Here is a 144,179-nt window from a genome sequence, read left to right on the forward strand (position 1 = left end):
GTAATATTTGGTTTGTAATAAGAAGATGATTTGAGAAATGAAGCTTGTAGATTGTATATTGAATGCTAATGACTAAGATTGAAGCCACTCAAGAAAGGGCTACTTGAGGAAATGTGACTTTGTAGTAGTTTAGATCTGTAATAGTTTAGATTGTTCATTATTTTTACCTTTTTAGTGAGTTTTTTATGATATGTTTTGTTTTAGCATATTTGATTTTGTTAGCTTCAGAGTAGTCTTCTCATAGCCACTATTGTTGCCAATAACTAGTCACCCACAACCATTGTCGTGTAGTTAGAATTATTTCCAATATTGTTATCTTTTCAATTCAGTTTATTGCTTTCAGTTTATTTTTTATACACAACTAATGGAACATCCTAGAAAGCTTTCCTAGTGTACATACAATACCGACATTATTGAAGAAGATGTGTCCCTAGTTGATAATTAAATGAACCTCTGCTTAGGACATTAAGTTACCCCATTGGGCACATCTGACCAGGTTGAGAACGTGACATACTACACAAACCTTTTATGTACATGGTAGAAGATAATTAGCATGAATCCATGGTCTACCTAGAAGAAGGTTATAATTGAGGTGTTGGTCATGACATGAATAGGTGTGGGTAAAGTCGTGGGTCCTACTATGATAGGTAATATGATTATACCAACATTATCAAAGCCACCAACATAGAGAGAATTAGGTTGAATGAAGGAATAATCCTAATTGATCTTATCTAATAGGTCAATGCTACAAACATTAAGGCTTGAACCATTGTCAATTAAGGTACGTCTTATCTTATGTTCATGAATGCAAGGTGTGATCATGAGGAGATCATTTTGATTTTCAACCTCTAAAGAAAGAAATTCATCTTGTGAGAATATAACACCTTGTTTGGTAATCCTTGTGCTTTGTATCACTGCAACACCCATTTTATAATCAATTTTTCAAGTTGCCTTGCAAACATAGGGTTTTTTTTGTTAATTTTTTGCGTTGGTGCACACTACAACACCCATTTCACAATTAAATTCTTAGATTATTTAGAAAATAGGATTTTTTTCTTTGTAATCTTTCTTAGGGTGATTCAATTTTATAAGACACCTTGCTGACCAAGATTGACTCTCCTTGCAAGCATGGAATATCCAACATAACACACCTTATTGGCTAGTGGAATTCATGCTCTCTCTCTCTCCATGGACTCATCATAACATACCTTTCTAGTTGTTGGATCATGGTTTCTTGTCTCATCAAATGGTGTATGTCCTTGTTCTTTCTATAAGTCCATGTATTCTCTTACAATGGCATATTGAGAATGATATTAGCAATTGAGACATTTTTTATGTCAAGGTCTCTTCAACTAGTTGACTTGGAACCATTTGTTTGCTTTATAACTAATATTTTTTTTGTGTATATTTGAAGGCTATTTGCAAGGATTGATAGGATCTATGCTTAGGGGCGTGATCCTCCCTAAAACTTATTTAAATCCTATCCCTGGCTTGTCTTGCTCTCAAATTCTCTTTCTCTTTATTTCTACTTTACTATATTTATGAGTTTAAGTGCATACCCTCGCTAAAGTTGGGGCTAAATATAGTGTCGTAAATTTCACTCCTTTAGTTATGAGTCTTATTTCACACTCTCCTTAGTATTTATTTTTTCTTATACCTCTAAGTATCTTGAGACATCTTCTTGTCTTGAATTAATCCTCAATCCAATAATATGAGTCATATCTTACTTTAAAACATCAACATATTCTTATTTGGGCACTTATTTTAAGCCTTCCCTTTCTCCCATTTCATTTTAAGCTTAAATTGGTCCTTTCTCATTTTTAAATTCAATGCACTTTTTCCCAAACTTAAATGTTGTCAACTTGTATAGTTTTCAGATTTGGTATTAGGGCCCTATTATCTTGCCACCCTTAAAATTTGCGCCTATTTTGTTAGGACTATGTGGCTTAGTCTGATGTTTTTTGGCTAAAATTCTAGTAGTATAAAGTATCAACCTTGGCATTTCTATATCTATCCTCGAAGTTGGAATATGAACATTTTAAGTAAGCTAAAAAGTGAATTTGCCTTGAGAACCCTATATGATACATCATTCCTAATTCATTTCATTATCTCCTCTCATTCTTATAATATAAGAGCTATCATTCCAATTCAAAATAAGATCCATGTTTAAGGAGCATCAAGCTATAGCAACGAATCTTCAATTATTATTTCATGTTGGATTTTATGATGATTTATTATGTTATTGCATCAACACATGGAGGACTTATTCTAAGGGCATTGCATTATTAATAACATTAGTATTCAATTAATATAATTATCCCGGTTCAATATTTTACTTCAAATTTTTATTTATTTCTTGATCATCATTATTGTATGGTTGAGTCAAACTTGGGGTTTGACTGAGGCAAGCCCCTATACGACCCAACACCAATTTTGTCTCCTTTTGTGCATATCCATGTTGGAATTATATGTTGTTGTGGTTGTCATTGATGTCAAACTTATTATTCTATATAAAGTCTGTGGTGCAGAGATATCTTGCTATATTGGTGTTGTAGTTATTTTATTGGTTGTTCTGGAAGTGTTTAGGCCTGGGAATTGTTCTTGATGTTGCTTGGTGTTGTTATCTTCTTTGGTTATGTTTTTGGCATTGTGGATATGTTAGTTTTGTGGTCGGAAATATCTTTGTGTTCTCTAGATGTTGTGGTATGTTTCATTTTCGGTTCTGATATTCTATGTTAATCCCTCTTTGGTCCAGATATGATTCATGGAAGGTAATTCGTGTGATATGGGTGTCATCGTAGCGTGTGGAGATCTGAATAAGAGTAATTTACATTGTAGAATATGTTTTGGCCCGTTAATTGTCTATATGGACACATTACATGTTGGAATGTTGTGGGTTATATTATGGTGTTTGCAAATCGGTCGATTGGACTTAAGAAGATGTGTTTTGGTCCCCTCTTTCTCTTGGAGTGCACTAGCATGTGTGTTTTTTGTTTAGAAGGTGTATTTTGTTTTTAGGTCGACTTGGTTCAAGCTTTGATGATCTATCTTGTATATAAAAAATGTATGTGATTGAGTTGTAAGTAAGTGTGAAAGAGAGTGTGATGTGGTGATAGTCAGCGAAATTTAATGGAGAGAAGAGAAGAAGAGTTGTATTTGAATGATATGCAATTTGTTTGAGATTGTAGTGAAAATATGAGATAGTGAGTTTACAGATGAGGTCTAAGTTATGTGTGTTGATGTTGGTCGCTTGATGCAGAGTTCAAGGACAACTTCATTAGTAGATCTTTTTTTTTTTAAATCAATTTGTTGTATCTTACACTGTTGTAGTTAGCATCAGGTTTGCAAGTCATTTTTGTATCTTGCCCCAAGAACAATTAGCCTTGGTCTGCAAGTCTAGATCAGTGAGCTCTCTGATTGTAATTTGATATACATAGAGGATATATTTGGTTGGCAGGTGCTCACTGTGGTTTTTACCTGTTTAGGTTTTCCACATAGAAAATCTTGGTATTGATATGTTGTTGATCAATTGTTTATTTGTTGCATTAATTTTAGTTTAGACTGATTCACCCCCCCTCTCAGTCATGTCTTGGGTTCAACAATTGGTATTATAGAAAGGTTCTCCTTGAGTAAGCTTGACCGCTTGAGGTAGATCCAGTATGGCACATGATGTACGTTACAAAGTTCTAATATTTTATAGCACAAAGTTTCCATATTGGAAGGAGAGAATGGAAGCACATTTGGAGACTAATGCAAAATATAGAACCATAATTTACAGTTGTATAAGTGATTCAATGTTTGGAAGAGTAAGATGATTAAAATAAGCTAAAGTTTTATGGAACAAGCTATGTTTGGCATTTGAAGGAGATATGAAGACAAAAAAGGCTAGGCTAAGGAATATAAATAAGTTGTATGAATATCTGAGAATGCTTGAAGATGAAGGCTTTGAGAAATATATACATAGAGTGACTAAACTTTCTGATGGTATTAGAGTTGTCGGTGGTCATTTGGATGAAGGTGATATTGTTCAAAAAATCTTGTTGACCCTGCCAAAATCATATTTAAAACCGAGGTGTGTCATACAAAATAGCAATTATTTAAGCAAGTATACCACTGATCAACTTACTAGTACCTTAGCGGCCTTTGAAATTGTAGAAATGGAGGAAGAGAAAAGAGAAAAGAAAAAGGCACCATTTAATGTTTCAAGACATGATGATCTAGATTACAGTAGAGATATGGATGAAGCTAAGGAAAACTTTGTGATAGCATTGCAATGAGGCACTGGAAAATACAAAGATAAGTTACCTCTGAAATATTTTTCTTGTGGTAGAATTGGACATTAGCTTCTCACTACACTTACAAGGAGGATTATAAGAGACTGTTAAAGGACTAAAGCTTAAAGGCAATAGGGAAATACTTGAAGTGATGTTGAGCACTCAAAAACAAAACAAAGATAATGGCAGACTTTGTTGGCAATTTGATGGAATTGATTATGTGTTGCATTGATGTTTTGTCATTGATGACAACACCGGCTGTTTTGGTTGTTTACCATTTTCCAGTTGGTTTCGATAGAGTTGTTGGATTATGATATTGATCTGATATGCTCCGATATGCTTTGGTTTGTGGAATTGATTTGGATCTAACATTCATGCTATTCAGATACGTATCACGATCAGTTGGTTCGGGATTTCATGACTCAGATACTATCATTTGTTCTAGTAAGTCTTTTGGTCACCGGTAAGGGTTTTACCGGCAGAAGCTTTGTTAAAGATCGTTTGATGCACGTGATAAGTGGTGTTGGTGCGGCTTCTAGATGGTTCTCAGGATGTTGATGGTTATCATGTCCATGTTCCTATTCATCAGTGGTGCTGCATTTGGCTTATGGTAACCTATTTTAGGTCTGGTGGTATTCTATGTTATTCTCCTAGGTTATGGACCAGTTTGTGTAACGTGTTGGTGGATGCTCTTGATGCTTTACCGGTTGGATTATGTTGTTTCGGTCTTAGGATGACTTGGTTGATCATTGGATTGTGGGTTTATGTTATGAATTTATTATATTATCTTTAGGTGGCCGACCTAATTGTTTAGGTCTCGGGTTGGTATAAATATGATGTAAGATCTCTTTGTAGATCATGGGATCATGGGATTATGGTTATGGGATGGTTATGTGATTATCTATGTGTGAATAATGTTGTAATCATATGCAGGAGTTTTGGTCAATCATAGGTGATCGAATTGGGTCGGTAAGAGAGGTTTAACACCTTCAGTACTGAGCCTAACTGGAACTCTACTTTGGCATAAGAGATGCTATCTTTGCAGTTCACTCTTCATTCTAGATTGTAGTCCGAATTTTTTTTGTAGTCAGTGAGGCTCCTTTTATCATGAGCAATGCGCTCAAAGTTGTTGGCCTTCCTACATGTGCATGCCCCTCATTTTGTAATCACATACTTACTGTAGAAGTATTATCTAACTATGGGTAGGCTTCCCACTATGGTTTTTCCCTTTACCGAGTTTTCCAGGTACAAATCTTGGTGTCATGTGTTCTGGATGGATGATAATTGTTTTTTTATTTATGTTTATGATTAATTGATATATCAGTTATTCTAGTATTTGGTTTATGCATTCCGGTATTGGGTTTATGTGTTCCGGTGATAAGGATTTAAATGCTTAAAGTTCTGTAATATGTTGACAACTGATTCACCCACCCCCCCTCTCAATTGTCCTTTGGTTATTTGAGATGTCTAACAATTGGTATCAAATCTTGGTCCTCTTTGTAGAAGCTCAACCGATTGAGGAAGATCCTATGGCATCTAAAAATTCAATTTCATCCAATACATCTGTAGTTGTTTTTTGTAGAGAAATTCCTAGGCTTGACGGAACAAATTACAGGGTATGGAAGATTCGGATGGAGACTCATCTAAATGTCTTGAAAAGGAAATTTGGGCGATCACTGAGAAAGGAGTAACACCTTTTAATCTGGCATCTGGAAATCCTCCTATGGCAGGCTTGGATAAGGAGCTTGAGAATGATTGTAGAGCTAGAGAAGCCCTTTTGTGTGTACTTTCTGATCAGAAAATAATGGGACTAACTGATAAATCAACTGCAAAGGCTATATGGGAAAAATTATAGACTCTGAATGAAGGTGACCCTAATATTAAAATTGCTAAACTTGACGGTTACCGGGTGAGGTATGAGAACCTGAAGATGGAAGAAGATGAAAGGATTACTGCTTTTATGGAGAGAGTTAATGAGATTGTTATGGGAATTCAATGTTATGATGCATCTCTGAGCAAAGATGAAATAGTTTCTAAAGTACTAAGATCTTTTCCACTGGCTTATAAGATGAAGGCTACTACAATTAATGAGTTGGGATCTATGGAAAACACCTTTGTTAATAGGGATACCTTGGTTGGGAAGTTATCTACTTTTGAACTTGAGGAATTTGGACCTTCTGGAGCTGTGAAATCTAAATCTGGTTTTCATGCATCTACATTATCTACCGGCAAGAGTGATTGGAAAACTCTATATGCAAAGCAACTAAAGGATATGAAGAAAGAAGATGAACAGTTTGAGAAACTTGAAGCCGTATTTGCTAGAAGATTACCTAAAGGATCGGTAGGCAGTAAGTATGAAGGAAAATCACCTTTTAAATGCTTTGCATGTAATAAGATAGGTCATTTTGCATTTAGATGTCCTGAAAGGAATTCAAGATTTGAAGAAAGAGCTAGAAGATCTTTTAGACCTAACCATGATTATTAGAACAAGCATAAGTATGGGAGGAACAAAGACAAATCATGTTACTTTGCTGATGAGGAAGGTGTGACTGATTCTGATGATGAACCGGCACAAGATTCTTCTAGTGGATCTGGCAATGGAAAGGAATGGGTATTTTTGGCTATCAAGGAAGATGATCTGGTACCTGAAGAGAAGGCCCTTGTTTCTAAAATTGAAAATAAGGATGAATGGGTAATTGACAGTGGATGTTCACATCATATGACTGGAGATAAAAGGAAGTTCTTATCTTTGTAAGAATTTCATGGTGGTTTGGTTAGATTTGGAGATGACAAATCATGCATGATCAAGGGAAAAGAAACAATATCATTGGATGGTAATCATAACACTGATAGTATTTATTATGTTGAAGGTTTAAGGCATAATATTTTGAGTGTAGGACAATTGGTGTATAAGGGATTTCAGTTACAGTTCAAGGATGCAAAATACAAGATTATCAACAAATCTGGATTGGAGATTGCAACCAGTACATAGACTAAAGGTAACATCTTTCATTTGAATTCCGATGAGAAGAAATGTTTGATTTCACAAAATTGATGAGAGTTGGCTATGGCATAAGAGGTTGTTTCATGTGAATTTTGATTGTATTTTGAAGATCAGTTCTACTAAGGTAGTTAGAGATATACCTAAGATTGTAAAGCCCTATAATATGGTGTGTAAGGAATGTCAAATGTGAAGTCAAATAAGAACTTATGACAAAGAAATGGCAGTGGAAATGATCATAACTAAACAGGTAGCACCTACACCGGAACAAAATGTTGAACCAGTTACTCCAGTAGTATCAGAAAATTCAACAGTAACTGAAGATTAGGGCAGAGGAACAGAAAATCAGAAGACTCCTAGGTATGTAAGGTTGAATCATTCAGAAGATTAGATCATTGGAGACAAAAACAAAGAAGTGATGACAAGAAGAAGGTTGGCAACTGATGAGGTATGTTTAATTTCTCAAGTTGAACCAGCATCAATAATTGAAGCTTGTAAAGATGAATGTTGGATGAAAGATATGGAAGAAGAATTAGATCAGATAGAAAAGAATAACACACAGACTTTAGTTCCCCGACCTAAAAATAAGAATGTTATTGGAACTAAATGGGTTTGTAGGAATAAATTGAATGAAGATGGACAAGTTGTGAGGAATAAAGCTAGATTGGTTTGTAAAGGATATTTTCAGAAGGAAGGAATTGATTATGATGAAACCTTTGCACTGGTAGCTAGGATTGAAGTTGTGAGATTATTTCTTGCTTATGTTGCACATAAGAACTACAAGGTTTATCAGATGGATATTAAGTGTGCATTTATGAATGGAGATCTTGAAGAGGAAGTATATATTGAGCAACGTGATGGATTTTTACTTTCAGATGACAAAAACATGGTTTGCAAGTTAAAGAAAGCTTTATATGGATTGAAACAAGCCCCTAGAGCTTGGTATGCAAGACTGGATAAATATATTTTGAAGCTTAGTTTCACTAAAGGTAATGCTGACAGTAATTTATATTATAATATCACTAATGATAACATATTGGTTATTGAAGTCTTTGTTGATGATATCATTTTTGGAGATGAAGATAAGTTGTGTATGGAATTCTCTAACAATATGAAGAATGAATTTGAGATGTCTATGATTGGGGAGATGATTTTTTTCTTAGGTTTGCAGATTACTCAAACTGATAAAGGTATTTTCATCTGTCAAACTAAGTATGCTAAAGAGTTATTGAAGAAATTTGGGTCGGAAAATTCTAAACCGGTTGGTACTCCGATGGTTACAAGTGAGAAATTGACAAAGAAAGATGCATCTGCACCAGTAAATCTTACAAGGTACAAGTCTATGATTGGAGGTTTATTATATCTGACTCAGGCTAGACTAGATATAATGAATGTAGTTTGTATTGTATCAAGATATCAGAGTGATCCTAGAGAAAATCATGAGAGTGGGGTGAAAAGGATTTTTCAGGTATTTGCAAGGAACAACTGAATATGGTTTGTGGTATCCTAAAAATGATGACTTTACATTATGTGCATATACAGATGCAGATTGGGCTGGAGATGTTGATGACTGGAAAAGCACATCCGGTGGAGCTTTCTTTCGTCGAAAGAAACTTGTTTCATGGATCAACAAAAAGCAGTCATGTACCTCTTTATCTACTGTTGAAGTTGAGTATGTTGCTACTGCTACTAACTGTACACAAGTTCTATGGATGAAGCAAATGTTGAAGGATATAAAGGTAGATTATAATGAACCAGTGGTTATTCATTGTGATAGCTCTGCTTCTATTGATATATCAAAGAATCTGGTATTTGATTCTAAGATAAAGCACATATCTATCAAGTATAACTTTTTGAAGGAGAAGGTGGACGCAAATGAAGTTAGACTGGTTTATGTGAATACTAAAGAGCAGATTGTAGACATCTTCACTAAACCTTTGCCTAAAGAATAATTTGAGTACTTCAGAGACAGATTGGAGGTTTCTGCCCCTCTAGTAGAGACCTGAGTGATGTTGATTGGCATTAGTCTGGTATATATTATTAGAGCTATTACTCATTCTGAATTGATGTGGTGGTGCTAATACTCAGGGGGAGTAGTCAGCTGTAAGAATCAGAAGATCTATGATTTTTCTTTGATATTTATGTCAGATCTTTAGCATTAATGTCAAAGGGGGAAATTTATTCTTGTGAAAAACATAAGGGAGAGATATATTCATTAAGGGGGAAAGTTATTCTTGTCAAAAACATAAGAGATATATTCATTAAGGTAGTTTGGTTTAGAGCTTCATTGCTATATCATTTTGTGGGAGATTGTTGGTTGTCTTCCATAGGGGGAGACTTGTTTGGAATTTCTTGGCACTTGGATGTTTTTCACATCTAGTGTTGCCATCAATGCCAAAGGGGGAGATTGTTGGCAATTTGGAGGAATTGATTATGTGTTGCATTGATGTTTTGTCGTTGATGGCAACACCGACTATTTTGGTTGTTTACCAGTTTCTGGTTGGTTCTGGTAGAGTGGTTGGATTATGGTATTGATCCAGTATGCTTCGGTATGCTTTAGTTTGTGGAATTGATTTGGATCTATCATTCATGCTATTCAGATGTGTATCACGATCAATTGGTTTAGGATTTCATGACTCAGATACTATCATTTGTTCTAGTAAGCCTTTTGGTCACCGGTAAGGGTTTTACCAGTAGAAGCTTTGTTAAAGATATTTTGATGCACGTGATAAGTGGTGTTGGTGCAGCTTCTAGAAGGTTCTTAGGATGTTGATGGTTATCATGTTTGTGTTCTAGTTCATCGGTGGTGTTGCATTTGTCTTATGGCGACCTATTTTAGGTCTGGTGCTATTTTGTGTTATTCTTCTAGGTTATGGACCGATTTGTGTAACGTGTTGGTGGATGCTCTTGATGAGTTACCGATTGGATTATGTTGTTTCAGTCTTAGGCCTACTTGGTTGATCATTGGATTGTGTTTTTATGTTATGAATTTATTGTATTATCTTTTAGGTAGCCGACCTAATTGTTTAGGTCCCGGGTTGGTATAAATATGATGTAAGATCTCTTTGTAGATCATGGGATCATGGGATTATGGTTATGGGATGGTAATGTGATTATCTTTGTGTGAATAATGTTATAATCATATGCAGGAGTTCTGGTTGATCGTAGGTGATCGAATTGGGTTGGTGAGAGAGGTTTAAGACCTTCTGTACTGAGCTTAACTGAAACTGTACTCAAGCATAGGAGATGTTATCTTTGCAGTTCACTCTTCATTCTGGATTGTAGTTCAAAGTTTTTCTATAGTCAGTGAGGCTCCTTTTGTGGTGAGCAGTGCACTCTAGGCTATTGGCCTTCCTTCATGGGCAAGCCCCTCATTTTGTAATCACACACTTACTGCAAAAGTATTAGCTGACTGTGGGTAGGCTTCCCACCATGTTTTTTCTCTTTATCGGGTTTTCCACATACAAATCTTGGTGTCATTTGTTCTAGATGGATGGTAACTACTATGTAATTTATGTTTATGCTTAATTTATATATCAGTTATTCTGGTATTTGGATTTTGCATTCTGGTATTGGGTTTATGCGTTCTGGTGATAAGGATTCGAATGCTTAAAGTTATGTAATTTGTTGACAACTGATTCACCCCCCCCCCCCTCTTAGTTGTCCTCTAGTTATTTGAGTTGTCTAACAGAATTGGTTTTAATGAGGAAAGATCTGTAGTCCCCGACAAATGAGAAAATCCTACTTTTTATAGAATCAAGCTCATACAAAACCACTATGTCGTAATGTATAAACCATGTGTCTACAAACCATTGATGTCGATATTTAATTTTTGATACTAAGTATCTCAAGAAATAAATCCTCTCATCCTCCAACATACCACCTATCTATGGAAGAAAATGAGCAAGCCAAGGTGAAGATGCACCAATCCAAAGAACACAAGCATCAAATCTAAATGATAACAAAAGCTCCAAGCTACTACCATAGAAAAAACCCACATGACTATAAATAATACCCATAATATATAAAATACACCCAATAATCATACCTTAAAGGTATCCAAACCCATTAGTAGAACACACACCAACAACATTACCAACCAACAAACCAAAATTACAAGATCCCTATATAAAACCTATCAATGTAACACATCCATATTTCATAACTCACACTAGATGCATGATGTGAAATCTAAAATGTATCAAGGCATACCAAGTCTACCAATTAGCACTAATAACAAGATGTGAATAGTAATCAAAACCACGTAATATAAAGAACAATCATTATTATCCAAACATGTAAAAAAAATTGTTGCATACTCCCTCACAACTAGTTTCCACACCTCTCCCAAGTCCTCCAAAACTCAACAAAAGAAAAATATTATAGATCCCCCCATGTTGTTACTAAAAAAATAATTGGGATAATAATAAATTACCATAAACATAATTATTACAATGGCTCCAAGTAAACCTCAATGCTGATATCAATTAAACTCCATGAAGAAACATAATACCAAAGAGATAAAACCTTTAAATCATATCACATACCATTTCCTACTACTAACACCTCAAAGAGATAAGTTGTGCCAATTAAGGTATCCTTCACAACAACCCAACTAAACTTTTTTGACAATATTAAACCATTCAATTTTTATATATCAAATAAAACAAGTGTATCTCAAAAAACCACCATTGATGTAGTCCTCTCTAAAATAAAATAAAATATCCAACTCAAATTTATTCAATACCTAGGAATAATATCAATAACATCTCCTAAAATTGTCATCAATGTAATCGTAAATTTGTAGTGTCCTAAATTGTACTCCCTTACAATTTTGTCCTCACTTGGGCCCTCACCTTGGTATTTGTCCCCTAAAGCCTGATTGAAGCCCTAATTTTGATCACACTATGTATTTCATACAAATTTCATGATCTGTGTTTCCTTCCCCAAGATCTTGAGCCGCTGATGTCCAGAACTAGGGCATCGGGTGCCTTGGTCCTCAAGGAACAAAGCGCCCAGTGCCTTGGTCCTCTTCAAAAGGGCCCATTTTGGGGCCTCATAACAGTAACATGATTAGAGAAAGAACCTCGATCTCGTGTCGATTCATGTCAAAAAAATAAAATAAAAAATCGACTAGCATGTATAAAAGGAGGTCTACCCCTCTCATTTCAAACTTAATCAAAAAAATTCAATTCCTCAATTACATCCAGCAAATTCAAGTGAGCAAGCAATCAATCTTCTTTCAAGCATTGGAGAAGAAGTAAAGTCAAGATTCAAGCATGGAGATGACATTCTTGTTATATGTTTTATGAAGACTATCTACATGAAACCCTAATTCCTTGTGAAGACAAAAAAAACTTCATCAAAAGGTATATCATTAGTGTTTCAGACATTTTCAGCATTTCCCTCAAAAGGAAATCATTTCCATTGAAGTACTTCTTTTACATTTCAATTCTATTTCATTGTTAATTCCAATTTATTGAGGTTTGAGCTAAGGCAAACCCCTATTCCCAACCATTTTCCCTTCTCTAATGTGTGCGGGAATTATTAGGATCAACATTGTTTGCAGAGACAAACATATTCCCTTTTAGATGGCGGTAAATTCGAAGGACCAGAGCGACGAGCATTCTGGTCCCAACAATTCAGGAGGATCTTCTAGGAACAAATTAGAACATTCACATATTGCTCATATTTAGGTTTGTGGCTCCATTCAATGATTGTAGCTCACTGTTTATGCATAATTGCTTCAATTTACAAATATTTACCCTAATTTCAGAATTATTAATCAAATCAATTAAATTCAAAGGGAAATAAGAGGCACATCTAAAACCCCTAGAATATGATCAAAATCTAGATCTATCAAGGCTAGATCTATCAAATTCCATGTTTCCCTAATGTAATTATTTCTAAGCAAAAATTAGTGGTTTTACTACACATTAATGGGTGAAACCCTAATTTTTCACCCTTACAAAATCAAACTCATTTAAACAAGGATATAAACATGTCGACCACTCCTCAAATTAACCCTTCAAAGATAATAAGCATATATCAAGATCCATGTGCATGAGAAGAAAAAACATAAAACATAATCCATCTAAAAATAAAGAAATATAGGTAATAGAGGATTATTTATTGTATACCAAGAGTAGGGAATGAGATTAACCCTATAGGATACACCAAGCCACAATGACTCTCTCCAAGAAAAATCTCCTATAGAGGTCCATAATAGATTCACAAGCATATCCAAATGATAGTTTATCAATCTTCCTACTCAAACCTCATTAGAGAGTAACCATCTTAATAAAAGTATCTAATACCCAAGAAAACTCTATTCTCAACCAAGTATCTAAGTACTCATGAGTATTTCTAACTAATCAATCCACTCTAAGATTGAAATGCAATAGCTCACTATCATGATTCTCTCAAGCAAAAGATCAAGGTATTCATTACCAACAAAATTAACTATATTACTATCAAAACTGGAACCAAATGTGTACAAAATATAGGAACACATCATGAAAATATGTATTAACATCTCTTCCCAATTAATGTATCCTTCTCCCAAGAGCACTTTTGTCATATCAAAACTCCAACTAATATTTAAAGTAAATCAAGTCTTAATATCAAACACTCTCTCAACCAAGGATCCCTTGTCAAAATTGACACCCCTCCAAAGACTACAAAAGTACTCAAAGGTGAAAGAAGATATCTATATATCCAATCAAAGTACTCTCACTACATACAAAAACCATAAAACAATATTTTTCTTATGACTACCACAACCACTACAAAAGGTTATCCATCACTAAGTGACAAATCGACATCACTACCAAAACCTCTATCTAAATTTTTATACTGAGCTAACAATGGTATTGTTATAACCATCTTCTAAATTCATATCACCAATGTTCTACATGCATTCAACTACAATACTAGTATCTCAAGAGAATAAAGAAGAACAAAAATCTCCAAGTCAAGAGATAAACCCCAAAACCATCACTATCAAAAGCTCCAACTAAATTATGCAACCAATATATCCATTGCATTATGAAAACAAGCTACAAGCCCCAAAAAATAACTATCTAGGCACTCTAATCATCCATCCACTCATCCCAATTCAACATACCGATGCACAAATAACCATAGAAAAGGTCAATTGAATAAATCTACATTAACACTAAAAGGACTTATGGATATAGACAATCCACGTCTGAGTCATTTTATAACCAATGGGTGATTAGCTAATAAGTTATAAATTTATAAATTTTATAAAAAAAAAAAAAACATTCAAACTCGTCATCAATTTAGAAATCTACAAAACTAAGATAGCAAATAATATAACCTATAAATCTCTTGTGACTCAAGCAATAGATCAAATCCAAATTAATTTTTTAAATAAATATACAATGAGTTTATATGTCGGTTTTGTAATGAACCATAGAAAAATAATGAAAATGTAATATCCCTATTCCAAACCTAAGAATTATTTAAATATAGAAAATAAAGAAACAAAATACGATGAAAGATTCAAAAAATATTACTAAATTCAAACCTTGGATGTATTTGATATGCTCTTGAATGCTTAATGTGAAATTTTTTGTTGCTCTTTAATTTAGCATTATGTATCTATAGATTAATCATTCATTCATGATTTGATAAAGGACCAAAGTTTGATTTATAGATTTTTGAACATGAGTATGTAAGGCAAGGATTTAAGCTTTCAATGGACAGTGAGATTAATTGAAATAAGTGGAGAATCTCCACTAACTAAGAAGAGTTGTGAGGGCTCTTTAGTGGGATCTAATATGGGTGAGGAAAATTAGCATATTTTGTTAGAGCATATTTAGCTATTAGTTGATTTTTTACAACTAGTTACGCTTTTTTGCTTAAGTTCACTTAGGAGTGCTTTCTTCTAATTTAGCTTTTGTGCATATAGTTTAGCTAGAATTGAGATTTATTTAGCTCCTCATGCTTGTACTTTAGTTCTCCTAAATTTAGCTTTGTACTTTCTTTATAATCACCTCATTGTACAATTATAATTCATTATGTATTCTTTGTCTTTGAGTAATATAGCATTCTTTTGTGCAGCTCTCGTTTGTGGAAGGTGTTCTTGTTTGTTGTTTGATCTTGCAGGCTTGTGTTGCAAAATTCAACATATTATCAGAGCTTTGAAACTTCAACAACTTTTTGATTTATTTTGGCTGATTATTTATGGATGGATTAAAAACAAAGTTAATATGGATGAGCTATAATGAAATATGAGTGGATGATTAGATTTTTAATTATTTTATGAGAAATAAATAAAAATTAAATTTTTTTTATTTTAAAATGAATAGATGGGTATTAGTGTAGTTAACAATAAAATATAAATTATTAAATTAATTAGATGTGGTAAATAAAAAGGGAAATGAAAATGAAATGAGAAAAATTTGGCATGGTATTAAGATGTGATGCTAGATGTCACACTAGATGGTGGTAAGAAATAAGTATATGTTTTACCCCTCTTTAAAACAACATTGTGAAGTAATAGTAAATTAGATATGGGCACACAATGGGATGAGATAACATGTCCCAAGTATTTTAGAATATATTGATGATTTAGGTATATCTCTCAAGAGGATGGGTGGGTTCGAAGAACACAACTTTTCTCTTAAGATGGATGAAAGAGGAATAAAATAGTTATGGATGAATGGAATAAATAGCTGAATTTAGGTATTCATGGTGGGGTGAATAGATTAGTGATGATGGATAGAGTTAGTTAAAATATGGATGCTAAGGATGAAAACATCAATGATGAATGGAATAGAGAATTAATAAAGGGTGAATATTGTATAAATAATGGGGATAGGTGAATTTTTAATTTTTAAATTTAGAAGAAATAGATGGATATGATGGATACATTAAACAATTAATACTTTTTTATATTTTTATTTTTAAATAATTTTTATTATTTTTTATAATGATAAACAGTCATTAGAAATCTATTTTCAAACACTTTTTATTTAGATGTGTCAAAAAATTAGCTTTCACCTTTAACAAGTTTATGTTAAGCGCACAGATATGCTGAGAAGAGGGGAGAATTAGTATATGTCAATTTTCACTTCAAACTTAAAGTAAGATCAATACCATTTTTGCATCTCACATTATCATTAGAACAACTATACAAGTGATAAGAACAACCACACATCAATACATACAAGGGGAAAACCACAAAGAGAAAAGTTTCTTGGATCTACTACCCAAATCAAGCCTCACAAAATAATAAAATAAGTTACAATGATTTTGCAGGAACCAACCTACAAAAGACATCAATCCTCTAATCCAAAGGATTGAGCACCAATTCAAACTAATGAGGTACCACCCTCAAATACAAGGAAGATATAGGAAATATAAAAAATATGTCATGCAGACCTTCCAAGCTCAAGAATCATCATCTATCTAATATTATATGCTTCAGAAAACTCTCATAGTGTATATAGGATATGCATCTTAGTTTGTATACCGCGCAATATATATACTTCTCTTTATTGAGTGCACATCCTGCATGACTTCTACCACTTTTACATACATTGAAATGGAACTGATTGTCATTATATATGCATTCCAATATTATGTACGTCATATCTACCTAGAACTTAATTCAATGTCTGCAAATCGACCAGGGATAAAATCCTTAATCCAAACATGTAGTCATCTTGGTCCCAATGTGTTATACCACAAGTTCACATTATGTGTAACCCAACATGAATTGAACTAGTCCCAATCTACCTTCACACGCTTCCTATAGGTGGCACGCATTTCCTTTCTCTATTGCATCCAATGAAAACATATACAAAGTCAATAAGCTAACATAATGTACATTTTGTCATTTCTAACATTCTATCTACTCAACCAAATCATTTGAACTTGGATATAACATGCTTTATCTGTAAATTTATTTCCAAATTGTAAGTCATAATTACCAATGGTGGTAGAATGCAATACCAAAAACCATGACACTCCAACATAATACAAATATTGTCTCTGAGAAATAGACCTCAAGAACCTATCACAGACACTTCCAAACCTTCTCAAATACCCTAGACAATCAGGAGCGACTAATATTGATACATGATGATAAAATTAAGAGAATTGTCCAACAATACTAAACTCTATCCTTTGATTAATCAAATATTCCGACATAACACCATATTTTTTACATCAATTACAACACTATCTTCAACATTTTATTCAAGTTACAATATGTTAGAAAACTTTTTCAAAGTGTAACCATGTAACAATACTTGAAGGATTTTCATTATTAAAATTTATTGTTTTCCCTCTTTTTTTATAGGAGTGGTCTTCCACATTGTTCAATATTCCCATACCACTTAGGGGAGTCGATATACACAATAGTTTTGATGGGGTGCACCTATCTTGGTAAGTATGTTCTCAAGTTTCTTGTTCGTAACTTTAATTTTCTCATTGGCTTGTGGATTACATGGAGAAGGTTTATAATGTTGAATCTTGTATTCATGGGTAAATGCAAAAATCAAGTCAAAAATAAATTATGGTCATTGATTACTTACAATCTTTTGGTACACCAAACCTTGCAAAGATTTTGATATGCAAAAACTCTACTACTTTAAAGTCTCGTGCATGTTTCAATGCCACAACCTCAACCCACTTAGTGACATAATTTATGGAAACCAAATATACTCTTTGTTTCTATATGGAGAATTGATATGTCCCACAAAGTCTAACCCCCATTGATTGAAATGTTCAATGGATAGATGTGACTAAAGTGGCATCTCATTAGAATGCATTAGCCCATCCATTGACATTTACCACAATGATGAACATACTCCTTGCAATATTTATAAAGTCTATGCTAGTAATAATTGAAAGGATTTTTTTTACAATGTTTAGCTGCAGAATATCATGCACATGGTTTTGTATGAGATGTTATAAGTACATAGAAGACATCATCTTCAGCTACACATCAATGTATAACATTATCAATCCTAGTGTGGAAGAGAATCCTATCAATCCAAGTGCATTGTCCACCAAGGCCAACAATTTTCTTTTGATCCCGAGAAAATAAATATGGGCGAAAATTAAAAGTAGCTAGATAATTATAAATATCAACAAACCAAGGACTTTTAATAGAGAATGCAAAAATATTCTCATCAAGAAAGCCATAATCAACTAGAATGAATTCATCAACGTTTAGTAACTTGGATAAGAAATCGACAGCAACATTCTCATGTCTAGGCTTACCAAGTATAGTAATAAAAAATTCTTGTAATAATAATAATCATCTAATAACTCTCTCAAAGATAACATGTTTATTTATTGATTAATGAATTGTGAAATGATTAGGATGAACAAACTTTGTATATCATGTGATATAATGATGAAATATATTAATTGCATACAAAATAGCTAATAACTCTTTCTCAATTACTATATAATTTATCTTAACACTAGTGAAATTTGTGCTTATGTAATAAATCGAGTAATAATATGCACCATCCTTTTGGCCTAATACTTCTCTTGCAAAAGTATTAGAGGCTTCAATGTGGATGTGAAATGATAATTCCCAATTAGGGCCTTGCATAATTGGTGTAGTGACGAGATTTTCCTTAATGGTCTCAAAAACATGATAATATTTGGTCCAAAAAATAACTATCTTTCCCTGGTAAAATAAAAAGTGGTTAAGAAATTTTATTGAAATCTTGAATGAATGTCCTATAATTATATCCTTCCTGTCCTAGGAAACTATGAACATATTTTTAACAAGTAGATATAGGTGAATCTTAGATAATTTGTACTTTATTTTGATCAACCTCAATACCATTAGAAGAAATGTAATGACCCAATACTATATATTTAATTATTAAAATGTAACATTTTTCGTAATTAAGAAAAAGGTTGGTAACTTTACATATATAAAGAACACAAAATTCTTCTTAGCTTCCTCATAAATATTACCATAAATAGTAAAATCATCAATATATAATTCAATGCAGTCATGAATAAGATTGGAAAAAATACTCAAAATAGCCCTTTGAAAGCCCTTTGAAAACTAGTGTTACATATCCAAAGGTAAAATGTTATACACAAATGTTCCCAAGGTACAAATAAATATAGTATTTTAATTATATCCACTAAAATCGTCCAAGCACGAAAATAATTTTTTCCTCGTAAGAGTATCAAGCACTTTGTCAATAAAAGCTAAAGGAAAATGATCATTTTTAGTTGCTTTGTTAAGAGCTCTATAATCAACCACTTTTTAGAAGCACTACTACCAATAGTGAAACCCATTACCTATATTAAATTGGATAAATTAAACCTATATTTATTAACTTTTGAAATTCTTCTTTGACAATTTCACGTAAGATGCTATTCAATCTTCGTTGTGGTTGTCTCACTAGATGACTTCCCTCCATATAAATATGGTGGTGCAAGTGTCTAGATGTTTACCACATGTATCTTGATATTCCCATGTAAATGTAGCTATATGAGTTCTTATCATAAAATCATTTTTTTATGTGTTGCTTAATTGTGAAATTATATTAACTGTTTTTTAGGTAAAATTTACATTGTTTATGATTGAGTAGGTCTAGATAAATTAATAGCTATTGATTTTGAAATAAATGGTAATAATGGATAAGTAATGATTGTTTAATTTGAATAAATGTTTTATCAAACAAAATAAAACTATACAAACAATCATGTGGTAATAATTGATGCAATGTGATGAAATGTTGTAGAGATTGTGAATCATCAATAAAGGAAAATTTTCAAATGGAAACTTATAATCTATACAAGAATGAAATATTGATTTTTTTCAAGATATCATTTGAATAATGCCTTTTTTGAAATAAATTAATGATGATAGCATCTTCTAACAGTTCATGAAGATTAAGACTTTGATGAAGATTAAGACTTTGATCAATTGTTATAATAGGAAATTATTTTTCAATATCACTATTAACCCATAGTGGATCTTATGTTTCTAATAGAGGTTGTGTTGGAGGATACAATGTTAATTGTTACTTTTTTCCCCATTGGAAATAGCTATATTACTTATGAAGACATATGATGTGGCTAATCAAGGTCATCCTAGGATCAGAAGATATCCCTCTAAATTTATTTCATGCTGCAAAACTATAAAGTCAATTGAATATTCCCATGATTCAACAGAAATAATGACATCTTTGAAATCATACCTTTTGATTTTACTAAAGAATGATCTTTCACCTGAAGAACTATAGGTGTAAGTTGAAGTCTTGAAGATGAAACTTTTCTTTAGTTTCACTAATCATAACATTCATTATAGCACCCAAAATAATAAGTGTATTCAAATTAAAAATTTGACCAATACAAATTTGAATCATTGGACTCCCAAGATCAAAATACTTAAGAACTAAAATATTTCCTAACATAATATCTATATTTTTTTTCCATTGACTTGAACAACCTTGGGATCTTGTTTCTTTTTGTATTTCCTTGTACATAATTCCTAAACTATGTAAGTATTTTACTACTTGCAAAAGAGGAATTTTGACACATACATTTCTTAATTGATTAGTGAGATCAAATTGTACATTAGAAAGTTCATTTTGAGCAGGTCAAGAATGAAATTGATCTCGATATGGAGGTGGTGTCAGTTCTACTATTATTTTATCAAGACCAAGTTGAGATTCTTCAAGTTCCTCTTGTGATTCCTCAAGTTCAATATTTACAAGATATTTTGGTTCTTGAATGGTTTTTCTCACCAACATTGTATCCCATTAATATATAGTGTATTGATAAGATAGTTTGGATATCTAGATACTTCTTTATTATACATAGGTTGGTGAATCTTATTATTATTTGAATTTGATGTGGTTTGTGTATGCATTGATGTGGCCCTTCATGGTTGAGATGAATTTTGTGATTGATTACTATATGTTGGTAGTATAGGTGGTAAAAATTATTGTTTTGGTAATTGATATGAATTATAGTAGGTGTAAGATATGGTGGATATTGTGGAAACTATGGTAGTCTCTCCCTCCATGATTGTTGGCAATATAGTTGCAGGTATTGATTTGGTCACTAAGGATAGGATATGATTGTTGCGAGCCTCCATACCATTCTAGTGGAGTAGAATATGGAAATTGTCACTTGGTCCCATAGAATTGTAGGATGCATTCAAATCATTGAGCATACCTAGTGACATATTTTGTGCTTGCCAAGATCTCCTTTGACCCAAGTAATAAACGAGTTCTTCAATATACTATGTTTCCATCACATATATAGCTAATGAGCATAAAAAATAATTTCTAATAGCATCCTCTAGAGAAGACATATTAGTTTTATTATAAGAGCATTATTTACTAGTATGTCTCTTATGACAAGTAGGATGGAAAATAGCAAGTGCTTTTTCAGCCTCTTCCTATTTCTTATGTGTATACAAAGTATACTTTCTAACTTGTATGACTCAAGAGATCTACAACATGAAGTAATGTATTTAACTCTTGCTTCGTAATATCAAATGTGCCACCTTGATAAACTTATTTACTAGAATAACTCCTTAAAGTTCAATGGGATCTTGAATCATTCCTAGAAAATTCACAAATTTTATCAAATGCAAGTTTAGAAGCATCTCCACCATCTATAAGATTCAAAGCATCAATACATTTATCATGAATATCTCTTAGAAAAATTATTTTAGTAGCCTCATTTGGTAGTCTTGTTTATCATATTCTTTGAAACTAACTAAGGATTGTTCAAGAAAATCCTCTATTGTTTCTTCTTCTCATTATGACATTTGAAAAATCTCACCTCGAACATTTTTTACAATAATCATGATATTTTGCCAATAATCATTCATTCATATTACTCCATGCATGAATAGAGTGTCGTCCAAGACCCATGAACCACCATAATCCAACATTCTTTGATGTTGTTGGAAATACTTTAAGCTATTTAGCATCACTTTTGTATCATGGCTACAAAACAACACATAAAATTCAAATAAAAACATGTCAAGATGTTCAATGAAAAGACCTCAAAAAAATTGGTAAGACTAAATGAGTTATATTTTTCATAGGTGCTTCCTCTTCAAGATTGATAATGGGAAATTGAAATGCAATAGGGTAACTATTGGCCAAGGCTCAATCAACTTCATGATTATTTCCTTGTGCATCAACCATATTTCATAAGGTCCATGGTATCCAATGAATAGTTAAAGATGAAGGATGTGGTTATCTTTCTAACTTATTGCCTCTCACCACACCTTAAAGCATAGGATGCTCTAAATTGTTCTACAAGATATGATGGACTAAGAAGTTTCTTTGATGGTTTAGTTTTATCTAAATATTCAAATGGAATATGTGGTGGTGACTCGAGATCTATTGAATTTGTCCATTTGTGAATTCTATATGGGTTGACTCATTCACATTTTGTCTAGATCAAGTTCAACTAGCTTTCGTTTTTCTTGTTCTCTCAAAGGTTGTGGCTTAATCCCTCATGTGGGTTTCTTTTGATTTGACAAGCTACTTACAACAATTTATTCAATAAATATATATTTATCATCATTGACTTAATTCATGCATCTATATGATTTAAATGGTGCAAATCAAAGATTAATACCTAAAAAGGTTGAAAATTGTGTAAACTTTCTCCTTGATGCACTAGTCCTTACTCAATTGACTAGGCTATCAAGTCTTTAATACCCTAACTTGTGAAACATGTAGTGATGTTTCTTACACAAGGACTGGAGGTAAAGAATCAAGTTTAAAGAAATCCAATTTATTCTAGCAAATAAATGGTCAAAACTAAAATTCTACCTTAAGTTTTGTCCTAAACTTTCTACAAGAATATTTCTACTATGAAAATAATTTGTTACATGAAAATAATTAATTATACTACATGAATATTGTTGTTCAACTAAAAAACAAGAAACACTTTTCAACAAGAAATAGATTTATAAGCCACTCAAACTGAATGAGATGTAGATAGAAATTATTATAAGTAAAGCGTAAATCAGTGTACTCTTATGCATAAAAATAAATATGAAAAACCATTATAACTCACATGTCTATTTTAATAGTTTATAATTATGACATAACAATAACAAGATAATAAATAAGGATCATGATACTCTTGTAAATAATACTCCAAACATAATGAAACGAAAAAAAAATTATAAGCCTCCCTTGAGTAGGCTCACCTCCCAATCTGCCAAATGATAGATTGAATTTTTACAACTCCTCTTGATAAAAAATAATTATATCTCTTGTATTATTATTTGATTATTAGATATTACATTTCTCCATGCCATGATTTATATGTCCATGATTCATAATAGCTAAACTATAGAAAGCTATAGAACATTATGTTGGCCTTTGGCTCATAACCATAGAGATAGATTTAGGTCTTATGGCCACAATATTATTTTAACAAACTAATTTTTTTTTGGCTTGTAATTATAACAATAAAAAACATGTTGATAGCAAACATGACTCTAACACAAAAAAAAAAAAACCAAATAAGGTAGTAATGTTTTCACCAAAGTCCACATAACATCTTATATAGTAAGCGATCTATTTGATTGTTTCAACCATTCAACTAAATAGATTTGTACTCTTTCATAATATTATCTAATGCATATGTTATTTCTCTTAAAACATATTCAATGACTTCATTTTATATAAACTATTAATGGTGAAAATGAGGGACTAGGGTGAGGATTAAATGTATAAGCATAAGCATACAAGGCTTCAAGGTTATCAAATTTTAGACATGTTTTTAGCCCATCAAAACCTCAAAATTTGAACCATAAACCATAACTTTTAAACCATAGACATTAAACCTTTAGCCCTTTTTTTCCAAAAAAAAAAACTTAACATTGGAACTCAAACATAGACAAGTGAATTTAAATGCTAAACAACAAGCACTAATTACTATTGCTAAACATTGAAGGTTGAACATATGACATTGTTACCTAAACCTTGGATGTGCAATGTAATCTTAAAAATGTTAATCTAAATCCTAAACCTAAATGTTAAACCTTCGCAAGTGACACTTTAACCCTAAACAATGAACCTTACTATTTAACCCTCTACGTAGACAACTAATTTGAACACTAAATGATGATTACTAAACATAGACCAATAAATCTCAATGCTAAACATTGAAAATTAAACACTTCAAATTGAAAGTTGAACATCAAAGGTGAACCCCAAAACCATTAACATTGAACATTGAATGATGAATGTTGAATGATGAATGGGAAGTATTAGACGCTCTATGTTGAACGCTAAACCTTAAATTCTAGATGGTAAATGGTGAGAATTTTATCTTAAAAATTAAGCCTTGGACCATACGACCAAAGTTCTAATCATTAAATAATGAGACTAGGTTGTGAATCCTAAACCTCAAGCCTTAAATTGCTATAGTTAACCCTAAATATTCAACGATGAATGATAAACAATTAAATCTAAATGATAACATAGAATAGTAACCATTAAAGCTAAATACTAAATATTGAATGCCTAAAGTTAACCTTTTAATGTTAACCTAACCTTAAACCTCATACTCTAAACCCTAATTACTAAATGTTGAATCCTAGGTCTTGATCACTAAACATTGAATGATAAACCTTAGCATTGAAGATTATTATTAAAAAAGAATATAAAAGCTAAACACTAAGCACTAAACATAAGCAATTGAATATCAATGCTAAACATTGAATGTTAATCAAAATATTGAAAGTCGAACCTCAAATGTGAACCATAAACCTAAAACCTTGAATCCTAAACTCAAAATCGTAGACCTTAAATGTTTAGCTCAAGCATTGACTATTGAAGCCTGAAAATTAACATTAGCACTAAACCTTGTATACAAATCATTGAAACAATGAATCTAAAATCTAAACATTAAATGTTGAACCCTTTAGCATTCAAAGTTGACAATCTTTTGCCTGCTCTACCTAATTTACACAAATGGGTATTGGATTCTTGGAATCCTAACATTGACAAATTCGTTTCCAAATTTAATAATCATTAGCCTACCCTGCCTAATTTACACAAATGGGTATTAACTCTTGAAGCTTAACATTAAGGGCAGCATCAAGCTCTTCCCTTGTGCAAGAGAATTCTTCTTTATATTACTTGACTATTCAAAGGATAGGGATGTGGTGTTTGATGATGGGTTGTGTATATGGGAAGAGCACTCTCTCTCAAAGAAGCCTTGGACTACTTCATCAATGTTAAATGTGTGAGTTCACATTATGAATTTTCCACTTTGATTCCAAGAAGATTTTTGCTATGGGGCCACTGGTTACTCTATTAGTCATTTATTGAAGATTGATCTTACCACTTCCTACATGGGTCGCTCTATATTTTCTTGAATCCCAATGGTAATTGATATCTCCAAACCTCTTCACAAAGATGTTTTGATACCAGTAAGGGACAAGCCTTGGACACAAGAACTCGTTTTTAAGGTCTCCACTTTAAATCTTGATTTTGTATTATCATTGTCCACCTTGTTGTTGATTGTCCACATTCCAAGTGCAAGGGCATTATGACATGGTGGAAGAATACCGACAAAGATCACTTGACCATTAATGCCTCTAACTCTTAGATTGATGGTCCTTCTTAGGATGACGATTCTTCTCAAGATATTGGTTGTCTTATGATTGGTGTTGCTCTATTGAGTCTCGTTGTTAATGTTCAAATGACTTATATTAGTGAGTCATAATAACCTTCTACTCTAGTTACTCAACCAGCTATGTCATTAGCTTCAACTATATTTTGACTTACTAAAAACATGATCCTTTAACCTACTTTAGTTTGACTTTACTTTTTTTGTATTTTGCAAAATGTTGGGACCTCTATGGAAGAATAACCTTCACCACCATTTCTAGTCTTGTTCACTTCGTTGATGCAATTTTCTAGACTATTTTACAAAGTTGGAAAAAAGGTCTTCCCAAATCTATCCCCAATCTCGTAATAGAGTAAAGAGTGTGAGATTGAATAGGGTATGGCATTACCTAGGTTGGATCCCTAAGATCCCTATTGAAATGTAGTTTCTCTTTGTGTCTTGTTCTGTTGTGTTGTTTTGTTTGTCTCATAACTCATGGTACGCATCCCATTTGCATGTGGACATACCTTGTACGAGGGTTGAATCCCTTTCAAAACCTATTTTTATCAATATCAAAAACATTGAAAGTTAAACCTCAAAGGTAAACCTTTAAACCTTATACCACAATTATTAAACACTCAAACATATATATTAAATCCTAACAATTGAACAAGGAACCTTAGAGGTGAAGGATGTTCATAGACAAGTGAATCTAAATGATCAATGATGAGCATTAAACACAAGCTAAATGTTCATTGTTTGATTCTTAACATTGAAAGATAAAGCTTGAATGTGAACCTTAAAGCCCAAACCATTTATCTTGAACACTAAACCCTAAACCCTAAGTGTTAAATCTAAGACTTTAACCCTTGAACTTTGAGCAATGAACCTTTGCATTGAACAATATAGATAAACAACTAAATGAATATATACCACAAAATTTCAATATTAAACATTGAATAATGGTCCCTTAAGCTTGAAATTTAAACAATGAATATGAACTTCAAAACTCAAATGCTAATATTAAATCCTAAATTCTAAATATTGAACCTAAGGCCTTGATCCTTCAACCCCCAACAATGAACCTAAGCATTGAGCAATGTACACAAATTATTGAATCTAAATACTAATGAAGTGCTTAACACATGTATCTCAATGCTAAACATGAAATGTGCAACCCCTAAAGCTAAAGCTAAAACTTGAAATCTAGACCTAAATGTTGAACTCTATGCAATGAATCACTATTGAACCCTCTACAAAGATAATTTTATCTAAACATTAAAAACGAGTAATTAACAATTAAATATTAAAGTTAAACACTAATGTTCAACCCTTAACATTGATTGCTAAACCTTGATGTGAACTTTGAACCCTAAGCAATGAACCTTACCACTGAACCCTATACACATGATATTGCATTTTAATGCTAAATGATGAACATTATACATGAACCAATACATCTCAATCCTTAATGTTGAATTTTAAACCTTCAAAGTTAAAAGTTGAATGTTGAATGTGAACATTAAACCCTAAAACTTGAATTCAAACATTAGAACCAAGTGAACTTTGAACTTGAAACGTCAACTAATTAGCTTTGATCTTAAACATCAAACATTGGACAAAACATATTGAATGTTAAAGGTTATATAATGAATGGTAAATGTTAAATAGTTTGCCTTGATTATTGAAATGTGAGCCCTAAGATCAATGCCTAGATCATTTAACCTCGAACCATGGGTTGTATATATTAAACCCTTGACGCAAGAGTGTCCCGAAAGAACTCATACCGGACCTAACGCCAAAAGCACGTGGACTCTTTCCTTGCCTTGCAGAGCTAATGGAGTATGTCGCGCGATGGATGTGTCTGAGGACCATCTGGATAGGCCTACACCTGTCCACATCAGTATTTGGACCCTCTTCAAGCATCCAAGGCCTATGCACACATTTAACCAGTTTTCGGACCAGGGAGGCCAACACAGATCACTCCCACTGATGGGATCTGATATTTAGACACATCTAGAGGTGTAGGATGGCAAAAGCAGTAGCCAAGGAGTAATTATGATACAATAGTTAAGGAAAAATAGATCCAAAAGACTTTTGTTAAGTAATTTCATTGTAATAAGCGCATGGCGATCAATGTGATTGCATGTGGTGCCAATGGGCCAAATGTAAGGAGTACGTGAGGGCCTACAAGCATGTAATCATTTTGATTTCATGAATAAAAGTAGCTATCATGAACCGCATTCAATTTTTGTTATGTTTTTGTGTATGTTTTGGCTTCAATGTCGGATAGTCCATTTCGGACCCTCTTAACCATGACTACGTCAACCCCAAATCCTAAACACAATGGTTATTGTTGAACCTTGGAGCAAGAATACAAAACCCATAACATTTAAAATTGAGCATTCATCCTAAACCCTCAACCTAAACACTCGACCATTAAACTATAAACAATTAACCTTAACACTAAAACATATCACAAACAATTGAACCTAAATACTTAGTGATGACCACTAACCATATACTGATAAATCTCAATGCTAGCCATTGAATATTGAACACAAAGTTACAAGATAGACCTTGAATGTAAACACTAAATGTTGAGAAACCATAAATAATGAATGCTAAGTGTTAAACCTTAGACCTTAAACCCTAAACCTTTAAATTTTGAGCCCTAAATTGTAAGTTCTAAGTACATATCATTAATTCTTAAGGCCTAAGCAACAATGCACAAACCCTAAGCCATTATTGTAAACCATAAACCCTACATATTAAACAATGGATGCTAAACCTTGAAGCAAGAACCCAAAACCTTAAACCTAAATGTCAAATCCTAGGCCTTACCATCAATCCTAAAAAATGATTCTTAGAGTCTAACCTTGAACAAAAACAACTAAATCAACGACCTAAAAATCTAAATCTTGAACCTTAGGCAATAAAACCTAAACCTTGATCCTTGCAACCTTAAATGGTGAATAATAAAAGTTGAACCTTGGGCCCTTAACACTAAACCATGAAAAAAGAGCCCTAAGCCCTACGATCAAAGTCCTGCTTGTTCAATCCTAAATCTTGACTTTGAAACCTAAACCATGAGCCCTAAATCTGAACCTTGAAGCCTAAATACTAAATGATTAACACTAAACCCTAAACTTGAAAATCAAAACCTATACCATAAAGTTTTACTCTAAATCCTAAACTCTAAATATTTGAACCCTACGCATTGGCCCTTGAACCCTAAACAATAAACCTTGCTCATCATTGACAATTAAATTTTGGAGCATTGAAAGCTAAGCCACAAATATGCAACTTCATACCAAACCTTGAACTCTAGACCCTTAACCCTAGGCCTATACAATGAGAACCCTAAACAATGAAGCTTAGCACTAAACCCTAAACACAATCAACTAAATTTGGATGCTAAACGATGATATCATTAAACATGAACTATTAAATCTTAATGTTAAAAATTGCACATTTTAAGAGAAATCCAAAACATGTAATAGCCATCATATTACAGAGTCCAAAAACATTTAGATGTAAGCCATACTACATATATAAGAGATCACACAGCCCATAATTGATAATTCAAATCCAAAAAGTTAAGAAATAAATCATATAGGTTTTTTTAGTTGGAAGGGTTAGATAAGGTCAGGGTAGTGTTCACTTTTTTTCTTTCATTTAAAAAGCAAGTCCCTTCACTTTTTGGCCATGGGTGTAGCCAGGTTCATCCAAGAAACATCTTGGAGCCTCTGGGTCCAGTTGGGCAACATCACGGACATAGCCATACCAGACCCAGAAGCTTGGGGACTGCCCTGGGAGGACCCAATTTGGGTACAGCCTCGGTACCCCAAGAACCTAATACCACAGCATTTCAGGGCTAAACCATGTTAGACCATCTCAAAGCACAGGATTCGATCTTTGTAAGAATAATCAAAAGGTTGCAGTACCTACATTTTATTCATGGCTAAATAACCAATCAATAATATTTTATAATCAAGAAATAGAAACCAAGGGAAGTAAAAAGCATCATGTTTCAAGAATTCAAAGTCCTTGAAATACACAACGTGACTTATGCGGCACAAAGTCATAAATTTACATAACACAAACAATCATTTTCACCAGAATCTGTTTTATGCATTTTCTAGTCAGTCGCTTTCATAGTCCTCTTCATCACCAAATGTAAATACAGATGCATCTGCAGCAATAGCTTTAAAATCACTTGCACTTACTGTTCCCGACTTCCCAACCTCCTGTGCATACAATGGCGGCTCGGAACTGCCAAAGTTATTAATCTGATTGCTACCTCTTTTTGAATCAACTTGAGCATCTTTATGATTCAAATCATCTTTACTTGCACTGTTCTCTTTATTTGCACTATTTTCATCTTTGCTTATTTCACTTTTTCCAGATACACTGCAAGCTGCTTCCATACTGTGCGTGATACTCACTACACTATTCTTCTCTGTTGCTGCTGCTTTAGAGTTTTCATGAGCATCATCGTGAAGCTCTTCACCCATAGCAAAGTTTGCCCCTCTCGTTTTCAAATATCCATTTTCTTCAGTTTCACTGTCTGAAAATATGTCATCCTTCTCATGGCCTGCATGTTCTTTTTTTGAAGTGATACATTCATTGCCTTCGTTACAGCTTTCTCCTGTCTGCACAGGTCTGCTTTCTGACATGGCCGGACCAATGCTATCAGTAGCTGTGCCACCTTTGGATTGGGACGGCATTGTAGCATAATAATCCATCACCACAACCTCAATCTGAAAACCTGGACAAGGCAGTTTCCTCTGTAAAGAGTGTCAGGAAAAAAGAAATTAGTTACACTTCTAAACAGCCAAAATGTGAAACCTATACCCATATAAAAAATCATCAGTGAAAGAAAACGGCAAATGCTACATGGTGACAATTGTTCAAATCAACAAGTAAATAGGCATGTTCCAGCCAGTGATTCAATTCTAGAATTCACATATGCTTTTTGGCATAATTTCTGATAATGTCAAAAGAGAAAACACTCCCAGAGAAATGTTAACTTATGGATGATTAACATTTTTAATTGAAAATAACAGACCTTCAGATAAAAGATTGGATTGCACATTGGTTTTTATATTCAGAATGCTCATAAACAAGGCAGGTGATAAGGGTATTATATAATTATGATGGATCAAAACCAATAGCTTAACATTACTTTACTTTGATATTGAAAATATGGGCCATTGCTATATTTTCAATTTCTTTCTACTAATATTTAGCAGCCTTTCCCGGAGAAAATTCTTGTCAATTATGAAATAATTATAGTGAATCTATAAGCCACATCTTAATGCCTTGATCAAGCAAACTGGACATAAAGAAAAATAAAATCAGGAACTTTTAATTTAAAAAATTTCCTGATGATGTAATTTCAGAGAAAACAGCAAAGATACCCAGCATGGGGAATTAAGTAACAAACATTGTTGTAGAATTCAAAATTGCCATTAAACCAAAAATTATTTTACCTTGTCAAAACCATCAAGATCAGATGGGTTCAGAATCTGCCTGTTTTCCATCATTGTTGTGTTCAACCAACTGAGATATTATTAAGATGAAGATTAGTCAGAACTAATTTCACGTAAAAATAATATATATACATAGAACTTAATCGCTTACAAATATATACAGAACCAAACTATCCTTCTAATTCATTATGAAGTGAGCTGGTTAAAAGGATCAGACGATAAAAACAACCTAAGTCGTTACTAACACACCCATACAATTTGCTATAGCGTTAGTGTTCAACTGGTAAGTGGTAACAAATAAGATTGAATTCTTGATGCATTTACTCACAGACTTTCCCCACTCAACAGAAGATTGGGTATGTGAGGAATATTTACACAATTTACTTAAGAGGAACTTAACTACTTCGGAGGAAAATTTATGATTCTACATAAAGATCCCCAAAAAGTAATTCAAACAAAATATAATTATCAAATACCAGTAACCAACCAGTAAAAATCTCCATGTCGATCATGAAAATAGACCTTGAAGTCACCGCTCAACTCTGCAAGACCCCTTTCTCCAGGCAAAGCAAACACCATGACTCCTTTCCGTGGCGCACTAAACCAAAAATCATCTGGCTGCAGAAAACGGTAAATGTGGAAATTTTAAAGATAGATATTGCCACTGGAAAAGATTCATTTAGCTTCTCACTGCATACCAAATTCAAACAAATGTCCAACTGAATAAACCATTCTTATATATGTCAAACAAGGCCTAAAAGCCATAGATAATTAAGAAAGCAACAACAGCAATGCACTGCCATTGCATACTTCGTTGTGTTGCAAACTTAGTTAATGTGGAGATCATAGATTTGTTAATCTTCTAATTCTTTTTGCTCAATATCTTTGGATCATACTAAGAGATCAGAAATTCTAGTCATTGCTAGCATAGGCATCTTGTTAGAAATGGGGCTATTAGTTAATTTTCCCAAGCAAGAGAGCATAATCAGATTATCCGCTAACAAATGATTTGCTATCTCAGTGCCTAATGTTTATAATGGTGAAGCTTACACTTTAATTGATTGTGCCTGTTAAAGGTTAAAATAGTAGTCCATATGTTCTAATCTATTGTGTGTTTGTCAGATTATCTGCTATTTATACCCAATGATCCTCCTCCCGCTTTTAGATCTCATTTGCTCTCCACATATGCGTCTCTATTTGCATCTTGATGTGTGCCCTCGCCCACCAATCTTCCCTATAATTTAGTTTGGAATAACATTCTTCAGGTCTAACTGATATATTCAGCATACACAATACAGGAGAAATATAGAATAAACACAATTACAGCAACAAACAGCTAAAAAGTTGCACAGAAATGACATATAAGACCAAAATTTTGCAAACGTATAATAAATTAGGGTCATCACTGTCATCATATCATATCTATTGCTTCATCATAACTCTTCCTATTCAGCATATAACTAATTTACTAGCCATTCATCTTCAAAGTCTACAATGAAATTATATTTAAATTTTTAATATAATATGATCTTTTATCAATTCAGAAAGCAATGGACCCTCTATGTTGAACGGTCTTCACCCTTCTACCTTCATGTTTCTTCTATAGCAATTCAGCCCAAGGCAGCCAATGTTTATAATTCTGCTACAAGATCTAAGTTTGCTCAGCCAGAACTTGATGTTTCTCAGTTTGTGCAGCCCGTCAGTTAAGCTCTATTGCATACTAAGCTCTGCCAGTACTGTATGTTTATTTCACACCCAGATATAACCATAGTAGGGGGCATCTTTAGCTGCAAGCTTATCCAATTGTAAATTCACTTGATCCAACTGTGCAAACAAAGTGATTCTATTTAATAATTCAATTTCCAATACATGATCCTGCGAAGCAAGGCCACCCCTTGCTGCTTTCCACTACAAATGCTACCACACGAAGTTGCTGTAATCTATCACAGAAACCTATGGCCTCCTTTTTATTTGAAGCTGAGCAGATTAATAGTGCACATGGGTTATCGACCATTTAACCCCAACTGTCAAAATTTAAAATTGTCCTGGGGCTTCTATCAGTTCTCTCATATTTAAAAGACCTCTAATGTTTTTCCTTGAAGTCATGCATCGTGGGTGTGGATGAATTTGGCTACAGCATTTACGATGCCAACTCTTATTTTTGCCATGATGGTTATGAGGTTTGGACTACCCACTGCCTATGTTTTTGAACATATAATATTACAATATAAAATTCCTTTGTAGGGAAACAGTGGGGTCTAATGATCCACATACATATAAAAGTTGCAACCAAACCATAGTGGGGCTCCCCACCTGAGGTTAAGGGCTTGCTCACACATATTCTAACAGAAATAGCAATAATGCAGGTTTTAGCACTTTAACATATCGCAACCCTCTGGTAATTTTTTCATATCAACATTCCACCACTGTATTCTATCTTATCTGTGTGAGAAGAGCTCCAAAGTCTCTACACATGAAGGGCCTCTGGCTTTTTTAGGTACAAATTCACCTCCCATGATGAATTACCAATTCTCAACTTGCTCCTTTCGCCATCTTGACTTGATGAAGTTGTTGCCTCAATGCAAGAGCCCTTCTTGTGTTGTTGATCTCATAAAAGCCTTCCAAGGTCTTGAACATGTCTCTTGCAGTTGTCATCTTGGAAATGAGAAGCACTAAGTGATCCCTCACAGAGTCAATCAATATCTTTTCACTTTTATGGCATTCTTCTCGAATTGAAGTTTCTCCTCTTGATCTTCTGGCTCAGATAGATCCTTTTTCCTCCACAAACTAAAGAAGATCATTTTCTTCAAGTGCAATAAGCACTCTAAATTTCCATGAAGTGAAGTTTGATGCACCTTCAAGTCTATCCTCGACTTTAAGACTGTTCACCATTTTCGAGGCTTTGATGTTCCTTCTTGAAGATGAGAGATGAAAGAGAACTTCGCTGTTATAGGGAAATCTGATTATGATCTACTTCACCGTGGCTCTGATACCATGTTAAGTTTTATGATCAGATTAGATAGAAGATAATTCAAACAAAATTGCACAGTATATACCCTGGGAAACCTTCCAACTTGAAGGTGAAAAACCCAGCAACAAATATCTTGAAATATATTAAACAAGATATCAAGATGTCTTTACAAAATTCGCTTCACTCCTTGAAGCTAGATGAATGATGCAATTCTCACTAGATGAATTACAATCTACTGTATGTGTCTATCCTTCTAAGATAATTCACGAACTGCTGAATGTGACGTCCAAACTGCTATGAATGATATTTGGTCTTCTGTAGATGATTATTGAACTGCTGAAGGTAAACACGGAATGCTGTAGATGATTATTGATCTGCTTCTTGTATATTCATTCGATGATCTTGGAGGGAGGGAGTTAGACTATATATATACCCATATGTGAGCATCCAACCAACAAATCCATTCAAGGGTCGGCTTCTTATTAACCAACACGTCCATTCAAGGGTCGGCTTCTTATTAACCAACACGTCTCTTCATTAGTGATCGGTTACATTATACTCAACACGTCTTTTTAACCAAGGGTGGCGAGTTTATATTTCAAAACATTTTATTTAGTTTACAAATGCAAAGTCGGCATAATATAGAAATTGAATCTATAAATGTCTAAGGCCGATTAGGCCAATTAGACATTTATATTGGCTATGTCGGCCTGAAGGAATCCGACCATAGCTATAATAACATTAACACTCCCTCTTGCCTAGGGAGGAGTCCTTCTCGATCTATTACAAATCAAATAGAAAAATTAGCAAATACTTTATCAGCTTAACCACTGACACTATTACAAAATACAAACCCAACATCTATTTAAAGACCAGACATCCTGTCCTTGAGTAAAATTGTTCTTGCCATATCACATTCTTAATTAAATTTGAAGCTTGCATTGTTAATTTTTCTCATGCTGAACGATACCATGATTTTACTGTTGTTTGGAATTGTTCTTTAGTGTTTCACAGTTTTGTGACTCCTTGCACTAACCCCTAGTGTGAGAAATTTATCATTCATGTACCATTCCATGATCTGGAACCAATCATTAAGGCATCATAGCTAACTAGACTAAAACAACTTTTGATAACTTCAGATGCAAAACTGATTTCCTCAAGCAAAAAAAGTTGTTTTTTTAAAACATTGATTACATTGTTCACTTTCTTCGTCATTAAATTATTAATGACCTCTTAATCTACCAGTACTTAAGCATTTGCCTTCGAACCATCACCTTTATGTTAATTCTTATTCTTGTGCTCCATATCTGCTCCAATTGGCACTTTGTTCTTTTCCTTTTACCTAGGTTTTCCATTTTTGTGTCAATTGGCACATCTTGTGGTCTTAATCTTTGTTAATCCCTAGTGGAGTTAAATATGAGCCATTCAACACAGTATTTTTCTTCACTCCTAGATATATTAAGGTGACGTTGACTTAGAAAAGTTTGTCCATTGCCCCACTTTCTGTTTTTCCTTTCTTCTGTTATCATGTGTCTAAGTGTGTTGATTCACACATTTTTTTTCCTTATTTCTTTTTGACTCAATTTGGACATGGAAATCAGATTTTAGTGCAGTCTTCAAATTTTGCTATTTGCATATGGAGCAATTCACACAGTATTCAACAATTTCGTTAGGACCTCCAACAGCATTTTTTGTTTCATAATCTGAATCAACTACTTCAGGAAGAAGTTGGCATTCAAAATGTAACATTTGCTCAGACAACTAGAGGAGTGGCTTCATGAAGGTTAATGCACACTTCTTACATATCACTAGTAAATGAGTTGATCCTTGTGGCAAGCTTTCACTTGAGGAGACTAAAATGATTAGATAACACTAGGGGGTATTATACCATCCACTACTTCCTCGAGGGTTTCTACACAAGAGGCCAGATCACAGTAGTTCCAATATTTGAGATATGCAGTGGAATCAGAGGAGAAACAAAAATTCCACAGGTTTGGCACCAACAAATCCAATTGCATGGCCACTAAACATTACACACAATCCATTCATAAACATTATAGTTACATGTGAGGAAGGTCTTTACTTCCTTAGGGCCACTCACTGCTCCAGATAATGCAAGGATGTTGATTTTTAGTTTCAGGTCCAAAGAGATATCATTGAGGTTGGTCCTGCACAGGTGGTTATTGATGCAATATGTGTGTAGGACACCAAGAACATCAGTTCAGTCCACCTATGGGCAATCTATCAAACCCCTTATGTGCATGCATTGAACGATGCATTCAAGCATATCAAGAAAATCAAGTTGGTTAAAAAGGTTTTGGTGGATGTTCATTTCCAACCATCACACTCATTAGCATTATTCCAATCCTTTTTTTAGCAAGGAATCCCTCAAACCACTAAGCTAAATACTCATTAATTTGGGTGAATCAAACACAAGATAATTGAGAAATTTCTTTTACCTATGCACGAAATCATAACACTCACAGACCTCACATCATCTATTTTTAAAATAAACGAGAAATACCCCTAAGCTAAATATCAATTAATTTGGGTGCATCAAACACAAGGTACTTGAGAGCTTTCTTTCACCTATGCACAAAAGCATAACATTCAGACCTCACATCATCTATTTTTTAAATAAATGAAAAATACCTAATACAATGATTTGTCACAATTTATGTGATATTGCTTATTCATAAATAAATTTTCTTTTGCATCCATCAGACAGCTGATTCTATTTGGAAGATTGTGTATGTGAACTCCACAAAATTGAATACCACCTCCAAAATAGTAAATAAACATACTATTCTATCTTGTGACCATCCAATCTAGTAGTTCTCATTCATAAACTTACCATCATATCCTTCGTTCTTGGATGCTTCTTTGTTGAAAAAAGAACACCTGCTCATCAAGAATGACGTCAAAAAATATGTTTCAAATAACACTGTTTCCAAATTTGCAAGCAATGAAGCAAATAGAAAATATTCACATGCTAGGTCAATTAAAAAAAGATATCATCCTCAAACAAGCAAAAATACTGATCACAGAATTTTGTTTAATACAAAAAAAAACTAGCAAGAGGGAATGGAGTGAGAACCGTGGATGAAGAGACAAAATTGGAATTGAAGGCCAGAAACAAGCAAAGGTGGTCACAGACTATAAAGTAAATCTTAACAAATTTTCTAGGAGAATTCCTCAGACATTAGACCGTAGATCAGGAAAGTATGTTTGTTAGATAGAGATGAAAGGAGAAAAGTTTCAACATCATCTTATCTTATTATTGAAAATTAACAATTCAAATACCAAATCTAAATTATTCCTTCTCCGAGACAGTCTAATGTATTATGCTTCCAACTCTTGACAAAGAGGGAAAATTTTGAGTGTTGGGACAATGTGAATTTATAACCAAGATTAATCTCCTATTGTTTGCATTCAAAAGTGGCAAATGTGAAAGATCCGTGAACATTAGCTTGAAACAAATGTTCAAAAACATATTTCAGAGGATCACATTTTGGTATATTTATCTGAATACAACAGTGTTATATAGTCTTCTACTTGCACAGTTGTTTGAAGATAAATACAATAAAATGTTTACAAATAGAAATCTCAAAAGATTTGAGCACCCCATTTACTAATTAAACAAAACAATATTGCTACAATGCATGCTACTAATCCTGTTGAACAAAAATGAGATATATATGTTTTATGACACGTTCCAATTGTTTTTTTTAGATCAGACATAATGAGTTACAAAGTTCAAACCAATTTGGTACTTAATGAAATTTTCATATTTTTCCATCGGTAGATAGAGAAATAAGTTATAACCTTATAAGATCAGATCCTCATTACAGTATCCAATTTATACTTTATTAAATGTTACTTTTTAGAGGTGTATATAAGCTTAAGATTTTTTTTTTTCAGGTTAGAAACAGCTATTACTAAAAAAGAATAAGTCTTAAACATTTCTTGTTAAATCAAGATCACACTTAGGACAGATCTAATCTAAAGTCTGACCACTTGTGCAATAATTAGGCTGTGTCATGAAAATCCATCCAGAAGAGGATTAAGATCCATATCCACAAAGTGTTCCACATATTACTAATGGCAATACAGACTATTCTGATGGCCACTTATTATTTTTCAAGTCTGAAGATAATTCCTTCAAAGAACATTTATAAATTTACACGTCTGCCATTTTCAAAAATCTTGCACTAGTCCCACAATGGATATAACTCTCACAAAAATATCTTAAGAGTTTTCACCTCCAACTTTTGCTGAAAATATTGGGCTGATTCTATATGTTGACACTCAATCAATCATGCTCCCAGTATTATTCCAGCCACACTTTCAAAAATTTCTAGGAGAAATCTAGTTATTGGACAACCAAGCAAGCATTTTTTCAGCCACTGCATTGATATTTTAATGATTATTTATAGAAATTCAAGCTCCATTCTTTTCTCATAATACCTGTTAGAACTGCAAGGAGTCTGTAGCAAAAATCTTCTGGCCTTTGAAACACAAGCTAATTTCTCTATAATCTCATCCCTCTCTTCAATCAATTGAAAAAAATATCAGCAAAGATTTGATCTTGCTCCCCATCCTCAGAAACCATTCAATACCTCCCTCACCATGTTATCAGTATCATATTGGGGTCCTGGTTTGTAATCTTGAGTATCTGAATTGACTTGCTAACATTATGAGTCTCCAATGTAAAATTTTATCGATAAAAAATATGAAAGGCATGATAAAAGCATGTGGCTTAGTGTCCATAGAACTCCACCCTCAGTTCAGTACATCTTACTTCCATTATTACTGCCCTTTTTTTCTAAATCACTGTTGACCCATTCAATGACTTATATAGTGATTTTAACACTGATATTGGGACCTTCAGTATGGATCTCCGTGATGTTACAAACAATGGTATCACTGGTGACCCATTCCATGACTTATATAGTGATTTTAACACTGATATTGGGACCTTCAGTATGGATCTCCGTGATGTTACAAACAATGGTATCACTGGTGACAATGGTATTTATCTTCATGAGTTAGATTTGGGACTTGGGGCAGAAGAGATGCTTCAGTAATCAGAAGAATTAAATCAATTTTGCTCTGCACCTCTTTCATCCTTTCACAGAGGAATCTCGGAATTATATTTCATAACCAAATCCTATAACACCAAGCACACACTCATCCCTCACACATGGAGTTAGGGACACTAGGACACGCCTTTGGAAGATTGATCATAGTCACATGGAGCTATTTTCCAAAGCCTTATTCTATCTCACTTAGGAATCTCAATCTCTTCCTTACTAAGCTTGCTTTCTGTTGGGTCTCAAATCAACAGATTGGATAGGTTCTAAGGAAATGTCAACTCCTATGATCAAACCCTCCAATTGACTTGGCCAACTTATAGAGTGAACCTGTTTGGTTGTTAACTCTCTCACTTCAGGCTCTGCAGGACCTAGGCGGGTATACCTATTCACCAGTTGTCTTTAATGACCGGTGCTTTTTATAGCAGATTAAGTGTCCTGATCTGGTTTCCTCCTATCTCAGAATGGCATAAGTTCCTAGGATGGAGATATAGCAGATGAGTTCAAGATTGTTGTTGTAGAAGCTATTCGATCTATGTTTCCTACCTAGTTACTCCGGTTGCTTTAAAATAACATATGATGAATATGGTGATAAGTGTAATCTATAAATAACCAGTGCCTTCTTCACTGTTTGGGCTACAGAGTCATTATATTTTCTTCAGGACTTACTGTGCGAACTTGTGAGACAGTTTTTTAACCCACCCCTTTATGGACCTGTCGGTTATTATTTCTTTTGAGATCAATTGAATGCTTATATCATAAGTTGCTTGAATGAATTTAACCCTACCTTTAAGGGACCATTCAAGTAAGCACTGCGAAGAACAATTATAATTCGCAAGCAGAACTTTTATTTCAACCTTATAACATACAACATAAATTTCATTCAAAGAATATGAACAACCTTATCTCTTTAGATAATATCACAAGCGATTGCCAAAAACAAAATGAAATAATCCACAACACATACGCAAAGAAAACAACTGATCATAGCATGTATTCCATCAAAATTTGTATAACAGAAAACTTACAGGCTGTCATACATTGCTATCTTGTTCCTATGTCTCTCTTATTTTTATATTACAAAAACCTCTCTCACATATATATGAGAGCAAAAGTCATTTATGAAAAGACGTGTCTTTTCAAAATACTAATTGTTAATTTGAATATTCCTAACAAACTTAAGTAAAAAGAGATTAAGAATTCCTAAATGAAGAATATAATCATCTTCTTTGAAAGTCTTGATCTTAACACTCTATTTCTTCAATTCTTCTCCTTGTGAAAGGTATTCGAAGATCATCTGGTTGACGGTAGGGGCCATGTCTTTGCTTCGGTCCAACCTTGACAGAGCCCGATCCTTGATGTTTACAAGCTCATTCCGCAAATCTTCCATGGACATTACTCCTCCTTTATAAAACGAGGGCATTCCAATAGGGCTCCCATCATCCAATTCTTTAAGATCTCGCTTTAGCATATCTTCGAATTTAACATGATCTTCTATATATGAAGTCCCTTCAGCCTTCTCCTCTGGCGTCATCACATCAACACTGCTTATCACCTCATGCAATCGTGCTTTTAACCTTTCATGCTCTCTTAATGCTTTTATGGTTCCAGTGTACACCCTCCAGTAATGTTCGACATGTATAAGCATGGTGTTGAATCGGTGTTCAATGATGTCGTTAACCAATTTATCCATCTTTTGCCGGATATTATTTACCTGTTTGGTAGCCTTATCTACTTGATACTTCCAATACGGAGCATCAGAAACATCATCCAAGCTCTGTCCTGTGGGATATGAGGCATATTCATTTAAGGGAGTCTCTGTCTCGAGTTGTAATATTTTCGTTTGTAACTTTTGATTCTCCTCTTTAGATTTTTCATACAAGCCCTTATAGGTAATATTTTCCCTGACCAAAAACTCTGTCTAATCCATATTTAATTTGGCTACATCCAGGTTCAACTTTGCAGTGACCCTAGGGTCAGTCTTTCCAACCTGATGAATCATGAGGTGTCCAAAGGTTTCTTCGATATCCACAATAATTGGCCTTTTTCCTTTTGGATATAATGCCCATTGTAGGAGAGCCTTTTGATCAGGATCATACCCGGAGCCTAGGAACAATTTATCCATCTCTTGAGGCAACACTTGTTGATTCAAGTCCTGCTTCTTCAAGAATCCGTCAAACAGAAGTGCTGAATTTATGTCCCAACCAGAAAAGATGATAACACCAACCTCTTTTAATATTTTCCTCCCTTTCTCAAGGGTCATATCTTTCATGAGGGTATCGATTTCATCCTGTAGTCTTTTCATCTGTTCTTCTTCTGGTCTTCCAGCCATGCTTCGTTTCACATGGGCCCCTTTATACTGGTACAAGAATGAAAGGAATTCCCTCGAAGAGGCGAATCCGTCATCAGCAACGAAATCCTCATGCTCTGTCATCCTTATATCAACTACATCTCTAATGTTAAGTTCACCAGTGTCCACATTCACCTCTGCTTCAAAACCAGGGGGATAATCTTCTCTAGGAGAGTCAGCAGGGATACTACTAGCAGCTGATTTTGGTGACATGTGAGCCAATGGTTGACTATCCTTTTCAGTGTTGATAAAATGAAGGAATTGTGGGGGCACTCTATGCATAATTTCTACTTCATGTTGAAGTAGCTTTTTGGCTATCTCCAAAGGATATTGGAGGTTTCCAAGTAAGTCTCCATCCACCATCCCCCTTGCTCTTTTCCATTTGAAGGCTTCCCAAGTCATTTCGCTTCTTTCTCTCAAAACCCTGGCCTCTTCCCTTTCGAGGTTCTTGATTAAATCGTCTGGCATTTTAGCCACATGTATCCTGGCTTTTAGTTTTTGTGACGCCCTGGCAGCTCTTATATATCCCTCAGGATCAAAGTTCTCTCTAGGATCACCCAGAGTCATGCCATAATAATCTAATTTATTTTGAAGTAAATGATAGCTTTTTGAACTTTTAACAATAAAATCAGAAAAAAACAATAACCCTGGAACAATGGATTGTTTACCAAAATCCGTAAGATGTTTGGCACTGACAGCAGATAATTGTCTCACAATCTCTAGGCTAGCCACCCTGTTTGGTACTGTAATTGGAAGCATGTATGGCTTTCCTTCATACCCAAATACCCTGATTTCTGTATGATTAATGTGGCAATACCAGTCACCCCAGTTGTGATCAATCTGAGACTCTGGAGAGAAGTCTTTTGGCCTGAGGAATCTCTTAATTTCAGGGGACAGAGTATAATCTCTATGTTGTCCAAAGGCCGCACTAAGGGGTTTCACAAAATATTCCTGAAAGTGCCAGTATTGGTTGTTCATGAATCTTTGATCCCATGCAGAAACCCACAACTGAACTGGTTTCTTCAAACCATTCTTATCATAAGCTCTGATGCAGAAATCATCTGACCAGAAATTGATTTCTTGTCCACAATAAAGGATGATGTGCATCAATAAAGAGTACAATGAGAAATGGACATTCACAAGGTCTCCTTTCAACTTTTCCAACCCATGATTTAGGGCATCTGCAACATAAGTGGCATAGTCAAATGACCTAGGGTCTTTCGATTGTAAATCAGCACACAGAACCATGACCCCAATCTCCATGAGAGGATGAGCCTCTAAGCCTAATACTTGGGCTGCAGCATAGTATGTATACTTAAAATACGGATGGAATTGGTTGACATCAAATGGCACCTTGTCATTTTTGCTGAATGGAACAAAGGACCCGCCCACTTTTGGTCAGTGAATGGGTAATCTCCACGTCCTGTAGATGTCTTCCAAGTTAAAGAATTCTCGCGACAGTTTCTGCATATCAATTTTCTCTTCTACTTCCCAGTCTAGATCAAATACCATATCAATAGTCTGTTTGTTAATCACCACCAAGGGATTCCCTCGGTAGTCGCATATGGTTTTGGTTCTTGGATCATAGCAATCTACCAGAGCTTTCATTAATTCAACATCCACAAATACATTCGGGACTACCAATTTCCCTAAGTTTTTCTTCCATAGGTTACTTATGGGCTCAGGAGCATCCCTTCTCTTGTAACTAAACAGGAACAACTCATGTCCTCTGATTTCAGTCCATATGTCTCCCAGATGTTCAAATCTATCCTCCAATCCTTCTTCTTCACTCTTGATCTTTTTAGACCTCACACTGGATGTCGAGCACTGGTCTAGCAAATCCTGAGTCAAAGCTCTACCTTCCTTTTTCTGTCTTTTGGGCTTCTCTTCAGGGTTTAATTCTTTCCCTTTTCTACTCTTTTTAGAAGAAGAAGAAGGTTCCATAATTTCAGTAAATACGAGAAATCACACTTACTTGGAGAATTGTCTAACTCTTCTGATTGTCGTTCACGAGCTTCAGCAAATTCCTTGCAACTTTCAGTCTCTTGGCATCAATCTGGTTCTTATGAAGATTCAATCAGTTCAGCTATAATTGCATGGGCAACTTGTGCACAGTTAATGTCTTTGCGTCTATAACGGCTATTCAAATGTTTAAACTTAATTGCAAATGTGACATTCTTCACTTGGGCTTTTAACTCTTTCGCGGGAAGTACTGTTCAACTGAAATGATCGTAAATCGAGTTTTCGATGAAACCCTTGTCTTCGGCCGAATACTTTGATCTTTCATCGAAAGCTCACTTTCCTCGATATCACTTCATCGGCGAATAGCCCATGTCGAAAAACCATTTTCTAGTCTCCTCGAAATCATCTTTTCCTCGATGAACTTTCTTTTGATGAGTCATTCGTAAGTTTCATCGAAATCATATTTCGATGGGTTCTGTTCTTCGGTGAAAGTTCATGCAAGCTCTTCGAAAGTCTTTTTTCTTCGATATCCTCTTTATCGATAAAACCCCTCTGCTTTTGTTCGATATAATTTTATCGATGAGATTTGCTTTTCGATGAATGCTTTTTAAGTTTCTTCGGCAGTTGTATCTCCTCGACTTCACTTTTTGCTTTTTGCCTTTTGCTTTTCACTTTTCGATGAAACTGGAGTATCGATGAGCGGCTTCCTTCATTTATCGAAAGTGATATTCCGCCGAAGACATCTTTATGTAGTGTTTTACACGTCATGCTCTATTTCGATGAAAGTATTCTTTCGGTGAAACTCCTTTTGAGATGCTCGATATGATATTTTGGCCGATAACCTTTTAGTTTTCACGCCTATGGGAAGATTTTTTATTTTATTTCAAATATAGTGTTCAACACTTTCCCTATTCAAATTCAGTCTATGAATGAAACTCCTCTAAGTATTGTAAGAGAGATCATCATGCCAACATCTTAACGCTAGAGAATTTTCTTTCTGCTAATTTCTCTTGAAAAACTTGTCTCATTTCCATATGCTAAGCTTCCATTATTTGCTGAATGTTGCTTTTACTTGATTAGCTTGCTTTTTAATGATATTTTCATGGTATCAGAGCTACTACCTTTGTAAAATGAGTAAGTCATGTGAACTTAACTCTATTATGGAAAGCTTTGTTGTTTCTATTCCTGACACCTATCGATCTAGTCAAAAATATTATATCTGCCCCTTGTGATACAAAAGGGGCTGAAGAGAAAGACAAGTGAAACTTGAAAATCAAAGAGTCCTCAGTCTTATTGGAATATCTATATCCTCTAAACTTCATCTTCAAATAGGTTATTATACTAAAACTTCTAAATCATGGAGTAAACTTTAAAATATTTACAATAATGTAAATGAATCTAGAAAAATAGAGCTACAAAATAAACTAGCATATTTAAGGCATAACAATTCTAAATCAACAGCCAAATTTTAAGTTAAATTTTGCTCCTTCAAACAATAATTAGAGGGATTAGAATTGCAAATAAATTCTGTAAATTTCATCCACTACACACAGAAATGCTTTCATCAAACATGTCAAAAGTTCATCACTAAAATTCCTTCACAACCATTGTTACCTTCTTTAGCTAAGGAATTATTAATTTACTTTAATTCAAAAGTTTAAGTAAAACCTAACACAATAACAACCATAATCATAATTCTATGTCTTCTAGCAATAAGAGTCACAACATCCTTGAGGGGAAAGTAGTATCATTTTGTCATAAAGATCATATTGCCCCCATTAATGATATGACTGATAACAAAACAAATAAGGGCCAATGCCAAATGAGGAATTGTCCCCTTCTTGGAAAGTAAAATTTGATGGTGCTTCTAGAAGTCACCCATGTCTGGCAAGAATTGGTTTCCTTTTATGAGATCATGAAAAACAATTGGTGGAAGGTCTAAAGTTAGGAACGGAGAAAGGGATAAAAAGAACCTAATGGTAGGAGTCTCAATGATGATAATTCACATTGTGTCAAATAGGGAGTCTCCTAGATTAAAAGATTGATAGCATTTTGGGAGAGGCACAAGCATTCAAAAATAGAATTGAATTGATCTCTTACCAGCATTGTTTAATGGAATGTAGTTGTCTGGGGGATCTACCTTCTAATGCAAGAAACAATCGAATTCAATGAGATGATCTTACCATGATCACAATAGGCATGTGAAGGCTTGCAGCAATTATTAATACTAAATCAACATACAAGCATAAATGATCAATCCAGGTCTTTTTAAAACAAGATTGATTGAATATTCTAATGGGAATTTATCACAGCTTTTTCAAAAGTAGTTATTTTCAACAGATATCTTAATAGATAATAATGTTGATTTATTTCAGGCAAGAGAAATGATGCCTATACTAGTTGTAGGCATTACTCCTGTGCATCGAGTTGGCATGCCTACACTTTTATGCAAACAGTGCGAAATTACCTAACATGTGTAATGTCCCCACTTTGGAATAGAATTTAATAATAATATTAAAATACAAAAGAATAAAAATTAAATTTAAATTTAATATAAAATAATATAATTAAATATTGATATCCCTGCTTATCAGTGTTTGTTATTAACACCCTTGTTTATTATTAATATCTTTGATTATTATTACTTATCATTAATATTCATATTTATTAATGTTCATTATTATTAATAATCATATTCATTATTAATGTGTGAATAAGTATCCACAATTTATTAATATTTATTTATTGATGTCATTATTAATATTCATATTTATGTGTGAATGAATATCCACACTTTATATTTATTACCCATCCCTTACCCACAATGGTCCATGTTTTTAACTTATGAATGGTTTTGGTCAATGCACCGATCTGACTTTTGATATGAGAGACGGGACCCTTCGGAGGAGACAGAGCCATTCGATGGGTTTATTACGACAGACCCCTGCCTTCCTTCTGGGGGGACATGGAATAGGAGACTCACACGTAGAGCAAGGGAATACAGCAGAAAAAAAAAGCCAGCAATCAATTTGACTGTTAGAAACAGCACGGTATGGTCATTGGGACAGTGATAAGTATATAGGGCACTGCATTACTAATTTGGTATAAGTATTAACAACCCAACTAACAATAATGATAAAAGATGGTCTTACTAATATTGATAATGTTATGTCCAAGGGGTTGAGCTTAACTGGTTAAAACACTGGGTTCTCACTGTGGAGACCCAAGTTCAATTCCCAGTAGGGACATCTGAAGTGGAATTCTAAGCTGTGACTCTTGGCCTTCCATAGGATGGGAAAGGTCTTGGGGTCAATCTAATCAAACATAATAATAATAATAATTCAAAGATATGTAATGGGGATGGGGCCCCCTACTGTGTCCCCACTGGTTCATAGCTCCAGTCAAAAGCTATTCAGGCTTCGGCCAATTACCGATTAAAAAAAAAAAAAAATTGATAATGTTATGATAATTAAATATGGTTAATAAGATAAATATAATATGGTGCTGTTACTAATGCAATAAGATAAATGTAATAGGATGCTGTTAATAATAAGAATAATATAATATAATGCCATTAATATAATATAAATGTAACATGATATCATGATATAAGTTGCAGCATGATAAGCTTAGAAATAACTAATATTCGGGTCTGGTAACACCATTAGATCTGCACATATGTATGAATTAGTCTCATACAATTAAGTATTTAGTACAAATTGCCAATGAATATCAGATTGAAACTGTTTGCAATACAGAAGCATTATTTATCTATTTTCATAAAATGTATGCAATCTACTGTTGCATCTTGTGGGGGAAGGTTAGAGGTGTAATCAGTGATAATGAGGGGCTCACCAGGGGTCATAATGACTCTGGGAGTCAAGGAACCGGTTTGCACTCTCTATGCCAAACTCACAAGGTGAAGTGTGCATGGGTAGTGGACGTGAAAGGCAAGCAACACGGGCCGCCAAGTCTAGCAAGGAAATTAGAAGCAACCATTCCTTGGGCTTGGTAGACAATGGACCCACGCAACCCCACTCATGTCCCATATACCAACTTCTGTCTGCTTGCATTAGGATGGATTAGGACTGATGTTGATTGAACAAGTATGTAGGTGTTTGCCTTTCATTTTGGGTGCAGGTTATCCTTACAATACTCCACTCATCTCACATATGGTAAGTCTCAAAACTTTATTTATGTACTTTATGATTTTCTGATTATAATCATATTGTAGTATTGAGATAATAATTGGATTCATAATCACATTAAGTAAGAACTATTACTAAAAGTTAAGCATAGTAATTGTCTCCTAGTTAAATTAAGTCATATATGTATTAAAATTATAAATTAACTATTGTTAAAAAGGCCTATAACTAGTAGGGGACATTACAGCATGCCATCCCAATATTGTCCTTGATTATCATCGTCTTCCTCACATTCCTCATTCTGCTTGATTTGAATTCCTTTGGGTATGGTTCTTGATATTTTTCTATTGCATTCATTTGCGTGTTATGCATGTTGTGAAGAATGGAGGATCCATCTCTCAGAAATTCACCGACCAAAGGTGATGTCTCCAATAGGCACCTCTGCAGCACTTTCCAAGTTGTTGGTCAAGATATCGTGAATGTGGTATGTGCTTTCCTAAGAGAGTGTCAGATGGATAACATTAAGGAGAAGAGAACCCACCAAAGATACTGACTTCCACTTAAAGCTTGAAGCCTTTGTGAATGAGTATCTGGTGTACAATTAGATTGTATCCCATGTCTTCAGAGAATGAATTCATCACATGGGGATGAACAAAAAAATAGGAGGTGGAAGAATCATGCTCACAAAAGGTAGAGCAAGAAAATTAGGATGAACCAAAGATAGGGATGGACACAAAAATTGCTATTGTGAAAAGAAATAAAACCAAGTTTATTATTAGAAAGATTACCTTGGCTACTAGGGAGTGTCTTCAAATAAAATCTTCCACTTGTTTCCTCGTGAAAGAATAACAGAAATATGGCTATAAATGTTGTAGAGTTTTAGTGGTAAGTGTTCCCCAAAAGATGAAGAATGTGCCTTCTTAATAAGCATCAATCTTGTAGAATTTGTAGGAGCAAACAACTAATTCTACTTATATAGCCAACCATCTTGAATGATGAAGTCTAAGAAAAGTGTTTTTTGATGATAGTAAAGAAAGCAGTGCGAGGAATGCATGAATGGTCCAAACCACGAATCAGAAGAATACAAACCCTTGTAATCATCATATGCAGCAAATCTAACATATAGGATATGCAATGCCTTGGCTGGAGGTCAGCTCAACCAGTCAGCAATGTTATTGGTAGTTCATTTTCATACTTAATAACCAAGTGAAGCTATTGAATAAATAATGCCCATTCCCTATGTCATTGTTCTTGAATCTTGGATTAGTGGTTGATGATTAGTTTGACGAAATGTTTCCTTACCAATAATATAGTGCCTCCATTGCTTCAAGGCTTGGACCAAGGTGTAGAACTCTTTTTCATAGGTGTTGTAATTGGTTGTGTTTGCTGATAGCCTTTCAAAATGTTAGGCTTCAAGGTGTCCTTGTTTTAGAACAGCTCCTATAGCATAATTGGAGGGGTCAATATTAATCTCAAATGGTTGCTGAAGATCTAAAAGGACTAGTACTGGATCTGAGCAAAGTGGTGCTTTTAGTTGCTGGAAGGATTGAAATGCTTTTGGTTGGCCAGCTGGTGAAATGATCAAGCAATATATGAAAATTTCCAAATGAAATTTGTGTATTAGTTCATACCACCTAGAAATCATTTTCTGATTATTAGCAGAGTTAGAAAGAGGCCAACTTTAGAGCTTTCACTTTATCAAGGTCTAAATGTACCTGTTGTGACATATTCACACATCGCCCCATTGCAAATGGGGACCCCTTCTTTTTGCTTTCTAGGTTAGTTTTCTTTGCTTGGTTGTTTGGTCTTGGCTATTAATCTTTGCATTGGAGAGTTTCTAGAGAGCTCATAAGGATAGGATGGTCTGCTTGAGTTGAAGTGGGTCAATAGGTGGTCCAGGTCAGGGTCTCTGTTGAAAGTTTCCTCTCAGTTTGGCATGGGTCTTGTTTCTAGGGTTGAGTCTTGATTGAGTTTGAGGAAGTCTTTGTGTCATGCTAGGAGTCTTGCCTTTTGAGACCTATGCCATTGAGTCAAGTCAAGGATGCCTTGGACATTAAGTTGAGCAAACTTTTGATCATGAACAATGAGGAATTTGGGTGACAACCTCAAATTCACTCCTGACCCTTTCAAAGGTACAGGAGCGAATTCTTCAAAAGAAGGCTCCCCCCCCCCCCCAAACTGGATGAAATACTCTATCTCAGGGCCTTGTTTGATGCAATATCCACTTACCTATCCCTTAGAGAAGCATATCAATGAGACTAGAACGCAAAGGCTAGAAGACAATGGAGAATTTGAGCTAGATTGTGAATTTCGCTCCTGACCCTTCCAAAGGTACAGGAGCGAAATCTTCCTTAGCTCTCTTTGCCCTCCTATGTTGGACAAAAACTTCACTTAAGGCATGGATTGGGAGAAAATTAGCTTGAATTCACCCTTGGAGACACCTTGGACAAACTTGGACTTGGAAATTTGGAGAGTCTCGAATTTGAGCATTATTGCAAAATTCACTACTGACCCTTCCAAAGGGACAGGAGCGAATTCCTTAAATCCTCTCTTGGTCCTAACTTGGACTATAACCCTTGCTTCCAAGCCTTGACTGAATGAAGAATGATCGATCCATGCCCTTGTGAATGAGTTGCAACAATAGTGGATGAGAAATTTGAGTGAAAACACCAATTTCGCTCCTGACCCTTCCAAAGGGTCAGAAGCGAATTTCATTATAGGTCCTGTCCTCTCAAAGGGTCTGGAGCAAATCAAGGTGAGACATGCATCGTACAAGAAAAATTTGAAGGAGTCTCTGCTTAAACTCTCTTAAAAGGTTTGAACTTGTTAAAATTCATGAGCAATGATGTGAAAATTGAGTGAAAATATGAATTTCGCTCCTAACCCTTTCAAAGGGTCCAGAGCGAAATTCCTCTTGAGGTCATGTACCTTCCAAAGGTACGTAAGCGAAATTGTTAAGATGTACTTTTGATCCAACATTTTGAACTAGGCGCCTCCTTAAGGTGATTTGTTAGCATTTCCTAAGGTGAGAACAATGTGAATGAGGGTAAAGTTTGAATGTTTGAATGATATCTAAGACTAAATCCTCAAATTCGCTCCTGACCCTTCCAAAGGGACAAGAGCAAATTTCCTTAGATCTCCCTTCTTGGTCCTAATTTGCATCATAAACCTTGTCCCTATGGCGTGATTGAGAGAGAATTGATGTGTACAACAAAGTGAAGTGATGAAAATGTGAGGGATTTGAGCATAATTGCCAAATTCGCTCCTGACCCTTTCAAAGGGTCCAGAGTGAATTTCATCTAAGCTCCTGACCCTTTCAAAGGGTCCAGAACGAAATCCTCCAAAGGACCTAATTCCTCACTAGAGACATTGAATGGTGGTCATGCATGGCAAGAAAAGGATTCAAAAGTTCAAGTCTAAGACAAATTTATGGGAAAAGAAGTGTGAATTGAGCCTAAAGGAGCAAATTCGCTCCTGACCCTTCCAAAGGGTCCAAAGCGAATTTCTTCAAGAAACCTTGTACCTTGCTCAAACCTTTGAACCAATCCATTCCTAAGCATTTTTGAAGGCAAATGACTTGATCTTGATAAGGTAAGGGTGAGAGATGAAGTTCTATGAAGGAATTGAGCAAAAAAGCTATTTCGCTCCTTACCCTTCCAAAGGGTCCAGAGCGAATTTCATCTAAGCTCCTGACCCTTCCAAAGGGTCTAGAGCGAAATCCTTCAAGGGACCTCCTATCTCACTCAAACAATTGAATGAATCCCATTTCGAGCAGATTTGAGGGCGAATTGACTTGATTGTGATAGATGAAGGGTGGAAAAGACAAGTCCAAGGCAAGTTAAGTATGAATAGAGCTTAAAGGAGCAAATTCGCTCTTGACCCTTCCAAAGGATCCTCCCTTTTGCTTCAAATATGGACTAATTTCATGCCATGGAACCTCAACTAGGACGTTATCATGCCTTGGAAACAATTGAAGTAAAGAAAAATGATGAGAAAGTGAAGAATTTGTGCAAAAATGCAAAATTCACTCCTGACCCTTCCAAAGGGTCCAGAGCGAAAATTTCATTATAGATCCTGTCTTTGGAGCGGGTCCAGAGCGAATTTTATTATAGGTTCCTTGGAGAGGGTCCAGAGCGAATTTCATTATAGGTCCGTTCCTTGGAGAGGGTCCAGAGCAAAGTTGATTTTAGTGCCTTCTTGTTGATGGTTTGAAGTTAGGAATACTATGTTAGAACGAATATATCATGTGTACTTAACACCTTTTTTGTTTGTTTTGCAGATTAACAAAATCAAGTTGGAGGAAGATCAATCCAGGACAAGGACGACTTCTTCAAACCTCATCATCATCAAGGACACCTTAAGTGCGGAGAAGAAGACCAAAGTGTTAAAGACTTCAAGTGTTCAAGCAATAGAGCAAGACATTCTCAAGGACCTCATTCTATCACATAGAGAAATCACAAAAATCTTACAAACATTTCAAGGCGATATGAGCTACCAGAGGAGTGACTTGACCGTGAAGAGGCCTCATCAAACACAAGAGAGCCAAGGAAAGGTACATCGTTCCTCAAGCACATCGAGGACGAAGGAGGATCAACCAAGGTCAGTGCAAGGGTACGTTGAAGAAGCAGATAGTTTCAGAAGAGTTAATCAAAGTTAGCTTCTCATCATCATCACATTGAATATCAAGAAATACAAAGTTCCTTGACCAAGCACAAACGCAAGCCAAGGTGGCATCCTAGTCACTATTCCTCCAATCAAAAGGCTCCACCTCAGCATGTCCAGATTCAGTGAACCACGCTTGCGCACGGAGGCACAAACTCTGATGTACCTACCCCTGTTTCCTATTGGTTCTCGTGCATTGAATGTAATTTTCTCATTGGCTAAAGGAGAGTTTGTTGTAACAAACCCTAATTAGGGCTTTCATCATGTAATCCTAGCCATTGATTGTAAATCAATCTGAGCCATTAAAATGTAAAGAGCTCTCTATATAAAGCTTTGGCCCTTCATTTGTAAGGGTTAATAGTTGATCAATAGTGAGATAATAGCTAATAGTAAGTAGAATAGAATAGCCAATAGAATAGAAATTAGAGTAAAGTAGGAAGAGAAGGCAAGAGATTGTTGCCCAAAATTGTAAATAAACCCCATTTTCATTGAAGTTAAGGTGAAATGTGTTGTTTCTTGCAATATGCATTGTTTCTTGTTGGATCTTCAAATTTGATGGTAGATAATTAGATTGAAAGAAAGAAGTTACTGAATGCACTCGCATGGAATCCACCTAGTCTACACCACTAGCCTCTTACTGACTGTAAGTGTGCCATGTGTGGTCAACTGGCATTGAATGAGCTTAATCTCGAATTGTTATACGTACATTGTTCATGCATTAACTTGAATGGTGATCAGTGTTTGATGGTGTAACGATTTGAACATATTTGAAGCATTCCTTAGAAGATTGCACTGAGTTGGTGTCAAATTGTTCAGTTTGATGGTGAGATCTAGCCCAATAGGACTCCACCTAGTCGTTCATCTTTCTTCTTACATTCTAGGTCTTAGATTAGACTAACTAAACCCTACACCTTTTGCTATTTCTTTATTCTCCCCGGTGAGTAGATAGGACTTGAGTTCCAACAAATGAAGCATTCAGGCAAACAAATGTAAGTCCCCTTGTGATTCCAACATAATCACATCAGACCAACTGTGCTTATCCACACGTAGAGACCCTACATACCAAAACCTTGGAGTTGCCTCGATTGATCCTTAGGCGAAATCTTTAGCATTTGAGGAAACTTTGTTCAAGAGAGGATAAGGTACCTTTGGGTATTTTATTTTGTGTTTGATCGTGTATAAAAGACACATCAACAGTACCCTAGTTTGATCAATAACAAAACAGAAATACTTTGTAGAATGTTGACCAAAAAGGGACTACATCTTAGCTTGAAGCTTGTGTTGTCAAAGGAGATCTAAGCTAGTGGGAACATATTGAATACCATCCTCCAAACTCCTACAACACACAAGAGTATCAGTCAAACACACAATGATGGATTTTCCCAAGTGAGATCAAAAAAATATCATTGAAAGCAACTTTCCAGCAATCAATTGAATCCATACACACCTGATAAAAAACTTTAAGTTAGATCTATCTTCATGAAACACCGTACATCATTACAATGATCAAGATGATATCTGATCTTGGGGAGGGGCATCAATTCTTTACAGTGATCTTACTTAAATTTTAAAACTATGTAGTCAATCACCTCCTCCATTCTCCTTCTCGGTATAATGAAAGATGGAGATCCATAATGGAGGGTGTTGAGTTGTATCTTGCCTTCTTCCATGAGTTGTTGAATTTGGTTCTTTATCTCTGCACTTTCTATTTGTGAGAAGCGATATGCTAGGTTAATTTGATAATTAAGACTCAAATCACATCTACTGAATGAGTGACGTCTATGAAAGGTGGCAATCACTTTGGCTCTTTAAAAACATTAGAGTTAACCTCAACTTAAGAGTTAATGGTAACTCCTCAACACCCCCAGAATCCTTGCAAAACCAAAACAATTTCCACAAGAGAATGGCACGTATAGCTTGCATAATAATGATGCATGAAATGATTGATTGAATATGAAATATACAATAAAATGCCTCGCTTATAAAGGCAATGTGTGATGTAGTATGATTAACTAACATGACACAAATATTAAATGCCTAAATAACTAAGTAAATAAAGGTCGTAAAAGACAAGATATGATGTGTCTTGTATAGACAACTAAGACTTCTCGAATGACACGTGGAACCTAAGTAAACTTAAGTTGTGAATAAGTCACCTACTAGGAACTAGCTAGGTACAAGATTTTACTAGGTACATAACCTTATTCACGCCAACACCCTCCCTTAAGTGCAACTTAAGGAAAAGATTATGATGCAAGATTATGAGTTCCACCTACAAAACCATGTACAATGCAAATCTCTCACAATGAAGAAAAGAAGAAAATATGTTGGAACAAAACTCTTCTCCAAAAGAGAGAAAAGATAAAAAAAAGATGATGTATGGAGGACTCAATGATACCCACCAAGGACCACATCCATCATGAAATTACAAGCAATGAACCCCTCATAAGAAGGAAAGAGAGACCATATAACACCCACACAAGGTACAATATCATTCAGAAATGGTGAGTGCTTGAAGACAATACGTAATCCAAGGTCTACAAACAATATTTCTCCCCTTGCGAAGAAGTTAAACCAAGTATAAATGCCGGAATGCTTCCCATTCCAAATAAAAATTTGTAGGATGTAGAATTCAAACGTAGGATGATATCTCTCAAATTTGCTCATGTGTCACCACATCCTTGGATGATGAAGATGCCACAATCCAATCAAGTACATGTCCAATCACAACAGAAGGTGACAAACAAAAAACAAATGGATATTGATTTTGAACTAGCTCCAAAGACAAAGATGATGTGACAATAGTTGTGTCATGACTGTCATCAAATAAGAGAGATAAACCCTCAAATCAGTCTTCCAAAACTGAAATATAAGATTCCACAAACAAAGAAGCAATGCCAAATAGATAGGAATCCCAATCAGGAAAATAATTAGATACCTATTGCAATGAATCATTGGAGGTTCTCAATGAACCAACAATAGAAGATTGTTGTGAAATATGGATCGAAGAATAATGACAGCGATTCTGGAAGACTGATTGCCGTGAGTTATTTATCGTCTCCATCATTGAATCCGGTTTAAATACAAGAGGAAAGGTTGCCTACGTAGGGACATGTCCATATGTGGCAGTTGCCACGTATGGACATGCCCCTACGGAGGCAACTGTTCATAACAATTAGTTTGTTTATGTTTAATTTCCGAACTGTATGCTCTGTTAATATATCACTCTCCAGATAATAACCGATTTACCATCAGTTAGATTCACGAGGGCTATATCTTAACACTCCCTCTTAGCAGGAGTGGATCTAAGTAATTTTCTTGGGAGCATATTCTGTCATGACTTCCGACACAATTCGGGACAACATTTAATATAGTCTTGTCATGACAATAAACTCAATATCATGATATCCGGCTCAGTCCGAGACAATCACTTAAGAAGTCAATCATGAGATGATCACATACTTGAGGATCAAGATATCCGGCACAGCCCGGGACAACAACTTAATGTAGTCAATCTTGACACTTGGTCAACTATTGTCAAGATCGTCACCTTGAAATAGTAACCTTAAACATAAGAAGATCATCATCTTCTTGAACACAGTTAGAATATTGCAATATACATTTTATTTATTTATTCATGAACAAATTACACATGGTAGGAATTTCATCCTAATAATCTCAATTATAATCTAGTCATACCAAGTTTACTTCTGAAGTATTCTATCTTCAATCTTGCAAGAAGCTTGGTGAAGATATCAACATTTTGTTCTTCAGTACTGATGTACACTAGTTTTATGACGTTTCGATCTACCATATCTCTTATGTAGTGATAAGGGATCTCAATATGTTTGATCGATTGTGAAAAACTGGATTTACTGAGAGCTTGATACAACTCTGATTATCACAGTGAATTATTGTTGAATTCAGAGTTTTTCCAAATAATCCAAATAATAACTTTCTTAGCCATACCGCTTCACGAGCTCCCATGGAGGCTGCCATATATTCTGCTTCGATGGAGCTTTGTGCAACTGCTAACTGTTTTCTGCTGAACCAAGATATCATAGCAGAACCAAGACTGAAGCAACACCCTGTAGTACAACACCCTGTAGTACTTTTACGGTCAGTGGTACTTCCGGCCCAATCAGAATCAGAATATCCTTCAAGTTGAATCTCAACATTTTCATACTTTAAGCCAAGTCCGATTGTGCCTCGTAAATATCTTAGAATGTGTTTAGCAGCCATTAGATGTATCTTCTTAGGTTCACACATGAAGTGACTTAATACATTTGTACCATAGCAGATATCGGGATGAGTATTTACCAAATACATGAGTGAACCAACGATTTGTCTGTAGAGTGTGGGATCTATAGGTTCTAAATCTTCTGCCTCAATTTTCAGCTTGTGCAAATTAGTTTCCATTGGTGTAGCTAATGGCTTACACTCCATCATCCCAAATCTAGTTAGAATATCTGTGGTGTACTTTCCTTGATTTAGGAAGATGTAGTTTTTCTTCTGCCATACTTCTAATCCCAGAAAATAATGTAGAAGCCCTAGATCCTTCATATCGAATTCTGCTGTCAGATCTTGCTTACATTTCTCAATGAGATTATCCTCTCCTGTTATCAAAAGATCATCCACGTAAAGGACCAATATAATCATATTGCCATTTGAAACCTTGAAGTAGATGTTGGGATCTGCTAGGTTCTTGGAGTACCCTAGTTTGGAGAGATAGTTGTCTATCCTTGCATACCAGGCCCTAGGTGCTTGTTTTAACCCATAGAGAGCTTTCTTTAGTTTACAAACATAGCAATTTTTATCACGTATGGTGAATCCTTCTGGTTGTTCTATATATACTTCTTCTTCAATTGAACCATTTAGGAAGGCAATCTTTACGTCCATTTGGTGAATTTTCCATCCTTTGGATGCTGCAATTGCAATGATTGTTCTTACTAACGTATACCGGGCAACTGGGGCAAATGTCTCTTCATAATCAATTCCTGCTTTCTGAGAGAATCCCCTGGCCACAAAGTGAGCTTTATGTTTTTCAACGCTGCCATCAGATGCATATTTGATCTTGAATAACCACTTGGATGAGACAACTGATTTGTCTTTTGGTCTAGGCACTATATCCCAAACACCATTCTTTAGTATAGATTGATATTCTTCAACCATAGCATCTTTCCAAGCCTGTTTTGATAAGGCTTCTCTGACATTTGTTGGTTCAGAATTTGTGAGTTCGGTTAGAAGTGCAGCATAACATTTTAGAGTTCTTGTTCTCTTATTTTCTTTGGAAATTTCATTTGGTTCTACATTATTCTCTTCAATCATTTTCCTTGCCCGTAGAGGTCTTTTCTTGTTATTGAGTGTTTCAATATTTTCATCAACAAGAGGTTCAAAAGCTCTTATGATGTCCTCCCTCTCAGTGTCTGAAGGTTCGGAATTTTCTATGATATTCTCCCTCTCAATCTCAGTTATGTGATCTTCTTCTTCCTTAGTAATGTTATCATCCTCAGGTTCTTTGAGTGTAGTGTTTTCTTCAAACTTTACATCTCTACTTATCTCAACAGATTTTTTCCCTGGAATGTAAATGCGATATCCTTTAGTATTTTCACTATAGCCAATGAAGATACCTCTTTTTCCGGATGGTTCTAGTTTTGTCCTCTTTTCTTTAGGAACATGGATATATACGGGACAGCCAAATATCCTTAAATGACTTAAGTCTGGTTTGTTCCCTGTAAAAGCTTCTTCAGGAGTTATGTTTTCTAGAACTGAGTGCGGACATCTGTTTTGAATGTAGACTGCTGTATTTGAAGCTTCTGCCCAGAATGAAGTGTGTAAGTCTTGGTCATGCATCATGGCTTTTGCTGCTTCAATTATGGTTCTGTTCTTTCTTTTTGCTACTCCATTCTGTTGTGGATTATATGGTACAGTATACTCCCTCTTAATCCCAACGGAATTACAAAAGTCTTTGAAGTTGTCAGATGTATATTCTCCCCCATTGTCGGATCTTAACACCTTAATTTTCTTCCCTGACTGGTTTTCTACTAGTGCCTTGAATTCTTTGAACTTAGATAGTACTTCATTTGAGTCTTTGCACTTTAGAAAATATATCCATGTTTTTCGAGAGTAGTCGTCAACAAAGATTATGTAGTATAAGGATCCAGTTAGGGATGGTGTTGACATGGGACCGCATAGGTCTGAGTGAATTAGTTCTAAAATAACTTTTGATTTGTGCTCGCTTGAGGGAAAAGAAACTTTCACATTCTTTCCCAAGGCACATCCTTTGCAAATGCCTGTGTGTTCAGATTTTAGTTGGGGCAGTCTTGAAGTAATCTTCTTTATGTTGGATAGAGCACTATATCTTAGGTGTCCTAATCTTTTGTGCCATAATTCATTATTATTTGAAACTTCAAGATTTAGTGCTTCCTTTTGATCACTGCATAGTTTGTATAGGCTACCATCTCTTGAACCTACTGTTATGGCATTTTTTATATTTGTATTTTTAGGCCAGAGTAGAACTTTATCTTCATTGAAGGTAACCCGATATCCTTGATCAGCTAGGCCTGAGATTGAGACTAGATTTCTTTTTATTCCAGGTACAAACAGAACATCCTTTAATTGTAGAGATACTCCATTTCTTAGTTTGATAGTACAGGTCCCAATTCCTTTCACAGGATATGTGGAGTTATCTCCAATAGTAACCTCTTCACTTGAGTGCCCATTAAGTGTTTCAAACTGATTTTTGAATCCAGTTATATGCCTTGATGCTCCACTGTCTACGATCCAAGTGTTTTTATTTGTATTTATTTCGCTTGATAGGGCTAAGAAGAAAAGTGAGTTTTCTCCTTTGACTTCGGCTAGAGTAGCTTGTGTTTTCTTCCTTTCTGGACAATTCCTGTGAGTGTGCCCATATTTGTCGCATTTGTAACACTGAATTTTAGACATATCTCTTTTCTGATGGTTTTTATTTCCTCTCTTCTGTTTGGAGAACTTTTTCTTTTTGTTGAAGGTTTTTGTATTAAGTGCTTGGATTTCTCCTTCTTTATTTGGCCCTAATCCTCTTGAGATTAGTCGAGATTCCTCTTGAAAGCACTCATTCTTAAGTTGTTCAAATTTGGGTAAGGGGGGTGTTCTGCTAATACATTGAATGTAGGATTCCCATGAAATTAGTAATCCTCTTAGGGCTATGAGAGAGATTTCTTGATCATCTACCTCATTTCCAATAGTTTGTAATTGGTCTTTTACTTCAGATATCCTTGAAAAGTATGTAGATATTGTATCAACTTTATTCATCTTTATGTTTAAAAGTTGTTGTTTCAAGGTTAACATTCTGCTCGCATTGTTAACTTCATATGTATTTTTAATGGTTTTAAATACTTCATATGCTTTAGGCAGTCTGGCTATAGATGGAAGAATATGATCTTTGACTGAGTCAATAATTATTTTCTTTGCTTTATTATTACGCCTTTTCCAGGTAGATTTCTCTAGTTCATCATTTGGCATGTCTAGATTTTCTTCTATGTAAGGTTCTTCAAGAATGGCAATGATTCGTATCTTCCAGGAAACGAAGTTGGAGGCTCCTTCGAGTCTATCTTCCACTCTCATATTACTTGACATTTTGAATATTTTCTTAGTCGGATATATCCTCTACGTATATAGCCTCTGCATCGATTTGTTATTTACTTCCGATAAATGCTTATGGGTAATATGGCTGTCTAATTTATTCTCTTAATATGCTGGCTCTGATACCATGTTGTGAAATATGGATCGAAGAATAATGACAGCGATTCTGGAAGACTGATTGTCGTGAGTTATTTATCGTCTCCATCATTGAATCCGGTTTAAATACAAGAGGAAAGGTTGCCTACGTAGGGACATGTCCATATGTGGCAGTTGCCACGTATGGACATGCCCCTACGGAGGCAACCGTTCATAACAATTAGTTTGTTTATGTTTAATTTCCGAACTGTATGCTCTGTTAATATATCACTCTCCAGATAATAACCGATTTACCATCAGTTAGATTCACAAGGGCTATATCTTAACAAAGATGAGTGTGTGATTTCAAGTGGAGAAGGAGTTGCAAGAGAAATCTCTGGATCATCTAGACACGCAAGTTCTGCATCATATTCAAACTCCTCTAAGGTATCATCATCAAAGGCAAGATTGTCAACGTCATCAAGTACAATGAGGCAATCTAATACAAGATCGTCTAGGAATGGAGGATTATGTGGATCTCCAAAAATCTCCCAAACCGTGGTCCAAACAATCTATGGACACCAAATTCCTCAAGTTTAATTATAGTCTCTCTGAAGATGCTTTCCTAAAACTAGAATCAATCAATCCTATAATATGATCATTCTTATTACCCCAAACAAATTTCTTCCATTGTGTCTCTAGCTTAGGAATGAATCCATAAAGATGAGGCAACAAATTAAGCCACCTACAATGTGTTAGAATGCCCAATTGCCAAGACTCATTATTGTCCTTAGCCAAACTAATTACAGAAGGATGAGTTGCATAACCCATGATTACAAGAATGATACACTTCTCAAAAGATAAAATCAAAGATCAATACATGAAATGTAGCTGATATGAATTGATTAGATCAAAGCAACGCTTCCCCAACAACCCAAATCTCTAAGTAATCCTCTAGGATGCAAATATAGAAAAAAATAAACAACAGATACCAAACATACACCGACCACGCAGAGGAGTAACAAACGGATGATGCAGAAAGGTACCATCCGCAAACAAATTACGCCAACAAATATGCCAAAATTCACATGATATTTCACGCACATAGGGGAGGCCAATTTTTTCTAACACCAACAAGGGGTCATACAATATGGCAGAGTAAAGATCTATATGGTCATACAAATTTCGCTAACAAGAAGAGAAAAACCTCAATGCCCCTAGACCAAAGTCTCCAAAATTGACAATTTGACAGAAGATCCTTAGGTTTTTGGGCCTTCCAAATGCAATGGAAGAGTTAGATTTGGCCCAAAGTACCCCAAAAATTCAGCTAGCTTTTGTATATTGCAGCTTCAAAACCTACTTGAAACCCATGCAAATCTAACAAAACATGATGAAATTCGACAAAACGAAAGGCAAACCAAACTTTCTTTGACGCCCTAGATTCAACCATGAGGTCCTTGAAACACCAATCTGCACCCAACAAATTTTTCTAGCCTAATGATGTCCCTCATATCTAGGAAGGAATATGCAGCACTACAACTTTGATACCATGTAGGAAAAAACGATGACTCCTCAACACCCCCAAAATCCCTACAAGATCAAAACAACTTCCACAAGAAAGAATGGCAAGAATAGCTTGCATAATAAGGATGCATGAAATGATTGATTGAATATGAAATATAAAATGAGATGCATTGCTTATAAAGGGAATGTGTGATGTGGTATGACTAACTAATATTAAATGCATAGGTAAATAAAGGTCATAGAGATAAGATATGATGTGTCTTATCTAGACAACTAAGACTTCTAGAACGACACATAGGACCTAAGAAAACTTAAGTCATGCAAATAAGTCACCTACTAGAAACTAGCTAGGTACAAATCTTTACAAGGTAGAAAACCTTATTCACACCAACATCAACCAGATTTTGCATAGTGGGATGTAGAAACTTACCCTAATTATCCTTCTTAGCTTGGCAAAGGATACATAGCAGTGTTCCACGGAAACGCGTTTCCCTCCCCTCAGACCCAAGTCCCCTCGTCCCCGAAACCCATCCCCCAAACTTTTTCCCTTTGTCCCCCCGTCCCCAAAGCTCGTCCCGCCATCTCTTCCCCCCCAACGGTCGTGGAACAATGATACATAGTGACAATTTTTTAGATAGATTTACCTACTTTATTAGCAAGCTTGCTTGAAATGAAATGTGATTTAGCACATGAAACAAAGTAAGCTTATACACCTTACAATCTTTCTGGATCTTATTGGTGTTTGGCCGTCCATCATAGATTGTGTGTTGGTCATACTAGAATGGATGTCAAGGAAGAAGATCTAAATGATCCAATGGTGTTGCATCACATTCGACTATATTGTGGAAAGGCTCAATAGCAAAAGGTGATTGCAGAAATATTCTTAATGAATTTATGAGGCCCATGCTTTTGTATCCAACCCAAATGCTATTATTGAGGACAATCATAAGTGGGAATTTGGAGTGCAATGGCAAACTTTTTTATTATAGAAAAAAGTCAACTTCCATTGTAAATCATCAAGACGGACATGTTTTTTCTTGATTTAAGAGTTAATAAAAGATAGATTCTTGAGCTGCCTAAAGTAGTTCTCAATCACGAATAAAAGGGTAGGGTTGGGCTCTACATGATTGTCAATTTCCACTATGAATGGATCATCAGCATTTGCTTTCTCTTGCTGCTCTTCCATAAGGAGATTTTTCCCCTTTCTTATATTGGAGCACCTTGCACCTCAAAATAGAATGACCCTAGAGCTTGTGATAGGTACAAAATTTACTTTTGTTACTAATTGCAAGGGGGGGAAACTGATATGGAGGTTTTGACTAGCCATAGGGTCAATGGATGGCTTAGAGGTACCATATTAAATCCAATTTTAAAGCCTAAAAAATTCTATCCAAATATTGAACATCCAACACAGCCAACTCTTTATGGAGAATACAGAGAAGACCTAAAAAATTTAACAGTAATTACACCTTCAGCATTGAAAACATTGAACTTGACCAAGGGCATGGGTTCAGTACGGGTTCATCTCTAGGTACACCCAGCGAACTACCTGGGCAACCGGGTTCCCTGTGGGTCCTTTACAGAAGACTCATAGGGAACCTAGGCACTCAAGCAGTACCCTAACCGTACCCAGGGCATACCCAATACTGATTATATAAGCAAATTTTACTTACATATTGGTTTTTTAGAATGTAAGGAATTGATCCTTACTACAATGTGATAGTTGATGGGGACAAAAAATGCATCGAACCTTACTACAATGTGACAGTTGATGGGAACAAAAATTGCAGCTGTTGTAACATTGCTATTCATCCAACATATTCATTTTTTGTCGCAACCAATTATTTAATGAAGACGCTGGTCATTTTTGTATTTTTGTGGAATGCAACACTTTTTAATGAGCTAAAATGTTACACATCACATCTATGCCTGGAAAAGAGGCAGATTGTGTCTCCAATGTGTTCCAAAAGAAGTCATTTGAGCTTTCTTTCACTAATTTTGGATATGATATTATATACCATTTTCCATAAGGCTATAGAACAGAATTGCTCTATTATATCAGCCCTTTAAATCTTTGTAATGAGTACTAGCTATGTCACATTTATCTGTTAGAGCATTTTACCATTTCTTCTTGATTCCTCCGCTACTAATAGATTGATTTTCTCAAGTTCTAGAAGGAATTTGAAGAAAAGAGTTGAGAATCCTTTGAGTCCTGGGGTTTTGTGCTTGTTGAAGGAGAAACCCATATACTATAGTTCTATTTCCATAATTGACTGCATAAGTTGATCATTGTCTGATTCAATCACAACATTTTCAGTACTCCAAACTAAGCTTCAATGACTTGAAGCACCAAATCAGCTGCCCACAATCAGTAAACTCATACTAGAATGTTACTTATCTATCACCACTTGTAAATAGGGACAGCGAGTAATCCCATACTGAAACTGTATATCTTTCACATGATAAGACTGATAGACATGAATTTAATTTTTTGCAAATTATGAATATGAGGTATTTAAACTAAGTTACCGGGTTCTTCCCCCTGACCCTCTGGTCCCGGTCCAGTTCGATACGCCTTTATGTTCGAAGCCGATACGCCTTTGTGTTCGATCAATCTGTCAATCCGGCATTAAAATTTCTCTTGCTCCATCGCAGCTTGGAAAAGCTTAAGGTTTTTAGGGTTTCCGTTTTAACGTTTTTCCTGCGTTTTACCACCGAATGCCTCTGATTTTCTGTTGTTTCACTAGCTGAAAGCTAGGTCAAATCTCGTCAGAATATTTCATATATCCCGACTGTCAGAAGTTAATATTTTTATATTTCATATAGTATATGTATCCCAACTGTCTGAAATTAATATTTTTATATTTCATATGGTATATGTATACCATAGTTACAAGCCTCGGACTCGCCTCGGACTCAGCAAGCTGATTTTTGACTCGGACTCGGCAAATTGAAAAACCCAAGAAATTCAAATATTTTTAACGATTTTAAACTTCTTTCATGCATTTTTTTATAAATTAACATTAAAGACACAATAATCTCATCAAATAGAAGCACATACACAAGTTTACATTGATCACATAAGTATAAATGTAAATTTTAGGCTTGCGCTAAAAGAAATAAGCTAAACTAAATAACACATTAGAAATATAGATAGTGCCAAATGTCTACAATATACATGGAATATGAAATCCATGTCATCAAAAGTTCAAAACATATATCAACATAAAAGCTAGAGCCTAGAGGCTAGAAATCTAAAGCTCAGAGGAGCCAATATCAGTGATCGCTCGACTCCATAATTCGAGGCCCAATGCTCACACTCACACTACCACAAACCACTACTTCCCGATCCAGGAAATGGAGGCCGAGGATTTGAAGAAGCCTCTCCACCAATGGCTGCCATTTCTTCCATTTGCTTCCTTTTTAATTCTTTTTTCTCTTTAAAATCCTCTAATTGAGCTTGCACTTCACGTATAACCTCAAGGGGTGCTTTTTTGCATGGGTTTGCATCCTATTTGTGCAATGTGATATTTCAGCCGGTTAATACCTCCCCCAGTATATTTTGTTTTGCAATAAATACATGTTACTTCTTTTTTTGATCCAGGGATGCCATGTTTCCAAGCCTTATCCTGTCTAACTGGGGCACCACTTCCACTACCGGTAGGTTGAGACATTACGTTGCAATATATTATAAATGAAAACAATCAGCATAATGTCTCTTATTCTAAATAAATTAAAACCTAAAAATAAATAATAGAAAGAAAAAACAAAACTAGGGTTTCAACTTTCATATTTTTTCCATCAATATAAAATAAAACAAAAACAAAACAAATGTACAAAAAAATGGAAATATGAAAGTAAGAAAATCAAAAAAATAACAAAAAAATGGTACTTACCTCTATAAATTTGTTTGAAAACCTCTTCCAAATCCTTCTTTAACACCTTCAAATGCTTGAATGCAAGCTACAAACTTGCACAAACAATCAACAATCCTTATCTCCTCTTCAATCTATCTGCTGGTCTGCTCTTCAATGCCTCTATTTTTTGCTCAAAACTCTCTTTTTCTCTCCTTGTGCTTGCAAACAACAAAAATGACTTTTTAGGGTGTGGAAGAAAACATACTACCATTTTATTTCATTTAAAACTATGGCATTTTTTATTTTTTTTACTCTTTTTTTTTTTTACTAGGTGGCAGAGTCTGACCCACGAGACTCGGCGAGTATACCAAAACTTGGCCAAACTCAGTCGAGGCCGAGTCCAGAGGCCGTGGGCCTCGGCGAGGGCAACCCGCTTCTAGACTCTGTGAGTCTTGCCTAGACTCGCAAAGTCTTGTAACTCTGATGTATACCAGTTGTCTAAAGTTAATATTTTTATATTTCATATAGTATATGCAAGAATGCCAGACATTTATGAATTAATGTTTTTATATTTCATATATTTTATATTGATTACTTTTATATTTCATATATTATATTGAATATTCATATATTTAATTCATATAATAATATATGTTATAATATATATTATAATATTATAATATTATATTATATTACAATATATATTATAATATAATATATATTTTATTATTATATATTATTTATTAATATAATATTATATATAATATATATTTTTATATTGTTTTTGTACTAACAAACCCAAACCCCTTTTCAAAATTTTGTCAAACTGGAAAACCAGGTTCTCAAACCCAAACCAATGCATGAACCCAAACCGGCAACTTAGTATTTAAATATTCTATTTATTGGCAATTAAGAGTATCACTGTTCTTATAATTTTAATTTTTGAACATATATATATATACCCGAGGAAAAATTTTCCCATACCACCATATCGGATTCCAGTATTGGTAGCCGCACCAATAACCATGTTGAGACATGGACCAGCTAGGACTTGAACCTAGGACCTTCCATATGCTGCTGGAGTGCTCTACCACTAAGCTACTGGCCCCTCTTGGACCAGTCCATCGTCAGTCTGGGTGTGGCTTACTTCCAACACCAACACCCCCCCTTAAGCCACACCTCTCGTGTGCTTGGGGCTCCTAGCCTGGACCTGGCTCTCAGCTCTAATACCATGTTGAGACATGGACCAGCTAGGACTCGAACCTAGGACCTTCCATACGCTGCTGGAGTGCTCTACCACTGAGCTACTGGCCCCTCTTGGACCAGTCCATTGTCGGTCCGGGTGTGGCTTATTTCCAACACCAACAAACCAAACCAGTAACTTAGTGGGAAAACTCAAAACACTGGTTCCAGGAAATAGTCCAGAAACATCAAATGCAATTCTGTGTTGTATTTGAGAACCACAAGGTGTTTCAAGGGCATTTCAGGAATGAAACTCAAATCCATGTGTGTAAACATTAAAAATAATTCCTGCCCATTATTTTCCCTCTATTTCTAGCAGAGATTATTGAAGAGCTGTATGAACTTCAGAGGTTTACAAGGTCATTTAATGAGGCTTGCATGTTTGTTGTAAGTTTCTTCCTAGTTATCCAAATGAAAACAAAGAGAGAAAAATATAAGGAAAAAATGACAGATCACTGTGCTGAGTGAGTAAGTAATTTCTGATTTTATCTTTTTATCTGTATCCATTAACACTTTTTTTAAACAGAAAATGATCTTCTACCTCTGTGGAAACAAAAGGTTTCAGCTTTGAATCCTTTTATGAAAATTGCATGCAGGAATTCAATGAAAGCAATCAGTCTCTTACTAGAAGCCCTGAAACAAAGTTTATTTGTAAGACAACTATATATAAGACTACATAGAAAAGATTGTTCCATACCTTCATGATCAGACACTGTAATAGAAGGCCGAACCCAGTAAGGGCATTTATGAAGACGAAATCCCCGTAGTATACACCTAAATGGAATGACGAAGACAATCACATTAAAAATAATATATGTACCTAATAAAATCTGAATTACAATCCCACCTTGCCCAATAAACATTAACACTTAATAAATATGTCATCACCTCCTTCCAGGTTGAACTTCACCATTGAAATATGTCAGAACTCGTTCAAAATATTTCACGTAGCGCTGTGAAAATGATTCATGCAAACCATAAAGCAATAGAAACATTAATAAACATCCCCAGTGCTCTAACCAATTCTTTTGTCATTTATAGCGTATGATCAATTACAATCAAAAGAACTTACAATTTGGCTTGGCAGAACAAGACCCTTCCCATCTGTACAGCGTTTCTGATTATAATAAGATATTGACTCTTCGGCAGTAGGGTAGAACTGCATAAGTAAAATAGTTTATATCTAGCTTCTCAAATGCCGGTTAAGTTTCATTTAACAAGTAAAATCTGAATTGAAACGATGCTATAATTACCGAAGCTTGAAACAAAAGAGATCTCAACTAATATATAGTATCGGAATTTCATGCAAGTACAAACACTACCTTGAGGAAAAGCAGAAGACTTGATATCATAAGCCCTGTTCTCGCCATGCCAGCTTTACAGTGAACAACAACTACATTCTCAATATCTTCCTTCAGCCATGAGTATGCACTTTGACAAAATGATACTACCAGTTGGATTGGAGGGCAATTATGATCATCAAAAGGGAAACAAGCAACCTGTTGTACAAGTGAGTAAAAATATAAGTGAATATAGTTGTATCAAAAAAAAGATGCCAATCAGCATTTCTAATTTCCCAGTAATAGAGCCCCATCATATTTTGTAGCAACACGTATAGATAGTTCTAGGCCTATAAATATAGACATAAGAGTAGCATAGAGCAACAACTACAAATTCTACTCATACTTCCTAGGAACTGAGAATCATTGACAACTTTCAAAATAAGAGAATTGATAGGACCTCAAATGGCTATCATTTTCTACATATTTATGAGTTCCCATCCCCATTTTGTACCTGAACTTACCACTAAAAACTACTGAAATTCACTCATACACTTGATATATACATAATTGTTTTCAGTACTAAAGTTGTGTTCATGAGGGAATTTTATCGCCTTTTAAGGTGAAATAGGTAGAATAGTCAGAAGTCCTTGGTTCTTGCTCAATTTATGAACCATAAACTGATAGCTTGGTTCTTGCTCAATTTATGAACCATAAACTGATAGCTGTAAGTTTTCCTACCATTTTCCTCACTTCCCTAGTGCTATGGAAGAAACTAACAGTTTACTACAGGAACAAAAAGAATAATATGCTGAAATAAAAAGTTGTGTTATTCAGCAGGACAAGATACAGATAAGGAAAAAATGCCGTTGAATACTCAGCGACTGATGCAGAAAGTTCTCATTGCTGCAGAAAGGTGGTACTGTTGCTGATGCTACTCCAGAGGTAGTGCAACCACCAATGATAATTGCCATCACTGCTGTGGAACATGGGGTTGGTTGTCGTTACTATGGAAAGGCAAGCAAACAATAATTTCTGTTTGTTGTGGAAACTGTTATCATACATGGTAGCAGCTATTTTCCTATTATATTTTGTTACTAGTACTACCATATAACAGCAACAAGAAGTTAGCGGAGGAGATGGATGTGAGGTAGAGGACTGAGCAAGCAAGCAAAAACAAACGTCAAGCAGTTGCAAACAGGACAATGGTGGTTCCCAATAGTCTCTGTATATCCGCTCATGACAGGGACAATTCATGGGTCAATCAGTTAAGCAGCCAGATCTGCAATGTGGCAAATTTAGCATTACTTAGTGAATGATCGGCAACTGGTTTCATTTTCTAAATTAGCAGCATTGGGCTCTGAACAATTTGGCTATAACTAGATAACACAAGACAATAAAGAAGATAGCTAAATTGATATTTTGATTTAGATCTAAACCTGAGAAGAGGAAGAAATTGCTAACAAGGCATATTATTTATTTAAGTATCAAATAATTTGTGTGTTAAAAATTTGCCTATCACTTCTTCAGGAAAAGACTTGCTTGTGTGATTGATGTCCCGTAAATTTCCTTCCAGTTAGATAGGGTTAATTCTGCTGTGTGGTAGTTTTATGTTGTGTATTGAATTTAATTGGTGTTTGGTGAGTTTAATATATGTGTGCAATAATTATTTTTGTGAGATTAAATAGTTGTTTGAATTTATAGTGTGAAAAGAATGTAAGTGAATGGTGAGAGGTGAAAAACCATTACAAAGTGCACCTAAGATTGATTCATTAAAATTTGGCAGTTTATCTTTCATGCAAAGAGTGATTTCCATTCAACACTCTCCTAGTTTCAGTAGATAATTCCATTCTCAACCCAAGTGCATAGATCATATAAGTCTCATATACCCAGAAAAACTGAAATTTATAAACCATTTAATAGTCCCATATAAATATGGACGAGAAAATTGATTAAATTAAAGTTAGCATGAAATTAAAGATAACATTGGACATAATTTATGACTATGATATGTTGAGATTACCATTTATATGTTTTCTTCAATAATGATCGTTTGTTTTTTAGATTATTCTGACACAATGCAGTGATCATTGTTTTTATTTCATTTATTTAATAGTTGCTGTATTCCACTGGGGACCCCACATGAGAGATTTAAACATAATTGTAAAAGAAAAACGGCAAGGAGGACAATGTGCCCAATACAGAAGAAGAGGATGATAAAGATATGCATTATAAACTGAAACTAGAAAAAAGTCCCTTCATCCTAAGGGCATAGTACAAAAGCCATCAACCCAGTGTACAGCAAAAACCTTTTACTCCTTTTACTTTTACTCCATCTATCACTTTATTAATTTATTAAGCCTTTTAACTCCAAAAAGTGATTTATTTGACTTTAAAAACATTTTCAACACTAAAAGTCACTTTTTAGTGTATTGTCAATTAAATCTTTTTGTTCTCTTTCCAACGAGCTATAATACTGAGGTGCTTGATTAAATAATTTAATTAAAATGGCAACCTTACTAAAGTTAAATATAGCTCAATAATACACCCAATTAGCGTCAATGGTCGAAAAGCCTCAAAATCAAAAATTGACTACGTAGGAGTGATCTTGATGATGGAAGATGATAAACAGACCCAACCGGGTGACTAACTAAAAATAAATGCTCCCTCCATGAATCTTGGAGCCCAAACCAAAAGGCAAAAAAGTGTCATATGACTCCTCTAAAACATTCAAGCTCACTGGTAACATCAGGTTACCCCTCTGAACACACTAACACAAATCCAGAAAGCCAGTGCCAACTGCACTACAAAATAACACAAAAAAGGGACATTACAACAGTAAACAAAATAAATAAAAAGACTTCGGAATGGCAATATTCGCATCTTTGACTACGCACCCCTCATTATTTAGACCAGTTAGATTCTCCAGCACCATTGTTAGTTCTCTAAAGAACGAAAAATTGGTCAAATATAATGAAGGTCCAACAAACCTCAAAGGCCTTAATTTGGGTTCGGTAGTAGAGGCTCAAATTTAGTAATCCGTTCCCTAATGGATTGTACCTTGACAAGGAGCAAACCATGGTGCAGTTCCTGAACCCCAATGAGGGGTGTTGCCCCTCAAACCTGATAGGCACATTTCCCATAGACCCTTGCAAGGGGCATTCCCCTCAAGTCCACTAGGAGCTCTACCCCAAACACCCACTCTGGTTTTAAAATGAAGGAGGAAGAAAGTGTTGCAGCATATTTTCTAAGGGTCGATGAAGTGGTTAACTCTCTTAAAGGCTTAGGAGAAACAGTTGATGATAAAGTTGTTATACAAAATAACTTAAGGTCACTAACTTTAAGGTTTGATGCAAAGATTTCTACAGTTGAAGAGATAGTTGATCTTGATCAGATGACCATTGACAAGCTCCATGGTATATTGACTACATATGAGATGAGGACAAACACAGAGTCAGCAAAGAGGGAGACCACCTTCAAAGCATCAAAGAAAGGCAAGCAAAAAGAGAAAGAGTCCATGTGATAGTTCAAATGATGATTCTGAATCAAAAGAGCAATCTGTCATGAGAAAGTTGAGAAAGAACAAGAAGAACATGCCTCTCAAGTGTTTTAACTGTGGAAAAGTTGGACATTTTGCAGCCAAGTGTCCATATGAGAATAATGAAGATAGCAGTTATGAAAAGAAGTCTAAGTTTAACAAAAAGAAGTACAAAAGAAAACATAAGAAGACATGGAAAACCAAAAGGAGTTTATATTCAAAAGAGGATATTAATTCATCTGAAGAAAGTAATGAAGAATCTCAGAGTGATGAGATTTTGTTTGTGGCTCTAGAAGAAACTCATGCCGAAAACCAAGAAGATGAAGATGTTTTTGATGAAGAAGATGGAGAAGTCGATCTTGAACAAGAATTGTTAAGTGCTCTTAGTGAGATTTAAAAGTCTTATTTAAATTTGAAGCTGCTGCTCAAAGAAGAAAGTGAAGAAAAAATCGGGAAATCACAAGCTCTTGATGATGCTAGAAAACTCATAGATAACTTGATAATCCAAATTGAGGAAGCTAAGAAGTGTGAAGAAGATCTAAAAAATCAAATCAAACTAAAAGAGGTAAGCTGTGAGAAACTTGAGGCTGAGATTGTTTCCTTTTGAAGGTTAGATAAATCTTCATCACTGCTGAACCATGAGAGTATAAATCAAAAAGGTTCTATGACATTGGATGACATTCTGAGTTCACAAAAACAATCTAGTGATAAAAGTAGAGTTGGTCTTGAAGAAAGTCAAAGTTCTATCTCTACAAAAGAAGGGCAACAAAAGACAAATGTTGGTGGCACAATGAATTCATCATCAAAAGTCAAAAATAATACTTTCATAAGGCCTCCTATCTCAAGGCAAGGACATATGAACTGGTTCAATAATTCCTTTTTCAATGGTTATTGTTTTTCTTGCAACTATTTTGGTGTGATGTCCCCATCCAAACAATCAAAACATGATGATGCCCGCTCTAAAATAGAATTTAATAATAAATAATAATACAATTAAAATATAAAAAATATATATATAACCAAATAAATGAATAGAATGAACTAAATGGTAATAATAAATAATATTTAATATATAATTTATATTTATTAAATATTAATATTAATGTCATATTTATCAAATAATAATATAAATTTTACAATATTATATTATTGACAAAATAACAAAGTAATTAGAAAAACAACTATTCAATAAAAACAATATATAATAGAATAGCAATCATCCTAAACAATAAATAAAGTTAATTATTAAATTAAATATAAGTAAACTGCTGGTGTCAGAGATAGTACCCTCACAATAGACAGGGATATTCAGTAACATAATCAGAACTAATCAAATTTGACTTAGTCTAGGAGGCAAACAAGGATTGATATCATAAATAATTAAAAGGGTGACTCGGCAGTCAAAACCATAACCTTTGACTTATTAATTCATGGCAAGTAGAATGATCGCCCATCTTAGTGCCCAATACAATATTTAATAAACATTTAGGTACCACTCAAGATAATCGAGTCAGCAAAGGGATTAAATGAGTATTTGCATAATTAAGTTAAGAAGTGCGTTCTGTTTGGAAGCGTCACTTCTCTTGGAAGGGGCATGTCTTTCAAGGAAGAGCATATATATGAACATGAACATACCGACTGAAATAATATGGGGAGGTTCCAAATCAATTATCCACGTATAAGGAATCAGTGGCTCATCATAATCATCTTGAAATACTATTGCCAGCAATGTATATATCTTCCACTATAGTGTAAAATGTATGTACTCAAGCATCACGGTAATAAGACTTTGAGGATGTGGACATAAGTGAAAGATCGAAACCATCTGAGAACCATGGATAATACGTAGCTGACAAAAATAAATGGTAGGATTCATCATGAATAAGACATCGAAAAGTTGAGATTTGATCAAACCATAATTAAGAGTCACTAATTAAGTAGTAATTGGTTGATAAGAGGATGTGATACCATAGTTATCTCTTATGAAAGAGGTGCGACATAATAATTACTAAGGACCAGGGATGATAACAACATATTAATAGATCCTTCAAATTCGATGACAGCATTTAACTAATCCATTAATTGGGAAGTGATGCAATTTAAGAAAGAGGTGATAGAAAGAGGCAACATACATGTCTCCTGAAGGCATCCTATCTGTTTACAAGATATAAAGAAGGCAGTTGATCTCTCTTAATGGGGAATATAGGGAAGCGATCATTACTGAGTGCGTGGAACTATCATAAGAAGGATAATAAATATGGGGGGAATACTAAGTCATATCATAAAGCAGAATTGTAAAGGAAGAATAAATGCTAGATGAATTAGAAGTCATGAATACGTGAAGTATGCAGATTTGAAAAGAGGATTAAGGGAAGATTGGGGAAACTATCAAGATAAGTTCTACTTTCTGAATTATTCTTTAATTTTCAATTCAATAATTATAATAAAATATATTCAGTTTTAATAAAGTTAGGTATATTAATATAGTTCATGACTCATTTTAATTTAAAATTGATGTCTCTGGACTAAATTAAGGTTGATTCAAATTGGAGACATTACAATTGGACACAAAGCCATCAATTGTAGGAGATTTACGAGGAATGATTTCAGTTTTAGAAGTAAGAATTCTTTTATTCCTCCAAGGAATTACAACGTAGTATGTTATAAATGTAATAACTTTGGTCACACTATAAAAGTGTGTAGAGGTGGTATGACAGATTTCTCCAAGCAGAACAAGAAGTTTCAGAAAGAGGACAAAGCCAAAGAGGTTGCTAAGGTTTGGAAGAAGGAGGAGAAGGAAGAGTGAGTGGAATCATTGATTGTGCAAACAGCCTCTCATGCACAAAATGAAAAGGACAAATGGTTTATTGACAATGGCTGTTCTAAGCATATGACTGGAGACAAGAGCAAGTTTCTTACTCTCAGGAGAACTAGTGGAGGTAAGGAAAGATTTGGTGGTGATTCTTTTGCTAAAATCAAAGGTATAGGTACACTTGTTTTGAATGATGGTGTGACAAAAATTGAGAATGCTTTATATGTAGAAGGTCTGAAGCAAAATCTATTAAGTGTGAACCAATTGTGTGATCAAGGACATAGTTTGAATTTTAATTTAGATTGTTGTGAAGTTATAAAATATGGTAAACTTATTGCAAATGCAAGTAGGGCTGCTAACAATTTATACATTCTTGATGATATCAAAAAGGAGTCTACAGTGTTTCCACTCCATCATTGAGCTGCCTGCTTGGACTCAGGGGGAGTTATTTTATTGTCACATTCTTTTAGCCCCATTTGAATTATGCAGGATGGTATCAGTTTTTGCCGGATGGTTTTGTCATTGATGTCAAAGGGGGAGATGTAAGTTAGGGGGAGCAGTATTGTTTCGTTGGTTTCAGGAGGTGGCAGTTGCAGATGGGGTTGCCATCAATGACAAAGGGGGAGATTGTTAGACATTTTGTCATTGATGTCAAGTGTTTTTGTCAAGCTTGTGCTATTCAAGCTGGAGGATTATTCAAAGCAATATTGGACTGAGTTTGAAGTGCTTTTTGAGCTACCATTTATTCATTAGATTTTCACAATTTTGCTTGAGCTACTTGACGTGCTTGACGTGCTTAAGCTGTTTGACGTCCTTGACCTGCTTCCGCTCCTTGCCTGCTTGCTCCAGCTGCTTGCTTGCTTGGTTGATGTGCCTAGTTGGCTGCTTGAGGTGTCTGGCTGTCAGCTTCAAAATGTGTGTACCTACTTGTCTTAGTTAGCAGCTAAGTCAAAGTTTATGCCACATCACCTTTTGAACATTTAATTATATTATTCTGCCTTCAGAATTAATTATTTAGAGGGTGTGGGAATCTCTTCCAAACATGGATTGGTTTCAACGGTGAATGTTTATTTTAGGTGCTGCGTCTGATGTGATGGCATATATGTATGGTAAAAATCGTGAGTGAAAGGCTTGGAATCTTTGCCTTTTATTGATAAACAAATGGTGCAATTTTCTTGGACACTATTATCGTATATTTCCACCACTGTGAGAAGACTGATTTTTGTGCAAGTGGTAAAGTCAAGCTACATTGACTAGCACGTAGACATTTTTGCTGCAGTCAATAAGTTTTATATTCGTTATTTTTCTCTGACTGGGGAATCATTTTTTTTTGTAATGCACTGCAGTTATACGCATGGACCATAAAGACAACATTGTGGTTCTTGCGTGGGTGATGGACATGAAGCACTTTAGTTTTGTCTGGAGCTCATTTTTTTTTGGCGGTCTTGGAACGAAAAAGAATGTGTGTGCTTTGTATATACTGATGTAGTGCGCTTAATGGTGGAATCAATTTTCTTTACTGTATGGAGTCTTTGGCATATAGGTAGTCGCCTGTAGGAGATATGTGAAGATCTGCAGCTGGCAAATTAAAGGGGAGGAATTGAAAATGATAAGTGAGTGATCGTGGGTACATTGGAAGTGTTTCTGAAAGGCAAACATCTTCTTTGCAGTGAGAAGGAACGTAAACTAAGAACTGGAGTAAAATGTTTATCTAACAGTGACAAGTCTGAAGTTGATTTCTGATTCTTGATTTTATGCAGTGTTCTGAAGAAGTCTGGAAGTTCTGATTTTTGTAATTCTGAGTTCATATTTTCGGTTTAGAAGGGAGTTGGTGCTCTCTTTTGTATGAGGGTTGGAGTCTCTACTGGTCTCAATTGGTGCTGAGTGGAAAGTTGTTGCTCTCTTTGATTCTAGCTGTGTAATCTGGGTTGGTGCCCATATGAAGTTAATGGAAGACGTTTTTACGCGGAAGGGTTTTCCACGAAAAAAATTTGTGTTATTGTTTTTGAGCTTAGCTTGCATTTTAACATCTTTGTTTCAAGTTGTTACAGGACTTATTGTTGATTTAAAAATTTCAAATACTGATTCACCCGCAACCCCCCTCCCTCCCTCCTCTCAGTATTTGCTGTGTAACTTTCAATTTGCTCATGAGCAAGTCCTGACAAGTCAAGGTCTGCAACTCATGGCAAGTAACCATGACAACTTGCCAAGTTTTTGGCTGACCTTTTTGTGGCTAAGGTTTCTGATATTTTCTTGGCTAAAGTTTTTAATGTTTCCCTGCACTATCCATGCTTTGCCAGCACCATCACAACCCTCCTCTGCCCATGCATGTGCTTTGTGCGCAGACTGCACTCACACCTGCACCTACTCCCTGTGTGTTGTCCTCCTTGTGTATGCTCCTGTTTTTAAGCTTTTCAATCCAAGGACCCTCAACCCGCCTTTTATTTTTCAATCAAAACAAGAACTTTCAACAGGAACTCTTGGCCCTAAACAACTATTGACAACAAATTGAATTTACAAAGATTTGAATTTTGCAATGACTTGAATAAACAACTTTCAGCATTTTTTACTGTTGATGGCAATATTGTACTCCTTTTTAATTCAAATCAAATAGAAAATACTTTTCCAACACTCTACAACTCATTTTCATATGTTTTGTGGTGGTATTTTACATGAAAATTATGTTTTTTATGTTGAAATCAAAATTGGGTCTCAAGTTTTGTCTGATTTTTTGAAACATACAAAGGATAATTCAGCATCTGCAATCTAACCACTGTAAGATTCTCTTGCTCTCAATTATGTCCTGTACAAGCAGGAGCTGTCTTGCATATTAATTACTAGTCTCAATCAACTCCTTGATATGTGAACTAGTGCAGATTGCAGAACAGTTGCTACCACAATGTGCACAGAATATTACTAAAGATAGGCAAGAAAAATGACAAAAATTATAGGGTCTACAATTTCTCTATTAGAGAAACATCGAGTGTAATTTCCCCTACTGGGACTTAACCTAATCTGCCCAATTTTTCAATTAAGATTTGAATAATGCTTGGAGATGGAAATTGTATCCCAGTATTCCAATGTAGGGCCACACTGTTAGATATTTATTAGTTCTGCAGATTGTTCTCTGATCGAATACTTGATGATTGCTTCTCCCATAAGGATAACTACTTCTGAACCGTTTTGAATATAATCGTCTGCTAAAATCCAGAAATATAGCCCGACGTCATGTATTGGTGCTACACCTGATGTAGACTTGAGTTATGCAATTGTTACCCAAGGTCAATAGTGCCTCAATGAGTAGAGCAAATCGAATACAATAAGCAAAGTAATTCTCCTCATTCAAATCTGTTATGCTTGACCATGAGTTTATTTAAGACTGATTTATATCTTCTCCTTCTACAAACTGTCATACCTTTCCAAATCTGCATGTACTTCTTTAAATCTCTCTACAGAGATCAGACAGCATACTTTACAGAACTGTCATAGATTCTGTGTTATAATTCTGAAATGATCTCTTTTCTTAAACGGCAGTCGATACACTAATTATCAACAAAAATGTAGAACAATTATTTCTAGGAAGCATACAATCTTTATTATCTTTTAAGTCTGATATAACTCCCAACAAAGGAATTCTATCTTCCATATTTCTATACTCCCCACAGCCCATATAACAATTGTAAGTTCTTTAGATACTTTTATATGTCCATTGAATAAGATCACGTCTTCTCATGACAACGGTTATGACTTTTAATAATTTCCTTTTCTTACGTAAGAGTTTTAATCTCTTAGTATAACCGAATATACTTAGCACCGTTTGAAGTCACTTTTCATAGCCCGTGGTATTTGACCATTCCACATCACTTCAAACAAATACTCATGCCTTCCAGATATCATTTCATCTACTGAATATATATTATTAATTTAAATATTTCAAGAATATTACTATTAATAAATATTAATCAAATAATAATATTTAATAAATAAATAATTATTTATTGGTAATTAATATATTAATTAATAATAATAATTGGTTCATTTAGGATATATATAAAACGATCAAGGAGGGGACATGACATCGAGATAGAACCTTTCTAAATTTTTCTAAAAAATTTAACGGATAGTATTATGTATCTAGAACATGGAAGAACCCCACGATTAGATGGATTAAGATATTTAGCACTACTTGAAATCTTCTGATATCTAATTGCATCACATAGGAGCAAGTAAAGAAGCAGTGAGTATAAGTTCAAGATAAAAGCCAAGGTCTTACCTGCTTATCCTTAGCCTACACCCATGAAAAAAATATATACCTGACTAATGTAGTCAGTGTCATAGCAAGGAATGCTCTACAAAGGTTAGGAATGCCCAAGGCAGTGTCAAGGCTAACTTGAGAGTAGTCACAATATTGGTTATGTAATGCCAAAGAGCCAATAAATAGGACAGAAGATTTCAGAAAGTTGGAATATCAACAAGAAACAAGGTGGCAATTGGTAATCTGAAGATTCTGAACACCAGGATGTTAATCTAGATCTAGTATAGATGAACTGTGAATGATCTTCAATTGATTGACATGTAATGTTTTTGGATTTTGCCTTCTGACTAGTCATCCTGCATGTTACTTGATGCACTTGTCATGTTGTATGACGTATATTTATCACACTGCATAATGTGAAAAGTTCTGGTCATGGGATTGTTCAGCTATTAGATGTCCACTATTACAATATCACAGGATAGAATAGATAGAAATTTCTACCATTGGCCAGGCTCATCAAACCCTATTCATTTGTACCTAGATCCATCAAACTAATCCTTAGAACAAGGAGCAGAACAATAATTTTTAACGTAAATACAATGGTAAAATGATGCATTATCATTACTGAGACAACGACTGATTGTATATTACTATATTGTACTTAATTTGCCAAATTTGTATTATGACTTCATTTAGAAATTTTGTGATGGCATTATGACATTGTATTATCATATCATGATATCAATGTTGATAGAAATGAATATTGAATGATAGTACCATTTAATGTAAATGATTATTTGAGTATACTTGCCTTCATTAATGGTACTGCAGTACAATAAATGTAGCATGTAGGGATGATATTCACATTCTTGCATTAATGTTAATGCTTGTAAAGGTATTAACATATAGATATGTCAAAAAATTCTACATATCTACAGGTTAAATAGGTTTAATCTTGTAAGGATGCCACAATAGGTATTCAGTCTTATACAAAAGTTGCCAATCCATACATACTGTACAGTCATCTCTCCAGAGCTTAAGCTACTTGATTTAACATTGAACAAAGTACACCAAGCAAGAATCAATCAATACCAAGTTCATCAAATAGGTTAAAATTATAAAATACAATGAATCATGTAGCTGAAAGTTGAAATGTATGATGCCATGCACAATCAGTCAAACACCTGCTTCCATTTCAGCATGACAGAGAATAGACTTTAATGCTTAACTCATAGAAAGCCAAGCAACAAACAAAAATAAGTCTCAATGTGCATTTTCCCTAAATCTGGAGTTCACTTAATGAGGATTCACAAAAAAATTTAAAATGTGACAAGGAAGTTTTTTAATTTAAACTTAAAATGTGTTCTACCGAGTTAACTTATTCTGTTTAGATTTTATCTTGGCAGAGTTGTATAAGATATACACAAAAATAGTCACTCAGAAGTTTTTGGTTCAGACTTCACATTTCACGTGTTCTGCCAACATAACTTATTGTTTTACACTTCATACTAGCAAACTTGTATAGCACACCAATAATTAACATGTTTCCACTCAAAAAAGTCATATGGCATTTGCAGCACAGAGCCCTTGAAATCATGACTCTCTCATTATGGTAGCACTGCATCTTAATGTTCTTTAAATCAAGGGTTAGGTATGTCAGAAATCCATGATATCATAAATCTTAAGAGCAAAAGTGTTAATCACTTGTAGATTACTAACAAATAAAGACTTCCTACAATATTGACTAAGAAATAGACTGCTAATATTAAAATGCATAAAAATTAGAATAAAATACTGCACCTTTCCCTCAAACAATGAAGCGTCATATAGTCTTTCAGAGCAAAGATTGTAAACTTTGTATTTTCCCTGCATCAAGTTCAAAACTATTTCATTAGAAGAGAGATAAAGTAATTAACTTTTATTGCCATGGAAAGACCAAATGAATACCAATACTACAGATATTATTGACAAACAGAATCGGCTAGAAGAAAAGATCACAGACTGAATGCTGCTAATCCTGTAAACCATTTTGCACATTTTTGTGGCTAAGAGTAAGCCATCCACAACACTTTAACAGAAATCACATTCGATACCATCATAAGTCACCCCACTTCCTACAAACCATTAGCAGTATATAGCTACAAAGTTGCCTTCTTATAAAAGCACTGACCTTAGCTTTTAACAAGAAACATAAAGACATTAAGGCCTAATATTGTATACAAAATGCAATCAAATTAAGCAAAAATGGCCAACACTCCTTCCAAATGTCTAAACTCCTCACAAACATGTTGTATTTGTTCATTTCAAATATTATATTTGAGGTTCCAATATTAATTATTGAAAATGATAATAGATGTGGACATGCAAGCATGAGCATGGAAGAGTCTTGTGTGGCCATGCCTTGACTCCTAATAGATTAAGTGCTAAGAGATGAATGATCCCTCCTTGATTTTAATATTATTAGAAGTTACTTCACTTCCTACTGACCATTTGAAATTTTCAAGTATACAGCTGAATATTTGTGTGCAAAGCTACCTTTTTACAAAACCACAGAACACAAGTGTTTACAAGGAAAAATCTGAAGGCCTAATACCATATATATAGAGAAAAATAATTGGGAAAAATGATCAGCACTCTCTCAAAGTCTAAGTTCCACACAAACTCACTGCATATTAAAAATTTTTAATCCAAGGTTTCAATGTCATTAGTATACAAGATCAAGTGGACACGCCATCCTAATAAGGCAGCAGTCAATAGGTGTTCATACGATGATTCCTAATGAATTGAGCACTAAGAGATGAATAATCCTTCATCAGGATCAAGGCCAAGCCAAAACAGCAATCATATCATGCACATAGGCATGGTGTATCCAGAAGGATCAGTGGGGTACATATTCCTTCACATAACTCAGAAAGTTAGTGCCAACTACACTGTAAGAGAACCCGAAAATGGGGACATTATGTGTTGGGTTTAGTTGGACTTGCATAACTAACTATTCCTACTTATGCCCTCATGCTGGGTCATCTCACTTGAGCTAACTCTTCCACTAGAGCTTATGTATGAGTAGGCCAGATTCACGTGTGACACCTTTCATGGATTGAGGTGTCGATGCCACTCTACTTGTGCATGAGCATAGATGTCTTTGTGCAGTGTTGTCATGTGTGATGACAATATTTGTTGGTTAGCATGCATTGCATCATGTTTAGTGTTTTAATTGATTAAGCAAAAAAATTGTTGGCCTTATTTTCACCATTTTGTCCTTCAAAAAATTCAGTTGTTACAGTTTTGGTGTTTCATTTTGCTTCCCCAACATTTGTGCTTCTTTTTTGTCCCCAGGGAAGGATGTGGTAGAGACATAAGAATATCTCAGAAAGATGTGGTAGAGGCATAAGAATATCCCAGAAAGATGTGGTAGAGGCTTATGAATATCCCAGACACACTAGAATGGGATTTATTCTTATTCATACCTTCATTCTAGTTTGAATTGGATAGTTGCAAGTGTATGAACAGAGATTTCATGGTGCAGAGACAATTTTAGAGGTGTTAGAGCTGACTGCTCATGTTGTTAAGGTTCATTTAGTTCTAGAGGCATTGCAAATGCTTGTAAAGAACTGGAAGATAGTAGTATGAGTAGCAAGAGCTCACTCTTCTGGAGTTTTACTCCTTGTTGAAAGCATCTCAACATGTAATTGTGTGACTTGGTGTTCTTCTGCTGTTGTTTTTTATTGCATGTTTCTGTTTATGTGTAATATTGAACACATATAACTAATAAATTAACCATTAGAGTAAGAAGATCAGCTTTTTGAACATGTTTTGTAGGACAGGAAAATATCTGTTAGTGGTGCCTGTTAGGAAAATATTTCCATCTTCTTACTCATCATGTTGTCTATAAGTGATTGGCTTTTACGGATGGTAAATAAAAGACATTGAGAGATTCTAGCAAGTTGGCAAACGAGACATAATACAATTATATTTACAACTCAAGATTGGAGTGTTACAGAAGGGTTTACGAGACTTAGAAATGCACCATCTATGTGTAAGATCACAGAACTATAGATTAGTGAAGCTGTAACTATGAACATGGTCAGCTAATTTCATAGTGGTTGTCTGATGACATGCTGCACACATAGGGCCAATAAATTTTAAGTGGCACACAAGGGATTCAAATTTTGTGGCCCGTGGCCAGAAGGATGGGTTCTAATTCAAGTCCCCATCGATTTTGGTAGAATAGGAACACCTCCAATCTGACAGCTTAGGTAGACAATGAGAATAATGCAGCTCATATGGGGGCATATTTTAAGTAGCATCTCACCAAAACAGCCTTAGTAAGGCTCCTTTTGCTGGGCTATGTTTGGAGATAACACTTTGCTTGTTAAAGAAACCTTTGACTGCATTGCTCAATTAATTATCATGGCATGGTATCTGTAATGGCTTCCAAGGCTATCTTGATCTTGAAGATTGCTTTTGAGATATAATTATGTACTTAAATTTCATCCCTTTGATTATTAAGTTCTTATGCAATAGTGTAGCTGTTAAACCCATTATTAAAATATATCTGCTGTTACTGTCTGCTGCTGTAATTGTATGCTTGTGTGTCAAATTACAGTTACATAAATCAATAAAGTAGAGATCCTGAATGAATTTTAAAGCGATGCAAATAAGATGGTGTCATTTTGGTAGGATACAAATCAGAAAAGCAAATGGTGGTCTGGCAAAAGCACAAAACTGACAACTAGTCACTGAGCATATCCAGAAAAACATTTTGCTTGACTTACAAATATGGCAGGCTCACTGTTTGTGCCAATTGAGTTCCAGCTACAGATAAATAACAATTTGAAGATAACTTAGTGGAATCTTATAGGTTGATTAACATTTCAGGCCATTACCCCACCCACTGGTGGCAAACAGATTGGATAACATCCTTAGGGTTACTATCAATCATTTAGTTGATAAGCAGTGCTATCTTAACCACCTAGCAAACTACTTGGTAGGTAATTTCTAGGAACCCTATATTGAAAGAAGTCTGTAAAGGATGTCCAGTCATAAGGCTGTCATGGTTGATATTCAGAACCGAATCTGCTCTTGTCAGTGTTTATGCTACTGACAATTTGCCCACATACAATTTACCTCTAAGATTTTTTGCACATGTAATTCTCCACTTCAATATTCTAGGATGGAGGGCTGCTCCCTTTGCCCTTCTGTAACCATGAACTGAGCCAATTACTTTCATAGTGGTTGCCTGGTGGCATGTGATGCAAAGGTCGGCTCAGTGACTTTCAAGCTACCGACCAGAGTTTGAATCTTGTGGCCCATAACCAAAGGATGCAACAAGGGCAGGTTCCAGTTGATTTTGACACAAGAAACCCTCAAATGAAGATGTCTTTCTAGTGCCATTATCACCAAAACATATATACCGTTCCATAATATACTTAACAAGTAATGGTTAGCACTAATAATTTCATTTCCAAGTAAAATGTGTGCAATTTTATTCTATGTTTTCTGATTTAAGGATGGATAATTTAGCATTAACTTTTACATCTTCTCGCTTCAATGTGGCTATACAAAGCCAAATAACAATCTGAAGTGCAATAACTGAAATCTTTTACAGACTATAAATAACAAAATGTTATAATATTGTCAAATACATTCTAAGCAGTTAAAAAAGGAAGGGTGAATGTGGCCTATGTGGGGGACTTTTTGCAGATCATATCAAGAAGGAAATCAGAAACCTCAATATGAGCATATGGACTCAACAAATTGAGAAGGTGAAAAAGAAAGACATATGTTGAGATTAATGATATAAAGAAACTGATGAAATAGATGTTAGATCAAGGTCAGTCAATTAGCAATTTTAAATTTCATTGATACAGCCCAGAGCAAATGCGGTGCCGATATGCTCTCAAATGCAGAAAGCTCCAAGCTCCTTCCTCCTCTATAAACATCAAACTTCCACTGAAACAGCTGTGCAGTGCACTGAAGATGAAGCCAGTTATCACAATCGCTTAATAATTGATAGTCTTCACTCAATCCTTTATGAAAAAGTAAATTGTAGCCAAGCCTGGCATTTAACTTTCTGCAAAAGCCTCCAGGCTTATCCCTGATTGCTCTCCTTTTTCTTATGATGAGATGAATGATGGGATAATAGAAATAATTGACCAAATAAGGTTAGGATATGGTACTAGCCTAAGTTTTTTTCTCTGAAATGTTGTCTCATTTATAGAAGTAATGAAGAAAATGCAGCACAGAAATAAGTGTTGGAAATGCTGAAGCTGTTCAGAACACTTTTAAGGTAGAGTGGGTTTGGCCTTTGTAAGCTACTGACCCCAAGGAAAAGATTGACTGTGGAAACTTGAACCATAGGTAATCTCTGCATTTCTACTCCATACAGGCTTACAGCAACAAATGCTTTTAAGTTTTACATCTAGTTAAGCCTTCCGATCTGTCATTTTGTCTTGACACCTAGGATGAGTCTCAGATTTATTTGATTTCAGGAAGTGTTAAGAGTGATTTATTGTCCCTGTTAATGGGCTTTCCAATTCACCTCATTCCTTAGCAAATCGAAAACTGATATAGTGGTCTCCACCCATCTAGCGTTTGGAAACTAAATTTTGATAACACTTCTTAGGGAAACCCAGAGCCTTCCAGAGTGACGTGTGTTATTTGGGATCTGCGGGTAAGGTACAAAGAGCTGTGAAAAAAATAGGTACCAGGACAAAGAACTCATCAAATTTTAAACTTTTGCTGAAGCTGAAGTTATTTTATTGGGTCTTGTTAGCCCCATTTTTGAACTCATCAAATTTTAAACTTTTGCATCAAAATCATTGCATTGGGTAATTGCTAGTCAGAAAATCCCTTGATGGACTTCATCCGCTAAGTCTTTTGTATCCTAGGAGCAGACATCCAATTTGCCGAAATTTATGAAAACAATTAAATCTTGAGACGTATGCAAGATCAGGCAAATTCCTCTTATGGCAATGTTTATGCTATTATTTCACATGATTTGGCTAGTTTTTGGGTCAGGACACCTTCCGAGTTGGAAGATGCTAAAACTTCAATTTTTGCTCAGTCTAGTTGCAGGAATGATTAAATTGAAAGCTTGATTCAATTCAAACGGAATTAAATTATGGGTTTTGATCACAGTGGTATAATCAACAATGTGATAGTGTCGTAGCCAAATACTGTCCAAGGAAAAAGTTGTGTACATTCCATCATGATGTTAGTCTCTTTCAAAATGTTGACAAGGTTTTGAATGGCTTTTGAAAATCTGACAATGGTTAAGTAAGAACGAAGTTATTTTCTATCGACACCCTTGTGCAAGTTAACAACTTACTTCCCACTTGCTGATTCAACTTATAAAGGACCTATTCAATGCTGATCACAAAAGCAAATAATTATTAATCAACTGTTTTCAAAAAAAGATGATGAGCAACTCTTTGAATCACAACAACTAGTTGATGATAACATGCAATTTCATAACTATTTTCAAAATAAAAATGGAGTTTTGTAAATAGATTATTGGTTATGTATAAAGACTTAATCTCATCAGCAATTTTGTATGAGTTATCAACTCAGCTCCAAGCATCAGTGTCAAAGTAAAAATATTTAAATAAACCATATTGGCAAGTTCGTGAAGGTTAGAAACTTTGAAGTGTTTAAGGACGAGCTCCGAAATGCTGATATAATATGGTCACAATAAGCATCAGCAACTTTAACTAAAGTAGCAATCATGTTTATGAAACTGATAAGGCATTGTTTATAGAAGCTAACAGAGGTTTTGAAGCTATTGGTAATGTACTATACTTTGTCAAAACACCGAACAAGTTGTGAATCGCTTCTTGAATACCGATGGCAAGAACAAATCAATACTCAGCAGCACTTTCACTTACGGTCATAAGTAAATTCTAGGCACTTTCATACCAATCGGCAACTGCAACTTCAACTTAGTTAATAATTTCTGCCAAATGGTGAAACAAAGAGATTAAAAACAGTTATTAATGATTACAGCTATTTATCCAAAAGTCACTTGCATGCAAAATGGATGCGTAGACAAGGTGCATGAACCGTTTTACAAAATGTGTCAAAGAGATGTCATCTCATGGAAAGCCATGATTGTGAGATATACGCAACACAAAATTGTTGGAAAGGCTTTAGAAACTTTTAAGCAAAAGCAATTGGCAGGAGTAAAGACGATTCAACAACCTTGCCCACATCTTCCCAACGCAGCATGCAAAAATGGGAGCTTCACAACAGGTTATGGAAGTCCATCAAAGCATAAGGGAAGGGGGATTTCATCGGTTATTATACTTGGTTGTGTGCAAATAAGAAAACACAGGCAGCACATAAAGCATTTCAGAGAAGCCAAAAAAGAGATGTCATCTCATGCGATGTAATGATTACAGAGTGCACTAAATAGATTTGTTGAAAAAGCTTTAGAAACTCGCAAGCAGATGCATTTGGCAGGCATAAAGACCAACCTGTGTCAAAATAAAACACTGGAAGAAAGTCTGAACATCTATCAAAAATTATTGAAAGCAGATTATTTTATGCATCATGGTCATAACAGCTCTGATATACAGAGCAGATTATTTTATGCATGATGGTCATAACAGCTCTGATATACATACTTACAAAATGTGAAAACACAAGCAAGGTGCATTAACTACTAGACTCATACAACAAAGGCATGAAGCAATAATTTTAATCTGCCAGTGTTTCCATGTTTGCACGCCAAGTTAAGAGTGTTATGATAGGGTATTAATGTCCATTAAATCTGCAACGATCGCCATGCATCCAGACATGGGAATCATAGAAAACAGATGCAGGCTGTTTGGAAGAGAACCTCAAAGAGATTTCATCTGAAGTAATAAAATGATTGCAGGGATATACACAAAAATATAAGTGTTGAAAAGGCTTTGGCAACTTTCAAGCAACACAATCAGCAGAAGAAAAACCGAACTCTACAACCTTTGTCCGCATCATACCCTTCCTTTGCATAGCAGTGGGGTGCTCTGAAACTGTGAATAGGAATTTTTGACAAAAGTGATATTTACAGCATACATATGCATGCAAATGTGGAAGAATAGACAAGCTGCACTAGTATGCATGTATGCGAATGGTGGGAGGCATAGGCGAGAAATGTGAAATGTTTGACAGAATGAATGAAGGCAGCAGGGTATTTACAGATTCAACATAATTACTTAGTGCTCGAAAGAGGAGAAAGAATTAGTAATCTGCTGCCATAGTGAAAGACATCCAGGTGACATTAATCGAAACGTGACAAAAGCAAAACTATTGTCAGATGACGTAGTTGCAGCACACATGCAAAATATTGAAGTAGTTGCAAGGCACATTTGTGGTTTGATAGAATATTTTGAAGAGATATCTTCTCATGGAATGCAATGATTGCAGGCATACATAGAATGAATGTTGAAAAGGCTTTCGAAACTTTCAAGCAAACATACCATGGCTACAAATGTGTTAAACTACCACAAAATCTAGAGAGTTGAGGTTTGTCGTATCAATAATAGCTATATCACTTACATAAATCTCTGATACAAGTACGTCATTGTGAGATAGTTCTGCTAATGAAAGGAGGATATTCACTTGAGTTTGGAGGGCTGTTATGTTGATCCTTAAGCATGTCAACTCCACTAATATCTCATGTATCAGAACAGGTTACATGGTGGGATGTTGCCCATAAAAAAATTTTAAAAAATAAAATAAATAAGTCCCAAAGCAAATGAGGGTTTTTTTTTTAAGATGTTGATTTGTAACTCAATGATAACTGTAACCAATCAGATTGATAGGATTATGAGATGGGCATGGAAATTGTGAGAGGATGGTGATGAACCATGAGAGAAAAGGCCATATTTAGGAGTTGTAAAAGAGGCACAAAAGTGAGAAAAGCATGGTGGCATAAACTACAGAATGCAGAACGTAAAGAAGCTAAGATCAAATGAGTGTCACAATACATAGCAATGTAAAAATGAACAAAGTTGACCATGACAAGCACAGAAACAGAAACAAATAAGAATGATAACAGGTTGCAGATGGAGATGTTCAATGGGAGATGGATTGAAGCAGATGATGTAAATTAGAATGCTTCAAAATAAAAGATAAAACTAGCAAGGGAGAGTTTCCAAATTAATAAGAAGAGGAGGTTTACATAACACACTGCAACATGCTATATTTTCCAAGTTAACTTTCCACCTTATGGCTGATTTGTCATGTCCTGAGATGGTGAAAGTACGTGTTGGTTTTGAGATTGAAAAACTTATTAGTTGATAATAACTCTCAAATGCCATGAAAGTGTAAGCATAGGCTATGAGCAGCCTCCTTTGGAACAGAGTAAGGTTACTAAGTATAACAGAAATAGGATGATGAGATATTGGCACGAAATTGATAATAATGTGTAATGTAAATGTCAATCTTGCTATAATAACCTATTTCCAAAGGTGTGTTATCAATAGAGTAGATGCGCTATAAATTCAACATAACTACTTCTTCTCGTTGAAACATTGATAATAAATAATAACATGGCAAACGGGCAAATAGATTTTATGACATATACAAGATAGAACTGAAGTTGAGTACACAAGAATGATCCTGCCCTATACCAACCTCCTCATTACTCGAGAATTTCATATTCATGGAATAAAAAGATGGTCATTAAATACAGCTGAAGCATTCTTCTAGCAAAGAAAGTAGACCAAAGTGAATCTAGAGTAGTCATCAATGAAGGTGAGTACATATCGAGCCTTAAAGACAACGGCAAATGAACCCGCTAGATCAATGTCAACCAACTGAAGAACTTTTGAAGCCCTCCAAGACTTCCCTTTATCGAACTTCTCCTATGGATACTTACCTATAGCACAACCTAGATATACACTGTTAGACGTTTTTGTCAAGCCTATGTTATTCAAGCTAGAGGATTACTCAAAGTAATATTGGATTGAGTTTGGAGTGTTTTTCGAGCTACTGTTTTTTGAAATACACTTTATTATGGGCTACGGTTTCAGATTTTATGAGGAGTGGAAGTTAGCGCTAAAGTTTGCGGAGGTTATATCAGGCTTTTTTAATGACTTTCTCCAGGCAATAAAAAGAAGATTCAAATTGCTCCGATGCTGCATGCATCCGTTTGACAGCTGTGTCTTCTTGACAGGCTCAAGGAAAATCGTGGGATGTGTGAAGGGAGCACGATACATGACCTTTTAGAACCAAGGGGTTATGGTTGAATATTATTATCGCCGTGAACTTTATTAAGTTTGGAGAGCTGCTTTTATGATGGAGTTTACTTTTTTTCTGAAGGAGTCATTCCTTTCAGGTAGTGCCTCTTCAATAAGAGACGGCATGTATATCAATGTCTGCATGAAGTAACGGCAGGAGGTTGTTATTGAAGAACGTGTGTAATCATTTTTCTGAAGAGCTTTTTATTATTACTGTGGCGTGTTTTTGGGCACTCTCTGCTTTAATTCAAAGTTTCAGAATTATATCAAAAAGAAGATTTTCTTCATATCGGTACTGGTTTTTTTTTTATGCTGGTTGTTGTGCCATGGTGGAATGGCATATTGGAGTGCTGGAAATTAAATATCAGAGTGAAATAGTTTAGCTGTGCCTGGATGATTTTTATTTTTTTGATATCATGGTCTGAAATTTGTCAAGAAAGTGACTTTGCTGGACGTATATTTGGCCTCTATGGATATGCAGATATTTTCAGGTGTATGTGATTTATTTTGTTGTGGGGGTCTTCAAAAGGATGGAGCTATGTGTTAAAAATTGGTGTGATTTTGGCTTGAGACAAGTGTGCAGCTATGGTATATACCAGATTAAGAGTGATGTATAAGTTATGAAGGAAATCGTAGTTGTGTGAAGAAAAGGAGCTAGGGGCCATAAGGAATTTGTTTGAAGAGCTGATTGTCACTGAACATTTTACTGAAATTGTTGATACTGTGATTTACTTTAGATTTTTGTTAGTTTAATTTGGTGCTTTGGGGTTGGTGCCCCAGCTGTTGAAAGTTGGTGCTTGAGCTGAGGTTGGTGCCTCTGATGTTCTCAGTTGGAGCTGAGAGGAGAGTTGGTGCTCTCTCTGATTGTAATCTGGGTTGGTGCTCGTCGTTTGAAAATTAAAAGGAAGTTTTTTTGCCGTGGTTTTTCACCCGAAAGGGTTTTCCACGAGAAAAATTCTGAGTTCTTATCTTGTGCTATGTTTACATTTTTTATTCTATATGTTGATTGGTTTTTTAGTTTGCTGAAGTTATTGGAAAGTTTAAAACATTGATTCACACCCTCCCCCCTCTCAGTGTTTTCTATGTGCTTATCATACACTATCTGAAAAGTTGATGTGAGGGAGACTTGTGACCATATCCTATGAGCTAAGCTGCTGAAGAGAACAGTAGTTAAGATGGCCAAACCGCTCATGCTATAGTTTACTCACTGAATCTGAATGAATGAGCAATGTTGCAGACGGAGATCGTGGCACAAAGTGCAAGAATGAATATAGCCATGTATCATGATTCGCTTGTCCCAATACAACCAAGGCATCATCCTCAAGCTCTTTAATCACAATTGTATCAAGAGAAAACTTAGCTTTCTTACCATTTCAAGATGAGTAATTTAGTAGACTAAAAGAAAGCTGGCACACAAGTTAGGAACTTAAAGAACATTCTAAATGATCCATCATCCACATCGACTGAACCTTTCCCTTCAACCTCTACTTGTGTATCATCACCTATAAGAATGTGTGGTATTGTACAAGGCACCAACGAAGAAAACTGTTCTCTATCAAAACCCATGTGCTGTGAAGCACCCGAGTCAAATATCCATTGTTGTGACCATAGAAGCAGAAGTTTGGAAAAATCGTGACTACTCACAATTAATTGAGAATCTAGGAAGCCCATTCTTTCCCCGAATTTTTCAAAAAATCATGGTTTCTTCTAGTCAAAGATTTATTGTGTTTAAATCGTTGAAAAAGTTGAGTACAAATTGTAGAAAATGTGAAACCCTAAAGTCGATGAATAACAAAAACAATTGCAAAATAGAGAAAAAAACATCAGCTCGCGAGACATCCAAACCACAGCAGGTCGGGAAATAACAAAAATGGACGCAAAAGAGTTTCGAACTAGGTTACCAAATCTGAATCACCTGCCTTTCCAATCTGTAACAGTTCTGAGTGACGAGAGAGAGGTGGGACGTTCCGTGAACCGGGTATAGTTCAACCTTATCAAGGGAAAAATTTAATTTAAAGTTATCCTTAATACATACTTCACGTAATTGGAAGAAAATATTTAATTTTAAACAATGTTTGCACTTAATTAAACATATTAACATTAGCGTGTAAATTGATTTCCAAAATCAATTTTAGTTCATTCAAATTTTATATTTACAAGTCTAAATATTATACAAGGGTCGTGGAAAATAATATTTAGATGGTTTTTAATTTATTAGAATTTTATTTAATTAAAGGAAAATATTTAGACAGTTTTATTTTATATTTTTTTTAATTTATTAAAAAAAAATTAAATCTTTTTTAATAAATTAATAACTATAAATGAAGATTATTGTTTACTAAACTTAATTTATTGGTATATAAAATATTTGTTAAATATATAACATGTATTATTTATATTATATTATATTAATTATTATTAATTTGGTTATCTATTAAGTTTAATATTCTTTAATTCAAATTATTATATATAATTTTTTTCTTATGAATGTTGTATTGAATGATATCTATATTAGAAAGTTCTGAAAAGTAGTTCTATCCACATTTGATATGGTATCCCTATCATACAATGATTTTTTCAATAATTATTATTAATTTTTCATATGTAATACAATATAACTTTATTATATATATATATATATGATTTTTTTTTTTTATATGGGTGTACCCAAAACGTACCCATGTATAACATGTAGCAATTTTGCACCTCGTTTATATTGAATATAATTTATCCACCTTCAAGCACATTTCCCAAAAGTATGGTCACCATTCCTGCAAGTTTTGTGGCTCTTTCCATCTTTTCATCTATATTATGTGCCTACTTCTTTGTGCATTTGACTATCAGACCAGGAGCTTCTAAACCCAAATACATCCAATACCTATAAGACTCTAAGATATTGATATTGTATAATATTGCTTGATACCTTTCCGGTTTCACCAAAGTTGAGCACAATCAGAAAGAGATACGTTTTGTGCAATGTAATCATCAAATGAATATAAACAACGAAAATCTATTTTCTACAATTCATGTGTTGAAGTTTCTATTTTATTTGCTTACAATGTTGCTAGACTATGGAAATGCCCTTATTTTTTCTCGATTTTTTCAAAAAATCTTATACTTTTGGTTTGCTGATTAATTCCCCAAACGATTAATGCTGCTATGGTTGTGACAATCCTATGGCTACAACAAGTGTATGTCCTTTCCCTTTCTTTGATTGTGAAGAAGTGGAAGGAGATTCTTCCTTTTTGAAGGAAGATAGAAAATTGATGTGATTCTTCTTGATGATGTTTGACAATTCATCAATTTGCTTAGCTAGCATAGAAACAATGCTCATCGTGACTGATATTCTTGCAATATCAACAAGTCGATTTCTCCTCCTCCTGTGAATTTTTGCCTTCTTGAAATAGGATGAAGAATCTCCTTTTGCATAGGAGAAGAAGATCGTGCTCTTTGTATTGCTTATGCTTTAGATTGCTTATGTTTCTTGCTAGATCCTTTACCATGACTTGTCACCAAAGCATGTTACTTGAATGACTTAAGAATATCCATGGGGATCAACTTTGTCTGTTCAAGCATCAACATCTCTATAAATGAATCAAATGATGGTGTAGTATAGGCACTCCCCATAATCAACTGATGAGTTTGGAAACTGGAAACAAAAGTTGCATATTTTGAAGAAAGCTTGTCTAACAAATTGAAGACCAATTGTGCACCCTTCTTATCAATGCCACAATCTTTGAATTGTGCTCTTAGTTCATTAGTCTTAGTTACATAGTCTTGGATAGTATCTAAATTCTTAGGATCTAGATTAATGAGATCATTAAGTTTGTATCCCCTTATCTCATCATTTTTTCTATGCAATTGAGCAAGTATATCTCAAGCATCCTTAGCTATTTTACATTCATCAATATGAAGATAAGAGAAGTAGAAACATATTTCTTGAGAGTTCCAAGAGCCATAGTACTTTTAATGAGACATTCACTTTATAAATTAGGATCTGTTGGTTTTAGAATAGATCCATCTCAACCTTTTTTCCATTAGTTTACTCCATACATTTATTTTCCATGTTGCATAGTTATGTGGAGTTAAACAAGGAAACTTAGGATGACCCACGGCTGAAATTTGAAGATAACAAGAGAGAACTCAAAGAACAATCACACAACAAAATCCACCCGAATCACTCAATCAAAGAACCCCCTCCCCCCCAAGCAAATGATTTCGCACTTAATACTTAGTGAAGCTGCAATTGCTGCTTGAAAAAAAAAGCTAAGTGGACATTTGATTTCAATGCTTACAACTTGTCAAACTAATAGTAGATCAAACTGTGATCTATGCAATACAATTTGCCAAAATGTGCAAAATAACGCTATATATTGAAAGTATAATCTGTGTCACAATGGCTATAAAGCGATAGCACCATTGTGAAGTACACAAAATTATGCACTTTTTAAAAGAGTACACTTGAAAAGGAGATTGTAAGAGCCATAATGGAAAATGGGAACAATTCAGCCACACCTATGATAAATTGAAATTTCTTAAAACATTCATGCATCAAAATAGAAACCGTCCGCACCACTACATGAGCACAAAATATAGCCCAATTCAAAAAAAAATGCTCAACCAGGGGAGGTCATGAGTCCAAGTTATGAGCAATGGAAAATTAGCTTAAAAATCAAATCTCAAACAGTGAGGGGGGCACCCAAATTCATAAAAGGGCCAACGATGTCATGTTGACATCATCAACAATCCTCGAAATATGGTCTACGGTGTCAAATATTCCCAACAAAAAAGGTTGACGCAATCTAACAAAATATTTTTAGTAAGACAATCAAAAAAGAATATTCTTGTCCAAGGGGTTGAGCTTAACAGGTTAAAACACTAGGTTCTCACTGTGGAGACCCAAGTTCAATTCCCAATAGGGACATCTGAAGTGGAATTCTAAGTTGTGACTCTTGGCCTTCCATAGGATGGGGAAGGTCTTGGGGTCAATCTAATCAAACATAATAATAATAATAATAATAATAATAATAATTCAAAGATGTGTAATGGGGATGGGGCCCCCTACTGTGTCCCCACCGGTTCATAGCTCAAGTCAAAGCTATTCAGGCTTCGGCCAATTACCGATCAAAAAAAAAATAATAATATTCTCTGGAAAGCTAGTGTGTGAATGGGGTCACATGTTGGCTAATAGAACAATGCCACATGGCAGTCCTACAAGCAGCAGGTATTGTTGAGGCTACTCCCATGAACAAGCTTGTGTGGGCTTTTCTTTAGAAAAAAAATAATTTTAAAAAAAACACATTATGAAAATAAATATCAACGAAATTTTTGAAAAAAACAAAGATTTAAAATAAAATAAAATAAAAATCACACCATCTGTGCCAAGTTGGATCGTACAGCGTGCTTTCTAAAAAAAATTGCCCAAAAAGTGACTTCGTCCAAAATTGACAACTTGACAGTTGATCTAATTGATTTTGCCCTTCCGAGGGCGATGGTGGAATCTATGTTAACCCAAAATGCTAGAAAGTGGCATCTACCTTCCAGATTGGCAGCCACTTCCAATCTTCAAACCCTTGCAGATTTGGCCTCCAATGTCCAATTGGGACGAAACAAAAAGCAGATTTGACTTGTTCAGGCACTCCGAAAACAATGGTGAGCTCAAATCTGATCCGACAAGCTCCCAAAATGCACCTGCAATACAAAGCCAAAAGGGGAACCCTACAAGAATCTAGTACTTCTATCACACTTTTCTAATTCTCTAGATCATACAAAGATGCAAGAGAAGAGCATACTCAATGTTTCAAGAAAATACAAGATCTGCATTCAAGATCTCCCAAAAGACTATCAAAGGCACTCAACTTACTCTGATACCATGTAAGATTTGGCCATGGAGATGGCCACCCATGATCTAAAGGCCTAATGGAAAGCACAAAATACTTTGAAGATCAATATGACAAGAATAAACTGTATTCCTATCAAAGAATGCAAAATAGAATAGATGTACAATGCATGAGAGACCCTTGGTTATACAAGCCAAGGTGAAAGATAGAATTAAAACAATGCGAAAACACGCAATGGATTTCAAAGAATTGATTGATTAATCAGAATGAGCAAAACGCTCATAAATAATACAAGCTATTTACAAGAAAAGCAAGTTTCTAAAAAGAAACTGCTGAGAAGATCTGAGAAGATCGAAGACGATCTTTCTAAAATAGAATGTACACTGAATGAGCATTAATACTAAAATTAACATATTTTAATATTCTATTACCCTCCCTTAATGCTCAATCTATTAACTACACCTATAGACCCCCTGAATTTTACAAATTTATCAGGACCAAGGGGCTTGGTGAATATGTCTGCTGGCTGCTCCGACGTAGGAACATACAGCAACTGGATGGATCCGTCTTCAACCAGCTATCGAATATAGTGACAATGCGTTTCCACATGCTTGGTTCTTTCATGGAAGACTGGATTCTTGGCAAGTTTGAGCACTCCCTGATTATCACAGAACAAGGGAGTAGGACCTGCCTGGGAGACATGCATATCCGCAAGCATTCGCCGAAGCCAAACCGCCTCACAAGATGCCTTAACTGCTCCCCGATACTCTGCTTCTGTCGAGGAGAGAGCCACTGCCTGCTGCTTCTTACTAGTCCATGTGACAGCACCAGATCCCAAACTAAACACATACCCTGCTGTAGACTTACGGTCATCAACCGAACCTGCCCAGTCAGAATCTGTGTAACCACTGAGTATAGGATCAGAACTCCGAGTGTACAGAAGTCCATAATCAGAAGTGCCACTCACATAACGCAGCACACGCTTCGCTGCTAACCAATGATCAGCCTTGGGAGCTGTCATGAAGCGTGAAATGTAGCTCACTGCAAAACTGATGTCAGGTCTAGTAGCAGTAAGATAGATGAGGCTGCCCACTAGTTGCCTGAACAGAGATTCATCCACAACTGGTGAGGATGACTGAGCTGAAAGTTTGAGCCCTGGTTCCATAGGAGTAGAGGCAGGTTTGCAATCCTGCATTCTGAACCTGTCCACAAGACTTCTAGCATACTTGGACTGAGAGAGAAAGATACTGGTTTCAGTCTGCCAGACTTCAACTCCTAAGCAGTAATGTAGAAGTCCCAAATCTGTCATATCAAAAGTGTGGCACAAATCCTGTTTGATCCCAGTGATCAAATGTGCTGAACTGCCAGTAATGATTAAGTCATCCACATAGACAACCACAAACAGAATATCATTACTAGTATGCTTGATATACAGGTTTGCATCAGATGGACTCCGCTAAAAGCCATGATCTGTCAGATACTTATCAATTTTCATGTACCAAGCCCGAGGAGCTTGTTTCAGACCATAGAGTGCTTTGACTAGTCTACAGACCTTCTGTTCTTGACCAGCAACCTTGAATCCTGGGGGTTGCGTCATGTAGACTTCTTCCTGTAAGTCACCATTCAAAAAGGCACTCTTTACGTCCATCTGATGGACTTTCCAACTGAACTGGGCTGCCAAGGCAAGAACGAGCCGTATGGTACTCATTTTGGCTGTAGGAGCAAAAGTCTCCTCGTAGTCAATGCCTTCTTTCTGTGAGAACCCACAAGCAACAAGACGAGCCTTATACTTGTCTAGGGTTCCATCAGCTTTGTATTTTACTTTGTACACCCATTTGCAGCTAATGGGCTTCTTCCCTGAAGGAAGATCAGAAAGGGCCCAAGTGTGATTCTTCTGAAGACTCTGGAACTCAGCTTCCATAGCCTGTTCCCACTCAGGTATACCTTTAGCCTCTGAATATGTCTGAGGTTCAAAAACACTGTGTATGTTAGCCATGAGAGCAAAATTGACTGTATGTTGCTGTTTGCTCTTATTACGGGAGGTTCTACCCTCAATGAGCTCAGTATCCCTGAGATCACCAATGGTCTTGGCCCACCATTTAGGCCGGAGAGTAGAAGTGCTAACATCTGGAGGAGCTGGAAGAGGCTCAGGATCAGGAACAGGAGCAGCAAGAGGAGGATTATTCTCTGGAGGGAACTCAGGTAGTGCATCATCGAAAATAGATTCTGCATCATCCCTCCCATCAGGCGAACCTAATGGAATAAGAACACTGTGAGGCTGACCCTCAGAATTCTGCTCAGAAGAAGGGGACTGAAAGAATCCTCTGTCTTCATCAAATACAACATCACGACTGAAGATAAGACGTTCAGTGTCTATATCTATCAGTCTGTAGGCCTTATGGTGATCACTGTATCCTGTCATCATGAGTTTCTGACTTTTGGAATCCAACTTGGAGCGCTTAGCATCGGGAATCCAAACATAGGCAACAAAGCCAAAAACCTTCAGGTGGCTGATCTGAGGCTTCCGACCAGACCAAACCTCTTCTGGAGTCTTCCCCTTAACAGCCTGAGTAGGAGAGCGGTTAAGAAGGTAGACAGCAGTAAATACTGCTTCAGCCCAATACTTATTCGGAACACTCCTGTGTTGTAACATAGAACGAGCCATCTCAACAACCGTACGATTGCGACGCTCGACAACACTGTTTTGCTGAGGAGTGTAGGGTGTAGTCAACTGGCGTTTGATGCCATGGGTATCACAGAAGTTGGAGAATGCAGAAGAACAAAATTCCCCCCCGTTATCTGTCCTAAGAGTAATGATACTTTGTCCAGACTCTTTTTCAACAAAGGACTTAAACTTCTGAAAGATACTAAATACATCTGATTTATGTTTAAGAAAGTACACCCACATCTTTCTACTAAAATCATCTACAATAAGCAAAAAATATTTGCAACCAGTAACAGAAGATGTATTCATAGGACCACAAATATCAGCATGAAGTAATTGAAGTACCTTAGATGCGCGCCAAGACTTTCCATGTGGGAATGAAGTCCGATGCTGTTTGCCAGCTTGACAGGCGCCGCATACTCCAAGATGCTGAGTCTGAATATCAGGTAACCCTGAAACAAGTCCCTCCCGAGACAGCTGAGAGAGATACTGAATGTTGAGATGTCCATATCTCTGATGCCACAAAGTGCTAAGAGGAGAAACACGAGCTGCCAGAGCCACTTCAGGAGAATCACCAGTGTCAAGGAGCCTATATAGGCCATGATCCTCTAGACCAACAGCAACAGTAAGACGAGTCTCCCGATCAATGATGGAGCACTTGTGAGCACTGAACACCACATCTAGTTGAGGAGAATTCCTCATAATCTGGCTGACAGGGAGCAGATTAAGTTCCATTCCAGGAACATAATACACATTCGGAAAAAGAAGAGTCCTGCCACCAAACTGTATCTGAACAGTGCCTCTGCCAACAACTGTATACTCCTCACCTCCGCCAAATACAACGGAATCACTGAAAGGTGAGAAGTCTGTAAACCAGTCACGCCGATGAGAAAAGTGACGTGATGCACCAGAGTCGATGTACCAAGCAGAAGACCTGGCATGATCTGAAGACCTCTTAGCCATAAAAGCATAAAAGGCGGACTCCTTCTGCTCGGAATGTTCCGCAACATGCGCCTTCTGGTGTGACCCTCCCTGCTTCTTTTGTTCAGAAGCGAGCCTCTAACGGCAATCTTTCTTCATATGGCCGTACTTGTGACAGTAATTGCACTGCACATTTTTCTTCTTAGCTCCATCCTGTGTCTGAGAAGAGCCTTTCTGCTGAGAAGACTGAGAGGACTGAAATTTGCCTTTATCCTTCTGAAAGGATTGAGCTGTGAAGGCATTTTCCGAGGAGGCTGATGTAGTACTACTACCAAATTGCTGTTTCCAGCGATCCTGCTGGAGAAGTTTGGTGCATAGTTCTGAAAACTTCAGATCAACATTAGTGGAAGTAATATTGAAGGTTTCAATGAAGTGTTCATACGATTTCGGAAGACTTTTTAAAGTGATTACAACCATGTCTTCTTCCTCCATAGTCCGACCAATAGCTTCGAGTTGATCGCGAATGTCCTTAATCCTCGTGAGGTGCTCCTGTAAGGACATACGTTCGTCCATCATAATGGAGAACAACTGATTCTTCAGAAAGAATGCTCGGCTCTTGTCGGATGTCTCATGCAATTCCTTCAGATGCTTCCAAATGTCAGAAGCTGTCTTGCCGGAAGGAATCTGCGGTAACTGATCATCAGTTACTGAGAGTTTGAGAAGCATGACTGCCTCCCGATTGCGTTCATCAAACTTATCTTGATCTGCACCAGGTGTACCAGGACTGAGTTCTTTGCCCAAAACAAGCTGGTCAAGACGCCTATATTCAAAAATGGTCAACATACGCTGTTTCCAGATGTTGTAGTTGTGACCATTAAAGCGTTGACTGCCTTCTAACATCAGATTGGTGAGAGAAGCCATTTGCACGGTTCCCAAGAAAAATCCCTGGTTGACCCAGAAAAATCCAACAACCCAAAAAAGTGTGCAAAAAACCCAAAAGGATTCTCCTGTCAAAATCTGGATTCGCGGGCTCGAAAATCGAGGCACGAAAATCGAGGCACCCAGAAAAATTGGACAACAACCCAGATGAGGGTTTGAAAAACCCACCACGATTCTGCAAGAAAAACTGAACTGCGATAAAAACTGGAGGTAAGAACTTCAATCGAAGTTTGCAGACAGAAAGTATGATGCAAAAATGACGAGTTGCAGGTCACCGAGCCGAACAGTCACCGAGCCGAGTTGGTGGAAAATGACCGAGTTCGTTTCCCTGCAACCAGTCACCGAGCCGAACAGGTCGCGACGCGAACAAATCGCGCGAGTTGCAGGTCACCGAACAGATCACGGGAACAGGCGCGGGTGGCATTGCAGGCGAAGGTCGCGGGTGGCGTTGCAGGCGGAGGTCGCGGCGCCGAGGTCAGAAACACGCCCAGGTTTTGCACAAAGCCGCGAACACCACCAGAAACAGTGCGAACGCCGAAAAAAAATCGACGAAAAAAAACGACGATTCCGCCCCAGCCAAAAAAACTTTGATAAATTTTTCAAAAAAATAATTTCGAAAATTTCCACTAATTGGAAATTAGGATTAAAAAATTTTCGAAAAAATTCCTGTAGCTCTGATACCATAAAACAATGCGAAAACACGCAATGGATTTCAAAGAATTGATTGATTAATCAGAATGAGCAAAACGCTCATAAATAATACAAGCTATTTACAAGAATAGCAAGTTTCTAAAAAGAAACTGCTGAGAAGATCTGAGAAGATCGAAGACGATCTTTCTAAAATAGAATGTACATTGAATGAGCATTAATACTAAAATTAACATATTTTAATATTCTATTATAAAGAAGATAATGACACGAGTCTTAATCCTATACAATGGAGCAACTAACATTATAAAATATTAAATGACCTAGTAAACAAGAAGTAAATGTGATAAAATAAGATCACATGACACCTAAGACTTCTAGAAAGATTCGTTGGACCCATGTGAAAGGGGCCTAATAGTGGAACTAATTTAGGTATTACCCTATTCACACCAACAATAGGCACTCCAATAATTGGAAAATTAAAAATATTTTCAAAGGTCCTTGGGATATTTTGGACTCTATCACTATCTTCTTTACACAACATAGTTATAGGGAGGGTAACATTTTGACCGACTTCCTTTCTAACAGAGGCATTGATCAAGTGGATCACATTGCAGTGGCTGAGGATATTTTATGGTGGCCGGAGTTGCCATCCATTATTTATAAATTTATAATGATGCCCCTCCAAGTTAATTCCATCCCCATGCATGGCAATGGCTTTTTTCATTCAGGTGAGCTTTCATGGATAGTTTTGGGGCAGTACAGGTAATTACCCCTGCTCATGTGGCCTACCTTTTCTAGTGACACTTCAAGGTTCCCAGCATCATCTGTTGAGCACATCAATGCAGGCTGATTGTGGTGTCATGGAGACAGCTTTACACCTGCAATCAGTGGTGAAGCAGATGGCTTTCAGAGGAGAGGTCACAGTGGCAAGTCTAAAACAGGATTTTTCTTCCATCAGGAAGAAGTGATGAATGCCATCGTTAAAATTTTAGGAAGATATTTTCAAGAAGGTGATGCCAGACATCAGGTAAATTCTGAAATCTCCTCTATCTTCATAGAGAATATGTTAAGATTAACACAGGACAAAGAGCTTACGAAGGCTCTGCAATCTCCTCTATGTTCATAGAGAATTTGTTAAGATTAACATGGGACAAGGAACTTGTGAAGAATCCGGGAAAATACCCCATTTGGAAGAAGTTTAGAATCGGTTTGGAGTAGAAGGTGGATAATATGCTCACTGAAAATCTCATCTACCTTCCGGTTTTGAGGTATGGATTTTGTGGGCTTGCCTCTGTTGGTTCTGTTATATGAAGAAAATCTTGAGAAACTGGTTTGTGAAGTGGCAAAGATTCAGTAATCTTTTGTTTCTACGAATGCAATGGAGGCATACCACCTGGATTCAATGTGCTTGAGCTCCTTCGTCCAGTCAAAGTCTCTCCTCGGCAAGAAAGATCCAATGTGGCCCAGGGTGGAGAATTCTGTCAATTTTTTGTCGAAGCAGCCAGCGTTGGTGAAGCTGGAGGATGGTTCGTATGGGGTGGGCAATGATGGTTTCTTCCAGTTTGCTGGGTGCTTTGGGTTGCAGCCATTTTGTCACTGGCTGGGTTATTGTTTTCTAATGTCCAATGTTCTTTAAGGTCTTGTCTTTGAGCCACAGTTTCTCTATAAATATTATGTATTTTGTTGTTTGGAATTTGTCAATATTAGCAGTTTCATCTCTTGATGGGTCTGTGGTTTGAGTCCAGTCCCGCTCTGCTATGTCTACCAATGGCTGGGATATTCTATGTAACCTTCTAAGTTTTTATTTTTAATATATGGGAGAGGGCCCTAATTCTTCACTTGAACAATCAAAAAAAGGTGATTTATTGTGAACATCTGTTGAGAGAGTGGATTGAGAGTTCGTTCCTTGCTTTCCTTATAATTTTGTGGGCTATTTCTGTTTTGAATTGTTTGGTTAAATGAGAGTAAAAGGAATGTGGATACGAGATAAGAGATGGGTATAGCTTCCTTCAATCCTCAGTAGCTAGTTGAAAATGACCATTTATTGGCATTGCATTCAGAAAATGATTGATTGTAGCAGAGGAAAGGCAGTTTTTCTAAGACTTCAATGAGATGGAAAGCCCCAAAAAAAGTTTCCCTTCTGAAAAGGCATCAATTCCCTTGCAAAATTTGCTTGAAAGATGGAGGGAACATATATTTCTCTTTTCCATTATTACTGAAATAGGATTCAACATGGATGCATTTGAATGAAACTGAGGATGAACCATTGTTTAATTTGCCTTCCAGTGATATGATTGAAAGTATGAGACATGGTAGTAAATCAACCTATAATGGTGGTTCTGAGTGAGTGGAACTGTTTGAGCACTTTAAGCATTGATGACTGGTGGATACACCTATCTACGCAGAATTACTGATCTGCATGAATGAGAGGTGAGTGCGGAAGAGATGAACTAGATAAAGCAACTGTCCATGGGTTTGAATAATTGCTTCTCTGAATTTCTGCTAATTCAGAGACTTAAGTATGGATCTATGAGTGATACACTTTTCCATGAGACCACCTACAGGATGCATTTGTGTCATATTGCTTCCAAGGAAATATGTATGTGATGATGGTAGTATAATGCTCTTAAGCATTTGGACGTAAATGGATATTTGCTTGACAGATACATTATTTAATCTTCATTCTCACACACTAAGGCAAGATTATAAAGATGTTGCTGAACTGCTTTCAGAATTTGTAATGGGTAAAGAGGCTTCCATACCTACAAGTGAAATGTATTGAAAATCCTTTTCAACTAATTTTGAGGCCCCAATCAAGAGTGTAATATTGATTAGGGTTAGAATTGTGACTATTTTTTCATGGGCAATGATTCCAAACTCTAGTTATCTTTGGCAATATGTGTGTGTGTGTGTATTCGTACTATTAGAGCACAACAAGTGTACAAGTCTTGCATAGCTGTACAGAAATTGTTTTAATTACCTTGTTAAGGGTCTCAAAAAACTTGATAACTTCTCTTATGTATGCAGATTCTTACCATGATGAAAAGCATGAGTCATAAATAGCCTTACAGAAATAATCTAATTACCTTGTGACGTGTTTCAAAAAACTTGATAACTTCTTCCATATGATTCCGATAAAAACCCTGCAGTAGCAATTCCAACTATTGGTCTTCTTGAAGAAAACAGTGGCATTCAACATAAAAGTTTTGGTCTGAAGAGTAAAAGTGATTGGAACAGTCATTGCATAAGAAAACAGAACATGACAAATGTAAAAGAGTTTACTAGTGTATATACCTCCACATATCCAAGAATACCAGAACTGAAGTCACCAGCAGGAAATCCCATAGCAATTATGTTTTCAGTAATATATGTCATATCTAAATCAAAACCGCCTTCCTGAACAAGAATGGAGCTAATTAAACCAAGTATCAATCAGTTTTTCAATAATGATATTACTGTTAGTGACATTCTTCTTTATTTTAATAGTTCCTCCATTTGCAACCTTCACCACCTGAATGTAACACAATTAAACTTTAACTTGACAATTGGCATAACAAATTGAAGTTTATATTAAACAAAATTCAATATGACATAAAAATAGGTTAAAATTTTAAACCACAAATGGCCTCAGAATGACCATTGCCACTATAGCCATAGCCTCCGGGATACCATCAGATGGAAAACTATTACCATGACCTTTGCCATGCAATGAAGTATTGATCAAAATCTAAAGATAGTTCAAATATCACATTATCAAAATCTGAATAAACCCCAAAGTTATCTATGGTCAGTAGATAATATAAAAAGTGAAACATCTGTAATGTTGCATGAGTGATCTATTTTTCGTGAAGACTATGTTGGCTATAATTCACAAGATATACTCTTTGCTGATTCAATGAATTTGATACCAGAATTCATTATACAAAGCCTATCTTAAATGTGAGATGCAACTAGATTGCATACATCCCTAATAAGGAATTATATATGTGAATGTGCTCATAGATTTCCTACACAATCAGATGTTGAACAATTACATCACACCTCCAGGCATGAATTACATGACAAACCATCCCATACAAAGAATCCCTTCATTCTATGTTCAATCGCCACAATACCATGAATAAGATAACTTAAAAATTTAAAATCACCTCTCTCTGGAAGGCTTGGTTAAAAGTAAGATCTTTGATTAATAATTGAGAGGCTCTGAGCCATTCTCCCCCATATTGTGCCCCTTATAGATCTTTGTGGTGGAATATTTCTATTAATGGTAAACCCCTTGCTCTCTCACAGGGATGATCTGCACAAAAGTGGTGCTCAAGGGGGATCACTACATTGCAAGATGTAATTATTAATGGAAGTCTGATGTCCTGGGACCAATTGCAGTCTAGGTACTCTATCCCGGACACTCAAAAAAAAACACATACTATGATCATCAAAGCTCTAAAGGATGGTTTCCCTGCAAAGAATCTGACAGTAACAGATTTTCTCAATCAAATTAGATGGAAAGATGGTTCTGAACTTCAAGACATTACTGTGAATAAAATTTATAACATGCAGACTGGCCCGGGTGAGGTTATAAACTGGCTTAACCAGACTTGGAACTTAAAATGGTTTGATTCCCACTGGTCTTATATTTTGTCTGACATTTGGCACAGTTCTGTTGAGCCCAAGCTTGCTTGTTTTAGATGGGTTTTTGTTCTTATAAAACTTGCTGTTGGTCAAGTCATGCAGGATATGGAGCTGCAAAATAGAAAATGTGATATTTGTGATGTTTTTGAAACGTTTGAGCATTTGTTCTTTTGAGTTAAAATTATGCCATTAGTCTGTGGTCCTTGTTTTTTGGGCATCCTGTAAATTGGTATGAGAAGAATGGTTTATCTTGGCAAGAGATCCTTGCCGGCTATGTTGATGCTTTTAATGTTGAATTGAACAAATTTTGGCTTATTCTTTCTAATCAGACTTTATGGTTTTTATGGAAGAAGAGGAATGATGAGGTCTTCCATGGCAAAAGAAGGCATCTTACTGGGTTTCGTAGTGAACACACTTTCCTTTCTATAATGTTGCAGGTTTTGGCTACAATGGAGATACCAAAAGACTGATTTATGATTCTATTGAAAGAACATATAACAATTGTGTATAAGTCTGAGATACAGTCTGCTTATTTCTTTCCCCAAGGGTGAAATAAATTGAACAAAGAAGAACTCGATCTGCTGAACAACTTCTTAGAGGATAAGAAGATCAAGAAACCTGTCCCAGAAGAGGTAGATAAGAGAAAGATAGCTGAATCCCAGTTTGAACCTGTTGAGACATATCCAAATCTGATTGTGCCTCCACTGGGTACATACGAATGTGATCAAGCTGAGTGCAGTAATAATATCATAGGAGAATGAGATTAGACTATTTGTAATGTTTCACTTGTTTTGTCTCCCATATGGTACTAGTATTTGTAGCAGACATCTATTTTTTGGGTGGTATCCTCTAGTGTAATCATCTTAAACTTGGTGGAGCAGCTGCTCCTTAAAATGTATTTTGATTGTTATACTACTTTCAATAGAAAAAAAAAAATTAAAATCCACACACACATATAAAGAATACTCACAACTCCATGATTTACCCAGAAGAAACCCAATATAGGATAAGATTAACTTGAAAATTTAAAATCCACACACAGATAAAGAATACTCACAACTCCATGATTTACTGAGAAGAAACCCAATGTAGGAAAACTGTATCATGAAACTGAGTGTCTCCTGGTCTTAGTACTGAGCTTCGTACAATCAAAAAGTTGACTGTTTGCTCTCGGCTCAGACATGTTTGAAATGAAGAATTGATGGATATTAAATAATTCATGGGGTTCAAAATGAAGAGACACAAAGTGATTCTTCTTCTTCTGTTAGGCTCATTGGAGGACTGAAACAGAAAATGAGGATCATAGGTGATTAGAAATGGCTACCTAAACAACTTCAGTCCCTGCTATTTTGTCCTGATGGAAACAACTCAGAGTATTTTCTGATCAATCACCTGGAAAGACAAATGGATGAAGAGAAGAGCAGGCAAAATTTAGCAAAGAGACGATTTCTTTGGATGACGAAGGTGAATATATATTTAGCAAGTCAGATATGTTCTCTGGAGTTGGGGAAGAATTCAAACAATGCTGGCCTCAAGACGCACAAAAGCTATTTGTCAGCTCCAGTATGAGTTCAATGAGTTTTGGGACAATTCCACTTCTAAAACGGCAAAAAACTTCAGAAGAATATTTATTTACCTAGTTCTCTCTATCAAATATTAAAAAATTATTAGGCCAACACGAGCATCAGCAAAGAATGAACCATTATTTAGATACATCAGATTTTGCATATCTGGAAACTCTACAGTACACCAATCTGGTAAAATCTACATTTAAAGTCCTAAAAAGAATATATGTAGTTTGGGGGAGACTTCAAACAATGTTGAAATCGGTGAAAAAATAGCAATTGTCAGTTCAGTAAAAGTTTGATGAGTTTTGGAGAACATCTAATACAGAAGTTAAACCAGAAAACGACTTCAGAAGAAATGTTCATCCACCTAGTTTTCACCTTGAAAAACTATTACCCAAATATGAGTGTCAAAAATGAATGAACCAGTTTTACAATAGGCAAGTGGAAATAACCAACAGATTTTGCATATCTAGAAACTCTACAGTAAACGGACCTGGTGGAGTCTACATTTAATGTCCTATCGGAAGGCATATACATACAAAACTAAGAGATGACACATAAAACATGAGTCAACACAGGTACAAGATACGCACATTCACCTAAAGCAATCAGCGAATTTGCATCAACATTTCAAGATTAATGCTCATTCAGACCAAACAGATGAAAATAAGCTTCAAAAATTATTTGATTCATGTTCCTAACTTACTAGTCACTGTGCTATCGTGCAAGCATTCACTTGTTAAATGTACCACCATATTTTGTTGTTGCAAAGGTTAGACAACAGAAACTCCTTCCACCAAGAGATGTCAAAACACATGGCAAGTCACACAAGAAGCAGGGCTTGAGTGAAACATTCATGTTGAAAAAGCAATGATATTGTTGCAATGTCGCCTTTATTTGGACCTTAGAAGTTCATTAAATAAAATTAAGTTGTTGAAAAATAAATAAAATTAATGACAACTTATTTTAATTATTAAATAAGGTCATTAAAGTGACTTTTTATGTCAAAGAATTATAAAATAAAAGTCTCTTTATTATTATTTCATATTCGCAAAAGGTAAATATTAAAAGTGAGGGAAAATTAAAAAGGCACGAAAGGCAAGGCCAAGAGTCATCTCCAATGGGCTATAAAAGAGCATGGAGAGGCTCTTTTCTATCGTGCTTGGTTTATTTCTCAATTTGGTTTGGAAAGCTTTTCGAAGCTAAACCTTAGGACAAAACCCCTAATGGTTTACTAGTTTTGGTAGCGCAATTTCCTACCCTAGCCAATTGTCGGAGGTATCCTTCAGGTTTCTCACATTGCATTACAGAGTTCTTTAAATTTGTGTAGTCTCCATTGGAGTAAATTTGCAGGAGTTGGGATTATTGCAAAAATCTATTTTATGGATATCTTGCCTGTATATATATTCTTGAATATTTTGGTGGTGATTAATTTCTTTGAGAATATCTATTTTGGCATGGAAACTCATGTAATATCGGCCGCTTTCCTTAAGTTGGCAAAAAGGAAATATAGAATTCATTCTTACAAAGTTTTGGGCTGAATAAATATTTGTCTTTTCCACGTGGTTCATTACTCTTATTCTTTCTTTGGCATGAATTTAATGGTGGACTTGGCCTTGCGCAACTTCTCAAATTCCACGCAATAAACCCCCTCTAGAGTTCAAAAATTTGATGTGGGTTCCTGATTCAGACCGTAAGAGCAGCAGAAGCGGCTTATATTCTTGGCAAATCATAGGGTTTCCTCGGGTATCGGTGAGTCTATGGTGTGAGCTGCATTAGAGGAGACGTTTTTTTCCTGCATGTCCCTATAAATTCCCATGGATTGCCTTATTCATTGGCGTGGCATCCAGAATGGGCATAAATAAGGGAGCTGTTCAGAATTTCTGTGTGAGCTGAGTGAATATTGATGATTTTGTTTGCAAAGAAGTATAGTTGCCGCTGCATCAGGATAAAGGAAATTATCTGAAGAGTGTGAATTTCTATCGCTGCATTCCCAAGTCTTAAGTCTTACAGTTGCATGTATAGTGAATTTCTGCAAATAATTCCAATGTTAAACACTATTGCTTCATCTATCTTTTGTAACCTGTGCTCCAATACAAATATGGTGTCAGTCTGTGCTGCAAAGAAAGATTCAATTTTTTAGGCAGGCCGTACTTGTCTAAGAGGTGGACAGTGGAAATCTGGGACCTATCGACTTAATCTTTGGAGGTATTTTGGCACCAAGAAGGGACATCTATGCATTGGTAATCATTAGCAGGAGGTTAGGCCTAGTTTATGTCCAACACAATTGAGTTTTGTGGGAATGTTCAGTTCAGCCCTGCCTCATGCCATGGCCATGTGACTGCCCAGCAACCTCTGTCTAAAGGTAGCAGACTGGGAAATGATTAGCATTGCTTCTTGGAGGTATTCATAGAGCTGGAAAGGTGAAGTAATGACTTAACGCCACTGGAAGGTGCTAAATGATTTCCAGTGGAGGTTCTAAGTGTCAATGAAGGCTGCTTTTTGTTGTTTGTAACTAGGTAAGATGGGTTCAGATTGCCTTAAGGCAACATCCGAACCCATATAGGACTGGGTCCTATCCTAAAGGGGTAACGTGCCCCCAAGTTGAGCCCAGCCCTATACCTACACGCCACCCTAAAACACTCCACGCCACAATAAATAAATTGGCGCCAAAAGGAGGAAGGCCAACTTGGAGTTAATAAAGGTTAAGGACTCATATAAATTAAGTGAACTTGCAAATACAATTCAATCATCCATAAGATCAGCGAATTAGCTCTGCAAACAAGAGGTGCGAAATCACCAAAGAAGATTGTGCAAACTTGTCCAAGGATTGGCCGAACTTTTCAAGAGGATATAGGGCATTTTGGTGCAGACTTGAAGTATGCAAAAAAGGCAGATCTGATACATAAAGATCAGATTCAGAAAAGCAAGCTAAGTATTGTATTTGTGCAATAAGAGTGAATACATAATCTGACCTGTGGGTCTTTAATGCTGGGTTTTTCCTCCTTGGAGGTTTTCCCAGAGTATTTGTGTTTGTCTCTTGATTCCTTGTTTCATTCTTGAATCTACTTGATTATAGTTTACTAAATTACAAATCTGATTAATAAACTAGGGCATGATTAAATATTACAAATCTGATTACTGATCTAGGGCACGAATTTAACACTTTTTACTGCAGATTCTAGAACAGCACAGCGTTCTCAGTCTACTTACATTTTGGCTAGATTTGCATACACTTATAATAAGTCATTCCTAGGTACACTTGTTTGAATAATCATTGTTCAGGTTTCCATTGAAAATTGGGTCCCAAGTTGCATGTATAACAGCAGATTGAAACAATATTTGAATTTCATTTCATACTCATGACAGTTGTTCTGGTTAAAGAAACAATGCTTTTTTAGTTTAAGCAAGATATTATTGTTAATGCAAAATTGATTGTTGAGAAATCAGTCTTCATCTCCTTTGTTAATACATCAATTATTTAAGCAATTAATTTTTCATGGTATCAAAGCAGGTCAATGGGTATTTATAGGATTTGGCAAATTTTTTGATAAAAATTCATGAAAGTGCTACTTGGATATTATTTCAAAAAAAAAATTTAAGATTTTTTTTTATGAAAAAAAATCTGAATCATAGGGTTTTTTATCTTCTGAAAATTTGTTGCTCGCATCAAGGGTTTTCATCTGCAAATTTTGTGGGTGATTTTTTTTCAAGCAGGGTCAAGGGTTTCTCAATATTTCTGTGCACAACGTTTTTTTTGTGCCTCTATTTGTGGGTTGTGGATTTTTATTTGCTCCCGCGCTGTTTTTCACGCCGTGTATTTTTGACGCAGATTTTAGTTTTTCACGCGTGGTTCTGTCTCTTTGAGGGAGGGTTTTGGCGGATTTCATGAGGCCCTCTACGTATTTTTTGCGGCCTCAGCTGCAGACACGTTTTTTTTCCTTGCATTTTTTATTGCAGGGTCTCATTTGCTTGTGCGATGTACGTGTTTGTTTCTATGCGATTTTTTCCGACGGCAGTTTTATTTTCCAACAGCGCGACCCTTTTCTTGTGTTTTCCATCTACAGGTGCTGCATTTTTTTTGTTGTGCCTGGCTTTTTTGCGACAGTCCCAATGGACTTGTTTTTGTTCAAGATTTTTTTGTGTGTGCAACAATTTTCAGCAGTGGCACAACGTGTTCTGCCTGCGCGACAGAGCATTAAGGAGTCGTTGTTTTCGTTTTGTGTGTTATTTAAAACTCACGATTTTCTATGTGCAGCTTTTAACGGCTAGGGCACGATGTCTATGCTTTTTGGGTACTCTGATTTTTTCTGCTCTTCCTGTCGGCTAGGTTTTTGGAAGTGGGTTTTCTAATTTTTATCTCTTAAAAAATTAGTCTGTGGGTTTTTATTATTTGTATGTTTTTTTCAATTTTTTACTTAAAAATTAATTCAATTATAATTGTAGTCCTTTAAAAATTATTTGGGTTTTAATAATTTTTTCCTTAAAAGTTATTTCTAGGGTTTATAAGTTTTCCTTAGAAATTATCATCTGGGTTTTACCATTTTTTCCACAAAAACAATGATTTGTAAATCCAATTTTCAAGGTTTGAGGATTTTTTTCCACAAAAATTGTAGTTTGTTACAATTTGTTTCAATCACACCTGACATTGTTGGGGCAAACATCTACAACCGTGCTATCTTGCAGTCTGTTTTAAGTCGCACCTAGAGCTGCTAGGGCGAACATCTACAAACATGGTATCTTGCAATATGTTTTTTGGAGTTGCTAGAGTGAACAGTGCTCGATGCTCACCTGCAAAAGTTTTTGCAGTTTTTGACAAAATCGTGTCTGTTGCTCTTTGGAGGGTTTGCCGATTTTTCCTTAAAATCATGGTTTCAGGCTCAATAATTCATGTGTGACAATTCTCAGTAATTCGCGTGTGAAGGTCACACCAGGTTGGATGGATTCTGGTACTCTTGATCATTACCATTCTGCAGAACCTGGGAGGGTCTCCATAGTAGCAAAGTCTTCTTTGCATTTGTGATCAAAAGACCTGTAGTATCTTTTGTAGGGTAGTGAGTACGGTGATCATTAGGGAGGGCATTAAAATAATATTATATTTATTCTATAATGGTCATCTTAGTTGTCGTCTTAGTTGTCTTTCTTTAGTTCCTTTAGAGTAACTACTGGTTCTTTTATTAGAAGGCATAGTTAGCTTTTTAATTTTTAGCTTTTTAGTTTTTTAAGCATATTTAGCTTTTTCGCTTTTTAGTTTTTTAAGCATTTTTAGCTTTTTAGCTTCAGTTTGAAGCTTCAATTAAACGGTTTGTTCTTTTTAGAACACCATCTTGTAATCTCTATTTAAGGAGTCTTCGTCTCCTTTGTAATACATCAATTATTTGAGCAATTAATTTTTCAACACCCACACACACAAATAGGGAGAGAGGTAAGGGAGAAGGAGATGATATACAACACCTCCATTACTTTATAAGCATAAGATATATGAAGATTTTGTGCCATATTTCAAATCCTTGAAGGGAAGAACAATATGATTGGATTAGAAAAAAAAAATCATTTACAGTATTCAAGACAGAAAATGATAAATTAAAGAAACAAATAAAAAAGAATTATACCTGGTATCTCCTTTTGTTTTGTGACACAATATGTCGAGCTTTTGTTTGAACAGCCTTCATTGCATTCTTTGAGGTGTCTAAGAAGCCCTTTGTAATTGTTCCAAGTGCACCTTCTTGAGTGCCTCCAGCTTGTGATGTATCTCCTGTGGGCTCATCAACAACAGGAATCTTGGAAGACTGGCGTATCCCAAATCCACTAGCTATGCGGCCAAATGTAGATTTCCCACCATCCATAGGCTGTGTGTTGTCTTCAACTGAAGACTGTGAAAATTTGAAGCTCTTTGCCCATGTTGAGAACCCAGAAGCTGAAAATCTAGATGTAGAAGGATTACCAGATGAAAGAGGATTCGAAGTGGGGAAGACAGAAGCTGAATCTTCTGGAGCTGGATCTGAACCTTCACCCCTATCGCTCTTCATCTCAATTCAAGCAAAGGCCAATGCTTTTAAAGCTTTTAAGAAAGTATCTTAGAAATACTCTAATCACTGCAAGAGCAAATGAAAGAGAGCATAAAAATAAAATTCAGCAAATCACTGCAAGATCAAATAAAAGAGAGCATTAAAATAACAGATCAAAGTGCACACTAAAGGAGGCAAGACAAACACATGCGTGTTTTTAAGTAACACCAATAACCATACTAATTCATTCACAGATACATAAGCATTGATCTGAACGATCAAATTCTAAAGAAAATGAGTTATCTGCATTCATCTAACTAGCATAACTATAATATATAAGAAGAAAACAAACTATCACTTACACTGCTCAAATTCCTCTGAATGCATAAGATGATCAACACTCCCAGAGAAGAACATTTAAAAATGACTTAACAGCTTTCTTGACCTACCAAAAGCCAATACCAATATGAATTGAAAGAAAACAAACACGTATTGAAAGATATTCTTCCTAGTGCCAAGCAAAATACAATTTCCATGGAGTATTATACAAATTGAGAACTGTGCTTGCATGTCCTTTAAACATAGCTGTTGCAATTAATTTGTCACATAGAAAACAAATATCTAATGAAACTCGGATGTTCAACTCTTTGCCTCCTTGGAAAGAACAATTCATGATTTGAGATCCCCCTTAATAGAGTAAGCAAAAAAAAATTAAGTGAGAAGCTGCTTTGTGGGTTCCACCTAAGGAATGACTCCAAAAACTTAATTTTGATGGTCCATCACAGGGTAACCCATACTAAGCAGGGGCTGGAGTGGTGGTGCAAGCACCCTCGGACCAATTTTTATCAAAGGGGCCTATTTCTTCCTAGGCAATAAAATGGGCAATGAAGCAGAGACCTTACCCATTTTGGAAGGCCTCAAAATGGTAACTTCCATTTAATGTGACAGTCTAGGGGTTGAAGGTGACTCATTGATAATTCATGGGATGAATAGCAATTTGGTGCTGTAGTAGAATCTGCATAATATCCTTCAATAGAACTTCCTTCAAACATTGTTACAAGGCAGAGAAACAGAATGCAGACTTCCTTGCTAATGAAAACATAGAACAGCTCCCTTTTGCAGCAAAGATTAGTGATTCCCCTGATAAAAGAGAAAAACCTAATTTGTTGAAAGAGGATTTTACAGCCTACCATTGTGGAACCATCCTTTAGGATCTCCATCAAATTTTTATAAATTTGCAGTTTTATAAGCAGGGTGACAACCGCCACCATCATGTCAGAACTTGGCACATATCCATCAGCTTTATGTAACTCTCTTGGGATTATGAGGGACTTATTTTTTAGCCCAATAGTCCCTATCTGTCAACTCATTCTTGGTTATGGCTGTTCTGGTTTATTCTTTCTTTCTATTTTGCAGGTTGTGGCGAGCAATGAATTCCAAAACGTTCTTGTTTCATTGGTGTGCCTCTAGAAGGGATGGACTCCCCTTATGGCATGTTTTGTAATGAATGGGCAAGGAGGAGGGCAGCAGCCACCAGCATGTCAGGACTTAGCACATACCATCTCTTCATCGGATTTATGGCACTCGCTTGGTAATTATGAGTGCTTATTTTTAAGCTCAATGGTCCTTATCTAAATAAGTCACTCATGATCACCAAATATAATCTAAATTTATATCATCGATTCAGAGAAAACATCAAATAATGTAATCAAAATGGAAACAGGGGAAAGGGCACAAATAAGAAATAGATAACATATACAAGTACCTATGTTTGTATATGTATGGTGCATGTGTGGTAAAAATATATATGTGATGTAGATTTAATCAACAATTTGATGGACAACAACCTTAACTGCAAAAATGTAAATGTGTTATGGAAGCAATGAATTGAAGCGAAGGAAAACAACCAAAAATCAAAGAATTATTTTTTGAAATCAGAGCTACCCACACAATCAGATGTCATTCTATTTATAACTTTACACAGCTGGAAATGAAACGATTAAAAATAGAATGTAAAGCAAGTCACCTTGAGAACCTGAAAGATCATGTGAAGAGAGCCAATTGTTGCAGTGAATCCATCAAAACAAACAAAGAAAAAATTATTTCACATAATATTAAAATTTCCTTCGTTTTTCTATTTCATGGTGTTGGACCTTTCGAAGCATTTTCGGCAACAAATTACAGTTTTTTTACTGGAGCGACAGTGAGAAAACTACAACCTACAAGGTCACTGACTTTTCAAGTTCTTTTTTTTTTCTTAATCAAGAACATGCATGCACATACACGCATGCATAATTTCCTCCATTCGAGTGAATTTCATTAATAAAATTATAGTCCAAAGGTTTTAACCCTGCAAGGTCACCATGTTTTCAAATTCTTTGTGATTTTTTATTTTATCGTGAATTAATATCTATCTATGCATGCACACATATACGCATGTGCATACATTCTCTATTCAAGTGAATTTGAATAATTAAAATGCAGTCCAAATGATTTAACCAGCAAGAAATTAAGGCCAGTTGCTTCCTTGATAAGAATGGTAAACAAGTTCTATATAAATAGGATAGAATATGATAAGAACAAACAAATGAACAGATGCAATACGGATGCAACAGAGAATAATCAACTTTGGCATAGACTATGTTCTCACTGTCCTTAAGAATAAAAAAAAACCCTTGCCACAAAAATTCCTAATCTTAAATAATGCCAGACCACAAGGCACAATCGATCTAGCCACTGTTTCAAAAATGAGTAATTTGCTTGAAAGAAAATTGGTGTAATATGTATATAAAACAAAGCGCAATTATATTAACACATGAGACCAAAATATTTGCAGTATTGACTGAAAATGCGGAAATGCAAACAAATTACAAATAATCTTAGCATTGCAGACCTTGTCTGTAGAAGACAATAATGGCCTGAAAAAAGATTTACAAAAAAGGAGCAGTAAGAGGCAAAACTAATACAGAGAAGTCAGTGTTAAAAGTAGCACTCACTTCTGTAATTAGCCAGCTTGTAGATCATAATTAAAGGCAGATTTAGTAGTGAAATGCACTCTAACTCCCACAACATTACAAATTGCTACAAACATGAAATCGACAAATCAAATGGGAGATAAGAGGATGGTCATCTTATTCCTTATATACACTTCAGAAGTGCTCAACAAAAACTCACTGCATAGGAGAATTGCAGCATCCATTCCTTGCAATACGCACTCAACAAAGCTTTGTCAAAGAGATACAAAACAGGAAGGAGTGAATGTACATGTATAGGAAAAACATGTTACAATAGATTAAAAAATATCATCGGTTGAAACTATATTATGTCCAGAAGTAAAATAGGTCAATTCCTCTCTCCTAATAGAAAAATAAGATAAGCAAAGAAAGAAAGAAAGAACTAGAACGAGTAAAAACATGCCCAGCCGATGGAAGGGCAAATCAATCAAGTTAATTGTCTTATCGATATAGTCGACATGTGGCACATGAAAGAATTCAAAGTGCAGGTGCTTGCGAGCGATGATGATTGGGCCTTGCCCTGCCCTACCCTGGTAGTAATTATAAAATGTAGTTTGTAAAGTTTAGCCTCTTTGATCTCCAGGCAAAGAGCACTTACATCAATGCATAGAGAAGAGGGTTCCAATATCTGATACATTATTCAATCGATAATATGTTTCAAGGTTCTTCTCTTCTCAAAACCCACGAGCATATAAAAAGCAATCAGAATAAGATCACAATAAGGACTTTCTTGAAATGCTGCCAGGAGGGGGAACGAGGGAGGGAGTTGGGTTCGAACAAATAAGTCCGATTATTCGTGCACCCGCGCAACGGACTAATTACTGACTTCCAACCAAAAAAATATATTCTCTTGTTTTAACACTGCTAATATTCGCTGTAATCACAGATCGGTGGAAAATTGGGTTCAAAACTTGCAGATACGGTTTCCATTCCTAGAAAAAAAACCCTAAATCAAAAAATACTCGCCTTTAAAATGAAGATAGCTTATTCCATTTCATTCAGCATGAATACTGGTTGTATGATACTACAACGATAACAAGTGCAAGAGCAGAAACCATTACTTACCCAGTTATCCTTCTCATCGTCACCATCAGGTGCACTGGTAATCCATTTCTTTAGTTGAGCGTTCCTTCCTATCATACAACCATTCTATATTTCATACTCATCCCCTTTCTAATTTTACATTGGAGACACGTGATTTATCGTTTACATGCGTAATGTGTTAATCAAAAGAGCAAGAACGCTTCCTGTATTAAATTTGGAGGGCAGAGCAGTTCGTTGGCAGTTCTGATATCCCTGCCATTAATTTACTGAATTTATTATTTAATAAAAATTCATGTGATATTGAAATTTGCTGATTATGGTTTAGTTTTTGGGCCATCTTGATAGAATATATCATATCTTGTCTCCTATGGGTATGCCGAAGAGGTGTGAATGGTCAATTATGAAAAATTTTGTCTATATTTTGCATTTTTTTTTTAACACATCAATTATGAAAAATTTGGTCTATATGTTGCATTTTTTTTTTTAACATATCAATTATGAAAAATTTGGTCTATATTTTGCATTTTTTTTTAACACATCAAGTAACTTGATATTGTTTTTGCAACAAAAATCTCCAAAAACAACTAAAACATATCAAAACAAAATCTTTGAATAAGGAAGATATAGTGGTAGGGAATAGAGATGGAGAGGAAGATAGAGATGGGGATGGGGATGGGGATGGGGGATGGGGATGGGGTTAGGAAGGGAGAGGGAGAGGGAAAGATGAGGAGAGAGAGGAGAGAGGGATAGATAGAGCTAAAAGAGAAATATGTAGAAGGAAGAGATAGAAAGATAAAGATAAGGATAGGAAGCAATATATAGAGAAAGGTAGATAGAGGCAAATATATAGGTGTAGAGATAGATAGAGAGATAAGGAGATAGAGAGATAAAGAGATATAGACATAGAGGTCTATGAAAATGGAGAGAAAGGTGGGGGGGGAGGGGGAGCAGGGGGAGCAGGGGGAGGTGAGGTAGTAATGGATGGATAGAAATGTAAGGAGGTTAAAGTAGCAGAACAACTTCCTACACTAATCTTGAGAGGAGGGTAATGCAAAAATTTATAGATCTTTACAACAGTTACAAAAACTTAACAGAAATAAACATAAATATCATGCATACCACAACACAACGATTTACTTGTGGAAAACCCTTTCGAGAGAAAAAACCCACTCTCCAAAAGCCACCCAAATATTATTCAGAAATCAACAGTAAATTACAATATACTTGCAGAGTAAGCTTCTTATAGAAGTATCACCACTAGAGATCTAGAGGCAACTCAACAACTATCAAACTCTTCAAATGCATCACAATGCCTTCATAAAACAAGGTTACCTTCTAGAGCAAACAAAGTACATAAAATATCCACCATTAGATCTATGACCTAATGATAAATAGTCAGTATTAACAATGATAAATTATGAATGAAATTTTGTTTTAGGGGTGTTGCCCCTATGATAAATTATGAATGAAAATTTGTTTTAGGGGTGTTGCCCCTAAAAACCCTCATTGAGGCGTTCTACCCCCTAGACCCCTAGCCAGTCATGGAAATGGTGACCCCCTTACAACCCCTTATAGTCAAGGGTGCTAACCCTGAACCCTCGTAGCTCATGTATCAACAATACTCTTTTATTATTGCAAGGTTGAGACACTATTTTCCTAACGAGAGAGAGGAAATCATGTATAGAAGAGGAAGGAGAGAGAGAGAGAGAGAGAGAGATTTTGGGGAGAGGTAGGGAGGTGAATAAGGAGATAGTGGTAGGAAATAGAGATAGAGAGAAAGATAGAGATGGGGATGAGGATGGGGGATGGGGGTGGAGATGGGGATGGAGAAGGAGAGGAAGAGGGATATGGAGAGAAAGAGGGAAAGATGAGGAGAGAGAGGAAAGAGGGATAGATAGAGATGAAAGAGATAAATATATAGAAAGGGAGAGAGGGAGAGATAAAAAAAAATGAAGATAATGATAAGAAGTGATATATAGAGAAAGGTAGATAGAGGCAAAGATATGGGTGTAGAGAGAGATGGAGAGATAAGGAGAGATAAGGAGATAGCGATGGAAAAATAAATTTGGAGATATAGAGGATAAAGAGGTATAGACATGGAGGTCTAAGAAAATGGAGAGAAAGGGGGGATAGTAATGGATGGATGGAGATGTAAAGAAGTTAAAGTATCAAAACAACTTCCTACACTAATCTTGAGAGGATGGTAATGTAAAATTTTTACAGATCTTTGCAACAATAACAAAAAACTTAATAGAAATGAACATAAATAACATGCATACCACAACACAATGATTTACATGGGGAAAACCCTTTCAATAGAAAAACCCCACACTCCAAAAGTCATTCGATATATTATTCAAAAGTCGACAATAAATTACAATATACTTGTAGAGCAAGCTTCTTATGGGAGTATCACCAACATAAATCTATAGGAAAATCAACAACTATCTGACTCTTCAAACACATCACAATACCTAGTCGTAATACAATACCCCCGTAAAATAGGGTTGCCTTCTAGGGAAAACAAAGTGTATAAAATATTTACCATTGGATTTATGACCTATTGATAAACAATTAGGATTCACAATGATAAATTACAAATGAAATTTTGTTTTGGGGGTGTTGCCCCTAAAAACCCTTGTCAAGGCATGTTGCCCCCTAGACCCCCAACTAGGCATGGAAATGGGTGACCCCATTACAACCCCCTATAGTCAAGGGTGTTACCTCTGAACCCCTGCCGCTCATGTATCAATAGTACTCTTTTATCATTGCAAGGTTGAGACACTATTTTCCTAATAGGAGAGGAAATCATGTCTACAGATAGGGGAGAGAGGAAGAGGGATGAAGAGAGGAAGAGTGAGAGAAATAGATAGAAAGATAGAGAGAGGTAGAGGGAGAGAAATAGATAGAGAGGTAGAGAGAGGTAGAGGGAGAGATATAGATAGAGAGGGATCAAGAGATAGATAGGGAGTAAAAGAGAGGAGAAGATAGAGATATAGAGGGAGAGGGAGATATAGATATAGATGGTGATGTAAAGTGATAAAGAGATGGAGATATAAGAAGAAATAAATATATATATATATATATATATAGAGAGAGAGAGAGAGAGAGAGAGTTCATCACCGAATTCGTATTTGAAGCGATTCTTTGATTGATAATTATATATGCTAATGACCCATAAAATGGTTATAAATCTATGTTTGCAGCCTCTAAATTTAAAGATTAGAATATAGGGTTTGAATTTGCAATCAAGAAGACATTAAGTGGCTTAATCCAATATATCAAATGATCAAGATATGTGGATTATTTTAAAATTAGAATAGTATATATAATAAAATCTGGCTAACAAATTCTAAATAAAAATTAATCTTAATACCAAATAACTCGAACAAAACATAAGTTTATATTTACAAATGATATATAAATTAAAAAAATTAAAATGCAAAATATATATTTTTATCCCTTACATGTAAACACCAAAAAAACACAACTTTTTGTCTAAACATTATTTTAACATGTAATGTTTTTCTAAAAAATATTTAAAAGAATCAAATAAATATAAATGATATAGAAATTCAAAAGTTTAAAATACAAAATATATGTTTTTATCTCTTACATGTAAATACCAAAAAAAACACATCTTTTTGTCTAAACATTATTTTAACTTACGTAATATTTTCTAAAAAATATTTAAAAGAAACAAATAAATATAAAAAATACAAAATACAAAAGACCAACATTCTTCTCTAAAATATAGTATAATAAAATTTTGTGGAAAAAAAAAAACAAGTTAACTAAGCCCTTATCTTTCTACCTTAAGGAAAATCTTGGTCTAATTTATGTCAATTGGTAGGCCATTTAGCAAAATATGTTGTTTTTCCAACAAAGGTATCAATGGTGAAATGATAGCTTCAAATCAACCATGCATCCACTTACAAGGATCCAAACACGTCTTGAATAAAACCTTTAAAATCAAGAAGTTATTCAAGCCCCACGACCAATAGGTTCATGTTATGTTTGCAATAGGGAGAGGGAGAGAGATGGGGAGATAGGGATAGAAAGAGGCAGAGGTAGAGAGGGGAAGAGTGAGTGAGGAGGGTAAGGAGATAGAGGTAAAAATGGAGAATAGGATGAAAAAAAAGGAGAAGAGATAAAGAGATAGAGGAGGGAGGAACATATAGAGATGGAAAAGTGTGTGTGTGTGTGTGTGTGTGTGTGTGTGTGTGTGTGTGTGTGTGTGTGTGTGTGTGTAGAGAGAGAGAGAGAGAGAGAGAGAGAGAGAGAGAGAGGCAAAAGAATAAATATAGAGAGATAGAGATAGAGAAGCCCAACGATATATAAATACAGGAGCCTATGAAGAGAGAGAGGGAGAGAGATGGAGAGATAGGGATAGAAAGAGGCAACTAGGTAGAGGGGGGAAGAGTGAGAGAGGGGGGTAAGGAGATAGAGGTAAAGATGGAGATGGAGATGGAAAAAGGGAGAAGAGATAAAGAGAGAGAGGAGAGAGGGACAGATAGAGATGGAAAAGATGTGTGTGTGTGTGTAGATAGAGAGAGGGGGGCAAGAGAATAAATATAGAGAGGCCCAAAGAGATATAGATACAGGGGCCTATAAAGAGGGAGAGGGAGAGAGATGGGTGGATAGAGAGAGGGAGACATATCTAGAGATAAAGGGAGAGAGGAAGATAGGGTAAGAGACGAAGAGGGAAAAAAAGATACAAAGGTGGATAGAGGTAGAAGAAGAGATAAAGATAGAGATATATGGATGGAGAACAAATAAAGAGTAGTGATAGTCAAATAGAAATGGAGAGAGGGAGAGAAACATGAGGATAGAAAGAAAGAAGGTAGGATATATATATTTATAGGACTGATTGAGTGAATTAATCCAGAGGGTAACTCAAACAAGGCAATGATGTGGAACAAGCCAAACAATGGATGGGTGAAAATTAATTTCAATGGGGCATCAAAAAGTAACCTAGGTCCATTCGAAGGGAAATATGTGGCCTGTCATTGGACTAGAAGTATTTTTGCTTTTGGGGCAAATAAATTGACGGATGGAACAAATAATGAGGCTGAAGCACAAGCCACTCTACTAGTCATCATCGTGGTGAGAAGACTCTCGATCTTAAGACTTCACTTAGAGGGAGATTCATTAATGATTATAAATGCAATTATTAAAGGGTAAGCCCAAGCATGGAAGTTAAATAAACATATCAAAATCACTAGAAATGTCTTGCCATAATTTTTAGAATTTAAATTCTTCCATACGAAGCAAGAAGGGAATGATGTAGCAAACACCCTGTCAAAATGGGTGTCCAGATTCAATGCAAATGAGGCAAATGAGATTTGGGAGCATCTTAGAGGGGTTAAATATCAAGGAGGAGGTGGTACAAGTTGCAACCATTCACAACGATCATCATGTGAATTAAAGGAAAAATGCCCTTCATGAAACGAGAGGCATGTGAAGTAATTTTAAGAGGTGGAGATAGTTATTTCATTTCTCATTTGGGCGGTGTTTGGTGAAAAACGTGAATTCAAGCGTAGGTTGAGTGTTGCAAAGCTCAAGAGAATGGAAGCTAATTTTACCTTAATAACGAAGAAGGGACAATTAGCTTTCTTGGGTAAATTTTTGGAAGGAAGCCTAAAAAATATTTTTAAAATTGAAGACTTGATGTTTTTGCAACTAGTTGACATGATGTTGGGGGAAGAGTATATGAAGTCTAAGTACAAGTACCACACAAATATTGGCATTGCATCTTTATTTATAGCGTGGTGTTTAGAGTTGGGTGAAAAAAATGTTGTGCATTGGGTCATGAATGAGTGTGTGAGGGAGGGATGGAATGGAAGATTTTATTGCAATGGCCAAAATTGGTGAAGGATTTATTTCTCACAATGGTGATTGGTTACATGTTGCAAAGTTTACACCTCCATTATGACCCTTTTCTAGAGTGCCTCCTATGATTAAAAAAACCATTGATCTGAAGCCCAATTGGGCTGGAACTTCATCAAGGAATATTTGCATGACTGAGAATTAGAGTTGAAGGAGGTGGGTCTTGAGATGGCGAGACGCACTAAAAATCGTTTGAAATTCAAGAAAGAGGATTACTGAGTGAGCAAGCTGAAGAGGACCCAAGAGAAAAAATCAATATGATGTTGTTTTCTGAATCGTGACTCTTTTTTTATAATGAAACATTTCTATAAATATTGTAATTTTTGTAACTTATGTAAGGTAGGGATTCAAAATTTGTAATATATATAAATGGTATATATATCACCCTTTGGGAATGTATATTTTGTGATTATTGTAAGTTGATGGACTTGGGTGGGTTGAAGAAAAGAAGTCAGTGTATTGCTCCTTAAAGGATTTGAAAGCCACAGCAGTGGCTTAGACCCCAAAATTAATATTTTTTATACATTTTTTGGCTATTAATGTAGCATTGTAAATTGTATTCCTATACAATTTCATCCTCAACTAGGCCTCACCTTGGCATTTCAGCCTTTAATGCTTGGTTGCTTTCATTTTTCTCACACCCTCCTAAATTCTACATCTTCAACTCCTTACACAACCTCTATTCAATTTTAAGTATTGATTGACAAGACTGAGATGCCTTGGACCCTCTGGTCTTAACTTGAGACTAGTACAACCTGATCGGCTTGGTCCTCCCAATCAAGACCCAAAATAGGACCCCTCAACAGTCACATCTTATGTGCGGTAAATTTGGCTCTGTGTCAGCTTGCTCCAAAAATTCAAACACTTAATGCACAAATAGGTATAAAAGGAAGCCTGCCCCCCTTCATTCGGGAACTAAGGGGAACTATAAATGGAAAGGAGGTCATTTTACAATTCAAGCGAACTCTCAATTACAAAATCAATTCAAGTCTAAGTGAGCAAGCAATCAAGCATTGAAGGAGAAATCAAGTCAAGTTCAAGCATGACATTTATGATCAACATTCTATGATGATATTCTACATAATATCCTAAATCCTTGTCTGACATCTTCATCGATGTATCAAGTTCAATTTCAAGCATTTACATATCACTTCTAGTCTTTCCCTTAAAAGGAAACCATTCTATTACAAATTCATTTCAATTATCATTTCAATTTCAAGGTTAATTCCTAAATAGGGGTTTGACCTAAGACAAACCCCCATCAACAAACCTATTTTTGTCATTTTGTGTGCAAAACATTTTCATAGGAGTTGTGAGCAAGGAATTTGATAGAGTAGACGATGACAATCAGATTCAACCTTTGAAAGCACAAAAAGCAAAGGACAAGGATGGTCAGCTCCCTTGGTCTCACGAATTTCTGACAATCTTCTAATAATAAATTCTACGTGTCATATTGATTCAAAAAATGTCAAGTTTACCTGCCTCTGATATTTAGAGGATTAGGATGGTTTCCCCCTGGTCCCAACAATTTTGCTCAAACTTTCTATCACAGGTTCTAATCTATTATCCAATCTTTTATCTAAGCTTACAACTTTGTGTGATATCTAGAACATTTTGTTACTATTATTTTATGTCAATTTCTCATTGTTTGTCCTAGATCTAGCATTGCAATTTAACCCTAATTCAAATACAAATTCAACTCAATTCTTCTCTAAAGAATTAAGATTCGGTCTATTGGGTTTAGTTCCCTTTTGAATGTAATGGTATGTGAAATAGGTGTTTTCCTAATTTACATTCCTAAGCTTATGTTTACTATTTCCATTTTTCCACTTTACATTTTTGGTGAACCCACCATTGTTACATTTGCAATATTTCTGATTTGCAATCTCAGATCTTATTTGTATGCATTTAATCGCTCATATTTTGCACTCATATATCATATATGCATATAAATTTAGAGATTCCATTCACAAAAACCCTAATTTATTCTCTTAAAATTGGCTTGTGGGTTTCATATTTTTTTAATTATATGCTCGGATCTTATTGTTATAGCATGTTATTTTCAGATTTATAAGCATCTAATGTTTAATTTTAAAAATCGCATTGCTTAAGTCATCGGTTAATCAATCATTTAACCAAAAAGTTACATTTTTTGAGCATACACATTGTGATTTCAAATATGTGCATTCAATAATCCCCTTTGTCAACCTAAGTCCTACATCCAATTTTCTAGTGAGAAGAAGTTATAGACTTAGGGTTTCCCAAAGTTTAAATACCAAGGATATGGAGCTTGAGTTGAATAACCTATATTCCATGTGAGTATCAAAACTTCCTCTAATTTGACACATGACATATCTAGCATCATGGAGCCCCATTCACCTCACAATTCTCATGATTGGGATGACAACTCTTCAATTAGGGTGTCTACTAATTGATTGGGGAAGCTTGACTATGAGTTGGAAAGGTTTCAACGATGGATGGGTCAAGAATACTCAAAAAGTGAGGCAATCCCCTTGATTCAACGATTGAAAATAATGGTTAAAAGTGATGTGATATGTGTGGAAGTGTTGTGTGGCATTTCTCATATTGTTTATACTAGCATTATGACTATAAAAAGTTGCGTTGAAGCTCTTAGTTATTCTCATCCTAGTAGTCAAGTTGAGAATTTCATTCCTATGCCTGCATCCTTGCCTAGTGTTCCTACATATACATCTTCTATCATGACTACCTCTACATAAATTTTTAATCCTATACATGTTAGTCATGGGGGGAATCCTACTAACCAATATTCTTGCATACATCCTTCCATGAGTCTTTCACTTTTTTCCAAACCATCTCCTATACCAACATATCATAATGTTCCCCCTCCTTATCCTCAACCTCCAAATACCTACAATAACATCACTCCTCCATCACAATCCAATATGTCCAATTCCAATCGATCCACCACAACCACTATTAATAACCTAGGTTAAAGTGTTTCATCCTTACAATAATAAGTGGCTTCTTTAGTCCAATCTAAGTTCACTGTTCCAACTTATGATGTAGCAAGCCCACCATCTGATGAGACTGTTCATTTGGTTGCTCTTAAGAATGTGGACATCCCTCAAATTATATTTATACAATGGAAAAGGTGACCCCCTAACTCATATGAAGACATTTCAAACCTTTTGTAGTGATTTCTCTGATGATCAAAGACTTGTAGCAAAAATATTTACTCAAACCTTTAGAGATAAAGTTTTGTAATGGTATTGTTGTTTGCCTCCTTATTCCACCACTTCTTTTCAACAATTGGCTAATGATTTCATTCGACATTTTAAAAATAACATTGGTCCTAAAATTACTTTGACTGATGTGATTCATTCTAAGCAAGGAGTTAAAGAAAATGCAACTAATTTATTGGTAGATATAAATATTTGCATTCAAAAATTGCTTATCCTATACCTAATCATGATGTTCAAATCATTTTCATTACTAATTTACAAAAGGATATTAGAGACAAGCTTTTATTTCCTGAATTTACCTCTTTCACGCAATTGTGTGCAATGCTTCAAAGCTATTGGTGTGATCTGACTTGAATCATCTCCTTCAATGGATTCAATTGATAAGAATGAGAGCACACAACAATCGTTTGCAAAGGTCAACAAACACAATAAAGGTTTCGTCAAGATAAATGATAACTCTTCCAACAACGTCAACACACAAGTGGCAGCCACAACACTAAGTGTGGCCCCTTCATCCAAATACTTTAGAAAGAGAGTTAACTCCTCTTTCCGAGTCTTTGCATAGTATAATGTTGAGGTTTATTAATGCTAATGTGTTGCAACTTCCTCCCATCAAATCTATAGATACCTCTAAGCCTTTATGACCCTCTTTCGATCACAAAGCTTTTTCCCAATACCAATCAAGTAGGTCATGGTATCAAAAAGTGTTATAAGTTGAAGTATAAGATTATTACTTTGTTGATAACAATGTTATATCCATAGACGGTGTGAATGATAAAGGAAACAAATCTTTAGCACCTCATAATTGAAATCTCAAAATTTTCACCATTCCTTTGCCTTCAAACTCCACCAATTTTGTCAAGTCTAAGCTACTTACATTTTGTCCCAATGATTTTGGTGCAGAGTCAAATATTGTTGTGAACCTCTTTAAAAAAACCTAAACCTAAACTTAAACTATGCATCATGTTTGATCCTAGTGAGACTATAATTGCACTTGATGGACCATTATGCATTACTATGAAGATTAAAGACAACAAACTCTCATGAGGGGTGCTCATCGATCTAGTATGCATGGTGAATGAACTATTACTAAAGAACATACAAGTAATAAAAAATTTCCTTTTTCCATTTCATAAACAACTTACTAAGTTTTAACCCACATGTGAAAGAAATGTTTTGCCAACATACAAGTAATTAAAATTTTCCTTTTTTTGTTTCATAAACAAGATGCATATTTGAAATAAATCACATTTCAGCTTTTCCATTTCATCATAAATTAAATACAACATCATATTCATAAACATATGAAAGTATTTAAATTTTTCCTTTTCAATTTTCCATTTACTTTAGGAATATATGAATACATACAAGTTTCTATGAGCTTAATGAAACATAAGGTAAACAAATGGTCTAGATGTCCTTATTGGCATACATCCTCAAATTTTGACTACCAACTGCATGAGGAAGAGCATCACTCAAGCGCTTTTCCACCCAACCAAGACTTTACAGTCCCTCGTGCCTCTTCTAATAGGAGTGACCCGACCCTTTGACAAAGAGTTTGGTTTGGTGACCTCATAATAATATCCTTACGAGCACAGTGTTGTGTCCTACATAAATAGAGCTACCATATATTGGCTACAACCTACACGTATGACATTCCTTGTCTAGTATGTAAACCTAGATCACAATGAACCAGTGGTGTAGACAGTGGCAACCTACACTACTTTTGCCAAATAATTCATCACCCAGTACTTTGAGTATGAGTTGTATGTCCACCCACTTCATTTCTCTATTTGGTATACTGACCATTTATTCTATTCCCATATCATTCCCATAAGGTTATTATCACCCACAAATTGACCTAACCCCTAGATTAACCAAATCAATCATTCATATATACTAAAGATACACACCATAACACAACTCTAACTTAGCTATTACATACATATACATAAATCTAATCATAAAGATTATCAAGTTTTCTATCAACTCAAGAATGCATATCCTACAAGTAACATAATTTCAATCATTGCATCACTTGAAGCTTCTACAAGATCTTACTTTATATACATAACATATCTCAATATAAAAGAAAACATAGAATCCTCATGCATGGATTATAGCTTCTACGTAGATATTGATTCCTATTGACAATCCCACTGGCTTCACAACTTATCCACAAACATAGAATCTCACAAGCTCTTTTAAGGATAATAACTATCCTACTTTCTCATTATACTTGAACTATTCTCTTTCTGTCACAAATGAAAATAACAAAAAACAATGAGCAATATGCAAAATGAAAAGAGATTATGAAGATGAATATATGAGAGATGATCCCAGATGAAAATGCTCCAAGAAGAAAGAGAGCTCCTCTCTTTATACACAAATTTGAAAGGCTTGATGTTATAAATAAGTTCTCTTATTTTCCACCACTCTTTCTCCCATCACCACCACTAAGACTACGTGGCTTCTCTTTTAACCATAAAGTTGACAAATAAATAGTCCAACAAAATTCTACTACGAATCATCCTTAATAATTTACTAAGTCAAATGTGATTAGTTATCATTAATCATTTACCTAAACAAGTATATTTCTATCTCCAAGACTACATACCTATCTACTAAGTCCACCTTAATATTAGGTATAGCTTTTAACTAAACTACCAAGCCATGTTAATAGGGTGCGCTTACATAGGAGCTTGCCCTATTAAAGGGGGTTAATGTTGCTCAAGGCACTATTCATGCCCCTTTTTAAAGGAAGGATTAATATATAGCACTTACCATATACTAAGCACTTCCCTTTTGACATGGTCAATGCTTACTTTATGGGGTGCGCTTAGGTATACACACCCACACACACACACACATGTATGTATGTATATATACATATCTATATACATACACACATATTTATATATGTATACGCACACATACACGTATACACATATGTATATGTACATATATGTATATACATATGTATATATACACATGTATATATACACATGTATATACATATATGTATGTACATATACATATACATATGTATACGTATATGTATATGTACATACATATATACGTATATACATACACACATGTATGTATATGTATACATACACACACACACATGTATATGTATATATATATACATACATATGTATATATATCTGTATACATATGTATGTATACAGATATATATATATACATATGTATATGTATATATATGTATATATATCTGTATACATACATATGTATACAGATATATATATATATATACATATGTATGTATATATACATATGTATGTATATATATATATGTATATATATATACATATGTATGTATATATATATATATGTATATATATATACATATATATACATACATACATATACATACATATGTATATATACATACATATGTATGTACATACATACATATGTATGTACATATACATATGTATGTATAGTATATATACATACATATGTATATGTACATACATATGTATATGTATGTACATATACATATGTATGTACATACATATGTATATGTACATACATATGTATATGTACATACATATACATATGTATGTACATATACATATGTATGTACATATACATATGTATGTACATACATATGTATGTATATATACATATGTATATATACATGCATATATATATATACATATATATATATATACATACATATACATACATATACATGTATTTATGTATATGTATGTATATATATATATACATATATATATACATGTATATATACATATGTATATATACATACATATGTATGTATGTATATATATACATACATACATATGTATGTATATATATATATACATACATACATATGTATGTATATATATATATACATACATACATATGTATGTATATATATATATACATACATATACATGTATTTATATATATGTATGTATATATATACATGTATATATACATATGTATATATATATATATACATGTATATATACATATGTATATATACATACATGTATATGTATGTATATATATATATATATATACATACATATATATATATATATGTATTTATATATATGTATGTATATATACATACATACATACATACATATATATATATATATATGTATGTATGTATGTATATATATGTGTGTGTGTATATGTGTATGTATATGTGTATGTATATGTATATATGTATACACATATACATATACATATACATATACATATATACATATATGTATGTATACACACACACACACATGTGTGTGTGTGTGTGTGTGTGTGTGTGTGTGTGTGTGTGTGTGTGTATGTATATGTATATGTGTGTATGCATATGTATGTATATATGTATATGTATGTGTATACATATATGTATATGCATATGTACATGTATATGTATATGTATGTGTATGTGTATGTGTATATGTATATGTATATGTAAATGTATATGTATATACATACATACATACATACATACATATATATGTATATATATGTGTATGTATACATGCATATATATGTATATATATGTATGTATACATGCATATATATGTATATATATGTGTATGTATACATGCATATATATGTATATATATGTATGTATACATGCATATATATGTGCTTTCCTAAATTTCTCATAATACTCATCACCCTTGGATTTTTGCAACACTTGTTCCTTGAAGTTAATTTGGATTTATATCACTGGGGAGATATGCCTCCTTCAACTTAGGGCATCTGCAACTCAATTTTCCTTTCCCTCGATGTAATTGATATTGAAATCATAATCTGATATTAATTCCAACCATCTTCTTTGTCAAGCATTCAAATTCGATTGGGTAAACAAATACTTAAAATCATGATGATTGGTTTTCAATTCAAAGGGTTTTCCCAAAAGATAGTGTCTCCACATCTATAGTGCATGAACAACCGCAACTAGCTCCAAATCATGTAAAGCATAATTTTTCTCATATGGCTTCAGCTTCCTTGATTCATAGGCTACGACTCAACCTTCTTGCATCAACACTCCACCCAATTCTTCTCCTCGTGCATCAATGATGACAACAAAATCACCATCTAGATTAGTTACTTTTAATATAAGAGTTGTAGTTGACTTCTCCTTAAGTTGGTAAAATGTTGTTTGACATTTTTTTGACCACTCAAACTTCTTCCCTTTTCTTTGTAATGAACTAATGGGAAAAGCTATCTTGGAAAAGATTTCTACAAACTTTCGATAATACCCAGCCAGATCCATAAAACTTCAAAATTTTGATACATTTATTGATACTGGCCATTCAAGTACTGCTTTTATCTTTCCAGGATCAACTACAATTCCCTCAGCTGAAATCACATGACCCAATTATTGTACTTTCTTCTGGAAGAATGTACATTTAGAGAGTTTCCCATACGACTTATGCTATCTTAACTGTTGTGGAACAATTTCCAAATGTTGAAGATGTTCCTCTTCATTCTTGGAATATATAAGAATATCATCCAAGAAGACCAACACAAATTTATCTAAGAAATCCCTAAATACATTATTCATTAAGTTCATGAATGTTGCAGGTGCATTCGTAAGTCCAAAGGGTAGGACCATGAACTCATAATGACCATACCTAATTCTGAAATTTGTTTTGTAAATGTCCTCATCCTTGATCCTTAACTGATGATATCTTGATCGCAAATCATTTTTTGAGAACACCGACACTCCTCGCATTTGATCAAAGAGATCATCAATACATGGTAATGGGTACTTGTTCTTTATCATTGCTTTATTGAGTAATCAATGCACAAGTGTAGTGTACCATCTTTCTTCTTTACAAAGATCACTGACGCTTCCTAGGTTGAAATACTTGGTCCGATCAATCCCTTTGACAATAATTCTTCCAATTGTGTTTTCAACTATATTAAGTCAATTGTAGTCATGCTATATGGGATTTTTAATATAGTTTTTGATCTTGGAATGATGTCAATAGAGAAATCAAACACTCTTTTGGGAGGCAATCCAGGTGTAGCATCATAAATTATCACCAGCCCAATTTACACCTCATGTTTGTGCCCCTACTTTAGCACATTCCCCCCTCATCTCCTATTCGGGTTCATTCAGTGCCTTATTCCAACTTTTATGCCTCATACACCTACCAAATGATCCATTGGGGCCATGTCCTCCTCCCTGGGCCCTAATTTTTGGTCCCTGATTAAGGAGGACTAGGGCAACACCAATACCCTGATCCTGGACCAGAGTGCCAAGCACCCTACTCCCCCTCAATGGGACCCAATTTTCAAGGGAGGGATGAGACCCATCTCCTTGGTTGGAAGTAAACTTGGTGGCTCTATGTGATCGTTGGAGGTCAACCTAATCGGTAAATTGACCCAAATCCTCACATATAAATGCATTTGATCAACCTAATTTGATACTAAGCATTCTAAGTCTCCATGTTCAAGCAATCAAGCATTCAAGCATTGAAGTGTTCATCATGAAGCATTCTCAAAAATTGTCAAGGTTACATATTCTCCATTCAATCATTATGGATAAAATTACAACATTCATAAGCGAGCATGTGTGTTTGATTAAGATTTTGTCATGTTCGTGCCATTTCATACAACATATGTGATTACATTCAAGAACCAAAGCATCATTATCAGTCATTGCAGATCTGATGTATATCCTTCCATTATTTATTTTAGTATTCGCAGTATTTCATTCAAGTTTAATTCCTAAACCGGGGTTTGACTTAGGCAAACCCTTATTCCCAACCTATTTTTCCTTCTTTTTGTGTGTAGGAAGCAGGTATGGAGTTGCGATCTTCAGGATAAGCTTTATTTACAAAGACGAATCAATCCCCCATTGGAGTGCGAAAAGTGTAGAGGACTAGAGTGACCGTCACATCGGTTCTGACAAATCAAGAGCTCCTTCTAGAAACAGGTTTGAATCCTCTTACAATCCTCAAATCCAGGTTTGTGTGTATTTACCTCAATTTCAATCTATTTACCCTAATTTCAGCATCTTCAATAAATCAATTCAACTCAAGGGAAAGAAGAGGCATATTCAACACCCTTGGAATTTGATCAACATTTAGATCTATCAAATTCCTATCTTTCCCTAATGTAGTGGTCCCTAAGCAAAAATTAGAGGTTTTCGTCCTTCTTGTGGTGGAAACCCTAAATTTTCACCATTACACCAGGTAATTCTTCTGGAAATACATCCACAAAGTCTTTAAGTATAGGATACTTCTCCATGTCTGACTTCCCTAATTCTTGCAGCGTCGTAAATTGTCATTGGGTCAATTTACACGTCATGTTTGTGCCCCTACTTTAGCGCATCTCCCCCTCATCTCTTATTTGGGTCTATTCAATGTCTCAACTCCAGTTTTTATGCCATATGCACCTACCAAATGATTCTCTAGAGGGGTTTCCTCCTCTTTGGGCCTTAATTTTGGTCCCTCGCCCCTCAATGGGGCCCAATTTTCAAGAGAGGGATGAGACCTATCTCTCCGACAGGAAATGAAATTGGTGGTTCTATATGACCGTTGGAGGTCGACCTAATCAGTAAATTGATCTCATATCTCATGTATAAAGTCATTTGATCAACCAATTTCATCTATCTGTTCAAGTATTCAACCTAAAACATTCAAGAATTCACCATTATGCATTTCTAGAGATCTTCAAGGCTGCATTTCCTTCATCCAACCATTGTAGAGCAAAATTAGATCATTCATATGCATGCATGTGTGTGTGATTAGGGTTTTATCATGTTCATGCCATTTCATACAACATATGTAATTACATTCAAGAAGCAAAGCATTATTATCAGTCATTGCAGATTTGAGGTATGTCTTTTCATTGTTTATTTCAGTATTTGTAATATTTTATTCAAGGTTGATTCCTAAACCGGGGCTTGACTTAGGCAAACCCTTGTTCTCAACCTATTTCCCCTTCTTTTTATGCGTGTAGGAAGCAAGTACAGAGATGAACATGTTATTGTTTAGACAATGAAAAGTGTAGAGGACTGGTACAAAGTGCATACCGGTCCTGACATTTCAGGAGCTCCTTCTAGAAACATATCTGAATACACTTACATTTCTCAAATCCAGGTTTGTGGCTCGTTCCAACAATTGTAGCTCACTGTTTACACATATTACTTAAATTCTAACACGTTTACCCTCATTACAATGTCTTCACAATTCAACTTAAAAGAGGCAATCAAGTCAAATCCCATAAATCTGATAGAATTCTCAACCCTATCTTTGTTGATTTGTGTCTAGATCTATCGAGTTTACCCATCTTTAATTTAGTGGTCCCTAAGTCTAAATATTAGTGGTTTTCATACTTATAATTGTGGAAACCCTAATACTTTCACCATTACAATTCCCTTATCTCACCTTCCTGAGTTTCTTGATAGTATTATGACTTGTAATACATTACTATGTGTGTGAAAAGTGGAATAAGTATCTGTAAGTTGTAAGACACAACACTTCAATTAAGTCATTGCATGCATGGTTAGACATATATAATCATGAATATAAAAATCATAACAAATTGACCTATTGCCTTCTAAAAGATGCGAGTATAGACTTGCTCTCAGATTTGTCTAAGCAATACCAGTGACTAGACTACACCAAGACGAAATATTTAATCTATATGAGCACAAGAATAAGCTAAATGGATTCAAGATTAAGCTAGATGAATGAATATCAAGCTAAATGAATGAATATTAAGCTAAATGAATGAATAATAAGCTAAATGAATGAATATTAAGCTAAGTGAATGAATAATAAGCTAAATGAATTCAATCAATCATGATTAAACTAAATATGCAAAAAGCTAAACTAAGATGCAATAATCTCAAAGAACAATATTTTCAATGACTCCAGAGCAAAAATTGCACAATAACAATAAATCTCCAAGGTGTCTTGGATGAGAGATGAAGGCTGAATTTATAGAGACTCAAAAGAGAGACCAACGGTCAAGATCGATTAACAATGAGCGGCTGAGATTCTTCTTTGAAAGAGCACAATTGAAATAATTGAGAGATCAGATTCAGTTAATCTTGAGATAGATTCCAATTATAGATTGATTGAATGCATTCAGATTATAAGTTTGAGTCTGCATTGGAGATAAATTTAGTTGATTCCATGCACTTGAGATAAAAATAAGTGATTCCATGCACATTTTTTTAATTTGCTCAAGATTTTTATTTAGAAAAAACCTTTTCAATGCAACTAAACCTCTTTCCTCAAGAAAAGCTTTGAGTTTTAATTTTAGAGAAAATGATTAATTCAATTTAATTGCTTTTCTGATTTCTCATGTTATCTCAATTTTAGAAAAAGAAATATCTTAAGTTTGATTTCTTCTCTCAATTTAATTTTTTTTCTTTTGTTTTCAATTTAACTCTTTCTTTTGCAAATTAATTCCTCTTTTGTGATAAATCTCTTTTTGTAAGTTAATTCCTCTTTTTGTGATTTAAATGGCAAATGTATTTATTAATTAAATATGCTAGGATATTTAATTAAATAAATAGAATAATTGATTAAAATTATTTACTTGGAATGATTAATTGATTAAATAAATATTTAATTAGCATAGAGTGATTTATTGCCATATATTAATGATTGAAGAATTAATTAATTGGGTGCTCAAGGTTGATTTAATTGCCTCTGGTTAGGACCTTGGTGATGTTGTCGAGATTAGGGGCCCATGGTGTAGGTGACCATTTTTAGGGTATTACATTTGCCCCTCTTTGAATTAATGTGCGAGCAGCCCATTGGTTCAAAGAATAGTTGATGTCAAATAGATATCAGTTCTAAACTTGATGGATCAAAAACCAACGAAGAGCGATATGTTTAGCTTGATTTGAAGCGATGAAGTTCAACAGATTTGATTAAAACGATACCGATCCTGAACTTTATTGAGCTAGGACCGACAAAGAGCGAGATACCGTTCTTGAACTTGAATGATCAAGAAACAAGCATCGATCTAGAACTTGATTGAACTAGATTGAGCGAGAGACGCAACTGAAATTGAACTTGATTGAACAAGAATCAACTGAACAAGAATGCTAGAGAGGTTGTTGACTCATCCCGTGAGATTAGGGTGGGGATCATTCTTGCTCGCTCATATATACCATGAGATGCATGAGATTGTCGACTGTGAGGGGAAGAGCATGGCAACAGGTGTCTTAGTTTTGCAGATATGGGCATGGAAGCATATCCCGATATGCAGACCTATTGTAGATGATTATAGGGAGGCAAACTAGCCTATTGTATGTCTATATTCAGGTTATGTTACACAGCCCCACCTGGGCAAGACTTATTTTTGGAGGAGGTAGTTGGATGACTTGATCGTTGTAGTATGGAGACCATATAGGGGTCTAGAGTTGTGGGACGATTGGAGGGCACAACGGAGAGATATGTTTATGAATCGACCTCTCATCAGGAGATTGACTTCTATTATTGAGCAGTTTGTAGTATCTAGGGTTTTGAGAAAGTATGGGAGACCGCAGAGTATATCCTAGGAGTTCACAGTGTATGCTAGATATGGGGAGGAGGAGAGATGAGGATGGGCACCGAGACTATCATATGCGTTGAGCATGTAGGAGTTAGTGAGTTTACAGTCGCAGAGTTGGGACTACCTAGAGGATGTGACAGACGCGAGGGCATTGCCCCAATATAGAGATTGGTTTCAAAGACATCATTTTCCTCAGTTTATAGATCCTGGAGAGCATGCGCCTCTTATAGAGGAGGATGCACCAACAGGCAGAGGTACCAGGTCAGGTACATGGATGAGTGCAAGTACAGGGACAAAGAGAAGATGTACCTAGATGGACATGAGGTGATCCTGGAGGTTGATAATGACATAGAGGGGAGGGTGGATCCTTAGGAGTTGTTGGGGTTGAGGCTGGTGGTTCTAGGGAAACAGAGGTTGGAGGTGAGGAGGAGAGAGTGGCTCCTAGACAGGTTAGGCAACGAAGGGATGAGCATGGAGGCAGAGAGGGGGACATGGGGAGAGAGCAGGCAGTGTCAGACGTAGTATGGTCTTTGAGGGCGAGGGTGATAGACTTGCAGTCACAGTTGATAGTGGTGCAAACGCAGCTGGCAGAGTGAGATAGGTTGATTGGTGAGATCGGAGCTGAGCATGATCGACAGATCACAGAGGTGAGAGCAAAGCAAGATTCTCTTCAGTGAGAGGTTTTGCATCACATGAGTCGGGCAACTTATTATGTTGCAGCTTATAGTGTAGTGGTCCCAGTAGCACAATAGGTTGTGTTGCATTCTTAGTATATGGCTCGATTTGAGGGAGCTAAGGCACCCAGATAGGATGTCAGTCAACAGGAACCACCTCCTCCACCTGGCGATGAGGGAGAGACAAAGAGCTAGATTTGTTATATCTCCTAGATTGTGTTATATACCCCATTTTTGTAGCCTATATGATTCTTACTCCAATGAGACATTGTATATGACAATTGATATCATTTGTACTCTTACATACTAAGATTATGATGAGATATACGAACTCTTGATTTGATTTCATCGTACTTGTGTTGATTGAATATGACATGTCTTTCTATATGCTTTATTCTATATGTATGCATATCTTTACAGTATAGATGTATGTAATGGGGATGAATATGGATGTTATTTTTTTTGTTTCTTTTTCATATGCAAATAAATGATGAAAATGAGCAACGAGTAATGAAAATGTTTATTTTTATGCAATAATATGAATGCAAATGAATATATAATGAAATGTATGAATCTATATAAGATGTTTATGTATGTAGCTAACATCTCAATACACAAGTACTCAATCGGAGAAACGATGATGAAAAAGAGACCACTTAGCTGAGAAATGACAATTGATTTAGACTCTCATTCAAAAGATAAAGAGATCATTGTTATCATGCCGAAATCACTTGAAATGCATAAAATTTTAGGATGAATGCAACTTAAACTTAGTCACTAGATTTGGAATGCTTAATTTTCATCACTGAGCTTTTACAAACATAGCAGGCAAAACCGAGTTCCTTCCTTTTCATATGCAATATTAATTATCTTGTTTGCAATGACCCTTTTATCATTCATATCCTTGGATAGATTACACATGCATCCAGATTGCACATTAAAAAATTCCCTCAAAACAGAGAAAAAAATGGCTCCAACCTCCCTGTAGCATACAAATAAGTGGAGTCAAGGTATGTGTGGTGATTTCACCTTGAAGTGAAGGCACTTATCACAAACACCTAGCTTAATAGATGTTTCCATATTAGCGGAATCACTCCTACAAGCAGAAAACAAAGAAAAGTATTATGCCCCTGATCCTTGCTCCTCTTAGTCAAGATAGACTTCCTCGAGTTACTCAGAGGGAATAATAATCGAAAACCAATGTAAAAGACAACACACAAAGAAAATTTCAATCATATCTCAAATAGTTTAGTGATTGTTTCAGTAGTCTTGTTTTGCTTGTTTACTCAGTGATAAAACTCGGCGGTAGTGTGGAGATAGATGACTGACTCAGAGCGGATGACCTGGTACTACCGACAGAAAGATGACTTGGTTGATACTGCTTAGGACAGGTAAATTAATCAGTCGATTACCCTAAGACTAGGACATTGATCGGTTTCAAGCCATGAGAGTTCTAAAAGAACCAGGATGTCATAAAAGCAACTAAAAGATATGTACAAGCGAAAGCAAAGATGCAAAAAAGCGGGAATGAAAACAAGAAATGCCAAATTTGCATTGATAAATAGAGCGCTTGAGTACAAGAGGCGTCTGTTTACCAGGTTTTCACCTACTTGGAAAAGATCTTTTCTTTTTTTGTTACCAAGGTGCCTATTTACCAGGTTTTCACCAAGGCATTTGATTTATCTTTTTGGGACTTTTTCTGATTTTTAGGATTTTTTTTAGGACTTTTTCGTTGTACAGGTTGCTGGAGCAGAGAATACTAAGTGAAGAATTTCTTCAAGTGGATGGTGTTGATCAGTTCACGAAGTTGTTCTCCTTCCGATGTTGAGAGTTGATAAGCACCAAAGCCAAACATTGCAGTAACAATGTAGGGACCCAGCCAGTTGGGTTCAAACTTCCCTTTGTTGTCTCAAAACTGTTAATTTTTAGGATTCTATCTCAAGACAAGGTCACCAACCTGCAATTATCTTTGTCAAACTTTCTTGTTATAACCTCTAGACATTCTCTTTTGGTAGGCCCTGAGATGATCAAATGCTACTTGTCGACGTTCATCCAACAACTCGATCTCTTGCAATCTAGATATTCTGTAGTCTTCATCAGTAATAAGACCTTGCAAAGAAACTCTCAAAGAAGGAATTTCCACCTCAATAGGTAAGACTGCTTCAGACACATACACTAAAGAAAAAGGTGTAGCCCCAGAAGGTGTTCTGATACTTGTTCTATAAGCCCATAATGCAGGATTGAGTTGCAGATGCCAATCCTTTCCATATTTGTTTATCGTTCTGTGCAAGATAGTCAGCAGATTTTTGTTAGATACTTCAGCTTGTCCATTACCTTGAGGGTAGTATATGGATGACCAGTGCTATTTGATTTTGAAATTTTCATAGAGCTCATCTATATCTTTGTTTTTGAACTGCCCTCCATTGTCAGTCACAATTGAAGAAGGTATTCCATACCTGCATATGATATAGTTAAGGATGAACATTGCCACTTGTTTACTGGTTGCTTTGATTAACGAAACTGCTTCAACCCACATAGTGAAGTACTCAGTGGCAGTTATGATAAACTTGTGTCCATTAGATGATGCAAGATATATTTGGCCAATGAGGTCAAACACACATTGTTGGAAAGGCCAATGTGTGATAAAAGGTACTAGATCCGTAGCATGCATTAAATTCCCATGTAGCTGACACTTCTCACAAGTTTTAGCAAATTTTATAGCATTTTTTTCCATATCTGACCAGTAGTAGCTAGCCCTTAGCAGTTTCCGATGTAAAGTTAGACCGTTTGAATAAGATCCACAAATACCTTCATGCACTTCAGATAATGCACATTGGGACTCTTCAGTTTCTAGACACCTAAGCAAAGTACTATCCAAACCTCGCCTATACAAATCGTTAGCAATAATGACATACCATGAAGCATTTCGAATAAGGTTTCTTTTCTCATTGCGGGTAAGATTAGCAGGAATAATTTTATCACGTAAGTAAGAATAAATATGGTTGTAGCGAGATGAGTCATGTCCAATGATAGAACAAACTATCTGGGAATTAGGGGAATTATAAGCAAGATAATGTAACTCTTCTACCATGAATTCATAGCGGAACTCAGATTCTTGTAGCTATAGTATAGATGCCAAGGTAGCCATAGCATTTATTGCTCTATTTGCTGATCTGGGAATCCACTGAAATGATACAAAGGTAAATTATTTCTTGAGGTCATCAACCATTCTTTTATAGGGCATCAGTTTTTCATCCCAAGTTTGATATATATCATTGATTTGGTTGATAACCAATTGACAGTCTCAATAGATGTGTAACTCAACAACCTTCCATTCAATAGCTAGCTTGATTCCATTTACCAAGGCTTCATATTCTGTAATATTATTTGTGCAAGGAAAGAGAATCTTGTAAGCCTTTGGGATTAAATATATTTGAGGAGTGATAAAAATAATTCCAGCACCAGAACCTTGTTGAGTGAAAGACACATTAAAGAATATTTTCCAGGGTCGTTGAGTAAGGTGCATGATGGATTCATCCAAAAATTCTATGTGCAAAGGTTGATTGTCTTTAAGCGGAGCATCAACAAGTTGATCTGCAATAACCTGTCTTTTGATAGATCTGCATTCTATATATTCAATGTCAAATTCTGTAAGAATCATGACCCATTTAGCCAATCTCCCTGTAAGCATTGCTTTGCTGAGAAGGTATTTTAGTGGATCAATCTTAGCCACCAACTTGATAGAATGTGCTAGTATGTAGTGTCTTAATTTTTGTGATGCAAATACCAATGCCAAACAAGCTTTCTCTATGATAATATAGTTCATCTCATAGGACACCAAGGTTTGGTTGGTATAATATATGGCTCTTTCCCTTTTATTCTCATCCCATTGAGCCAAAAGTGCCCCCAGTGATGTATCAGTAGCTGATATGTAGAGAATCAATGGCTTTCCTTGAATTGGTGGCATCAATATAGGTGGATTAGAAAGATATTCCTTGATTTTCTTTAGACGTTGTTTACAACCTTCATCCTAGTTATATGTGACTTCTTTTCGTAATGCCTTTGCGAATGGTTGATCCTTATCTACTAGTTGAGAGATGAAACATCTTATGGATTGGAGCCGCCCTCGGAGAGTCCTCATTTGACTGACATTCTTCGGAGGTGAGATTTCCATTATAGCCTTAACTTTTTCTAGATCCACTTCAATCCCTTTTGCAAAAATAATATATCCTGGGAGCTTACTAGATGTAACTCCAAATGCACATTTCTTAGGATTCAATCTGAGTTTGAATTTTTCCATCCTGTCTAAGATTGGACCGAGTTCTGAGAGATGTGTTGATTGTTTCATAGATTTGACTAGAGTATCATCAACACAATCCTCCACGTTTTTGTGCATCATATCATGAAAAATTATTGTTACAACTCTTTGATAAGTAGCGCTTGCATTCTTTAAGCCAAAGGGAATTACATTCGAGCATAAAGTTCCCCATGCAGAGGTGAATGTTGTTTTCTCTTGATCCTTAGGTGTAATTTTGATCTGATTGTATCTGGAAAAACCATCCATTAAAGAATATATTTCATATCCAACAATCATGTCCACTATCATGTCTATGTTGGGCAGTGGAAAATCATCTTTTGGACAAGCTTTGTTTAAATCTCTGAAATCTGTGCAAACACGTATTGATTTGTCAGGTTTGGAAATTGGTAGAATATTAGATATCCACTCGGCATAATCAATTGCTGTAATGAATCCATCTTTTAGTAATTTCTCTAGCTCAACTTTAACGAGTAATGCAACATGAAGATGCATTTTTCAGAGTTTTTGCTTAACAGGTTTAACTTCAGGAGTGATAGAAAGACGATGCATTATTAGGTCAGGATCTAGACCCAACATATAAGCATATGTCCATGCAAAATTGATCTTCTTTTTCATGAAGAAATCAACAAATTCTTTTAGTTCTTTGGCTGATAAGGATTGAGCTACATGTATGATGTGTTGAACTTATTCTTTTCCAATGTTGCTGGTTGTGTAGATTTTATCATCACTGATGATTGCTCTTGAACGTGATCAGGCAAAATGTCAAGTATCTCACCTTCAGGTGCCTCAGAGAGGTTTTCACCATTAGGTACGTCCTTTATTTTTACTATTTTTAATTTTGACACCGCCATGGTGTGGTTTTCGCCATCAAAACTCTTTTTTTTCTTTTTTTCTTTTTGCGACTAAGATACTTGATATCTATTGTTGTCATGTTCTCACTTTGTTCACTAGTGGAAGAGTCCATTTGTTCAACTACATTAAGATAACAGGCTAATGTATAATTGTTGGCAAAGGTAGGTATATTCAAAGTTTGATCTTGGAGAGTATAGTCAATAAGCTCAGGATGTACTAGGGATAAATATTTAACAGGTTCAAGGAAATTCACAATATTATCATCACAACCTCGGATCAACAAGTTGGTTTCCAAAAGACACCTTGCGTAAGCATCTCGAGACTAGGAAGAGTTAGAACATGATTATTGAAGTTTACATTAGTATTTAGGGAACCTAACCCAACAGACCTACCACTAGCACCGTCCTCTACTTCAGACTAGACTACATATCGTGGTTCGATAGTAACAGGGTCAACAGACAGAGTCTCAACATTCATGACAAAGTAGTCATAGTTTGGTGTCGAATAGGTAATGTCATAAATAGATCTTATTTTAGAGTGATGTGAGTCAGAAGATAAAGCTTTTGATTCTTCTTCAAGTGACTTAGTGAAAGTATGTATAGTATTAATATCTACATCTTTGATGTTGCAAGTTCCTTCATGATTTGGTTCAATGATCACTTGTAGTTGATATACTTGCTGACATATCCTTGATGAATCTATTAGTCTTTGTCTCCTTTCCCATTCAGCTTCCTTTGGACTAATAACCGGCCCTACTTCTCTAGCCTCCAATTCTTCACTTGTAGTCCCATACCTAACTCTATCTCTTGAGAGGGATAAATAATAGGTGAAGAATATTCTTGTGCTCTTCCTTCTTTTAGCTATTGTTCATAGTCTTCTTGTCTTTTGAGTTTGATTTCCTCTATTTCATTTTTCACCTTCAAGTGTATTATCTCTTGTGCTTCATTTATGATATCACTAGGTTCTTCAGGAGTTTCTTCAGTAGATGCATCTGAGAAAGGCTCTACACCCCATTCATACTCATTTGAGTCGCTTTCTGAATCCTCTACTTGCATTCTTCATGTATATGTGACCAGAATATTTAGTGGTGCAAACAATTCTTTAATGCCTTCCATCTCTTCTCTCATATCTTCTGGGATTTCTACTCATTGTATTGTTACTATTGATACAGTTGGAACTTGGTTACAAGCTGGTTCTTCTCTCTTGATTGCCAATTCTTCTTGTTCCTTTTCATACTCACCCTGAGTTTGCTGAGTATTTACTTCCTGTGATGTTTGATGTAGTACCTTTTTCCTCCACTTAGACTGATGATGAGAAGTATGTTTTTGATTTGATGACTCCCCTAGATGGTATCCAAGTCCAACTTTATCATTTGTAGACTTAGTTTGTAGCTTAATAGGTTCAACAATTTCTTCTTGATGCTTGC

The 144,179-nt window shown here is 35.3% G+C and overlaps 1 protein-coding gene across 2 annotated transcripts; it reads right to left on the reverse strand.

The window, feature by feature from the left end:
• Window positions 1-29,817: 29,817 nt before the first annotated feature.
• LOC131029732 (phosphatidylinositol 3,4,5-trisphosphate 3-phosphatase and protein-tyrosine-phosphatase PTEN2A) lies at window positions 29,818-117,590 on the reverse strand. 2 transcript variants are annotated; one of them, XM_057960362.2, is made up of 14 exons: window positions 117,300-117,590; window positions 113,583-113,665; window positions 112,825-113,307; window positions 104,310-104,411; window positions 104,102-104,158; window positions 80,575-80,640; window positions 68,212-68,388; window positions 67,962-68,048; window positions 67,778-67,842; window positions 67,587-67,663; window positions 37,211-37,257; window positions 31,873-32,003; window positions 31,386-31,455; window positions 29,818-30,680 (listed from the first exon to the last, which is right to left on the reverse strand). In XM_057960362.2, the coding sequence occupies exons 3-14, from the start codon at window positions 113,239-113,241 to the stop codon at window positions 30,036-30,038; spliced, it is 1,941 nt and encodes a 646-aa protein (XP_057816345.2). In that variant the 5' UTR covers window positions 113,242-113,307; window positions 113,583-113,665; window positions 117,300-117,590; the 3' UTR covers window positions 29,818-30,035. The 2 variants fall into 2 exon arrangements, with proteins under 2 accessions (XP_057816345.2, XP_057816343.2); XM_057960360.2 differs by lacking the exon at window positions 113,583-113,665.
• Window positions 117,591-144,179: the final 26,589 nt, after the last annotated feature.

This window comes from Cryptomeria japonica, chromosome 9 (assembly GCF_030272615.1).
Source record: "Cryptomeria japonica chromosome 9, Sugi_1.0, whole genome shotgun sequence".
NCBI classification, from domain to species: Eukaryota; Viridiplantae; Streptophyta; class Pinopsida; order Cupressales; family Cupressaceae; genus Cryptomeria; species Cryptomeria japonica.

Coding starts and splice junctions, on each gene's coding strand:
- LOC131029732 (XM_057960360.2), bottom strand. CDS start 113,241: ATGAAGAGCGATAGGGGTGAAGGTTCAGATCCAGCTCCAGAAGATTCA. Junction 104,412..112,824: donor AAAACAAAAGGAGATACCAG/GTATAATTCTTT, acceptor ATTCTTGTTCAG/GAAGGCGGTTTTGATTTAGA. Junction 80,641..104,101: donor TTTTTGAAACACGTCACAAG/GTAATTAGATTA, acceptor AACTTGATGCAG/GGAAAATACAAAGTTTACAA.